General features: G+C 34.8%; 1 protein-coding gene and 2 pseudogenes across 4 annotated transcripts; 2 read left to right on the top strand and 1 right to left on the bottom strand.

The window, feature by feature from the left end:
* Window positions 1–45,612: 45,612 nt before the first annotated feature.
* On the top strand, window positions 45,613–127,443 carry TECRL (trans-2,3-enoyl-CoA reductase like). Of its 2 annotated transcripts, none has more exons than XM_084758427.1 (12): window positions 45,613–45,867; window positions 61,670–61,721; window positions 90,427–90,471; window positions 97,379–97,467; window positions 106,249–106,364; window positions 113,183–113,288; window positions 115,379–115,451; window positions 117,235–117,278; window positions 119,944–120,001; window positions 124,417–124,502; window positions 124,932–124,977; window positions 125,725–127,443. In XM_084758427.1, the coding sequence occupies exons 1-12, from the start codon at window positions 45,640–45,642 to the stop codon at window positions 125,850–125,852; spliced, it is 1,071 nt and encodes a 356-aa protein (XP_084614553.1). In that variant the 5' UTR covers window positions 45,613–45,639; the 3' UTR covers window positions 125,853–127,443. The 2 variants fall into 2 exon arrangements, with proteins under 2 accessions (XP_084614553.1, XP_084614552.1); XM_084758426.1 differs by having other exon boundaries at window positions 45,615–45,867; window positions 97,379–97,482; window positions 125,725–127,437.
* On the bottom strand, window positions 56,817–59,497 carry LOC311584094 (FACT complex subunit SSRP1-like; annotated as a pseudogene). Its single transcript has one exon. The product of its transcript is annotated as an FACT complex subunit SSRP1-like (transcript).
* A 7,742-nt stretch (window positions 127,444–135,185) lies between the features above and the next one.
* On the top strand, window positions 135,186–136,113 carry LOC311584181 (putative inactive allantoicase; annotated as a pseudogene). Its single transcript has 2 exons — window positions 135,186–135,228; window positions 135,297–136,113. The product of its transcript is annotated as a putative inactive allantoicase (transcript).
* Window positions 136,114–144,179: the final 8,066 nt, after the last annotated feature.

Here is a 144,179-nt window from a genome sequence, read left to right as displayed (position 1 = left end):
TCTTATAGATATATTTATTTTCACAGACACAAAAATATCAATTTTTTTTAAAACAATGATGCTTTCAAATAGCACATCATTAGGTCTAGTTAAAGTATTTTCTCATTTAGGAAGAAATAGTTAAAAAGTAGGTCAGTATAAGTAATTATATTCTAGATGAAATGTGTTAAGTAAAATGATTATGTATGCTTAAAATAAAATATATCATATTCCCCCCTTGACTTTACTCCCTCACCACACACTTCCTATATACCCTCCTTGCTGTCTCTAAAATTATACTTTAGTAGCCACAATGCATTTCACGCAAACCTGTCTCTTTTAATATAAGGACAGTCATTCAGATCACAAAACAATCATGGTTCAGGTATAGTAATCCCAGAGATATAATTGAATACAGATATACACTAGGGTGGAAAGTTGACAATCATCATGCTAATTAAATCAATTAAGTTTGATACCTCAATATTTTCTAGTCATTCATATTAAACAGTCCCTGAATTATTCACCCCCTTGTCAGTATTTGCCAAACTGCTAAGAGAAACAGTTGTGAAAACCTAACTGGAACATTCCTCATGGGACATGGACATAGGCTACTTTGCTCCATGAAAAGTCTGTTCTGCTTTCTCATACAGTGTTAGATATTGGATCTGATCAGCACACACGCGAGCATTTCAAAGACGTGCTCACAGCGTTTTTTTGGCATGTGAGTGATGGGTAATGCCTAGCTCCAGCTGTCTTCTCAGCTGTGACCTGATATCTAGCCTGTCAAAGGGCTCAACCTAAAGAATCAGGATGATGTGCTGTTCCCTTAAGTGAGAGCGTTCAGTCACAACTTGTTGTAACCCCCTCTGATGCTTTAAAAAAATAACAAAAACCATACACCATGTTTCTTACTGTATTCATCTTTCCCAATGACAGATTTAGAGAAGGGAGGTTTTCCTTGACACTAGATTTCTTTTACATTTTCTTTCCTTCTTTAAAAAAAATCATCTCATTATATTAGTCCATGAATTATCTATTATTGACTGCAATTTTTTGGAATGTGTATTTGGTCTTATTATCTAATAAGTACATTTTACAAAGACCTATATTGTATATAATATAAGAAGTATTTATAATTATGCTATTTTAAGTTCCAAAATCAGTTATTAATCGAAATTCAAAACTACGAAAGCCAGTGAATGGGTCCTTTATCTTGATTTGGTAGGTAGCTTAGGTTTTAAAAACAAACTACCATGGACAACTAACTCACATTTTTAGTTACTTCTTAAAAGTAAATGTATGTCCGTATCGTTTCTCAACAAGTGCTAGTCAGATGAGTCAGCAAGGACCAGCATATGCCTCTGGAACAAATAAATTTGTTTATTCCCCAGGACTACAATCAACCCTTCTAAAGTTTTCTACTAATGCTTCCAGGTACATATGCACTCCCAAATGCAGATTAAATAAATGTACTAATATTTAAGCAGAGCATTGAGAGAAATGATAGACAAAGCAGTATGGGTATGTAGATATAGGTCTTAGCCATTTCTGGAGGTTTGAGTTGTGATTGTAATTGCCTAATTCACTGAATTCTGATGATTCCATTTTGTTTACGAGAAAAGCAGCATTATGGAGTTGATAAGAAATGAATTCAGAAAAAAATGCCAGCGATAAAATCTTTCCTGACCTTCTAGAGAATATTAAATATCTTGAAGTCCAGTGTGAGTAGGTAATTTTAGCGAGTAAGTAAACATTATCATTTAAAGAGTGACATGAGTATATAAAATAGAATAATAAAATTTCTCATAGGTAGAGCTAATCTTGTAGTGAGGAACTTTTGAATTTGGGGGGGGGGTTGTATGCTTTGCTTCTGCAAAAGCTTATGCAACCAAGTTTTACACATCCCTTTTCCTACTCCATGAAAACCCATCTTGTTTTCAGCTTATATTTATCACCACCACAACAGGAGGTAGAATTATAACTAGAACAGTATTTTGTTCCCAAAATTTTATGCTGGCTATTACATAGTCTTTCAGCCTTCTTCCAAGTCTTTCATTTACTTTCCAGAGGAAAAAAATAACATTTTTACTTTAGTTTTTATTTAGGGAGAGGAGGATGGGAAGGGGTTGTATAGTTAGTGTATTTGATCTTTTCATATATTTATATATTATTACCTAATTTATTTTTCCTAAGAAATGTACTTTTACTTTCTTATAGTTTAATCTTCTATTAGAATTCTCTCTCCTTATTCTTAGTCATTTTATAATGAAAAAGAAGTAAATGAACTAAAATGATTTTTGAAAAACTGAACACTTTGCTCAAAACTTTCATGTGGGAACTGCCAAAAATATTAATGGTCAAAGTTTTAATTAAGCTCTATTGATTTCATTGATTATGATCTGCATTATACACACAAAAAAAAAACTGACTTGGGAATCCATCCTACCATATCTATGCCTTCTTTCTTAGGTCTCAATTACAGAGTAGAAGTGGTTGAACGATTTTTTTCCATTTATCTTCCAAAATATCATCACCTGTCAAAATATTTATTCAATAATAAATTGCTAAAATAACATTCCCTGAAATTGTGATAGACAGGCTTTCATAAATAAGTAACAGCTGGCATATTTACCTTCTTTGGAGGAGAAGTAACAGAAGCTCTTTGTGTCAATCAATATGAAAATGTAATTTAATCCAACGAGACAAAAATCAATTTTTCCTTTTTGAAGTTTCAAAGTAGTTAAATATCACCTATTCTCCTTAATTACTTTTTGATATTTGTATAAACTCACCTTTCTACTTCATAACAATACAGCCTTTTGTTTGAACTTTAAATTCCCATTCTCTGTTCTAATTGAGTTTTGTTTTAACTGTCAGAGAGAGGTAAAATGCTTTTCTCAGAGAAAATCCACGTTGTTTTAAAGATGATGAATCAGACAGTCAGGCTTCAGTGGTCAGAACAACCTTCTATTGTATTCAACTTCTGTGGGCAGATGGGGGACTCTGACTGAGAAAACATAATTACCTCAAACTCAATATCGTATTTTATAGAACATTAAAGGCTATGAAGAACATTTTCTGATATGGATATTTGTTGAAGCAAGTAGGAAAGAGAATATGTAAGGATTAAAAAATATTATGAAATTGCCTTCTCATATGACATATATTCTCTTTTTCAATATCCTCAGTTATACATACAGGCACACACACACACACACACACACACACACACACACACACACACACACAGGAGAGCTAATATGACGCATCAAAAATAAGGTGATAAAACAAAAAAGTTAATATGTATTGTAAAGCACATAAATATTATATATATATAATATAGTGCATTATAATTATTAGATATATAATATACTATAATACAATATTGTGCTATATAATACGTATATCATATGATCTGGTGACTATGGTGCAAAATCTATTCCCCCAAATATAGCCCTCATACGCTCTTTATTACAAAACCATACACCAAGCCACAAGGAATCACTGGTTCTTTAGTGTTTCTGTACTTCTATTAACATGAAGCTTTTCAGCATAGGCAATAAGACTTACCTGCTTCTTGTAAGATGGCCATTTTTACTATGTTAATTCTCCTGATCCACAAGCAAGGAAGATCATTCCATCTTCTCATGTCATCTTCAATATCTTTCTTTAGAGTTTTGAATTTTTTTTCAAACAAGTCCTTCACTAGCTTGGTTAGAGTAACTCCCAAATATGTTATATTGCTTGTGGCTAACGTGAAGGGTGTAATTTTCCTAATATCTTCCTCGGCATGATTGTCATTTGTATGTAGGAAGCCTACTGACTTTTTTGAGTTTATTTTGTATCCAGCCAACTTGCTGAAGGTGTTTATCAGCTGTAGTAGTTCTCTGGTGGAATTTTAGGTGTCACTTATGTACTCTATGATATCATTTGCAAATACAGATAGTTTGACTTCCTCCTTTCCCATTTGGATACCCTTAATCTCCTTTTGATGCCTTATTTCTCTGGCTAGAACTTCGAGTACTATATTGAAGAGATATGGAGAGAGTGGGCATCCTTGCCTTGTTCCTGATTTTAGAGGAATTTCCTTGAGTATCTCACCATTTACTTTGATTTTGGCTATTGGCTTGCTGTATATAGCCTTTATTATGTTGCGGAAAGTGCCTTGTATCCCCAATCTCTCTAAAACTGAAACATGAATGGTTGTTGGATTTTATCAAATGCTTTCTCTGCATCTAAAGAAATGATCATGTGGTTTTTTTATTTTCAGTTTGTTTATATGGTGGATTACAATGATGGATTTCCGTATATTAAACCATCCCTGCATGCCTAGAATGAAGCCTACCAGGTCATAGTGAATGATATCTTTAATGTGTTCTTGTATTCATTTTGCATGTATGTTATTGAGTATTTTTTGCAGCAATGTTCATAAAAGAAATTGGTCTGAAATTCTCTTTCTTTGTTGAGTCTTTGTGAGGTTTAGGTATCAATGTCACTATGGCCTCATAGAATGCAATCCCTATCAAAATAAATTCATAATTTTTAAAAGACATTGAAAGTTCAATTCTTAACTTCATATGGAAAAAAAAAAAACCAGAATATCTAAAACAGTCTTGTACAATAAAAGAACCTCTGGAGGAATCTCCATACCTGATCTCAAGCTGTACTATAAAGCAACTGTAATTAAAACAGCATGGTACTGGCACAGCAATAGGCTGGTTGATCAGTGGAATTGAATCAAAAACCCAGAAATGTATCCACACACATGGTCACTTGATTTTTGACAAAGAAGCCAAATCGATTCAATGGAAAAGGGATAGTGTCTTCAGCAAATGGTCCTGGTCTAACTGGATGAATACATGTAAAAAAAATGCAATTAGACCCATATTTGTCACTATGCGCAAAATTGAAGTCTAAGTGGATCAAAGACCTCAGCATAAAACCAAAAACACTAAGTTGGTTAGAAGAAAAAGTCGGTAAGAGCGTGGTACACATTGGCACAGGAGACAATTTGCTGATCAGAACACAAACAGCCCAGGCCTTATGGTCAACAATTAATAAATGGGGTCTCATGAGGCTGAGAAGCTTCTGTAAGGCAGGAGACACTGCCAACAGAAAAAAGAGAGCCTACAGACTGGGAAAAAAATCTTCACCAACACTTCATCTGTCAAAGGTCTTATATCTAAAATATATAAACAATTCAAGAAATTAAAAACCACCAAACCAAATAACCAAATTGAGAAATGGGGCTCAGAACTAAACTGAGAATTCTCAACAGAGCAATATCGAATAGCTGAGAAACACTTAAATGTTCAACGTCCTTAGTGATCAGGGAAATGCAAATCAAAACAACTCTGAGATTCTATCTTACACCCATCAGAATGGCTAAGATAAAAAAAAACCCCAAGTGACACCACATGCTGGCAAGGATGTGGAGAGAGAGGAACACTCCTTCATTGCTGATGGGAATGCAAATTAGTACAGCGACTTTGGAAATCTATCTGGCACTATCTCAGAAAACTGGGAATAAGGTTTCCTCAAGACCCAGCTATTCCACTCCTTGGAATATACCCAGAAGATGTTCCAGCACACAAAAAGACCATTTGCTCAACCATGTTTTTAGCAGCCTTATTCATAATAGCCAAGAATTGGACCCAGCCTAAGTGTCCCTCAGTAGAAGAACGGATAAAGAAACTGTGGTACATTTACATTAGGGAATACTACCCAGCTATTAAAAACAAGGAATTTCCAAAATTTATGGACAAATTAATTGAACTAGAAATTATCATAATGAATGAGTTAACCCAGAATCAGAAAGAGTCAAATGGTATATACTCACTTATACCTGGACACTAGCCCATGGTGCACGTCCCATGAAATTTGTCACTTACCCAGGAAAGTGGGACAGAGGGGAAGACTTCCTATTAGGACTCTAGGTGATAGAAGCAAGGGGAAATGGGGAAATAGAAGGTTCCAGAGGTCTTAGAAACCTACAAGACGAATAGTATGATGGGCGGATCTGGGCCCAGAGGTCCTGCTCAAACTATGGCACCAACTAAGGACAGTATGTGTAGTAAACTTCAAACCCCTACCCAGATCTAGCTGATGGACAGGACATTATCCACCATTGATTGGAGAGTGGGGACTGACTTTCACAAGAACTCTAGTGCCCTTGATGTGGAGGCCTGGTGGCACTCAGAGGAAGGATAACAGGCTACCAAGAAGAGATTTGATACCCTATGAGCATATACAGGGGGAGGAGGTCCCACTCAGTCACAGTCATAGGGGAGGGGAGTAAGGGGAAAATGGGAGGGAGGAATGGGAGGATACAGGAATGGGATAATAATTGAGATGTAATATGAATAAATTAATAAAATATATTTTAAAAGACTTACCTGCATTGAAGATCTATTTCTGGTTATAGTCTCATATTTTAAAATGTAAATACTTTCCAGTTTTAACTAATATTAAGTCTATTGCAGAGCTGTAGTTAAGGTCCATGATTTATTAAACCAGTTTTGGGTGTTAATATTCAGAGAAAATGAAGCATGACCTTCAAATCTTGATTCTGTGCGTGATACAGATTTGTGTTTGATAATGTCCCTTAGAAATTTCTTAACCTATATATGCTATTGTATAAAACGGAGATAAAAGGAAATCAGAAAAAAAGCATTATTAACGAAGGTATAAAAAGCTTATATCTTATATGACTCCTACAAAATCTGTAGTACATCATTCAATAGATTTTATAAACTAATGGAGATTGAATTGAAAATTCTATTAGTACCCATTCCATTTGAGGACATACAGGACTTTTATCATTTAAAACATGTGAATATGGACTATTATGATGATATATGTTTGTTTTATTTGAGGTAAGATAAAGAATGAGGACACTTAAATATTCTATCTGATGCTCAGAAATCTGTAAATAAATATTTCAACGGTGTTTTAAATGACAGAAGTATGTGTGTGTGTGTGTGTACATGTATATATGTATGTAATGAGGTACGTATGTGTATATTTGTAAGTGTGTATGTGGCATAGGTAATTTACTTAACTCTAAATGATGACCTATGTCACTACTAATACTGTGATTTCTAAATTGTCATCAATGGAGTCATCCAATTTTAGAGAAATCTGTAGATTTTACAAGTTTGGGAGAGGTTTAGTGTGTTGTGGAAAATTCAGGGCCCAGAAGCTGTGTTTCCAAAGTGCTAACTTGAAAAGTGCTGGGATACAAAGGAGGAGGGGGAGTGTCAGGTCCACAGAGGGATTGCCCTCTGAAGGGACTGTAGGTTCACAGCGTTTAGTTCCATGGTTCAAACAGTAGTCTCTTCCTCACCTGCACTTTGCGGGTTTTCCTGACACTTACTGTGCTCTCCTGTGTCCGCACCAGAGTCATTACTATGCTCTTTGTGTTGTCAGCCTCTAAAACTGTCAGGTATATAAGCGCCTCTTTTCTCTACAAAATTAGCTTACTTCCAATGTGCCTTTACTGTAATCCAAAGTGGACCAATGAAAGCAGAAATTGGCAAGGGTGTCCTGTATATTAATCTTAGCAAGAGTTGATGGCTTACAAACAGAAATAATAACTAACTGATTGTTGGTGAAGTTTCTGTTAATGAATAGTTTGCAGTTTGGTTGAACATAGAGCTCTATTGTCTTAACCACCTTGGGTTTTACAATACTTTTCTTTATTGTCTTTAGGTTTCCTCTTTTGTGATGTTTGTTGAGTTTTGGATTAATTGTTCCATCGACTCTATGGTTGAATAGTCACAGTCACTTTAACCAGTGCTGATAATTCTCTGCATTAACCACTGCCTACTGCAAAAAGACATTTTTTTGGTCAATTTTTAAATTAATATTTTTACATATACATTTATATTTTTATAACTATATAAAATAAACCATGTAGAACTAGAAGAACCGTGAAATAAAGTGGTTCTAGTATATGGCTACAGATCCAATCATTTAGAATGTACTTTAACAATCTGACCATCTAAAAAAGCAACAACACTATAAATACTCTATTCAGGAGTTTATCTTCATTCACACTTACAGTATTATTGTTAAGAGAGTATTATTTTTTTAAATCACAGATTAAGTTTCCATCAAGAACAAAAAAATCTTAAAATTTGAAATTATGATATAGTGCACATGACCTTAATCTTTACACGACACTAAACCTTGAATCCCTCATGTCACCAATGGGGGACAATGAAGTAGAATACCTTTTCCTTCCCATACTCATATGAGAAAAAATCATTTATAGCATTGCTTCATTAAGAAATTAAAACCTTCAGTTTGGACAGCATTGTTATGCCTATAATGGGATAGGCTTCAGAATAGGGGAGTGTCATTAAGTTAACTTCTGGAGTTTGCATTAACATATGAAAAAAATAAGTTTGTAATATTGAAAGATTACTAAAAAAAATAATAAATTGGGACCACAGTTATTATGGTAAAAACTCATTTCAAGAAGGTCATAGTCCTGAATGGGATATGTGCCATTGTTGTTTTGCTTGATGGTCATGGTGTCAAAGTACATTCTAAACGATTAGAACTTTAACCATAGACTAGTGCTTCTTTCAACGTTGATCAGACACGTTTTTTTTTGTTTTTTGACTAGGCAGTGGTTAACACAGATGGGGTAGATGAGATAACTACATCAAATCCCGTCACTCAGCAAACATCTTAGGAGAGGAAACAAATGTAAGAGTCAGACAATGAAGAAGTGTTATTAAAAAAAACACCTGTGTTCTCTGTGTGATATGGTTGTTTCACACATGAACTCAAGTCAGTTGTGATTAATTCTCTATGACCTAAAGAAGACCAAACAACTTAAATATCCATCATAAATGGGTGTTTTGGTTCCTTTCTTTTGTTGTGAGTTTTATCCAATCCCGAATAATGATGATAACAAAAGAAAAGCTAACCTCCAACTGATCAACAATGAAAACATACAATCTCTAGATTATTTAAAATGCCTATAAAGGTTCCATAAATAATGCCTGATATGTAGCAGTTTGGGCCTCTTTCATATAAAAATTATACATTTAATTTTACAACTATAAAACATATAAGTATAATAATATTTATCTGGTTAACAAATTGGCATGTGAAATTATCAGTCATAAAATTAGTCAGAAAGTGACGCTAAATGATTTCAGTTGCATCATTTTTCATTTCCTGTTACATTACTCATGAATAATCTACATATATACAATTTTGAGAGCGTGTATGATAAAAAATTACAAAATGAAAACATTAGAAAGACATTTAATTTTTTACTTATTATTTTATTATAATATCTTATCTGTAAAAATGCTGACATCTTGATTACTCTAGCTGTCTGTATATTTGCATATGTAAATATTTCTATGCATCTATTCAAATAGAGAATGGTAGCAGAAACACATGAAGATAAAAACATGTGTCTATACCTGGTTGTAGAAAGGATTCTGGAATTTTAGTTTCCCTAAAAACATAGAAATATTATACGAATATGTTTTCATTTTAATCCCAGGTGTGAGGATATGGAGCTGCTGTGGACTCATTGTAGCAGCTGACTATGATTTGCCTTGTGCTCCACCAGAGACATGATGTTGCCCAGCTGCAGATAGTTCCTGCAGTTGTGTGATATTTGGAATTCTAGGGACTTTTCAGAGGGAATAATAAAATGCTAGAGCCTGATTGGTGGTATAGGTGATTGTTGGTCACTGAGGAGGATTTGTTGCTGGTTGTTAGTAGTCATGTTCAAAGAAGAAAGAGGAAGAAAAGTAGATTCAAGGAGCTTTATGTCTCTGTCTTTCTCTCCTATCTAGTGATATGGGATGAGACCATGGGGGAGGAATAAAAGGATGGGAAAAAAGGAATACACAAAGTAGTAAATACTGGCTAATATGATAACATTGTTGTTGCTGTTGTTGTTTTATTTTTCTTTTTTTTTTTCCCCAAGACAGGGTTTCACTGTGTCTTGGCTATCCTGAACTCCTTTGTAGACCAGGCTTGTTTCAAACTCACAGAGATCCACCTGCCTCTGCCTCCCCAGTGCTGGGATTAAAGGCATGTGCTAGTATGCCCAGCTATTTTTTAAAACAATTATTATTACTCACTTTTATATTTATTTATGGAATGTGTGACTGTTGGTTTTATGTCTCAACCTGGTAGATAGTGTATTCCCATAAATAGACCAACATTTTTCTGGACGCTTTTGTGAAGGCATTGTACATTTGCTTTATCTATTCTATTGGAGACTGAATAGGGACAAATTTAGGATCCCATGGGAGTTAGGGAAAAGAGGAGTTTCCAAATGACAATTATTTTTCCATTGGGATTGCACCATCATTTTTCACATGGTCTCCATACTATGAGTCTGCCCTGTGAAATGTATATAGCACCTAAAATCATGTAGGTCAATTCCTCTACATGTTCTTTCTTTAAGGTTTCTGTATGTTACCCATCTATTGATCTTTCCATCTCTCTGATTTTATTACTTATTTTTTGTTTTTTTTTCTGGAGAATTCCTGTAAATAATGAACTATTTAGGTATATATGCATACACACATATATATGATCTTTATCAATGATTCATGTTATGCTAAGTTCAGGGTTTAGAAATTTCTTTTCAGCTCTGCCTCTAATCCACTCTTACATCTTTCTATCTAATAAAGAAGGGATTCCTTATTACATCCCAAATTGTCTCTTGCTATATACATTTGTGTTATGAATTGCCTACCAGGACTTATTAGATCATCTGAAAGCAGAGGAAATGGAGAGTCTATGTTCTTTGGAAAACAATGATGCCAGACACTTGAGAATACTGAATGCTTACAATGGAGGTTACACTAATGGAAGGATTGGTAGCTATTACCCAAGTTTGTCGTATTTCTCAATGGGAAATGTGGTGGGGTATTACTCCTCTCTTGGAGATTTTCTGCTGTTTCTGAAGTTGAACCTGTGTATAATCCACCTTTAGCAAAAGCTGGGGTATTTCTTTTTCATCAACTTTAAAATTTTCTAGAAGACTATATCATTAGCATACATCCACTTCTACACCAAAGACTTCTGGCCCTCTAATGTTCAAAGTGGTTTTCTGTTCCTTAAAGAATACTAAGAAACTAATTATGTATTGAACATAATAACACTCTTGATCATAAGCCTCAACTCGTTGAATATTCCTTGCTACTAAGCAACACATTTTCAATAATTTGAATATGTGCAACTTCAATGTACTTAATAGAGAAGTTGATAGAGAAGGTAAATCCAGAGAAATTGTTCCTTACTTTGGTAGAGTTACTGTATTTTTCGCACTATAAAACACATTTGACCATAAGATGCACCTACTTTTTAGAGCAGAAAAACAGTGAAAACAGCAATCTGACCATAAGGCACACCCTATTCTGCCCTCCCCCCCCCCACACACTCTTTGTGGTGGGACATGCACCTTCTGGTCCAAAAAATGTGGTATATCACTTCTTGAAATTTGAAGCCACCTTATTACCTTGCAAAATTGACTTAACCCTCTCAGTATCACAGTTTTTCCTAAATAGTAAGAGTATGGTAATACATGTATACAATTTTGAATAATTTAAAACACATGAATTTGCTATATCAAACTTACTAAATTATAATTATTGTTATCGTTACAACATTGTGGTTGCATTATTGGGTTTTATTTTCTCTTATTATTGACAGAGGACTATGTTCATTTTAAAGAACCCACCCATTCATAATGATATAATCCATCATCAATATTAACTATGAAAAATATTATAAACAATCTTGTTAAACAATTTATATAAACTTGTAAATAAAGACTGCATATCAATGTTTTTATCTAATCAAATGAATGTTCATATAAGTGTTCTCTGATAAATATGTATCTAATAAATGAAACATATAATTAATTACCTTTCTCTAAAGTATGAAAATACTTTCATTGAAGTATGAATGTATGTGCTTTCAAGTATGATGAAAAATAATTTAAAACATTGCCTTGTTAATGAACTACTGAAACAATGTATTTAAGTTTGTGATGTTTGAATATAGGTTTTTATTAATATTTTCCTGTGAGGTAATAGACATCTAAGTTGCTATTTCCACATTCTATTTGCCCATTTTCTGAGTCACTTGTGTTGACGTTTATGAATTTTATGAAGTACACTTTAAGAATTACTGTAACTGATTTAAATGTGTTTGCTGGCTTCATTGGCCTTGGTAGATTAGAGACAATGGGATGTGTCTTTTGCAGAGGTCAGCAGAGGATATCTTTAACTTGAGGGATCCAGAGATCTGAGCAGTGAACTGAGGGTAAGTGATGACAGGAAAGCAAGGTCAGCAGAGGCCAGAGAAGAAGTGAAGAGGTAAAAATAGAATCAATTGAGGCCAGCAAGTACTCAGCAGGAGCCAAGAGTAATTCTGAGTTCATATTGTGCCCTCTTCGATAACTCTTAGTTATGAATTGGGAGATAATCCATGGTAATTAGTCTTGCAGATATCTGCTGGTGTGTTTATGTACCAGTGCCACTATCTTTAGAGTTCTTGGTGCACTGGAGAGAACTTCAGACATTTTCAACAATAATATATTTAAGTAGTTATTGTTGTAATCTGGTCACCCAAAATATCAGAACATAGTTTGTGTCCAGTATCTTAATAAAAAACTAAACTGGGAGTGTGGAGAGAAAAATGTAAGAAAACTGTAAACAGTTGTCTTGATAAACACATTTAATGATGCAGGTACAGACAAACATGGTCCCTTGTAAATTTTCACTTCCTTAGTGATTTTCTAAGCTGTTAGATACATTACACACAAAGAGTTCAAAGTTAATAATAAATATTCTCTTCTTGGCAGTTTAATCTGCCAAAATGAAGAAAGAAAGGCTATGAACAATACTATAAATGCCACGTTTTATTTTTGAAAAAGTGGCAGGTAATTAGTTATGGAACTTATGAATGAGAGCATTGTAATTTTAAGGAGATGCACTGTTTAGAGTTTATTTTACAGATCATTTAACATATGAATAATAAAGCTTCTGCGGCATTATCTTTACTTTCTTGGGTGCTCTTATTTAAATTTGTTCTTTGTACCAGAAAGAAATATTTTTTCTTCTTCCCCATATTCAAAGGAAATCATTATTACTTAAATGTTTATCCAAATATATCTTAACTGTTTTTTTAATCAAATATATATTAGGGTGGTTTTATTTAGCAAAATACCATGGTGACATACCATGCATGATAATTAAAATAAAATTATTTATATGTTAATTTAATATATAAAACAAACTAGAAGAATTTTGAGATTAACAAATGAACAATTTAAGGATTTTTAAATGTAGAGGCTAGGTTTTCAAAAATATTTGTTAATGCAACTTTGTGGTGCTTTGTTTCCAAGATATTTTAAATTTTATTTAATTACTTTATTCAGATTATGTCTCAATTGTTATCCCATACCTTGTATCACCTCATTCCTCCCCCCCCCCCTTCTGCTTTCACCCTATTCACATCCCCTATGTCTGTGACCAAGGGGGACCTCCTCCCTCACTGTATGGTCAAAGGCTATCAAGTCTCATCTTGGTAGCCTGCTTATTCTTTCTCTGAGTACCACCAGGCCTCCCCACCAAGAGAAAGTGGTCAAATACGGGGCACCATAGTTCATGTCCGAGATGGTCCTCGCTCTCCAATCTACTGTGGAGAATATCCTGTCCATTGGCTACATCTGAGAAGGGGTTCAATGTTTACTGCAAGTACAGTCCTTGGTTGGTGCAGCAGTTTGAGCTGAATCCCAGGGCCCAGATCTGCCCATCATGATATTCTTGTTGTAGGTTTCTAGGACCCTCTGGTTCCTTCAATTTCCCCATCTCCCATATTTCTGTCACTTAGAGTCACAAAAGGATGTCCTCACAACTATCCCAATCTCCTGGTAAGTGAAGACTTGCATGCGACATGCCTCTTGGGCTAGTGACCAATTATAAGTGAGTATATACCATGTGAGCCTTTCTGCTTCTGGGTTAACTCACTCAATATAATCATTTCTAGTTTCCTCCATTTCTTCACAAAATTTGGGATTTCCTTTTTTTTTTATAGCTGAGTAGTATTCCATAGTTTTTCTTATTTCTAGATGTTTCCATTGAAGAAGGCTAAACAAAAGGAACATGTTGGTAACTTGAAGGGCTTGAATGGAATAGTAGTAGTCCATCTTTTGCTTTTTCCTGTGGTTCACTTGCTTCCTGTGACAAATGCTTTGCCTACAATGTCTCCATCCTACCCATGATTCCCTGTGTTTCCAAAGTCTTAGCCAGATAGTGTACAGTGTTGGCCTCCAAGAAGCCCTTACCCTCAACATCATCAGTCAGGAGACAGAAATGGGGTCAGTGTGTGCCTAAGGGTTGCCATTTCTCTTTGTTTTCTAGGTCACATGCATTCCTCCTTCAACATTATATGTAGTACAGGATATGGCCCAGCCTCATATATGAACAGAGAAACATCTCAGTGAATGTCTTATTCTTTTCAACAATTATGTAATATCATATGTTTCTGACAAAAAACTACATTATATCAAGACAAATATTACGTTTTTTGCCTGTCTGTGTTAAATTCTGATGAGTTAGAACTTAATATTTACAAACATTAAAGACTCAGAGATAGCTGTTTTAAGTTGATAAAGACAATATGTGATGGAGATTGATTTACATTCTGAATTTTAAACACACCAAGATAGGAAAGATGTTTTTTTCAAGGTTGTCAAATACAAATAACCAAAACAATAAGAATGTAACATTTATATAATTCCTGATAGTGTCATGGTTTTTCTTGCTATAGGTAGTCTATATTATAGATGAGTGATAATATAAATGTATGTGTAAAAATAAAAATGTTTAATTAATAAACAATCATTTAAAATGATTCAGTGATAACCTATTCATTTTCTGTGAATTATTCCAAATTCAATTGTTTAACTTATTTATTCCAAGTAAACATAATGGGAAATATTTACCTAATGACAGATTAGAATTAAAATTTGGATCAATGATATGTATCACTGTAGTCAAATGTCACTTGTAAAACTGCATGAAATTCATTTTTCCCTCTGGTTAACTGCTTTCATCATGTTTACATAGGAATTCCAATTTAGTATGGCGGGAGGGGAAATAAAAAGATAAGGAAAATATGTTTGTTTGATTTTATAAGATGATTTTATAAGATTTTATAAGTTGAGAGAAACATGGGAGAATAGCAAAGTAGAAGGATCCAGAAGGTCCTAGAAACCTACAAGAAGAACATTATGATAGGCAGAATTGGGCCCAGGGGTCCCACTTAAACTATGGCACCAGCGAAGGACAATATAGGCTGTAAACTTCAAACCCCTACCCAGATCTAGCCAATGGTCAGAACATTCTCCACAGTTGAGTGGAGAGTGGGCTATGACTTTCACACGTACACTGGTGCCTCATATTTGACCATGTCCCCTGGAGGGGGAGACATGGTTGCACTCAGAGGAAGGATAGCAAGTTACCAAGAAGAGACTTGATACCCTATGAGCATATACAGGGGGAGGAAGTCCCCCTCAGTCACAGTCATAGGAGAGAGGAGTAAGGGGAAAATGGGAGGGAGGGAAGAATGAGAGGATACAAGGGATGGGATAACCATTCAGATATAACAAGAATAAATTAATAAAAAATTCAATACCATTGAATTAAAAAAATAAAGTATGGGCATAGTGTGCTATCTAAAAAAAAGATATTTTAAGACATTTAATAACTAATGCATTTTCACATTTATTTGCTTTCTTTCAGCATGTAGGGAAGAGAGGCAGAAGATCAAAGTTGACCCAGGCTTGAAAAAAGATACAGCAAATAAATTCAATGAAAACACACCATACCAACACACCAGTAATTTAGTAGAATTATATTTTTCGTCTTACCATCAAACAATAAATAACCACATAGGTTGTTGTTGAAGATACTTATAAAACTAAAATAATTAGTTTTAGACATTTTAAGGAATATAATTTATAATCTGTATATCTGTGGAAATGCACCAAATACCAGAAAAAATGAAAAGAGGGGTGTAGTTAGAGAAGCAAATTTCAAAAACTAAAAATAACCATTTATCGTTTCATTCTAAGTGGAAACTTTAGTCTTAAATGATAATTGGAGTGTGTGGGAGGAACACATTCCTGCTAGGTTGTGATAATGACAATTTTTAAGACACGCAAAATAATTTGCATTATCTATTCAAAATTTGCATGAAAATCATAAACCAGTGCTATAACAATGCAGCTAAGTTAAGACAGAAATAAGAACTGAATTCCAAAAGACTCAAAGAAGCAAAAGTTCTGATTCTTCCATTTTTCCTTTCCTTGACTCTCTGGAAGGTGAGAATGCAATTTCCTTCAGTGTCATCATGCTCCAATTCTACTTCCTCTCTCTGCCATATCCCATGTTTTAAAAATCCTTGATTACTTGTGCAGAAAATAATTATTTTATTCATTCCCATATGTTTCATGGTACCCTTCATGTTCTTATTTCTCTTGAAAGTCTCAATATGCAAGGAAAAAGATGTCCCTGGTCAGTAGTCTCTAGAAAAACACAATAATTGCCATTTTGGAGAAAATAAACTCTTGTCCTCAGATTATACATGAGTAGAAAGTGTTTTATCTTGTCGAAGGATTCCCAGGCAATGAAAGGAAGGCATCTGTGCAGGCAGGGCAACCATTCTCACAGCAATCAGCTCTTCAACAACATGCCGCAGAGGATTTTAGGGTTCCATATGAATAGGGTTGGTGGGTTGGTAAAGAGAAAGCTAGCTCAGAAATGCTGGACTCCAGAAATGTTGCTCCTCTATAGTGCTTACCAAGCCTCAACAAGTGTAGTCCTCAGGCTTTATATTGCACAGACCTAAGTGTCAATATGGTCAGATTTAACTAGTCTCACAGTCATCACACAGACCTCACTTATCCTGACACTTAGCAACAGCCTTGTTACAATTTGGTGCCTAGGAAAATGCACGATATCTTTCCTAAGTTTAAAGATTTTTTTCATGGTTTTCATCACTTCTTTTTCTGTTTGTGCTTCATGTCCTCCTGTCATGGCTGCAGTCAGTCTGTTCATCTGTTTTTTTACCTATTAGACTCCTTCCACAATTTGTCTTCTTTGGCTGCTAGAATGCTTTCCTCTTTCAGGTCCAGTGAAAGCATCTAGAAGTACACCATCCCACTAACCAATGATAGATGTGCCCCTGACCAATACTACTGCCTTGACCACAACCACACTGCGCACACGCCAGTGCTGCAGTCGGGACTCCTGCTAAGGTCCCTGCCAGGACTGCTGCTTCTGACATATATAAGCTTCCTAGCTGCTCTGGGTCGAGGGTCTTTTGATCAGCAACTCTTCAGTTGTCCCTGCAGTCGCAACTCTTCCACTGTCTCTCCTAACGCTGTTCAGTCGTCTCTGCTGTTCCTTTCTGTCTGCAGTTCAGTTCTCTGTATTCAAAACTGCCAGACGACCTTTTGAAAAAAAAAAAAAGCCTTTCATTTGGCTTGCTGTCGCAACTCCCGAGGAGGTAGCACAGGAGGGGTGTAAACCAGTTGATTTGCTCCTGGCTTTTTCGTTAAGGCTTGTACATTTCATCACATCACGGACATGCCCCCCCCCCTTTTTTTTTAAAGAGTTTTAGTTGGGGGCTGGAGAGAAAGCTTCAAGGTTCTGAGCACTTACTTGCTGCCTTTGTAACGGTGTCTTGTTTGGTTCCCAACATCCACACGGTTACTCACCGCCTTCTGTATTTCCAGATTCAGGGAATCCAATGCCTTCTTTTGTCCTCTGTGGCCACAAGACATGCAGACAATACTCAAACACACATGTGTATGAAACACTGATATACAGAAGAAAACCGTAACACATCTAAAAGAAATTTTTATTTTATTTCTGATGATTATTCTGTATATGAATGAGATTGTGGGTGACCAGAACATAGTGTTAGAAGCCAACTTTTGTAAGTCACTTTTCTTCTTCCACTATGGTTTTCAGTGATTAAACTCAAGTCTTCAGCAGTCTTTTTCCACAGGTATGATTATTTATCTCTGTGCCATCTCATGACTGCACTGCCTTGCCATTTAGCACAGGTCACAGCAGTCCCTCTGCTTTGGCCATGGCGAGAATGATTGGAGGGCTGAGGTTTAGCTGCCAAAAGTCAGCTCTAAATGGTTATGATTCCAGATAGGCCTGCTTGAAGCAGTGTCTTTAAGAGCCAGCACAATCAGCTGAAATCTTTGTACTGTGGTCTCAAAGCATGCGCAGTGTTCAAAACACCGGTATTGGTGCAAGTGCAATCCAGCTTCTCATTAGATTTATAGTGTTTTGCTTAGGGCAGCAAGGGAAAACACAACCACTAATTAGGAAGTCAGACTGCCCATCTGTAGTGTCTACTTATTTATAGGGAAAAACTTCACACACCAAAATTAATTTTAACAGTTCTTTAACATTGCTGAATAGCCCCCTGCCTTAGGAGGAGGTGTCCTCACATTTGTCTTACTAACTGAAAGTGAAGACCACTTATTAAACATAAACATGAACATAATATATATATATATCATATAAATATGAATGAGAGTTGATTTTTAATGAATAAAGTAAATTAAAAGTAAATGAGATTACTGAAAAAAGTACTTTACAGATATGTTAAGTTCCGTCCTGATATTCAGTGAAAGAACCTATGTACTATTTCAGTTTCTTATACAATACCCCACTGCAGGCTCAACACAGGATCCATTTAGTGAACTTCACTCTACCTAACATGATATGAAACCCTAATACAATGCCAGTGTCTTCACTGGTATCAAAATCTTTTTATTTAAAATATTTCCTACCAATGCATGACACTTTTGCCATAGTAGGTATCTCAAAATAGTCTCAGACTCAGAGCAGAATGTTCCTATTCAAACAACATTTTTCTTATTTTTTTCTCAATTTTTTTTTTTTTAGTTCTGGAACCTAGTTTATTTCTGTACAACACAGGGAGAGATCAGTGACAACATCTGTCTGAAGCAACACACATAATTTCAAGAATTACTAGACTGTAGTATGAAATATGACTAGCCAAATAAGGGGACATCCATAAGATGTAAGAGGAGTGGAGATTTGGCAAATTTGTTGCTAAAAATTATATGCAGCAGTTGATATCTGTATTTTCAAATAGAGGTGTTTCATTGCTTTAGTGACTCTGAACAATCTACTCTTAGGTCTTGCAAACTGAAATAGGTTAGACATGATAAATACTCCTTACCCCTACAAAGTCCTTACCTGCAAATGCATATGAAACCAAGTCTACAATATGTGGAATGCAATTTATTTTCTCCTTTTCAATGTATTTTCTTAAACTCATTAGAGAAAACAGATTTCACCTTCAGGTGAAATTAATTTCTGTCTTAAGAGACAGCATATAATTGTCTTTCACTTTCCCTTCGATTGCCTCTTATTTTAGCATTTAATCCTTCACCCATTAAAATAACTACTTGGAGATGGCATTTCTTCAGGGGAAAGTTATAGATATGCTAAGTGGTGTGTGACAAATGAATTCTATAATTTGAAAACCTCATAGTTATCAGGTGGTGAGCAATGGCTCTTGCCAGCTTTATTGACTATTAAAGGGGCATTTTACAGCGCATGCTGCTTCAGATATTTATCCTCATGCTAAGCCTGATGTGTCGATCCCACAGTAGAACTGCTGTGATTATCATCCGTGTCTACTGTGGAACTATGTCTTATACAGGGTGGTAAAATATTTTTACCAACTGGAACCCTTGATAAATTATTCAAAAAAACAAATGCCTTATTTGAGTATTTAAGAGATCAGTTTTACTAGATTTCTTTTTTCACTTCTGAAGAAAAATTAAGCCTGTATTAAAAAACTGTGTTTGCAACAGAACCTTTTAATCTTTGCTTACTATGCAAACAATTCTGCACCCTATATCTAACACTTAGGTTCCTAGAGATTCATTTGTTATTTGAGATGATGTTTTCTTTCTCAGGTTGTTTTGGTACTTGCTACACAGTTCAGGCTGGCCTTGACCTCACAGTCCCTCTGTCTTCCCCCATGATGTATTGGTATTAGAGACATGCACAATGAAGACAAGGATTCATTAATTACTCCTATGATGTTTTAATATTGTCAAAGAGTAGAGGCAAGCAACTGTAATCTCATAATGAGAGACGCTTAAGCTGTTCCAGTCCCAGAAATGTCTAATATGATTAGCAAGACCCATATCCAGAGAAGCCAAATACATGAATAAACAAGAAATGCATGTGGTATATACTCAATGGGATTCTATTCAACAATATGGGAGAATGAAGTATATTGCTTGCAGAAAAATAGATATAACAGATTACCATATTAAGTAAAATAAGTCAAACTGAAAAGACACATTCTGCATGTCATTATTTCCTTATATGCAGTTCAAGATTATATTATATATAAAAACACTCTCTCTCTCTCTCTCTCTCTCTCTCTCTCTCTCTCTCTCTCTCTGTGTGTGTGTGTGTGTGTGTGTGTGTGTATGTGTATATATATATACACACACATATATGTGTATGTAACAATTAATAAAAAGTATAAGCCATGAATTTAAAGCAGAACAAAGTACTATCATTTCTAGTTTCATCCATTTGTCCAAAATTTTCGAGATTTCCTTGTTTTTTATAGCTGAGTAGTATTCCATAGTGTAAATGTACCACAGTTTCTTTATCCATTCTTCTACTAAGGGACACTTAGGCTGTTTCCATGTTCTGGCTATTTATTATACATAAGGCCGCTATGAACATGGTTGAGCAAATGTTCTTGTTGAGTGGTGCAGCGTTTCCTGGGTATATTCCAAGGAGTGGAATAGCTGGGTCTTGAGGAAGCCCTATTCCCAGTTTACTAAGATAGTGCCAGATAGATTTCCAAAGTGATTATACAAGTTTGCATTCCAACCAGCAATGAAGGAATGTTTCTCTTTCCCCACACCCTTGCCAGCATGCGATATCACTTGAATCTTTTATCTTAGCCATTCTGATAGGTGTAAAATAGAATCTCAGAGTCATTTTGATTTGCATTTCTCTGATGACTAAAGACGTTGAACATTTCTTTAAGCGTTTCTCAGCCTTTTGATATTCCTCTGTTGAGAATTCTTGTTTAGTTCTGAGTCCAACTAAAAGGCAGAGAGACACTATCCAAATCAACAAAAATCAGAAGTGAAAAGAGAGTTTGACTACGTGATAAAATATAATGCTCTGTATACATGTTTGGGAGTCATGATTCAACAGAAGATTAGATTTTGGGGCTGTTTTCTAGAATCTCTTAAGGACTTTGTGTTTGTTTTCATGAGAATATTCTCATAGGGCCATATGAGTTTCAATACTTATCCCCCAGTTAGCGGAACTGTTTATGAAGGAGTAGGAATTGGGGCCTTGATGAGGGAAGTGTGTTGCTGAAAGGTGACATTTGAGAAGTTAGAAAAAATTCCTGCTCCTCCCAGTGTGCTTTCTGCTTGCGGATTGACACATGAGCTCTGATCTGTTTCTGCACCCATGCCTTCACTCAGCCATCATGACTCCAATCATTTGGAGTTGTAAGCCTAATTAAATACACTCTTCTGTTAATCTGTGTTGGCCACTTTGTTTTGTCACAAAAACTGACTAATGCAGTTTCTTTCTACTTCTTATTTTTCATCTCTTTTCTCACTGTTATACTGGTCTAAAGTCTAGGCCAAGGAGGTCATAGACCTTAGGATAGAACATAGTATTGTTAGTTTACTAAATGGCCATGGTGTCAAATCTTTGTTTCTACCCATAGGCCTGAGGTACTCTAATTCTTGTTCAGATGAGTTTCTTTTTTGCAGTTGAAATCAGTCAACAGAGAGAAATGGAACTTCTCAAAGTTCTGAGACTAATAGACTGAGTCCTGAGCCCTAAAGGTGACATCGTTACTAGCCTTGCTACTACCAAAGATGAAACAAAATCATAAAATAGGAGAGAGAAAATATATAAGAGACTGAGAAAATGGGCAGGAATTTTGTGAAATTCTGTCTTCCAGACATGTGATAGCTCCCATAATCATGAACTCAGAGCAGCTTTGCTTGTCTGAAAAATACCTAGAAAAGATCACCCAGAGCAAGGCTTAACACAGCAGGTGTAGGTCATCACTAAGTCCCACTCCGCACTAGAAGCTATTTTAACAGGGGTAGTTCCTACGGGAGGGAATCTCTCTCATTCTTTGTTGATGATACGGTCTTTGGTAGGTTTCTAATTATTCAGTGGAAGTTCCCTAACTCATACCCATATGTAAATATGAATAGTACTAAACTAGCATAACTAGGCTAGCCAATAATAATTAAAAAAAAATATCAAACACAAGAGATTGAAAGGAGGACATGGTGGAAAATAAGAGGAATTTTAAAAATTAAATTAATTCATTTATTTTATAATTAATTCTTAATTCCACTGTTAGGAGTCTTAGTTGCAGACCAAGCTACCCAACTGTAACATATGTTCACAGGGCTTAGGTCAGTCCCATGCAGACTCCTTGGTTGGTGGGTGAGTATCTGTGAACCGTTATGGGCACAGGTTAGTGGATTCTGTGGGTTTTCTAGTGGGGTCCTTGAACCATGTGGCTCCTACAGTCCTTCACCTTCAGTGTATTCTGTGACAGGACAGCTACATCTATGAAATCAAGAGAAGATGGCTAGAAAGCCTCTCTTTATAATTCACTGCCATACTAAGAAATCATTTAAACTCCCATGAACAACTCATAGGATTTGATTCAGAAGTTTTATCTCATGGAGAAAGTTCCAATTATACACCAAGAGTTCAGAGAAAAGTTGAGTTAGTATGCATTTGTGAAGAGAGAGCGAGATCTTAGCATTTATTACAAGTACTCAGGCAGAAAAAATAAATGAGTTTCAAACCTAAGAGTAACAAAATTATGAAAGAAAGAAAGAAAGAAAAAATGAAGTGGTCTTGGATATTGCTATGAGGGAACTCTACCAGGAAGCTCATGCATTGGTGGGAATGAGAGGTGCTTGAATATGGAGTGTTGAGTGTGATAGATTTCAAAGAATTTCCTTACGTGTTGAAGCAGGTTACCAAGTAGAGATACCCTTGATACCCTATGAGCATATAAAGGGGGAGGAAGTCCTCCTCAGTCACAGGCATCGGGGAGGGGAGTAAGGGGAAAATGGGAGGGAGGGAGGAATGGGAGGATACAAGGGATGGGATAACCATTGAGATGTAATAAGAATGAATTAATAAAATAAAATTTAAAATTAATAAATAAATTTAAAAAAGAAAGTATTAAGTATAGCTGAATTACTGCATCTTCAAGTTGGGCACAGGGTGTATATTTTCCAAAATTTAATGTGAATAACTGGCAACCAATGTGGGATTATTTTCCTCTCTGACCAATACAATCCCTGGCTTGGTTCATGGATCATTCCTATAGAATTTATATTAATCAACTTATGTAAACCTCTGAAAATGATCTGTATATTTATTTCATGCTTAAAATTGTAGTAAATTGAACTGAGAACACAATGATACAGCATTAAATTATCCTCAAACTTTACTTTCAGTAATTTACTTAAGTACCATTCCTTTTTATGTTAAAATATCTGGTATTTTGTTATTAATCCACATTTTGAATAGCAAATTTCTGGCGAGGTTATAAATTGAATGATACATATATATGTGTTATTGTGTGTCAATTACATTAATAGAATTTTGAAGTGATTCTGTGTAGAATGAGGCACAGGATACCAATCAAATCCTAACACAAGATATCTATAATGAAGTTAAACAAAAAGGCAAAAAAAAAAAAAAAAAAAACTCACACACAAAAAAAATAGAAGACTATTGACGAGCAAGGAGTGTTATATATTTCTCTAACAAAAATGTGAGGTTAGTTTTTTCCCCAGAAAAACAATTTGAACAACTGAGCCTCACACTAATTCATCTATTGCATATGAAAACACTACTAGATATTTTCCATGTGACTTTCAACTTTGTTTATTATGAGATAACAATACTCACTCTGCTTTAATCAGAAGGATATATCAATTACATTAAAATAATTGTGCTATAACATATTAAAATGAATTTATCATGGTAGTTATTTCTTAAGGATAATAACCTTGTCACCTTGAAAACTGAACAAGATTTTATCCACAGTGCTTTTATTACATAACATCAGTATTAGCTGGAACAATTTAAGGATTATCTGAGAAATTAAATGAGCTTCGTCATCTTCAAATCAATACAAAACTCAAAGTCTTTATTGGGCAAAAAATTAAAATAGTGTGCAGGTGCCAGAACAGTTACGATTCATTTTATTTTCATTGACTTATAAATGTCTCCTTTTTTGGCAAGGAGTTTTCTGCAGAATAAATCCATGTGAATAATTAATTGGATAGTCTTGTTAGTTTCCTATCTTGTAGGAATAAATACATGACACCTAAGTTTAAGTAGGACAAATAGGATGCTTTTATTATCTTGCTAACATTTTCCCCTATTTTCTTTTCAATTACCATGCAAATGAAAGTAGCCTTCCTAATGCTACCAATGGATTTTATTTCATAAGAAAATGCAGTTAGTACATTTCTGGGGTGTATGACAAGTGCTGCAAGTTATACAACTTACAGAAAGTAAAGTTAATATAGTATAATTCATAGTCTAATGCAAAGATTAATAAAGATCACAAAAGTATATATATTCTCTTATAAGTAGATTGTAATATAGATGCTCTAATATAGAGGGCTGCTATTTCATGCAACAGATAGTACAAAACCATTTCAAGTTAAGATTACAGGTGGGGCATACCCCAATCTTTGAGAAATAGATATAATCATAAATACAATGGATCTAGTTTGTTTATTATTAGATGCCTTTCAAGCATAAGACTGAGGCAGGGTTATTTATCAACATTTTTATGCATTTATTATATGAGCCATTATTTATCGATTAATACAATGATTCAAAAATCCAAATGTTTAAAAATGAAAGTAGCCAATGTAAATTGAAAAAAATATATTTACATTTAATGTTCTTTTAAAAATTCTATGAATATTTTGAAAAGGCTACACTTGTATTTTATAACAGAAGGGATTTATCATGTGATGTTCTTTGAAAACAATTATATTTGTCACTTCATATTTTTTGGTAGTTTTTCCTAGACTTTGTAGTTAATTTTTTAAAAAGTCTTATATGCAGAACTCCATAATTTAAAATGCCTTATCATTCCTGTACAACTAATTAATCTATCCCATGTGCTCCAAGTCACAGGTAGATCACTTGTAAAATTACATATAATTTAATTCTGGGTAAACAGTTAGACCACATTTATTAAGAAAGAATGAAAAAGAAAAAAATGACACTTTTTCATTATAGATACAACTAGTTGTCTAATTTTGTTTATATAGCTGGGGTTAGGAGAAGGGTAGATTTGATTTGGGATAGGAACCCTGGAGAGATTATTATTTTTTATTTATAATTTTAGTTATACATTTATATTATTACACCTATATACAATAAACAACCTATAGCAAGAAGAACCATGACATAATCAGGAATTATATAAATGTAACGTTCTTAGTGTCTTGGCTATTTGTATATTACAGCCTTGTAGAAAACATCTTGGTGCACCTAAAATTCTGAATGTAAATAAATCTCCTTCACATCTTGTCATTATCAACTTAAAACATCTATATAGACCTAAAGATATCTTAACCCTTTAACAACTAAGCTTCATTGTAAAACTAAGCTATGTTATCTTCAACTCTATCAGAGACTTGAGAAGGAACAAACTTAATAATGGTAATAGAGTTTATATTTCTTGGATGACAAAAAAAATGAAAGGAAAATGATTCTTCTCTATCTCCTAAGCAAGTATTGAAGTGCTGGTCATCTCCTCTTTCATTCATGTTGTCTCTTAGTTATTAAGTTTGCTAGCCTACATATTCTAAGTTTTCAGTTGCTGGTACTAACAACAAAAGTTGTTTCCTGTTAATTTCTAAAAGCCACATGGTACAGCACCTATACTGCTATCCATGAGAAATAATTTGCTTTTACTCCAAAGATACAAAATTGTATAAACAGTAGTAATGCATTAACAAGGAAAGAAAGTGTTTATGTATTCTCTCTTTTGTTATTAACTAATGTTTCTAAATAAAATGTAATTTATAATAAGAAGGTAATGAACAAGTGGACCCTAAGATTATATCAATTAAAAGTAACCTAAATAATTATCTCAGGCCCTAAAATTTTATTTTGGTTTATAGCATTTTTACATGTTTAAATGAGAATATTTACTGCGCCTCTAAGACAACAAAGATTAATTCTTTAATATATTGATATTTAATAATACTTATTCAACAGTACCTATGCACAGTCCTATCTAACTTGAATAAGGAAAGGCAACAATATTTTTCATTATTTTTATATTTTTATATATTTTATCATGGATTATTCTCAGAATCTTTAAAAATGAACAATGCTTTTATATTTTACTTCTAAGTAATAGAAATTACCATAAATAATATTATCAATATATATAATTACAAAATATATACAAAATATATAATTGCAATATAATGTAAAATTTGTCCATAAAAGTTTATTTTCCAACAATTATAAATGCATCTTCTATACATTTCATTTGATCTTTGTAAAATTGAAACATAGTAAATATAAGATACAATTATTTTAAAATTATTTTACATCAGTAGCTGAGGAAATAAGTCTTCACACTGTCATTCATCCATTTATGAATGTTTCTAAAATATATTTAGTTATTGAACTATGTAATGTGAATTTTGATATAGTTATTGAACATGTCATCTTATATTTTTACCCCTAATTGGCTCTAATTTTTGGTATAATACTTCTTTATTTGGTTATAAATGCATATCCTTAACATTCTAGATAAAGATATTGTAACACACACATATGTCACTGCACAATCTAATGAGAACTGGAAATTCTTTGAATAGAAATGTAAATTCTATTCATACTAAATGTATCATGTATTATTATTATTTGGTTCTGGATGAGCAGATTGTTTAATTTTCAAACATAATTACTACCTTCACACCTATCACTTGCAATAAAAAATTAATATTCATTAATGACTTATCTTATTATGAATAGTGTTTTTACCCCCTTTTTCTCTAGTAATTCAAGAAAACTCTAAGTTATAATACAAATACATAAAGATCTTAAATAATATAAAAGTTAAACAAGAGATACAAATTACCAACTTGTGTTTAGTAAAGAAAATGGTAAGTCTAGGAAAGGATTGGACAGTAATAGCTAACACTCTGAGACTTCAACCAATAGTTTCCTAAAATATACTCTGTGGAATTAAGTAAATAAAAGTTGCTATAGGGCTGGAGAGGTGTTTCAGAGGGAGGAGCACTGGCTGCTGTTGGAGAGGACCATGGTTTGATTCCCAGCATGCACATGTCAGCTTACAACTTTCTGTAACTCCAGACCCAGGGGATTTGGTGTCCTCTTCCCATCTCTGAAGAAATATAGATACATACAGAATAAATACCCATGCACACAAAATGAATGGATAAACAAACAAATAAAAATAAATAACATTTTAGCTATCACATATTGGAACTACAGCAATAAATTTTTGCAGAGAGTATTTTTGATAAAAATGTTCTATATTATAATATGACTTTGTTTCAAAGGATTAATATGACAATGTTGTTATATTGTCATATTGTTATGACTACCTTGTCTTTAACAGATTATTATGACCACTTTGATATGACCTTCTTAGGTGTATATTGTTATCACTACATTATCATGATCACCTTATTATGAGCACATTAATATGTACACCTTATAACTTTGTTTTTGTTTTAGGAGGTTGTTATGAAAAAATTGTTATGTTTATAATCTGCTTCTGTGACCCCCCATATTTGCTTGTCAAAACCCACCTTTGGAAACCACCTACTCCTGAATTAATAAACTTCATCTTCTCTATGTCCAATGTTGATCTCTTGAACTGTCATTTGTGGAAAAAGACATGTTCAAGTCTTTATTAATAAAGATGTCCTTTCATCTTTGGGAGGAAAATAAAGGTTATAGCAATACTCTATATAGTATAGTTTTTTTTAAAGGAAAGAATAAAATAGTGTTATAGACTCCCCATCCCCTTTCTGGGGAGCCCACATGGAGGCTTAGCTGCCCATTGGGTTTATATGTGTAGAGGGTCTAGGTTTAGTCCATGTCTGGTCCTTTGTGTGTGTGTGTGTGTGTGTGTGTGTGTGTGTGTGTGTGTGTGTGTGTGTGTGTGTGTTTCAGTCTCCACAAGCACCTCTAGGCCTGGGTTAGTTGGGACTGTTTATCTTCTTCTGGATTTCCTGTCTCCTCTGGGTCATTCTATCTCTCCTGATTCTTCTACAAGGTTCCCTATGCTCTGCCCGATATTTGGCTGTTGGCTTTGTGCGGCTGCCTTGCCAGGATACTGTGAAAAAGTAAGTATGCAGTCTTGATGAGACTAAAAATGCTGGAGCACATTTGGGGAGAATCTCCCTTTTCTTGTGGATGGGGTAGGGGAGGCAGGAATAAAGGGATTAGAGAGGGACAGAGGAACAGACCTGGAGGAGAGAAGGGAGGGGCTATTCCCCATGAGACCTGATATGATGTGGCCATATGGTGGGGGAGGATATCCCCTCTGTCAGAGGTTTACGGCAGAAGAGAGAAGAAGGATGGAAAAGGGAAGATACAAGCGAGGGGATAACGTTAATGATGTAATCTGAATAAATTATAATAAATTAAAATTTAAAAAGAATAATAACTTTGGGAAAGTAAAATTAATGGGTATATGTTTCACTTTGCTAGAATTATGGGCAGTGTAAAAATAATGTAGAATAACAGAGCTGGTGATTGAAAAATTAATACAATATACACTCAGCACAAAATTGATTCTTCTATAGATGTTCAAGTTATGTATAACTGAGAAGGAAGTTGTACTTGATGAAAATACAGAGAGTTGAAGCAGTAGTATAGATAGTAATCACTGTACTTGTAAACCAGATAAGCCTTTTGGTCAGGATGTTTTATCATAAAAACAAAAATGAATTTTGGACAGAAATTGGTAACAGAGAAGTCATTTCCTTGCTGCAGCAAACTTGACCAAGTTAATAAGGTGTAGGAATGTAGAAGAATTTAGAACTTTGGCTGGAAAAGTCATTGAGTGCACAGATCTTAATGAGTTATATTATAAACTGCTTGGAAGATAAGATCTCTGACTCTAACCTCTTCAAGGGAAGCAAAGCGTGTTAAGAGCTGGAGTAGGTGGTATTTGTATAATACTTGGTTAAGAGTCTGTGGTGGTGACCATGCTGAGGTTGAAGAATCAGCTATGATGATCAAAGTTTTAAAAAACCCACTGAGCTCCTTTTGTGCTTTATTGAGACAACAGGGCACTAAACAGTTGCACAGGAAGACTCATCTTGAATGTGGACAGCACCATTCATTGGGTTGAGCCTTACACTGTGTAAGAATGAATATCTAGCTGGACCATGTTCCCTGGAGGCACTCAGAGGAAGGACAGCAGGTTACCAAGAAGAGACTTGATACCCTATGATCATATAGAGGGGAAGGGAATCCCCCTCAGGAACAGTCATAGGGGAGGGGAATAAGGGGAAAATGGGAGGGAGGGAAGAATGGGAGGATACAAGGGATGAGATTACCATTGAGATGTAACAAGAATAAATTAATAAAGGAGAAAAAAATCTTAAAAAAAAAACAAAAACAAAAAAAAACAAACAACAACAACAACAACAACAAAAAACAAGCAAGTGACAAAGATACATTTTTTCCTATCTTTGCTTTTGTCTATAGAGGAAAACTAACTAGCAAATTGAGTATTTGCTCTGACGTGGCCAAAATTACAGCAGATGAAACTGAAAGTTCTTTCTATCCTGAAGTTCATGGTTTTGGTGTTTTCTAGGAGCGGATATGAAACGAGGACAGGTTTTGTTGTTGTTGGTAGTGGTGGTTGTTTTAAGAATTGAAAATAAACAGGACAACTTTCTTTTCTTTTGATATTTCTGTTCTATTCATGTGTCCCAGCATTATACATTGTAATTAAATTGATTTAATAGTTAACTCTAAATATAGATACTTTTCTGATTCTTTCTATTCCACATTGGAAAGTATTGGTCGTGGTTATTGCAGTTTGGGACAATGTTTTTATTTTAAGTGCATTCTTTTATTATATAGAGTTTACTTCTAAGCATTACTTCTACGTACTTCTACTTTTTACTTAGAAAAAAATTCAGATAGACATAAAATCTTCATATAACCATTATAAAATGTTGGTAGTGTATATTAATTCCCTCTTTCATCAACTCAGACTAATCGGATGCTGGCCACTCAAGTTCATATAATGAAACAGGAAATAAGATGTGAAGAAATTCAGACTGAAAATTGTAAGCTGTAATAACACATGCAGAGTAAATTTCTGTTGGAATGTGTGATAGAGTTTCTCTTTTGAGGGATAGATGTCTTTCCTTATCATAAGCCCTCCAAAACCCCATAGTGACTTTGTTGAAATAGATGTGCAGTTCAATTCTCATTGAATTATACGTTTTCAATTTAAGATTTGATTTCTACTGGGACAGAAGTATAATTGCTAATTATAAATACAATGATAGACAGTATATGTATAAAGGAAGTGTTCAACATATGATTAATTCCCTTCATAGATGTGCTGTACTTGCCATCATGATAGCTTGAATGCTGACGAGTATAAGGATGAAAAGAAATTAACTTTTTATTAGCTCAACTATACTACTTATATAAGAAAGATATATAAAATACTAATATACTGGGTTTCAATATAAAACAAAGTTCTTTTAGAAACATATAGCATTTTAGTGTAGTGTCCATTTACTTTTGATGCATTGGAAGTTTTATTGCTATGTGGAAGAATCATTAAGAAACTAAGGTATTAAGTGTCATAAATAAGAGTTTAAATAAGAATAATTTTGGAGGTAAATTTGAACATACATTATATATTTTAAAATACATATATATTATTTACAATGATAAACACAAATATAGGTCATATATGCATATGCTGTATACATATATTATTAAATCTTTAAATTGGGTAATTTAATTTTGAGGAAATAAAATAGCTAAACACACCTATTTATTTGATTGTTTAGATGATGATATATATATCATCATATATTGCATTCAATATATATATATATATTGGACCCAAAGATAAATACATGTTCTAAACCACTGAACAACAATCTTATCCTCAAGAGTGCATTTTTAGTTACTTTATGTAGAGAAATTTTAATACAACAGCATGTATACTTTGGCAAGGGAACACATTCCAAAGAAAAAGATCTGTGTGATCAAACTGTTTTCTCACAGACATGCCCTTTGCACACACCTTTAATTCTGCTCACTGGAATATAGACACAGCACTACTTTAATCCCTCTGGCTGGAATTTGATACACAGCTTTAATCCCAAGAAATTAGGTCTAATAGAACAACAGACAAAGTGATGAATAAGAGAAAGATTTGACAGCCCCAACTCTCCTGAAAAAAGATGGGAAAGAGAAGCTACTTAAGAGCAACACAGAAAGGAAGCAAACTGGTTTGATCAGTCAACTTGGAGTACAGTTTGAGCCAGAACAGCTGTGTTGAACCAGCCGGCCGGGCCGTAGTTGAGAAAGAATTAGAAAGGGTGAGCTTATTCAGCAGTAAGTCTCAGAGGCTGAAAACATTTAGATCTAGATTGACAGACAGAGGCTGGAATTGAAGCCTTCATGGTCCAGGATTGCAGAAGAGTAGATTGTTTGGAGGATGGATGCTTTTAGGCCTAAGTCTAGTGATAGTTAAATAGAAATGTTCTGGACTCAGCCCAAGACAATTATTTGTAAAGCTTGGGTATGGCTTTTATCACATGCCCTCTCCTGAGGAAATAAAAACAATACTTATTATCTTAAAATGCATACTTTGCTGTTTATTTATTCTGATTCCATAATTTATTTAAGTACAGATGTAGTTGACCTGTTTTCTGACCCAACATATTCACCAGACATGTTTTCTTTAATGGAATGATGAACACTTACTAGAGGCCATCAGAGGTCATGAGTATAAATTATTTTTAAGTTTTGCATTAAAGAAAAGTTAAACTCCGTGGTGGATAAAACTTTCTGATGGTACTCAAGCAGACATATAAGCAATTGGACCCTGAATAAACTCTAACCTCTTGAAATTCAGTAAAATTAAAAACAAACCATGCATAGATGGTTGCATTTTAGTGAAACTAATTATTTTTTACATTATAAAATTTAATAGAAAAATGTCCCCCTGATAGGTCCATATGCTTATTAAACAGTTTAAATGGTCTGAATTAAATATACACAGTATATTGTGAAGTTTTGTTTTATATCTCCATATCTATCAGAGATAATGCTTTAGATATATAAAAGCTAGATTCTTGTGGTATTTGAGACAGTGTAAATTACTAGGATAATTCTGTACTTGATAGGTTAGAGTTTAAATGTTTATTTCATAAACATGTGACACTTTCATAAGTCACCCCATTAACTTTACAAGATATTCAATTTTGAAACTCACATCCTGCTAAATACTGTGTGCCCAACAATTACGGTACTAAGGACACTCCCCTCTCAGATTCCCATGTCTATTTCATACAGACGTTCAGGAATATGAGAAAATTAAATGTTATGTAAGCAAGATATAACAGATAGACAAACAATAATTTATTACAAAAATAAAATGCAAGGAAAAGTTACATTAAAGAAGTCAAATTGTTTGGTATTTTACAAAGTATCTTAAACTAAGTTTACTATATAAATGTATTCCAATTAATAAGGATAGTTAACCAGCTTTGAGACATACTTTTATGCATGATTAGTACATCAGTTAAGACAATTTTTACTGGAATGTGATAAGTTATACAAAGTGTGGAGGATTACATAAGTTAGTAAAATGTACATTGGAGTTACTGATGTATAATGTAACTGTATATATATATATTTGATGTAATGTTTCATTATTAAGGGGCTCTAGTGAGGAGAAAGAGCCACAATATTTACATAATGTGTTGGTCTTGTGATTATCTGAGAGTGCAGGCTCTCCCTGTCTGCAATATTAATGCTCTGTAGCAAGTACAGTAATGATTCCAGTTTGTGTTTTTGGAGACCTTCATTTCAATTTAATCATGACTGTCACATCTAAAAGAGCTGCTTTTTATGTATAAAAGGAAAAGTAACCTGTAATTGGTTTTATTGTTGCAATGTTGGGTCTCTAGATTGTTTTCAACTCAGCACCTAACTGCTGTCACTAACCCAGACTAAGGCAGTCACCTCCTACCTACTCTTCAGATAAACTCCTACCTCTTGTCTAGTGAAAGTTGGAGCCTCCCTGTAATGCTTGAAAGTATATTGTGGCATCTCCTAAAACCTGAAGCTCCTATGCTCTTTCAGCACAGCTTTGGATGTTACTCCATAATTTGCTGCATTTTTTCGGGAGCTGAGATTTTTTTGCTAGCTGGCCTCTTTATGCTTTCTTCTACATAACGATAATATTTATTTATGACCCATGATTATTAAAAACATTTTCTCAGGAAAACCTTGCTGCACACTATAGTCAATGTTTGCAAAGCAGTTCTTAATGATTATTTTTTACTTTGCTGGTTTTAAGTTTCTTAAGCATTTATTGAATTATAGATTAACTCAAGATGAATTGCTAATGATCTTGCAATATATTATGAGCACTATTAGGATAAGTACTATGCGTTTTTAAGCCATTATCTTTTCCTAATAATGAATTTGAAGGTGTAAAATTTGTAAGCAGTATTATTATTTCGAATACCCTCAATTAAATTGATTTTCATATAAAATTAAGTCAAGCTGTTGAATGTTTGTTGTAGAAAATAGACATTTACTTTAAAACTAGGTTAAAATTCTTTAATATTAACCTGTTTAATATTGCTTTATCTTGATATACACCACAAAACAATGGTATATAATTAAATAATATTAACAATATGTTTTGAAATGACATTCAAAGTACTTAAATTAATAAACCAAAATATTCTAAACAGTAGCTAAATTATATGTGTGTGTGAAATACTTACTACCCTTAAGTAATGTTATTTTTATAAGTGAAAATATGAAAGTAAAAATGGCTAAAATCAGTAATCGACTGAGAATAACAATGCATTCTGTTAATTCAGGTACCACAGAATGGTCTGAAAATGACCTTCAGAGTAAAATGTGAAATATTTTTTTTCTCAGAAATAAAAGGTATTGAAAGTAGGCTTAAAGAGCAAAGGAAAAACAAAAGGATTATGAAAATATGTATAAAAGAGAGGAAAAAGAAAGAAAAGGAGAGGGAAGGACAGTTAGGTTACTTTGAAGAAAATAAATTATTGATGCTGTTTTAATGGTGACAAAACACCAGCAGTAACAACCAAGTTCTGTCTTCTTCAATTGTCTGTATCATGATTGCATACTCAAGGTGATTTTCTTTGAAGAAATATAGGATAAAATAATTGCAGATCTACGATAGCATGCATGCTTTGTCCTGGCAGAGGACTTCTGTATAAACTTAGCTGCCAAGTAATAGATCTGGGAAAATGAGGATAATAAAAACATTCATAAAGATAAAACTACAATTTGTGAGATCCCAGCAGTACTAGGTACTGGAAATTTTTCAGTTTCCGCAGGCTTATTCTCTTCCTGTGTTTCTCAGCTGGAGTCTGAGCATTGATTTTGATTTAGAGTAGGAAGCCATATTGTCTTACAGCCAATGCCAACCCGCATAGTGTAGATGGGTGTATCTGGATGTCACTATGTGAAATGAGTGGCTGTCTAAATTCTTGCTTGTCAAGAGACATCCTGTTAAAGTAGCTCACTAGGCATGCGAGCTATCTAAGAGCTGATCGGTATTTGCAAGGTCTGTACATTATGCATGCACAGAACTGCTTCCAGCTTCTGACACAATGTCAGGAGCCATTGATTTGGGGGAATTCCAGTAGGCATGAAAGATCTCTGAAAGGAAACCGGTATTTTGCAAGGTCTGTACCATGATGCACCCCAGAATTGCATCACCTCTGACTACCCTTTCAATTGTACACTGCTCCATCTCTCTAAAATCTGGCATTAGAGCCAGGTATGGTGGCACATGCCTTTAATCCCAGAACCCAGGGAGGCAGAGGCAGGTGGATGACTGTGAGTCTAAAGCCTACTTAGTCTACAAAGTGAGTCCAAGGACAGCCAAGACTACATTCAAGGCCAGCCTGGTCTACAAAGTGAGTCTGGACCTACAAGGTTACACAGAGAAACCCTGTCTCAAAAACACAAAAAGAAAAAAAAATCTGGCATTGATGTGAACTTTCTGGATATTGATCAGCTATGATTGAGCAAACTTCCTAGAGAATCTTTTTTAAAATTATTATTTAATTAAATTATTCAGATTACTACTCAATTGTTATCCCATTTCTTGTATCCTCCTGATCCTCCCTCCCGCTTTCACCCTATTCCCCTCCTCTAGGTCTATGACTGAGGGAGACCTCCTGTCCCATTATATGGTTATAGTCTGTCAAGTCTCATCTTGGTAGCCTGCTTATTCTTTCTTTGAGTGCCATCAGGCCTCCCCACCAAGGGGAGGTGGTCAAATCTCCTAGAGGATCTTGTCAAGCATGTACTGTTTGTTGTTCAGATCAACTAATCCCTGATTACGGAATTCCTGATTTGATTCTAACAGTTCTAAAATTTTTATTGTTTTAAAACTTCTAAATCAATTTTAAATAGTTTATGGCTGCAATAAATATCTTTGTGGCTTTCCGGATGCCTCACTAGGGATAGCCTTGTAGTAGAAATGTGGCTTCAGATAAGCCTCCATTCCAGATGGCACCTGGAATTCTGGTATTTCATCATAAATATAGCCAAGTTGGTTTAAACTTCCCATGAAACCAAGATATATTGGGTCAACCGAGAAATGTCTGAACTAAGTACAAACCTTAATGTCTATATATACAAAATGTTCTGTTATAATTCCTTATATTTTGTCACTTTGTGGCATCATACATTGTCATTTTAAATTTACTCTATTTTTTGGAATGAAAGACAGATAAAATTATTGTCCTGAACTCATTATTAACAAAGAGATAGCTGGGTAATGTGTAGTTAGATCAGTCTTAACTTTGTCATTCTGAACTCATTGTGAGCTATGTAATGGCCCTAGATAAGAAATGTTTAGCTTTAAGACATATAACCTGTTGTATTTTAGAATTCATCTATTTTCATGATTAATTGCCCTTTTTGGACCATGAACTAATTCCTTTTTCTCAGAAGTATGAGTACGGGGATCAACAGTAAACATTGTTGAAATTGGGAAGCTTAACTTCAGTTGAAGTTAAGACGCCTGACTTTATCCACCTTTTCTCTTGAATGTGTGCGTGTTAGTGGTTTATTTTCTATCTCTTTCTTATATCTTATTTCCCTGTAGATTGGCAAATAAATTAGCCAAGTCAGGGCTTTACCATTGGCATTTTAGGATTAACAGGTCTAAGTTGACATTAGCTTACTGGAGATCTCTGCAAGAGGCCTGTCTATAGATCAAAGAGCCTCCTTTTATGGCCCCCCGTGCAGTCTCTAGCTAGAAGCCACTTTAACAGCCTCAGTTATAGGAAAATTGTGATCAGTTTAAGTTTTCCTCCTCGGCCACAGTACAGCCAGTCTCCAGAGAAGAAACACTGGGCTCCATTTCCTCTTTCTTTTTTCAATCCTCAGCAGTCCCCTGAGACAACAGCTCTGGTGACACAAGAGGTAAAGCAAACTGGAAGGGCATCAGAATCCAGCCCTGGTCCTCTCCAGAGCAGCAGTTGGGCATTAACACATGCTGCCCTGCAAAGGCAGGTGGAAAGACAGGCCACCTTATTTAGCACAGAAAGCTGTAAACTTAGAAAGCCAACCTGACCCAGGAAAGAGACTGTTAGCACACAACCCAGGCAGACACGACACATGGCCTTGCCTAAAACAAGAGATTCCAAACAGCACAGATTTCAGTGAGTAGCACAAACATTTTAAGACTATAGGTAAAGGTAGTTAAGTTCAACTTACTGAATTTTCAAATTTTCTCTTTAATTTCTATATTTTTCTTTTTTAAACATACATAATCATACAAAATCACACAAAAGTTTTTTTCCAAAAATAATCCAATAGAATATATAGCTAAATCTTCAACAAATGGTGCTGGTCTAACTGGATGTCTACATGTAGAAAAATGAAATTAGACCCCTATTTGTCACCATGCACAAAACTCAAGTCCAAGTGGATTAAAGACCTCAACCTAAAGCCACAGACATTAACCCAGTTAGAGGAAAAAGTGGGGAAGGGTCTGGAACTCATAGGCACAGGAGACAACTTCCTGAACAGAACACCAACAGCCCAGGCCTTAACATCAACAATTAATAAATGGGACCTCATGAGGCTGAGAAGCTTCTGTAAGGCAGGTGACACTGTCAAGAGAACAAAGCGACAGCCTACAGACTGGGAAAAGATCTTCACCAACTCTTCATCTGACAAAGGTCTAATATCCAAAATATATAAAGAACTCAAGAAATTACCAAACCACCAAACCAAATAACCCAATAGAGAAATGGGGCGCAGAGCTAAACAGAGAATTCTCAACAGAGGAATATCAAATGGCTGAGAAACACTTAAAGAAATGCTCGACCTCCTTAGTCATCAGAGAAATGCAAATCAAAATGACACTGAGATTCCATCTTACACCCATCAGAATGGCTAAGATCAATAACTCAACTGACACCTCATGCTGGCAAGGGTGTGGGGAAAGAGGAACACTCCTGCATTGCTGGTGGGAATGCAAACTCGTACAACCACTTTGGAAAGCTATCTGGTGCTTTCTCAGAAAAATGGGAATAGGGCTTCCTCAAGACCCAGCTATTCCACTCCTTGGAATATACCCAGAGGATGTACTACCACACAACAGGGACATATACTCAACCATGTTCATAGCTGCCTTATTCATAATAGCCAGAACTTGGAAACAACCTACGTGTCCCTCAACAGAAGAATGGATAAAGAAACTGTGGTACATTTACACTATGGAATACTACTCAGCTATTAAAAACAAAGAATATTAAAAACAAAAAATTTGTGGACAAATGGATTGAACTAGAAATTGTCATAATGAGTGAGTTCACACAGAAGCAAAAAGAGCTAAATGGTATATACTCACTTATATCGAGACACTAGCCCAAGGTGTACGTCCCCATGAAAAACTGTACCTACCAGAATAATGGGTAAGAGGGGAGGACATCCTATTGAAACTTTAGGTGTGAGAAGCCTGGGAGAAAGAGGAAATGGAAGGATCCAGTGGGTCCTGGAAAACTACAGGCGAGTCTGGGCCCTGGGGTCCTCCGCAAACTGTGGCAACAGCCAAGGAAAAAATAGGCAGTAAACCTTGAACCCCTAAACCCCTACCCGGACTTTTATTTTTACATTTTTTTATTAATTTATTCATATTACATCTCAGTTGTTAGCCCATCCCATGTATCCTCCCATTCCTCCCTTCCTCCCACTTCCCCCCTACTCCCCTCCCCTCCCCTAAGTCTGTGTCTGAGGGGGACCTCCTCCCCCTGAATATGCTCATACGGTATCAAGTCTCTCCTTGGTGACCTATTATCTTTCCTCTGAGTGCCACCAGGTCTCCCCCTCCAGGGGACATGGTCAAATATGAGGCACCAGAGTATGTGAGAAAGTCATACCCCACTCTCCACTCTACTGTGGAGAATGTTCTGACCATTGGCTAGATCTGGGTAGGGGTTTAAAGTTTACCGCCTGTATTGTCCTTGGCTGGTGGGAGGGGAATAAGGGGAAAATGGGAGGGAGGGAAGATTGGGAGGATACAAGGGATGGGATAACCATTGAGATGTAACAATAATTAATTGATAATAAAAAACAAAGTGCTACAGGCTAAAAAAAAAAAAATTGGATGCTTCTTCAGCAGTGGCCTCCAGTTTCCATGACACCAATGTAAAAACATTATCCTACTCAAAATAACAAAACATGTTAAGGATACAAATTACAGATGTTTACTCACTTTGAATGATCATTTACACATTACTCTTTGCTACTCGTTTATATATTCCATCTGTAGGGTAGGGGTTTCATTCATTTCAATAATCTGAGCAATCTTGGGCTCATTGATTCATTTTCTTTCAATGTGTGAATATTTCACTAAATGGACAAATAGTCGGTAGATGAGTTAATAAATGAAGTAACTTAATGAAAAAATAATAGTTGCAAGAAAAAAAAGGGAATCTTAACTTCTTGCTTGTTTCTTGTAGGTAAGTGCATCACTGACTTTTTTTTTTTTTTTTTTTTTTTTTTTGGTTTTTCAAGACAGGGTCTCTCTGTGTAGCCTTGGCTGTCCTGGACTCACTTTGTAGACCAGGCTGGCCTCGAACTCACAGCGATCCACCCGCCTCTGCCTCCCGAGTGCTGGGATTAAAGGCATGCGCCACCACGCCCGGCTGCATCACTGACTTATACTGCTCCTGCCACCTGCACTGAGAGTAGATTCAAGGCTGATCAGTTTTCCAATGTGTTCTGATGGCCACCAACTCCACAGATTGATTATTGATCATTCATTTTCTGGTCACCTGACTCTGCAGAATTTAGATAGTTCTTTTTGGAATACAGAGATCCTATTGTGTATACCATTTTAGGGACTCTTTTCTCATATTAAAATATGTGTTATCTTAATTTTGTTCCTTTAGAGAACCCTGGTGATGAACAGAGTTATTAAGTAATTTTACCTGAACACAAATTTAGTCTTTTTCCTTTTCTAAGCCAAAATAATTGAATTAGAAAAACAAACTTCTGACATGGCCCAGGTCATTCCTGAATTCACTTCCCCCAGGAAAAGTGATATGGATTTCAAGTAATTTTTGCTCTAAAAATATTTGAAAATTTAGGACTTCTGTAAAATTCAGTTTTAAGCCTTAGAAATTAAAACAACTTGATGGAGAAAACTCCAAATGTCATTTTTATATGTCATTACTGTGAAGCAGTCACCATTATTGACATTTTAGTTTTAAAATATGGCACTATTATATAGAAAGTAGAAATAATCATTTTTTACCGCTAAGGGAGGTTTTATTAACAAATTTTCCTTATTGTATCATGCAGTATGTTTATTTTGCATTCTATATACAATTTTAACTTTTATGTTTATGTTCTATTCATTATTTTACTTTATGAGAACAACTTGATGAATAAATTATATAGCTTTGTTTATCCAATCAGAAACAATGTGACTGACATAAAATACTGACACTGACTGAAGTTTATTTATTTATGTAGGAGAATTAGTGCTTAGAAATTCATAATAAGTACTGCTGTATAATTAGGATTTAGATTAGTGAAAAGTGAGAGAAGCCACAAGAGGGAATACATTAAATAAAGTATGCATGAATTTGTTAAAATAAACATAATTGCTAAAAGCTTTTATAAAAATTTAGCATACAATATATTTTTAAAAAATTCAATAGTTGCTAATTGCATTAGCTACTAATTTGCCTCTGACCTCTGATTTAAGGACACAGTCTCCTCATACTGTAGCCCAGGATGATCTGGCCCTCATAACAGCACAAGAGTCTGCATGTCTCAGCAATAGTATTAGAAAGAGAGGTGAGAACCACCATTCCCATCTATAATACGTTTTAGATAGATAGTAAAATTGCTGTTCTATGTGCTTTTCTTCATCTCTAATGCAATAAGTGTTCGTAATGTTCTCTCAGATGATATAGCTTCCTAAATACTGAGAAATAATAACAACACATGGAACAGATTGCCATGCCCCACACTGGCTAGGACAATGAGCAAATGAAGAAAGGACAAACATGTCTAAATGTTTAATAGCTTCATAATGTCAAAACCACTGCTGAATGCACCAAAAATAAAATGAATTAGGTGGGGTTGTCCAACTGCCACAGCCAATAACCTCAGACCATTTATTACATAAAACACAGGGCAGGACAGAGTTGTCTTCATAGCAGCCTTGTTTGTAATAGCCAGAATCTTAGAACAACCTATGTGTCTCTCAGCCAAGGAATGGATAAAGAAACTGGTATATTTACACAATGGAATACTACTCAGCCATTAAAAACAAAGAAATCTTGAATTTTGAAGGCAAATGGATTGAGCTAGAAGCATCCCTCCTGAGTGAGGTAACCCAGATCCAGAAACACACACGGTAATCACTTATAAGTGGAGAATAGCCCAACATGGACATCCTCTGAGATCTTCCAGTTAGCCAAGGATCAGGACATATGCTGGAACTCGCTGCTGGATAGCTGAGGTAGCTGGATGGCTGAGAGTGGTTTGGAAGAATCGGAAAGCACAGTTTCCCAGAGGAGCCACACAAGGAGGCCATCAAGGCTGGTGGATCTGGACACAGGGGGTCTGCACAGCTGTTGCAACAACCAAGGACAATGCATGAAATAAATCTAGACCCCCTTGTTTACATCTAGCCAACAGACAGCTCACTCTCCGTGGTTGTGAGTGTAGCAGGGACTGCCTTGAGGATGAGACATGGTGAGCTGTGGCCGTATGTTGGCAGAGGAAGTTCCCTTCTGCCAGAGGTGTCGGAGAGGAGAATGAAGCCGAGTAGGGAGGGAGGGTGGAAACATGGGAACTGGCTGATTTAAGATTGGGGATTACAATCTACATGTAATCTGAAAAAGTATAATAACTTAAGGTAAAAAAAAAAAAAGAAAATGTGGAGTGACACGACCTGGCTCTCAATGTTGTTGTGGTGAAAATATATTACAGAATGTTTGAAAGATCTGAAGTATTTTTTTTTCTGTTGTTTATTTCTTTTGATTTTTGTTTTTTAAAACTAAATCTAAACCTACCATAAATCACATTCTTAAGTTTTTACTCAGTTAATTCAACAAATTTATGTTCATGAAGAGACTGTACAAAATTGCCTACAACAATAGTATATAGAAAATGATGTTAGAACTTCCCATTGAGTATTATGAACTTAAAATAACTCAAACTTTGAAAAGAACATACAGGTGGTGTGAGATTAAGTATAGTTTATTAACCATGAAGCCATTTAAAGGAACAAGAGGTGTAGAAAAACAAGGTAATGGTTTAAAAAAGAACATATATGGGAGGAAAGTCGAAAGGAAGCTGCCAGGGGGTAGAGGTACAAGATTAAGACTGGTGAATTGGTAGTGAAAATGTGAAGAAAAAAATTCCATAGTAAAACACAATAATTTGTATGGTAAGTAGTATGAATTTTAAAAATTTAGGGAAGACTTTACATTGTATTGAAAGCAAAAGGATTAAATGAACTGTAAAGAAAGCATACTCAGCAATTTCAACTAGAAAATAACTTTCTAAAGTAATGTCTATGAACAATATTGACAAAAAAAAAAAGAAAGATGAAAAATTCTCAAGGTCTCAAAGTAATGAGAAAAGTACAGAAAGATTACAAACCAATTTTAAAGCACTTGTTAATCTATATGCTACTATTCTAATGTGGACATGATACTATTCATTTTCCTAATCTAAGAAATTGAAGCACCAAACCTGACCTTGATAATAATCCACCAATATTTATTAATAATATTATAACAAAAATGATTCTTGTAATATGCATAATATGTATTGGAGCCTGGCAAATAATCACACAAGAATTGTATGGACCTTCTTTGATGACTAGAGTTCTGTTCCCAGTTCAAAGCTTATTTAACTATATTTTCTTAGGATCTACTTCTTCTGGCCCATGTGGCTCTCTGGTCATTTGCACACACTAATATAGAAATAATTAAGGTATATGTAAATGTAACTTAAATCATAAACATCTTATCTTAAATTGCTTTTATATGTTACCATTGTTATAAAATGTTCAATTATTTTATGAAGTGTACCAATGAGGTGATGGAGAGATGCATCAGCAGTTAAGATCATGCCGTGCTCTAGCAGAGGACCTTCATTTGGTTCTAAGCATCCACCGCAAGGGACGTACTCTTAATTCTAACATCTCTTGCAGAAGACCCAAAACCTCTTCTTGTGCCTGTGGTGTATGTGTGGACAAGCAGGCATGCATGCATGCATACATACATACATACATAATATAAAAATAAATTAACAAGTATTAAACCAAATGAATTTGTTTTGCATTTGTTGTCATTTGATTTGTTGCCATTGTTCAAAAAGATAAGAAAATAGCTGGGTGTGGTGGTGCACACCTTTAATTCCAGCACTAGGGAGGAAGAGATTGGCGCTGTAAGTTCAACGCCAGCCTGGTCTACAAAGTGAGTCCAGGACAGCCAAGGCTACACAGAGAGACTCTGTCTCAAAAAAATGAAGGAAAAAAATAAAGACAAGAAAATAAAAGAAAAATGATGTTCCTTTTGAAAACTCATTTATAATTTATTATAACTACATTTCACTAGAATGAAAATTTTAGCTTATCACTGATGGCTTTTATCAACTTTCAATATGGTACTAAATTTTATTAATTTTCTAGTGTCACATAGGTAATGAGTCATTTTTAATTGAATTCTTAATATTATAAATCAACTCAAAAATATTGAAAGACTACATTCAAGACTACTTCACACATATAAGATAAAAATTGGCTGTAAAATTTCTTTGTTTTTCATTTTCTCATAATTTAAACTTAAGTAATTATCACAGATTAATACTTATAATTTTCTTTTCTTTCTTTCTTTATTTATTTATTATTTGTTCATTTATTCATATTACATATCAATGGTTATCCCATCCCTTGTATCCTCTCATTCCTCCCTCCCTCCCTCCCATATTCCCATTGCTCCCCTCCCCTATGACTGTGACTTAGAGGGACTTCCTCCCCCTGTATATGCTCATAGGGTATCATAGGACATACAAGAAGAACATTATGATAGGCAGATTTGGACCCAGGGGTCTTGGTCAAACTATGGCACCAGCCAAGGACAATACGTGCAGTAAACTTCAAACCCCTACCCAGATCTAGCCAATGGACAAGACATTCTCCACAGCTGAGTGGAGAGTGGGATCTAACTTTCACACGAACTCTGGTGCCTCATATTTGACCATGTCCCCTGAAGGGGGAGACCTGGTGGCACTCAGAGGAAGGACAGCAGGCTACCAAGAAGAGACTTGGTACCCTATGAGCAAATACTTATAAATTGCAACATTTAAGCTATGACTTCTCCTACCATTTTCCCTCTTATAATCATTATTGTTACTATTGGTAATATGTTGCTGGGTGTTTTATTTTTGTCATATTTTACATTTTGGGATCATTTTACCCAAATTGTGAAAAGAATTTAAGAGTTTATTATGGCTCTTGCGATCTTTAAACCATAGTGTATGTGTGCTGTTTTGTGTGGTGGTGATGGTGTGTGTATGTGTGTGTGTGTTGGATGTCGAGATGCATATGGAAGTCAGAGGACAATTTGTTAGCTTAAATTTCTTTTTCTATAATGTGGATCCTGGGGCTCTACTTCAGACCAACAGGCTTGCTTGTAAGTTTTTCTCACAGTCATATTGCTGGCTCAAGTATATAATAAATAATTTTCCATTTACTATTCACGCAGTTTCTTCTAATTTCCATTCCTTTCCAATTTGATATTATCACTAATAAATTATATTAATCAAAGTGAATAGTCAATGTCTAAATTTTCTGAATACATTTTGTTATTGTTATTTTTGTTTTGTTTTCATCCAAACAACAAATTAGTTTAGAAACAGAAATTTTTCTTCACATCTGTCACAAATATCAGTCTTTTAACTTTATACATAAATACATACATACATGGATGTATGCATGCAAACTACATAAATACTCATACACACATTCATATATATGTGTGTGTATATATCTATATATTAACATTTATATAAGGTATCACTAAAATGTCTCCCAGTTTGCCTTTGATGTGGTCACATGGTTGAAATGCATGCTGTGGCTATGTTTGCAAGTCTATCATTACATGAAACTCACCCTACAACTGCCTTCATGAATATATAGTTAATTTTAGAAAGAATTACAATGTGCTATATAATATTTTGCAACTTTATAATTCATCCTATATGGTGTCACTCTGCTAAACTAAAATCTGTATGAATGTGAACCGGAATGTAATAGGCTTGGAGATTACTGTTTCCAGAACTGGGAGATAATAAAAGCACTCTGTTCTTTTTTTGCTTTGGAATTTCAGATAAGAGTACTCATAATATCAGAGATAAAAAAGAGAGAGAGAGAGAGAGAGAGAGAGAGAGAGAGAGAGAGAGAGAGAGAGAGAGAGAGAGAGAAAGCAAGAAATAATTCCAATGCAGAAAGCAATGCACAACTCTGCAGCAATTCTCGAAAGTGTTATATATAGAAATCAGATCAGTCATTGTCTTCGAGCCTGCTAAATAAAACTAGAGTGCTGGAATGGCATGCCACTTGACCTCTTGGGGCTCCCATGGCAGTATTTAACTGGTGCGAAGAGAGCACTCTTGCAAGTGTCTCCTGTTTGCACGCCAGATTCCCCTGCCAGTTCACACGATGTTCAAAAGGAACAAGTCCCTGGAAGGCAAGAGGGAATTGTTATTCCAGGGACTCCCACAGTCCACAGTGAAGAATAATACAAGAAGTTTCCACGCTCTGTCACAGCTTGTACTCTCAGCAGGCCCGCTAAAAACAACTCCAGCAGTCAAACATTCCAAAACGACCCACTTCGAGATTGAAATACTGGATGCTCAGACCAGAGAGCAGATATGTATTGTGGATAAGGTAAGCTTTATTTGTCTTTTTAAATGTTTCTTACTAAGGTCAAGGTGAGTGACTTTACGATTAGATGAAAGGACATTGCTGAATCCATTTCTAAAATTTTCAAACTTACTTCTTTAGTGAACAAGGAGATGCCTTATATACCGCAACAAGAAGAAATGTCTGCTGCCTTTACGTATTCACCTTAAAATAATCAATTTAATTAATTAATTAATTAATTAATTAATATTTCTAGCACATTTCCTGTTGTACTGCTCATAATCCAGAAGTAAAACATTTAGAACAAAGCACAGATTGCATAAAATACTTTCTTTTAATGTGTTTATAGCAATAAAATATACCCCGTCTTATAATAGAAACTTTTAATGTAGAAAACAGAAAAGAATGCTTTCAAGAATGCTTCAGTCTGTATATCTTAGATTAGAAAATTGAAGTAAGAACATGTGCTCGTTAGAGATACAGGTACTTGTAACATATGACGATATGTTTTTCATAAATTTGAAAAGACAACTTCAATTCATTACAGCATTGATTTTTAAAGTTACTTATTTTGTTCCATAGAAGCACCATTTGTTTTTGTTCCTCTAAACAAAATATCCAATCACTTATTTAACCATGGTGCAAGTGGATGCTAGGTAAGAGCACTGTTCACTACTCTTCATAGCTCTCAAAAATATCATATGTTTTCAATTTTAAAGCTCGTAGTAGTATGGATATGTTACAAATTGGGCAAAATTACTTTCTTTTAGGCACTTAATAAATATTAATATATTATATTTTAATACAGGTCACAAGTAACAAGGAGACTGCAATCATCTATTTGCATATGATTGCAATCTTATACATCTATATTTCTTTAAGTGAGAAATGTGTTTTATATTAAAGAAAAATTGCTAAATAGGTTTTATATAATCTGTTTCTGTTTAATAATAAAATATGTCCCTTTATTTCGGAAACAATGAATTCAAGATTGAGAAAGTTGTTAAAAGTTTAAATCTCATGTAGAAAGAGCTGACAGTTGCAATATTTTATTATGAAATGAATGTGTTATGAAATGTCTCAGTGCACAAGGGTGAATCAATCACCCAGAGTTCTTGTCTTAAATTGATAAGAAATTTATATACTTGCTAATTATTGTTTCATAACTGATATATATTGAAGAAATGAGAATAAATTTCACTTACATAGTTATTATTAAGTTGAAAAAAAAGAAAAAGTCAGAAAACTACTCTCTTAGGAATTTCACACTTAAACTGTAAAAATTTCAAGACTTGGCTTTGTATTGGTAAAATTTCATAGAAACATCTATAATAATAAGGGATTGATTTCTGATTCCTCACCACCCCATTTTATTTCCTTTCATTCATCCACCTTTTTACACCTGTTGTCCTACTGTTCTTTTATTTTTTTCCCTTCCTTACTGAAAAGTTAACCTAGATCACAGCACATGTTATGCCCTCACGTGCTACAAGCTACCATACCCACACATGCTGTAGGATTTTTGACTAATTAAATTAAGTCTCTGTTTTATATTGAGGAGATTGAGGAGGGATTTTTGTTGTGTTTGGTTTTTTATTTTTGTTTTCCTTTTGGTTTTTGTTTGTTTGTTTTATTTTATATCATAATTTGGTTCCATAATTATGAAGGTGCATGAAAGAAAACAGATATGGGTAAATGTACGTTTTTGGTTGTTCTTTAACAGAACTGGGAGTTGCAGCATCACCAGTGCAGCAGTGGCAAAGACTGCTGAAACCCATCCTTACAATCATGCTGTTACAGTGGGTTTGCAGCGTGTTCTGTTATTAATCAGTTAGAAATCTTCTCAAGACATGTGTGGCGAATTCCAACAAGATTTCATTTCTATAGTATTTCTTTGGTGATTATAAATCTCCGCTGATTCATCATCACCCAACTCATATGGTACTTGTGATCAAACCTACCATCTATCTGTCTATCAAGCATCATCATCACCATCATCTTATTTGTATCTGTGTCATTTATAGGTATGCCTAGTTTAGTATATCTGAAGCTAATAATATATGGGACATCTTAAGATAGTGCCTTATACGTATTATGAACCAAGTTATTTTGAATTATACTCATGATTTGGAGAGACATATTTGTCCATATAAACTTTAAGAAAAATGGCTAACAAATTTAGTTTTATTACTTTATGTTTCTGATTTGGGGTGATATTTGATATCTTTAGATTAAAATGATATTTTCAAATGCCATGAATGGACTCTGTGTAGATCTTGCACTAATTAGCTTGCCTGGAGATCTCCTAGTAAATAAATGGAAACCATCTTCAAATAATTCTCCACATACTCATGGCAGTCCTGACTCATCTCTTAATCTCATGCCCCACACAATCCATCTACTTGACAATACCTTCAAAGTATATCCAGACTCTGACAAATCCCTGCCACTTCCACTGCCAGTTTGCTTAAATCTTCACCCGGCATTTGTCATTGTCACCTACAGTGTGTTCCCCACATAGCCACCAGAGCTAGCTGTTAAATCGTGTCAGATAACACACTCCACCTGGTAACTAGACCATGCCTTCATTTTAGTTTTCACTGTCACATTTTCTCACACGCTGTTCCTAATGTTGAAACTTCAATAGCATCCAATATACCCCCTTTCTCCTATTCTCTCCAGATGTTACTATATAACACTATTTTTCCTTTAATTTTATTATTTGGTCTGACTATATTATGTTGAATTTACAAACTGAGAGGTTTTATTGATTTTTTTTTCACTTCAGAACCTTCTGCATTTCAGTTAATGCTTGGTACAGTTTTAATCAATATGTGTTTACTAAATACCACCCATTTAAAGTTAGAAAGTGAATATTGTTCTCTTGTTCTGGAGTGATAGTTCTAAATTGGAGCAGTATAAAACAAGGATATGCGACTTGCTGTTTTCCAGTTATAATTAAAGTAAATGTAAATCTATTCCCACACAAAGACATTTCCTTACATAATTCCATCAAAGATCTCTTTGTTTTCCCTAAAGATGGTTAGATAAAATTTATCTTTAAATTTGTATAAAATTACTCAGGGAAGAATTTTATTCTGATGTCAAAGACTGTCCTTTGTTTACTTAACAAATTTTTTATGAACGACTAAACTAATACAAATAAGTAAGGTGATACAATGAAGAATTTTGAAATAGGTTGTTAAGTGTCATTCCAGAACAATTACTGGAACATCAACACATAAGAAAATGCGTACAAATCTATTTTATGAGAATGGTGAGTTATTAACAGTTAGCTCCTATTGCTGTCTCGTCTATTTAAAAATATCAAAAGCTTATCTGCGCTAAGTCTTTTCTTTGTGAGCAGAGCAAGAACATAAAGCTCTGCTAGTGATAGATAGTCCAGTGTCCTCCAATTCTGTTCTCCTTGATCTTTATTCAAAAAGAAGGCCCTTCCTTTTCTTTTATTCTTATGTTTACACTTTGACACAACAAACCCTTTGTAAAGACTTGGTAGGAAAAAAACTACAAACACCCGTCCAATGGTTCACAAATGAGCTACTGTTATAGAATCATAGAGATGATAATAGAATTAGGTTGCCTTATAAAGAATGTCTTTAAATAGTTTATCCTAAGTTCTGAAAATTCTTAACTGTGAGTAGTGCCACTTTAAGTCTTGCAACTTACAACCAGCATCTTAGTTTCTTCATTGAATCTGCTTTAAGATGTATATGGAATTTTCCTTATACTGACTTATGGCCTTTTCCCCTGAATTCCACAAATGTCTTCATTTATTTTCTTTTACTTTTTACCAGCATCCCCAAGCTCCTTCTTCTCTCTCCTACAATTAGTCCTTTCTCCTTCATTCTGAGTCTTCTTCCCTCCATTTTCTATGATATAGAATGAGACAACCAGCTGCTTATGAATATTTAATTCAGATAGATCAGAATGTTATTGGAAACCTGAGAGAGTTTTTTAGTTGGTTATTTTCAAACATATATCTTTCCTAAAATGGAGTAGTATAATTTACCCTTTATAGTATAGGAAAGACTAAACTATGCATCTTCCCTACTATTTGAGGAAGATGAAGGGTCTTCTGTGGTTTATGCTTTTACATATGTGAAATAAAATAGCTTAATTAAATTGTAAACATGAATAAAACATAAGCCTTACATCATTATAACTATAAATTCAGACTTTGTATCTCTTCAATTTACTTTATTGAAAATAGATTCTGCTCAGAAATTGTACATCCCCACTACATTTTCCCCTCTCACCTTTCCTCCCAGACTATACCCATGTCTGCTTTCCCCCAGATCCAGTCCCAATATTTTTCTTCAGAAATTAGTAGGCCTCCAGGAGACAACAACCAGAAAACACACACACACACACACACACACACACACACACACACACACACACACACAAAAGATACACTAAGACAAGCTGAAACCCAAGGTGACAAAAAAATATTGAAAAACATAGTTCCATTTTAAAGTTCTATACATTTTTATTTCATAGATAACACTAGTATATTTATGGCTATAATGGGCTGCTTTGAGAGGTGTATGCGTTGCGGAAGAGTATATCGGTCTAATTGGCATATCTATTACTACATATCTTAATCATAGTTTTGTGTGAGGAACATTTAAAAAGAGTCTTTTAGTTATTTTTAACTTCTGGAACTTTATTACTAAGTATATTCAGCTTCATCTGGAAAAATATCCAGAATATTTTTAATGTTAACAACTGTTTTTTATTAATTTATTCAAATTATATCTCAATTGTTATCCTATCCCTTGTATCCTGCCGTTCCTCCTTCCCCTACCACTTTCACCCTATTCCCCTTCCATAGATCTATGACCACGGGGGCCTCTCCCCCACTATGTGTTCATAGACTATCAAGTCTCATCTTGGTACCTGCGTATTCTTCCTCTGAGTGCTATGAGCCTCCTCCCCCTGACCAAGAGAAAGTTGTCAAATATGAGCCACCAGAGTTCATGTCAGAGTCTAACTGTTTAAATTCAATTTTAAACACATTGAACCACCAATATTTCCTTTCTCCATTGATCGATATCCATAAGCCCCATCTTCACAAGTTTTGTTATTACACATAAGTTATTATTGTGTGTATTTAACGAAATTACATCCACATTTACATTTAAATATATTATCATGTAAGGAAACATTTTATTATTAAATTATCTACTGCCTATTATTATTTTCTAATATTTTTTATGTATGTTAGAGAAACACGCCAATACAGTCTACATATTAGGGTGCTGTCTTAAGGCTCTCTGTACTGACATGTATGGAAATGAAAATTGGTTACTTATTTATAAGTAGTTACTTCCTGCAGTAAGTGTTCAATTGATGTATTGTGTGTTTAGGAAAATAGCTTAGGTCATACAATTCTAATTATTATCTTCTAAGAGTGCATTTGATGTGGAAAATAAGTACTAAAGATAATGACAGGAGTAAAGTGAGCGGCAGGGTATTCAGGAAGCACATGACTGTGTGAAGCAGGAATCCTTCTTCCAGAACTAATATTTATGTATGTATGCTGAAGAGTGGATAGTGACCCAAGTGGAAAGAAATTAAGTGATATGGCAGACATCTAGGTAGTAGACACCTTATTATATGTTTGGTTGACCATGGTGCTGGGTGGAGAGGGTGCAGACAAGACGCTGGTTTGCTTCCTGGAACCGCTCATTCCAAAATAGAGACTGATAAACTTTACTGTCTTGAATGGTAGTTTCTTGTTTGTTACTTTTCTTCTTTCTCAGACAAGTAGAAAGCACTACATGAACACAAGCGCGTGTATCACACCCACATATGAAAATAACATATTAAAAATAGAGAGAACACTGTAAGTAGGGTTTGCACAAATGTTGTGATGTGCTTTGTGGAGTTTATCAGAGTATGTTAGGTGGCTGTTGGAGGGTAAACTCTGTCTATAACTGGTTTAGGGATCAATAAGGAAGGGCTTTTTGTTGGAAAGTCTATTTTGGATATAAAAGTTTTTCAATCTTCCAATCTTCTCTTATTTAATAATATTAATTTATTTTTAGTATGTATATACTTCTCTCTCCCTCCTCTGTGTGTGTGTGTGTGTGTGTGTGTGTGTGTGTGTGTGTGTGTGTGTGTATACACATGGGTGCAGGTGCTTGTGGAGACCAGAGGTTTTTCAGATTTCTTAAGGTGGAGTTACATGTAATTATAAACTACACTGAATGGGTAGTGAGAACCAAACCAGGGTCATATACAAGGGTAATATGCTCTCTAAGGACCAAACTATCTTTCCAGTTCCCACTCTATCCTCATGATTCTGTCATTTCTTCAGCGTTGATGCCACCAAAATCAGTATTACTGATCTGTAGACTGTCGCTTAGTTCTGTTGACAGTGTCTCTTTCTTTACAGAAGCTTCTCAGCCTCATGAGGCACTATCTCAGAAAAACTGGGACTAGGGCTTCCTTAAGACCCAGTTATTCCACTCCTTGGAATATACCCCAAAGAAGCTCCAGCACACAACAGGGACATATGCTCAACCATTTTCATAGCAGCCTTTTTCATATTAGCCAGAACATAGAAACAGCCTAAGTGTCCCTCAGTAGAAGATTGGATAAAGAAACTGTGGTACATTTACACTATGGAATACTACTCAGCTATTAAAAAATAAGGAATTTCCAACATTTGAACAAATGGATTGAGCTAGACATGATAATAATGAGTGAGTTAACCCAGAAGCAGAAAGACTCAGATAGTATATACTCACTTATATCTGGACACTAGCCCAAAGGGCATGTCCCATGAAAGTCTTCACTTATCAGGAAAGTAGGACAGAGGGGAGGGCATCCTATTGGGACTTTAGGTGAGAGAAGTATGGCAGAATGGGGAAATAGAAGGATCAAGAGGATTCTAGAAACCTACAAGTAAAACATTATGTCAGGCAGATCTGGGCCCAGGGGTCCTGCTCAAACTATGGCACCAACCAAGGACAATACATGCAGTAAACATCGAACTCCTAACCAGATCTACCCAATGGACAAGACATTCTCCACAGTTGAGGTGAGAGTGGGGTCTGACTTTAACACAAACTCTGGTGCCCCATTTTGACCATGTCACCTGCATGGGGAGGCCTAGTGGCCCTTGAGGAAGGATAGCAGGTTACCAAGAAGAGACTTGATACCCCATGAGCATATACAGTGGGAAGAGGTCCCCCTCAGTCACAGTCATAAGGGAGGGGAGTAGAGGGAAAATGGGAGGGAGGGAGGAATGGGAGGATACAATGGATGTGATAATTATTGAGATGTAATATGAATGAATTAATAAAAATATCAGTATTGCATAGGGAAACTTTGCACCTAGGGATGTTTGTTTGTCAGCTTGAGCAACAATTTGGGTGTCTCTGGAGAATGTTCCCTATGTGCTAACCCAGAGGAAGTACTCCTGAGATTTCATTATGATTATATAGGCTATTATTAATCACAGATAATCTTTCAGTCTACCTAAGCAGCATCTTTTCTCCCAGAAAAGCAAATGTTTCATTTCCAAAGGCTCCCCTTTCAAATATATAATATAAATGGTTTTCATAAAGACTCAAAGGAATCCCAAATTTCCCTCTAAAACATCTTGAGGCAGGTCTCCACTGTCTTCATTTCCTTGACCATTCTATCTTCAAAGTTTCCCCAGGACAGACAATTAGACTCTTAACACTAAACAGCCTATTCATCCAAAAGGATGCAAATCCTTCCACAATCTTCCCTAATTCTATCCCATTAATACCCTACTTCCTGTTCCTCATTATTGTTCTAGTTTGCTTTCTGTTACTATGGCAAAACAAAAACAAAAACAAAAAGCAAAAAAACACTTGCTAAAAGGAAGTTAGGAAAGAGTGGGTTTATTTCATCCTATAGCTTAATTCTGTCATCAGTGGAAACCAAGGCAGGTACTCAAGCAGGAAGCATGAAAGGACACTGCATACTGTTTAGTTTCCATGGCTATAGCTTACTCAGCTTACTTTCTTAGAGAACCCATGACCACCTGCCCTGAAGTAGCACAGTTTACAATGGGCAGGGTTCTCTCCCGTAATAATCCTCATATCAAGGAAATCCCTGAATACATACTCACCAGCCTATCTGACTGACAGAATTCCTCAGTATAGGATCTTTTCTTCCAGTGACTACAGTTTGTATCATATTGACAAATCTTAACCAGCACAGAAGCCTAGAATCCAAGTAGAGACTGATATTTATACTAAACACATTAAACTCATAGGGATGTTACACTGCAGGTTGCTGTGTGACATCTGTGTTCACAAATGCCTTAATTTTATACTATTAGAAGTACATATACATATACATACACACACATATAAAAGAATATATAATATGTATATCTTATGTAATAAAATCACAGATAATCCACACAGTCTTAAATTATCCATAATTATAATAATTTATATTTGGCCACATACTTGTCCTAACTGAGTAGCTATATGATAAAAATTAAATATTTCCCAGTTAAAATAGCATAAGAAGGTATACTCAACTTTGTTGAACCAGTTATTGTCAGATATTTCCAAAAATAATTCTCAGTGCAATAATCCTAATAATTTTCATCCTTTACTTTATTTTCTCCTTCCTTCTCTTTTTCTTCTACCTTTCTAACCTGCTTTATGTACTTTTTTCAATAGTATTTACTCATATTATAATAGGCTCTTCATTGCAGATTTAATCAGCTATAAATTAAGACAGAGAAAGAGCCTCTGTAAAGTGCATTTATAGTATACATGCAGAGTTTTTATTGTTATTTTTCTCTAAAAGCTAAAGCATACCAATTATTTACATATCATTTGTCATACATTAGGTATTTGAAGTAACTGAATGGTGGATAAAATTAAATGAGAGGAATGGCATGGATGGGGTCTTTGGGAACACCAAATCCACAATCCATAGAATATTATTTGATATAAAATCCTGAACACCAATGTCTGCTGATAGGTGAGGACGTTCTGGAAACCAAGCAGTGGAAGGCTGCTTACTGAGTGTCTGCCAGAATTGAGTCACTGTCTTAGGCCCTGTCTTGAAAATCACACCAAACCAAAGAAATTCCGTACCCCTAAGATGTTTCCATTATTACAACTGATAATCACATGTGAATAGCTCCACACAAGTAAACATAATACAGTTTTTTTTTTTTAGAAGCATGAACAAGTATTTGATGAGTTCACCTAGAGTAATACCCCATCCGCACCCTGTTTTGAGGGTAAGTGAGGACAAATTTTAGGTCTTTTTATTATTAGGGTTTATTATTATTAGTGGTTCTACCACTGAGACAAAACCTCAACCCTAGACTGTCATTTTATTTTCCAGACAATTTTAGAATAGCTTTAGACATCTCTTCAATTTAATGTTTCCAACGTCTCCAGAACATGGAAATGTCATCAGGGAGGATATCTTTGACACTAGTGACACTTTCCTAAAAGAACAATTATCTCCTCTACGTATTCTACTCTGTTGACAGACGCCATAATGCAGCAAAGAGACCTTAGATGAGGTTAGACAGGAAAGCCAAAGCCAAGTAAACATTCTTATCCACTTAATAGCTTTTCACGCACAGAGATCAGGCTCCAAACCACTATCATGTCTTCCTGGTAGATTTTCAAGAGGAATGTTATCCAATAATCCCTGTTGATGTGATAAGTCAAGGATGTAACCCAGTCCCACCTATTTTACAGAATGATGTGTTTGAATGTCTTCTCCTTTTCAGAGATTCATTTTGAACTGTCTTTTCATTTGGTATTGTTCTTTCTTTCAACTAAAACATGGTATTTCTGTTTTCATTCTCTTTTCACATTGTGTAAAGCAGGAGTTAGTTATTAATTGTCCTGTCTTGTTGCCACTTAATTTTTCCACATGGTGTGCTTTTCAAACTTTGAAATGAACGTTTAAAATTATTTCATGTTTGAATGCTTCTAACTTTGCAATTATCCATTATTTGATTTTGAAAGTCATAATCTAGTTAGCAATTTTTTCCTAGCAAAGCATTTGATAAAGTTCTGTCTTAATGGTCATTTATTTGTCTATATAAGTCTATGCATCACTGAATACCGGTTTATTTCCTCCTTGTCATAATTGTCACTTCATGAAAACAGTTACAATCTGAACTTAATCAGAATTTGAACCCAATTCTATACAGGTGTTAATTCTACACTGAACCTGGGATCTCAAATTATTTTAATTTCTCTATTTTTTTTTTTTTTTTTAGTTTTCTGCTTAAAGCTGTACTTCTGGTAAAAATTTCACATAATTTGCTAGTATTATTATAGTACTATTTACAATCATATTCATTCAGATTTATGCATTTTTGAAACTTCTAGGGTACATATTTTAAAGAATTTAGCATACATATTATTGCTCAACTATTTGACAAAAACTCATATTTGTTATCAACATAAAAATTGTTATAATATGTAAATGTTTTATAACAGAGAAATCATATACATACATATGAATATATACATATATGAATATATTGAGATAACAGAGAATTCATACTTTACAGCTCATTTTCATGTTTAATTTATTAAGAAATAGTAATATTTTTGGTTTTGAGCCTAGCCTTTAATGGCTGAGCCATCTTTCCAGTCCTAAAATTGTTTTCTGTTATTGAGACAGGGTTTCTTAGGGTAGCCAAGAACTCTCTTTGTAGACCAGACTGATCTGCCTCCTAAGTGCTAAAATTAAAGACCTGTACTATAATTTGATGTTCGGTTATCCTTGATAAGGTTCCAAAAAATTGCCTGAAAGGTAAAAGTATTGAAACATAGTAAGTCCTATGAGGCTTTTATTTAGCAGTCATAAGTGAAAGCTATCAACTTCTTCTCAGGACATGAAATTATTGTTCCTACTTAATTCAATCTGTAACTAAGAGTTCCACTGAACTTTTCATTTTAGTTTTTTATTTCAACTTGTTTTTTTCTCCAAAGTCAGTTCCCTTTATTAAACTGATTTCACAGACCAGAAATACAAAATAAAGGTAGAAATCAGACTCTATTAGGAGCTATGGGCCTGACTTCACACAACCGCAGCTGCAGCCACTTGAGCAGGACAGGAAGCAGCGTTAGCCCGACAGTCAGGAAAGTAGGAAAGCAGGACAAGGACTTGGATCCTTCAATGCGCTGCGAGCAGACGGGAACACACTGCTGCCCAGTCTCTCTCCCATTACAAGGAGCCGTCCTTGCAAAGCTTCGGTGGTCCCCTCGAAGCCTCAGACAAGTAGAAGCCACCAGGAGCAGTTGCTTGGATGGCACAGAATCCAGAGTCTGGTGCCAGCGTGAGTGGGGAGCCTGGAGATGTGACAGGGCAGAGCAATCATCCTCTTCCTCTACTTGTCAGATCCTGAGGCAGAGTCCTCTGAGCTTGGAGGGATACTGGCTAGTTCCTCTTCTTCAGAGACCTTGCTCCTCCGCCTCTTCTTTTTGCTCTTGTTCTCTCCTGGAACTGGAAACAAACTCTTTGCTTTTGAAGCTCTCGCTCAGCTGCCTTGACGAAGACTTGGACGATGAACCCCTAGAGGGAGTGGAGTTTTTTCCCATCTTTGCTTTGACTTTCTTTTTCTTCTTAGACTTGTCCCTTTTAAAGGATTCACCTCTTCCTCCTTCATACTCCATCATGGCCTTTTCATACTCCCTCCGCGCGTCCTCAGCCTTGTGGTCCCACTCCTCTTTCTTCTCTTTGGACATTCCCTTCCAGATCTCGCCTGCCTCTTGGAAAGGTCTGTGATGCTGATGCCAGGATGATGCCACTTGATCTTCTCTCGGCTGGCATTCAGTTACAACATGTATGCAGACATAGGCCTCTTTGGGGCATTTGGATCTTTCCCCTTCTTCACCTCTGACGACTTCTTGCGGCTCTTGTGATCTTTGGCTATCTTGGCCCTTTTGAGCTGTTTCTGCTCTTCTCTTCTCGGTCACTGTCACCCTCATTACTGGAGGAGCTGGCAGAGGCGTTGCTGTCAAACTCCTCTGCCACATCTTCTTCCTCTTTACCAGGGTTGAAGGACTCATCAGTTTCCTCTCCCGACTCGTCACTGCTGTCATTGGCCTTCTCCTCCCGGATCTTGCCCTCCTCCTTCATCCTCTCCAAATAAGCATCGTGCTGGTCTTCATCGGAGTCGACATAATCATCATAGCTTGGGTTCATGCCCTCTTTCAATTCTCTGTTTTTTATGTTGAGCTTCTTTGCATTGACAAAATCAAACAGTGTTCCATATTCCTCCCACTCAATGCTGCTGAAGGTGTACTGAGTGCCCTGCTTGGTCTCGATTTCGAAGTCGAAGGAACGTGTCGTTGTGGTGCCACGGGCAAAGTTGACGAAAGAGATCTCATCCAAGCAGATGTGCACAGGGGGCTTGTGCACGTAGATGAAGCCCCGCTCTAGGGGGTACAGGAGTCCCGAGCTGGCCTTATAGGAGCAGGTGATACACTGGGCCCCTCTGTGTCCTTGGCAGTTGTCTGGGACTGTGATTTTACGGTTCACAAGTGCTTTCATGACCCGGCTGACCATCTCGTAGAGGGATCCTGACATGTTCTTGGTGAGCTGCCCCCCAAAGCGCTTCTCTACTTATTCCTCGCTCATGATGAGGGTCAAGGAGATATCCTCATCCTTGGAGAAGAGGAGGACCAGGAAGTGGTAATGGGTTTGGCCCTGCTTAATAGGTGGATCCAGGCTGATCACAAAGAACATCTGTCTCTGATCTTTGTAGGGCAGCAGGAAGAGACGGAGAGCTGTGGTATAGGGGATCTTGTAGTCGAAGGTCTTGCCATGCGGGTGTAGAAAGGTAGGGTAGATCTGGATATCATAACGACCACGAGGAGTCAAACATTGCAGCTCCTGGAAGATGCAGATGGCATCTCCAGTGGCCTGGATCACATCTGTCGTTGACAGAACGTTCTGGGAAAAGGCCTCTACAGGGTCCACACCATCTTCCTGCGTGGGAGGGACATAAAAGAGCACCTCCATGAGAGACACTCGGCATCGTCATTTTGGTGAAATTCCAGGGTCACCTCATTCTTGCCCGTTGTACACTGGGACACATTGCTTAGGGGTATCTCAAAGACTAGCTGTCCCCCCAAACTTCACTGCCCCCCAGTTCCAGCCCTTCACACACAGATCCTTCTCCATCAGCTCGAGGCGATAGCGAGTTTTGAAGAAATCAGAGAGTTTCTCAAACTCCGATTCTCAGAAGCCATCGTTCTTGTAGACATGCCCATTCTTTGTGAGCAGTTTAAGGCCGTGGTCCAATGCTACCAGGCGCCAGATGCCTTCCATCAACTTCCCAGCCTGGATGTTGTCCACTTTGCCCGTCTTGCTGTTCTTAAAGATGATACCCTGACGGCTCAATCGCAGCCTCCCATCATTCATGGACCCTTTCACCTCCTAGAAGATGTCGTTGAACTCCAATGTCTCTACCATGTTCACCCGTGGTGGCCTGAGTGCGGAACCCTAGGCTGCACCAGAGAAAACGAACCGTTTTCTGGGAGCTGGGTCCCAGTTCCTGGTTAGGTGTACAAGATGCTCAGCATGGTGGGAATCTCTTTGAGCTGCAGCCTCATGACCGCACAGCCCTGGCGGTGGGCTCAGGAGGACTTGGGGAGAGTGGTAGGGATGCTGGGGAGGAGATGGCCTGGGAAGCTTCCCCGCGTCCCACCACCAGAAGTCACACACATACCATTTATTTCAACTTTTTAAACTTTTATTTATTTTCCTTTATTGCTTCAATTTCCTTATAAGATTATATTTTTATATACTGAATTGAATTGCTTCCCCCATTTCGTTCCACTGTTTGTTATTTTTATGAAGTTTTCTTTGAAGTACTTATGCATAATGTCTTTGAAGTCCTTGACCCCATTTACAATTCCTATTTTGAAGTGCTTGTAATTTGCTTCAGCTAAGTTAGATTTTCAGAGAATATTAAAATATATTTTTTGAGGAAGCATATTATATTCTTTGTTTGCTATTTTTGTTTTTGGGCATGTATCTTTGTATTTGGAGTTGAAATATTTATGGTGTTCCTGGTGGTGTATGTATGTTCAGTTCTTTGATTGGTATTATCCAATCTGAAACCCTGTGTGACTTTCAGTTTTGGGATTTCTTGAGTTTTTAATATTCAGATTCCAGCTGTTCACAGTTATGAAGTGCTGGTTGGAAATCTGGGTTTATACCTATGCAGTCCCAGGTCAGCTAAGTGTGTTGTAATGGTTGTAAGATATTAGTTAGGAAAATTGTGATGACTCTTGAGCTTTATGTAGTAATGTTTTGGATTCAGCTCCATGGAACAGGGAAAGGGCATACCAAGGGCTATCCGTTCTTCTAACCCAGATGGCAGTGAGTCTCAAGGTAATAAAGTGACCTGGAAAAGGGAGTGGAAGTGGGCGGCAAAGCAGCCTATTATTAGTGATTGGTACCCTAAGAGGATGAGAATGGAGGAAGTAAAGGAGAGAACAAATAACTTACACTGTCTTCAACCAAATTTGGTAGCCATGAGGGACCCTAGAATATAAGTGTGTCTGATTCAGTAGGGGGTTGTCACAAAGAAAAGGGGAGGATGGCCAAGAAAGGGAACAGATGAAGATATAAGGGGAGTTTCTCTGTACCAGACTTGGGAGCAGAGTCCCCAAGGGAAGGGCTTGGCTTGGGAGGAGCAGTGAGGCATTGGCAGTAGAAAGTATAAGAATAATGATGGCAATTAGAATGGAGGATTGGAAGGAGAGTACAAGTAGCCTACCTAGGTCCTCACCAAGGGTAGTAGCTGTCGCTAATATAAATACCTTTACTGTAGTAAAAATATTGGTCAAAGTCTCATCAAGCAGAAAAGATAAGGTGAAAGAGAAATATTTATTTAACTGCAGTTTAAGTATAATGCAATGTGTTTGTGCATTATTTTTATACGTAATTTGAACTAGTAAAAATATCCATATTTACAAGTCAAACCAACATGATAAACATGACCACATATAGTCAGGATAGATCTCCCCAATCTTCTAAACATACTGGAGAAAAAAAAATACAGTTGTAATAAGTGATAATTAAAATGTATTTTCAAGGACTATTCATAAGTAAGTGTAGTAAATGAGTGGTGAAAAGGATTTTGAACTGAGAAATTTGATATGAACAGAAAGTCCGGAAGCACATATGATGACTTGATGGATTCAGATAAAAGTGTCAGCTTCAAGATTTTCCCAATGTAGGTAAATAATGAAATTGTATTCTTTTAAAATAGGTTATTTTCAGTAATTACAGCTAAAACTGTTATATAGTGTACCCTGTAAGTGTTTTAGTGCACCTTGTATTCAGTTGAGAATTCTTGTGAAATATTTTAGCATAAAGTCATTAATGAGATCATATGAGTCTCTGGTCTCATAACACTCTTAAGTATTATAAAATTTCTAATTTATTTTTAGTACAAGTCAAATTCACATCATTTATCATCTTTTTCTCAATAAATCATTTTGCCTTGTTTTAACTGTTTATATTTTACTCTACCTTCTGTTTATGGTTGAAGACAAAAGCCTAATATTTTGAACAGATGAAATTTAAAAAAAATATCTTTAGAGGAATATGTTGCTTGGGCTTAAACTACTATTGCTGTATGTGAATAAAATTTGTTAAGTAGTAGTATTAACTGTTATATTACCTGTTAAGGTCAAATTTAAAAGTTGTTCAAAAATATAAATTTGCTGATATTTTACCAATATTTTCTTAAATATTTGTACAGAAGAAATTAACATGTTTATCTTATAATTGTTTTTGCTTCTTTCAGGTATCTCAAACCTCAACCATTCATGATGTCAAACAAAAGTTTCACAAAGCATGTGAGTTTAATGTATCTATTAAAATATATGTTAACTTATTTTCAAATTGGCTCAAATTTATCTTTAAGAACATGCTGGGTCAAATAGAACAAATACATGGACCCTATATTTTAGAATAATGATCATTATTAATTTAGCATATAGTAATTATTGATTATAATGCTTCTCATATTTGATAAATTTTTTTGGTTGCTTAAATATACAACATGTTTTTGTCAGTACTGTGCATGGAACGTCACTCCATATACACAGGAGCCATGTACTTATCCACTGTATGATATCCCAAGAATAATCTTCAACTTTTCAGTAAAAGCTTATATAAAATTATTTTAAGGCTGATTCAATGTTCTTTTTTGTAAGAAACTTTTTAATATGTGAAGGCATTAACTGAATAAATATTTCTTTCATATTACAATAAAACACTAGAAAAGGATTTTATTCCACTTATTTAAATCAGTTAAATTTATTTCACAGATAAAATGTTTTACAAAAATTATAAATGATATTGCATAAAGTTCTAGATAGATAACTTAGTCTTGTAAACAATCTCCCTAAATTTGCATGAAATATTCATATTTTGTATATTTATAATTTAAATTATAGCTTTTACAATGAAACTCATTCTAATTGTCAAACAGTAAAAATAGAATTACTGGAAATATGACCTTTACTATTTTATTAAAATTCTTCTGTAATTAAGGAAATTAAGTCAATGGTAGAGATATTTTTTAAGTGGATGTCTATATAGATGCATAGCTCCCTTCTGTTATGAAGTTTCTTCTTCAGTATGGTGCATTTATTATTTATAAACCTATGTTGATGCATCATGATGTGCCAACAATGTGAGGCTTAATATATATCATTATATTTCACCCTAATCCTTATTTTAAGATGAATTTTTAATAATTCTTTGTTCAACAGAACATGTGTTTTGAGGGAAATATTCAAACTCATAAGCTAATATACTAATTCATTTTATTAAAAATTTAACATAAAACCAATAGAATAATTAAATTATTCTTTTACGAGAAATAGAATTTACTAAAGCATAGATTTATATATAATTATTTTCATGATATGACTAGTTCAGTGACAATGAAAACAGTAACATGATTCTCAGAAAAAGACACATATAGAAGATTCAATATACATTGTAAGAAACAAAATGTATAACAACACATTATAATTAGTAAATAAATCTAATATCTATAAATATTTTGGAGTATTTGATTACAATATATTAAGAATCATATATGAGAAATATAATTATTGTAAAAGTGCTTATCATTCAAGTTGCTTTATGAAGATGAGCTTTGATATTTAACCTTAAAGACATGGAGGATTTGGATACACTTAAAAATGAGTGATGACCAAACATGTAAACCCAAGGAAGGGTTTCACATGTTTTACATAGGTTTCCTAGATTCATTTTCTAGAACCTACTTGATAGTTAAATTCACTGTAATTATGTGCCAATATTTTCTAAAATATGGAATTCTTTGGCTTTTTAATTTTAAAACACAAAATTATTTTTTCACCCATTGGAAATGGCAGTACAGGTCCTTGAAGCCTTTCACTCAGAATTCAGAAACATGTGGTTGTTGTTTTCCAAGCCTCCCTGGGCTAAACAGTGAGAAGTTTGAGGAAAGTTGTTTTTATGTAATTACAAAATCTATGTAGGTAATTACCCTCGTTATTCACACAGGATCCCGTTCTTATTCTATGTGCATTTGTTTAGGAGTAATACAATCTAAGCATAAAGCACATATCATAGTTAAAAAATAATTGCAGCGCTAAACTTTAGAATGTCAGAAGCTCAGCCACAGGAAATTGTAGCATTTAAGGGAACTGACATTGAAAATGACTTTATAAATAACAATAGTTTGATCAGATTTAATAGCTAGAACAAGACTTGATATTTATTAACTATTATTAATTAATTCTCTTTTATCACTATAGTTCTAATATTTAGCATGTTTATTATGTTTAATAAAATAACCTTGTTTAAACAATACATCTTTAATTTAAAGATAAAAATTATATTCTAGCTTTTGTATATATAAAACACTGTAAACTTTTGACTGTCTTCAGTTTTTATAAATTCTTCTATTATATTAAATTAAATCTTAAGGAATGATTTTAATCCTTTATTATGTTTTTAACACATTAAATGTTACTAATGTGATCCATCTTCAATGATTTGGCCAATGATAACAAAATAAAGTCATGGATTGATTTTTTTTTATCTTACATTCATAATATATTTTAAAATGGGTTACTTACTGTCTTCATTAGGGTTCATATTTATCTGAAGAGGCATGCTGACCACAGCAACATTTATAAAGAAAACATTTAATTGGGGCTCATTTAAAGATTCAGAGTTTCAGTTGATTGTTTTCATTTTGAGAAACATGACTGTATGTAGGCAGACATAGTTTGGAGAAGAAGTTGAGTTCTTCACATTGATCTGTAGGACTGTTGTCCGCACTGAGTGTAGCTTTAGCACATGAGACCTCAAAGACCACACCCACAATGACCTACTTCCTCCAACAAGGCTGTACTAAAAAGGCCACACCTCCTAAGAGTGCCACTCCTTGTTGGACAAATATCCAAACCTGTGAGTCTGTGGGGCCATAGCTATTCCAGCACTACATATTCCCACACGTAACTATAAAGTAGAGAACAGTTATGTGCCTGCTAATTCACAAACTTTAGGGCCTAAACACTTTATTATCTGATACTAAGTTAACGTCTTATGTCTTTTTCGTATTATTTGTCTTCAGGCTTTAGAGTTAAGTTTAAAATTGGAATTATCCATGCCTTAAATAACTAAATGAAGAAATAAACATCTCTTAGCAGAAGAATTTGTTCCTTACAGGAAAATATCTCTGTTTTTAAGTTAATCCATTACCATGTTTACAGTACGACAGCTTTTCATTATGATATTTCCATACACTCATGTAACATACTTTAATAATAATCACTTCTCTATTAGTATTCATTTAAGTTCTAATTTTCCCTTTCTTCTCCTCTCCTCTTCTCCAAGTCTCTCTTTTAGCCTTCTCTCTCTCCTACATAACACACACACATGTGCACACGCACACACACACACACACACACACATACACAACTTATGAGACATGAACACATATGAGAGAGCACACATGACACTTGTGTTTGTAGTATTGACTTATTTCGTGACTATTTTGATCCTTAATTCTATCCATTTCTCTGCACAAGACACATTTTCTTCTGGACGGCCAAGTTATTCTCACTGCATGTGTACCACACTTTCTTCATTGGTATAATGGTCAATGTGAACCTAGAATAATTCCACTACTTGGCTATTGAGAATAGTGTCACAATAAATAAGTACGCAAATGTTTCTGATCTTGATTCTTTGGCATAAGTATCTACCATAGGGTTTTATTCCTGTGAAGAGACACCATGACCAAGGAAACTCTTTTTTTTTTCTTTTTTTTTTTTATTATTAATTTATTCTTGTTACATCTCAATGGTTATCCCATCCCTTGTATCCTCCCATTCTTCCCTCCCTCCCATTTTCCCCTTATTCCCCTCCCCTATGACTGTTCCTGAGGGGGATTACCTCCCCCTCTATATGTTCATAGGGTATCAAGTCTCCTCTTGGTAACCTGCTGTCCTTCCTCTGAGTGCCATCAGGTCTCCCCCTCCAGGGGACATTATGATAGGCAGATTTGGGCACAGGGGTCCTGCTCAAACTAAGGCACCAGCCAAGGACAATACAGGCGGTAAACCTTAAACCCCTACCCAGATCTAGCCAATGGAAGGAACACTCTCCACAGTAGAGTGGAGAGTGGGATATTACTTTCTCACATACTCTGGTGCCTCACCTTTGACCAAGGAAACTCTTATAAAGGAAATTTTTTAACTAGGGGGGAGGGGAGGGTGGCTTACAATTCAGAGTTTTAGGCCTTTAGCCTAATGACAAGAAGCATGGTAAATGCAGGAAGACATTGGTGCTGGGTAGATAGCTGAAAGTTCTACATCTCTACCTGCAGGCAGCAGAAAGTGACACTGGCTTCTGAGACATCAAACCCTACCCCTAGTGACACACCTCCTCCAACAAGACCAAGCTTCTAATAATGTCACTCCCCATAGACCTAGGAGGGCCCAATTTATTCAAACCAGCATAGTATCCATAAAGGGGGTAGCTGGATATTTTGAATGACGGAATTTTTGTTTGTTTGTTTCTCTTTCTTTCTTTCTTTCTTTCTTTCTTTCTTTCTTTCTTTCTTTCTTTCTTTCTTTCATACTGATTTTCACAGCACCTGAACCAGGCTAATTGCAAAAATTAGAACATAAAGTCTTCTCTTTTTACAGAGCGGCAGCATTTTGTTTTCTTGGTGAACTTAGGGTTAGCCAAAGTGAGAAGGAATTTTAATGTAGTTTTGGTTTACATTTCCTTGATAGTTACCGATGATAATTAGGTAATTGATTAACCCCACCTACCTAATTTTAAAGCTTTGTAGTGTTCTGATTTTGTTTTCTAATTCCTTATTTTGTCCCGGTGGTCTCTCTAGGTTCAGAGTACAAAATTTACCATGACTCAAAATAATTAAAAAATGAATCTAGCCTTTTCCACTTCATTTTTCAGCGTATATTAGGCTACCATCTCAGTATATTATATGCCATCTTTATATCTTGTAGAAAGGTCTATTTAGCAGCCTCAATTTTCAGCTTATTAGATAATCTATCATTAATTCCTTAATTAGGGATTAAATTCAGCTACATAATCTTGGTATGGTCGATCATAATAATCAATTACCTCTTTTTTATGTCATATTTATATGGTATTTACTAATGTGGAGCCTTTAGCATGTCCTGATTCTGTTCATTTTTTCCACTTTTGACAAATACACATACTAGTCATAGCTGACAGGTATATTTTCTCACTTACACAGTTATTTTTTATGTATTGTTCATTCCCTTTTATTTCCAGCCACATCTTCATCCTTTTTGTGATACAAATGGCCCACTGCTGTCTCTATACTTCTGTTATTTTAACTCTTTCTGACTTTAAATATAACACTCTAGCAATCAGTGTTCCCCATTATTTGCCTATCATGTCTTTAATTATCAAGATTCCTCATACATATATTTCAGTTTCTTAAAAAAGCTATGAATTATTCATCCTTATTTTTCACATGCTTAATATCTGGTTATTCAAAAATACAAGTTCAATATATAAAAACTTGTGCTTTACAAACAAATTACTAAAAATAATATACTGCTCCTGGAGATCACTTGGTTATTTGTATTTGGAAAAAATACAGAAGATAGGGGCTGATTTTGACTCTAATAGTTAATTCTATGCATAAGCAAATGGGCAGGCTTGGTGAGGGCCTTGAATGTGAGAGGGCTGACATACTTGAATTCACTAAGAATATACATTGTGTGAACGTAATTCGCTGCTTTTTAGACAGACTATTGCTTTTAGATGTTCATTCTTATAGTCATAACACACGTTTTGAATACCCAAAGTTAAAATGTTGATACATTTGTGATGTGGATGTGTCTGTCTAAAATACTGTTCTGTATTGCTCTTCTTGAACTAGACATATTCAGTCCCAAACCAACATGCTCAGGCTTTTTTTTTTTCTGGCCATTTAATAAGCAAGCTTCAGTAAATAACTTTTAAGTACTTTATGCTTTACTAATGGACTGACAATTATGAAGTTCACTAGAAAATTTTCTGTTTCTTTACTGCTATTTTTTTTTTTTTTGCTTGAAAATTGTCTAACTACAGACAGGAATGAATTTTTTTAAAAAAAATATTTTCACTTCTGAAAGAAAACTCTGGTATGTTTAGGAATAGATTTCCTGACCTTTCCCTAAATTCTTGATTATATCAGTGATTCATACTGTAGAAAGTGGAGAAATGGATCCTTTACGTACTTGCTCTGAGTGGATTTTCAGATTTTATTCATGTATTTGTTTATTTTTATGTATATACATATTTGCACATGTGCACCATGGTGTGACAGTGGAGGTCATAGGCCAAGTTTTAAGAACGGGTGCACTTTTTACAATATCTGAAACCTGGAGATTGTACTCCTCTTGTCATCAATCTTAGCTGCAGGTACTGTTTCCCCAGAGCTTCATGCTGGTCCCTCAATGGATAACTCATACAATAGCTTTTAGGCTTTGGGAAATTTACATACTCTTCTACAGTATGTTGAATGGTTTAATTTTGCTTTTGTGCTTTATTGATTCTTCTTTACATATGAGAAGAATTGTTGATAAGTTCTGAGGATTTTGGAAATAAGTACATGTGATTTGAAAGAAAAAAATATTAGAATATTTCTTGTACTTGATTAAGAATAAGAAGAGTTCCCTCCTTTATTTTCTTGACTACAAAATTTTCCTGCACCAAACTTAATTCCAGTGTTTGATTTTCTTTTAGTTCTCTTTTTTTCTTAGCAGAAAAATGACATTAAAAAATCAAAATTTTTACTCATATTACTGTTTCTGTGTTACCGAGGGAAAAGGGGAGGAAAGCAGTGTTTATAACATAATATGAAGTAGTCAATGTTAAGTCCCTGATATACACAGACTAGGGGAAGAGAGTTAGTGACTATAATGTATCAGTATACTTCTTACAGTTGAAATTCTATTCTCAGGTTATTTTTCTCCTAAAATTTCTGGGGTTTTTATTGTTTTAATAATTTGTTTTTATTTAATGTACATTGATATTTTGACTGATTTAACGTCTCTGTGAGGATGTTGGATCTCATGTAACCAGTGTTACAACAGTTGTCAGCAGCCACATGTGTGATAGGTATTGAGGAAAGAGCCAGTGCTCTGAACCACCGAGCAATCACTTTATCCCCTAAAGGGCATCATAATTAGGCAACAAGTCAGGGACATCCACTGCTACCACTGTTAGGATTTCATAAGAACACCAATCTACTCAGCCATAACATATATGCAGAGGACCTAGGTCAGACCTTTACAGGTTCCATTTTTCAGCATGTCCCCATGTGTGACACTCAGTTGATTCTGTGGGCTATGTCCTCATCGTATGTCTCTGACCTCTCTGGCTCCTCCCATTCTTTCTCCCTATGCTCTGCTGGGCTCCACCTAATATTTGGCTGGGGGGACCCAGCATCTACTCCCATCAGTTGCTGGATGAAGTCTCTCTGGCCTCTTTGATGATGATTCTGCTAGGTCCTGTGTTCTGCAGACAAGACAAACTGTGGGTGAAAGGTTTTTGTGGCTGGATTAGGGGACCAATCCCTCCACTATAGCAATACACCTGGCTGTTTCAAGAATTTGTGGGAGTGATCCTTCTTTTTCTATGTATTTTCCTGGTCACTGTAGTAGTGAGAACCTTTTAATCTTTTTTTCCACCATATTCAGCTTATTGAGCCTTAAGATTGCATGTGTTGTTGGCTGGAATAATATCTCAGTGGTTAAGAGCACCTGCTGCTCTCAAAAGAATCCAGGTTCAAACTTCAGAAACAACATTGCAGGTGACAACTGCAGTCTCAGAAGATCCAACACCCTCTCACTGACTCTGGTGGCACTGAAGGCAGGTGATGCACAAACATCCATGCATGCAAAACACACATGCACACAAACATGAAGCAAAACAGACGCTTTGAAAGACGGCATGTGTCAGTATTTTTGTGAATAATTTACAAAAAAAGCAGCCTCCTATTGGATTGGATATACTTTGGACACACTTTCCTAGTCATTTTAGTCAATGCTTCCATCACTCACCCTGTGGGGAAACCTTTCAGAATTCATTTAGTTTTAAATTATGGAATATAATCCATCTTAACTCCATCATACTATCATAGTAACTGTGCACTGGCTTTTGAGAAGTTTCAGGCTCCCAGGAGCCTCTCCCTGTCCCAGAGATGCCTTCCACTGACTTCTGGTCCTCTCCAGATCCTCTCTCCTCACCCACTCTCCCTACACCTGATCTTTATTCCCATTGCCCCCTCCTATCCCTCTCTCAACAAATTTCTTCTATCTACTTCAGATGTCTATTTTATTTCCTCTTCTTGGTGAGACTGAAGCATTCTTCCTTGGGCCTCCCTTTCTTCTTTGGGCCTATGTATTATAGCATGATTATCCTGTATAGTAGGCTAATATCTGCATAAAAGTGAGTACGTACCATGCATGTCTTTTTGGGTCTGTGGTACCTCACTCTGGACAATATTTTCCAGTTCCATCCTTTCGCTTGAAAATTGCGTGATGCCTTTGTTTTAAATAACTGAGTAGTATTTCATTGTGTAAATGTAACACATTTTCTTTATCCATTTTTTCAGTTGAGGGACTTGTAGGTAATTTCCAGATTCTGGCTATTATGAGTAAAACTGCTATGAACCAAGTTGAACAAGTGTCCCTGTCATATGGTCAAGCATTTGGGGGTTTATGTTCAGGAGTGGTATAGCTGGGCTTGAGATAGATCTAATTGCATTTTTCTCAGAGATCTCCACACTGATTTCTAAAGTGGTTGTACAAGTTGGTACACCCACCAGCAATGGAGAAGTGTTCTTATTCCACATCCTCCCTAGCATGTGCTGTCACTTGAGATTTTGTTCTTAGACATTCGAATGGGTATAAGATGGAATCTCAAGGTCATTTTCATTTGCATTTCCCTGGTACCTAAGGACACTGAACATTTCTTTAGGTGCTTCTCAGCCATTGGTGATTCCTCTGTTGAGAATCCTGTTTAGCTCTGTACCCCCACTTTATTGGGTTTTGTTTTGTTGGTGTTTATTTTCTAGAGTTCTTTGTATATTTTGCATGTTTGTCCTCTGTCAGATATAGGTTTATTAAAGATTTTTCCCATTATGAAGGCTACCATTTTGTCCTATTGACAATGTTCTTTTTCTTGCAGAAACTTTTCAGTTTCATGATATCCTTCCTATATATTAGTTGTTGATCTTAGTGCCTGAGCTGGTGGTGTTCCATCCAGAGAGTTGTCTTCTGTGACAATGAGTTCAAGGCTATTCTCCAATTTCATTTTTTATTAGATTTAGCTTATACGGTTTTACGTTGAGTTCTTTGGTCCGCATAGTCTCCAGTTTTGTGCAGGGTGATAAATGCGGTTCTATTTGCATTTTTCTGCATGTAGACTAGACCAGCACCATTTGTTGAAGATGCTATCTCTTTTTCCTTTTTATGGTTTTGGCTTATTTGTCAAAAATCAGGCTCAAGATGATGCTCCAACGTTATAGAGAGTTTTGGGTGACTGGTGAGGTTGCAAACTGTCACTGTTATTTTTTCATTTGGAAGCTGCTAATGTCCACTTCCTGTTTACTCGGGTAATTAAGTGTTACTCCTCCTCAAGTCTCTGATAGGGTCGAAGACCAGATAGTTTAGTGCTACAATTAAGCTGAGTTTTTTAGGGGTTGATGCGTTTTTAGGTCTAGATAGATATTTTAAGTTGATAGAGATGAGATATGATAGATACTTATTTTCATTAAGAATTTTAGGTTTGCCAAGATAGGAAAGATGTTTTTTTCAAGACTGCCAAACACAATTAGCTGAAACGCTATTAATGTAACATTTATATAATTTGTGATTGTTTAATGGTTTTTCTTCCTGAATATAGTTTATGTTATTTACATGTAATAATATAAATATATATCTAAAAAAGAAATATAATAAAAATAAATAAATAAAAAATAAATTTAAAAACTCAGGTGTCAATAGGCGAATCTATATACTTCTAGATCTTCAATTTGATTCCATTGATCTACCTGTCTGCGTTTATGTCTGTACTATGCAGTTTTATTAGTATTGCTCTGTAGTACAGCTTGAAATCAGGGATGGTGATACCTCCAGAAACTCCTTTATTGTATAGAATTGTTGGAGCTATCCAGGGTTTATTTTTACTTTTCCATATGAGGTTGAGGATTGCTCCATAAAGATCTGTAAAGAATTGAGTTGGAATTTTTATGGGGATTTCACTAAATCTGTATATTTATTTTGATAAATTGGCTATTTTTACTATGTTCATCATACCAGTCAATGAATATGGGAGATCTTTCTTGAAGTTTCTTTAATATAAGTTCTGTTAGAGTTACACCAAGGTATTTTACATTATTTGTAGCTATTGGGAAAGGTGATATTTCCCTATTTTCTCTCATCCGATTTTTCACTTGTATACAGAAGAGGTACTGATTTTTTTTTTGAGTTAGTATTGTAATCAGCCACTTTGCTAAAGGTGTTTATCAGGTGCAGGAGTTCCCTGTTAGAATTTTGGGGGTGACTTATTTTTACTATAATATCTTCCGCAATTAATGATACTTTGACTTCTTTCTTTCCAATTTGTATTCCCTTGATCTCCTTTAGTTTTTTTTTTTTTTTAATTGCTTTTGCTTTAGTTAGAACTTCAAGTACTGTAATGAATAGATACGGAGGCAGTGGGCAGCTTTGTATTGTTCCTGGTTTTAGTGGAATTTCCTTACATTTCTGTCCATTTAATTGTTGGCTATTGGCTTGATTTTATATACCTAGCCTTTATATATAAATACTATTATCTTTATAGTGTTTCATTATATGCCTTGTACCCATGATCTCTCCAAGATTTTTAACATGAAGCAGTATTGGATTATGTTACACCATTTTTCAGCATCTATTGATGATCTAATAATGATTGTGTGGTTTTTACCTTCAGTTTGTTAATATGAAAGATATTTGTATGTTGAACTACATTCCTGGGATGAAGCTTACTTGATCTTGGTAGATGATGTTTTTGGTGTGTCCTTGGATTTGTTTGAGACTATATTATTGAGTATTTTTGCACCAAAGATCATAAGGGAGATTAGTCTGAAATTATTTTTCTTTGTTGAATCTTTGTGTGGTTTAGGTGTCACAGTGACTGTGGCCTCATAGAATGTGTTTGATAATGTTCTTTCTGTTTCTATTTTGTGGAATAACTTAAGGAGCATTGGTATTAACTATTCTTTTAAAGTATGGTAGAATTCTGCACTAAAAATATCTGGCCCAGCGAGTTTTTTTTATTAGGAGACCATTGATGACTACTTCTTCTTCCTTAGGTGTTGTAGGTCTATTTAAATTGTTTACCTTGAATACTATTAGATGCCATATTTCATATGGCATGAATGCAGATTTACAGATGTCTCTTTTTTCTCACACAAAGAATAGAAAACCAGCCTTAATTGTTCTGTGCATCACACACACCTTATACACCTATAATTTTAGGACTGTATAATGTTTGTGAGAAATTATATGCTTTCAGAACAAAAGAACCGGACACCAATATTGAATCAGACTGACAGGATGCATTCCTCTCAGCATGCTGGACACTGACATCCTGCATCCTTCATGTTCCAGCACCAAGTGCTTCAATTGCTGTTCCTCATCAGAAAAAGAGAGCTCCCAGGACACTGTCAAAGGATGTTTCAAATCCTAATTGGTCCAGCATTTCAGACTGTCCCACATAGACTCTAATTAAGCCTAGAATTTCTTAACATTTAGAAACTGGACCACAAATGCTATTCCTAGCTTGTTTAATCATTTTCCCAATTTCATTTGGGCCCCTAAAAAGGTATTATTTGTCCCAAATCATCCAGAAGAACCCTTAAGAGAGCAACCAACGTCTGATTTCCTTTAAGGGAGGTCGGGTAGGTTTTTGGTTGCTTTCTTGGTATATAGAGTTATTTTCAATGAGAGTTGGTTACAAGTATTATCGGTCTTATTAAAAAAGAAAGTAAAGTTCGACTCAGAGATGTTTCTCTGATCCTTTCTCTTACATTCTTAGGTTTAAAGATAGGGGTTGAGAAAAAAAGAAAAAGGAATATAGAAATATATATGGAATATAGAACAAAAAGTAGATAGTGAATCTAGTTCTCAACTTATGCTTCAACTGTCACTCACAAGGTTATTCTTAATTCACTGGTATAGAATTTTGTATATATATATATATATATATATATATATATATATATATATACTCTAATATGAGGTATTGTACCCATGTAATTCAATTATAATACAAGGTTTACTTCCAATAGTTTGAATGTGCTATTACAAGCTGTTTAAGATAACTAAGCTATACAAATTAATTGTTAGTTGATCAAAACATGGTAATATCAATTACTATACGATTCTATAGAAAGATAAGGTAGAATAGTTAGATTAGGTCTTCAAAACCTCAGAGACATGCAGAATATGGCATTCAATTTTTTTTATTATTCTAAAATTTACTTAAAATGAGACAGGTTAACTCCTGGCAACACACGTCCTGCCTCAAAGAGGATAATGAGCATCAAAGAACCTCCTTATGGAGATGGCTTCAAATATGGCAAACAAGCAAGTGGGCAAAATGTCCTCATTAATACCATAGACAGAATTCTGCCTAAAAAAGGGCAAACTTGGATGCAGGCAGAGACGAAGGTCAAACTCTGCCAAGACGGAGTAAACAAGTCCTTAATAATTCCTGCCTCATAAATATGTCAGGCAGATAAATTGGGCCAGATAGTTCAAGATGATGCTCCAACATTATAGAGAGTTTTGGGTGACTGTTCAGGCAGCATGTTTTGGAAAGCTACCAACTTTCACTCCTGGCTTACTCAGGTCCTCAAGTTTATTCCTTATCAAGTTTCCAATGGGCTTGAAGACCAAGTAGTTTAGTTTTACAATGAAGCTTAGGGATTAAGACTTTTTAGGTCTAGATAGATGTTTTAAGTTGATAATGACAAGATGTGATGGAGATCTAGTTACATTCAGAATTTTAAATGTAACATTTATATAATTCTTTTTGGTGCCAAGGTTCTTTCTATAGACAGTTTATTTTTATTATTATTTTTTTTAATTTTCTTTTTTTTTAATAGTAAAATAGTTTTATTTTTTTTCCTCCTTTATTAATTTATTCTTGTTACATCTCAATGGTTATCCCATCCCTTGTATCCTCCCATTCTTCCCTCCCTCCCAATTTCCCCTTATTCCCCTCCCCTATGACTGTTCCTGAGAGGGATTACCTCCCCCTCTATATGATCATAGGGTATCGAGTCTCTTCTTGGTAACTTGCTGTCCTTCCTCTGATTGCTACCAGGTCTCCCCGTCCAGGGGACATGGTCAAAGGTGAGGCACCAGAGTATGTGAGAAAGTCATATCCCACTCTCCACTCTACTGTGGGGAGTGTTCTGTCCATTGGCTAGATCTGGGTAGGGGCTTAAGGTTTACTGCCTGTATTGTCCTTGGCTGGTGCCTTAGTTTGAGCGGGATCCCTGGGCCCAAATCTGCCTATCATAATGTTCTACTTGTAGGCTTCTAGGACCTTCTGGGTCCTTCTACTTTGCCTTTCTCCCATTATTCTCTCATCTAGAGTCCCACTAGAATGTCCTCTCCTCTGTCTCAGTTTCCTGGTAAGTGAAGGCTTTCGTGTGACATGCCCCTTGGGCTAATATGCAGCTATAAGTGAGTATATACCATTTGTCTGTGTAATAATATAAATGTATATTTAAAAATAAAAATGTTAATAAAAATTTAACTGTTAAATTAAAAAAGAAAACAAACTGCAGCATTGCATACTTCATAGGGAATTACATGAAATATCCATGAACTAATTTAACAGTGTTCATAAAATATAGAATAATTTATAAGAAGTGATAAAATAGAGGTTAATTTTCAAGTATTATGCTTGCCTTTAGATATCTGGCTGTCTTTTGTTTTGGCTATTTGTCCCCAGTGAAGGACTCCTCAGAGAGGCAGGCAGATCCTTTGGCCTGAGAATGGAACTCAGGAAGTAGCTCACAGCTTACTTCTGATAGCTGTGCCTCAGGTGGACCTGAATGTTCCTGATGTCCTACAGGTCTCTGCTTCCTCTGCTGGCTGTACCCAAGTAGGATCCGGCTGGTAGTGAATAGACAGAGTGGGCTCTAAGCTCAATGTTGTTGACCCCCGCCTCAGCCCTCCACATAATAGCAGGCAATGGAGTTTTGGGCCCTATTCCTGTTTTATTTACATTTTGTTTCTGTAATTCAGTACACAGACTCAAAAACATTGCATAACTCAAAACACAGAAGGAAAGCAATAACTATTAATTCATCCCATACAGATTAAATTTCAAAAAAATTTCTGAAAACAGTGATAGTCTTCCAAATTGAGTAGTTTATGAAATATTAGAGGATTAGTACAAAATACTTTTCTCTATAAAACATTGTCTTTTCGGGAATTTCTTTTCTGGAACTTCCTTCAAGTTATAGTTAGTAAGATCTTTAGAAATTAACAAAATGTCTGCAAGATTTACAGAAGAAATACCTCTGGATATTTAGTACTAAAAGAAACTTGTAAAATTTGATTTATAAAGGTAATTTATGGTAAAAATTCATGTGCTATCGATATTTTAAAGGGAAAGTAGACTTCTTTTAAAAAAACCATTTAAAATGTAAATATGTATAATGTTGACATAAAGCTTTTGACATGGTATCTTTTAAATGTATTTTCTACAATAAGGCATATCTTGTGAATTGTAATTGCTTTATTGTTTCTAGGGAACTGAATTGCTGTGTAAGTATTTGCTGTACCTAGTAAGGTTGAGAGGTTTGAATGATTGGAAACAAGATGTGGCCAGAAATTTGGGGAAATGTAAAAATTGGTGGTTACAGCGTAGGTGCTTAGAGACACTGACTTTGATGGCCATATCAACTTGGTGATTTTCATCTTGTTATTGCTGTAGAAGTGGAATACATCAATAAAGAAACCCAAGAAGAAAAAATAGAATTCTTACCTTTATAACAGACTAAATTAAAAAAAAAAAAAGATTTGTTCATTTTATGTCTCGGAGCATTAGTTTCTATTGTTTCCAAAGTAGACCAACTTCAGAATTTCTTATGCATCATGTTTTAGAGAACTTTCCTGGCTTCTTTGTCACTAACTCAAAAAAGAAAAAAAAGAAAGAAAAGAAAAGAAAAAGAAAGAAGGATAGAAAGAAAAAAGGAAGGAAGGAAGGAAGAGAGAGAGAAATGAATTGGTGTATCTTTTTCTAGTGGCTGTAAAGAATAGTCTTAAGCCTATGCTCAGTGGTTGTAGGACCCATGCTAAGCGTCTGCCTCTGTCTGCTTGGCACTCCTCAGAGCCACATTTTATCCCGGCATCAATCTGTAGATTGAATTAACCATCTTTTCTGAAACTGAACATGTTAAAGAAACATGTGAATAGATCAAGCCCTTAAAGTTAAGGCACTTTGTGGTGAGCTCAAGAAGATAATGGTCTTATCAGAAGAAGTACATCAACAGAGCATGGCTTTTAAACTCTTTCCTCATCCTGCTGCCAATTAACTTCTCGGTCTCAGGCATAAATTTGAGGATGTGATCTCTCAGCTTCCAACTCCTGCTGGCATGTCTTCTACTTGCTACCAAGCCTTTTACCAGGATATACTCCTAATCTCCTGGAAACATAGGCCAAAACAGACCCTTTAACCATGTGTTTAGTTGGTGATAGTGTTTCGACAGAGCAACAGAGAAGTAACTGTAACAATTACTTTGCTTAAAGTCATGTTGCACAGCTGCATTGATTTTTCTGGAAATCGCATGATTTTTTTTTTAAATCTCATAAAAATTACACTGTGTATGAATCACGTTTTGACGTTATCTATTATCTGTTGATGGACAACTAGGCTGAGTTTCTTTCTTTATTATTATGAAGAGAACACTATGATAAACAATAGAAGCTGCAATTTAATTTCCCTCCAACTGCAGGTTCGCTTGTTGTTTCTCATATTTTCTTCAGTGCTGTTTTACTCATGTTTTCTGATAGTAACTATATTCACTGGAAGGAGATGCAATCTCAAAGTAATTTTAATTTGCCATAATACACATTTCTCTGATTTCTAATATTATTGAACATTTTATTTTATTCTTATTTTTAGCAAATTCTTACTATGTAGCCCTACCTGGACAGAAATCAGCTGTCAAGATAAGTCTGGCCTTTACCTGCCTTCCTCTGCTTTATAAGCATTGTATCAAAACCACCCCTGGCTGCCCTTTTACATTATTTTAGTGGTTATTTGTAGGTGTTTTCTGATAGTTGCCTTTTTTTTTTCATTAGTTCAGTTTCTGTTTGGCAGCTTTGTTTCTTTAATGATTAATGTTTTCAGTTCTTCAAATACTGAGGATATTTCCTCTTTGACTGAAGGTAATAATTTTCTCCCATTCTATGGGCTGTCAGCTTAGGCTGATGATAGTTTCTTTCCTATAAAGACAATTTATTTCTTGGGATTATCTTGCCAACTTTTATGGTCATATCCAATGCTGTAGGGTTCTATTCATACTTCCTTTTTTTTTTTTACCTGTAACTAGGTCCCAAAGTGTTTCCTCTGTTTTCTTTTAGGAGTTGCAGTGCTTCTTGCTTTAAGTTGAGTTCTGTGATCCAATTTGAATTGATACTGGTGCACGATGAGAGTAATGGAGTTAACTTTATCTTTTTAAATGTGTATATGCTTTGTTACCAGCACCACTACCTAAAATGATTCTATTTTTTTAGAAGTGTACTTTGTCACCTTGTCAAAGATCAGGCTTCTGAAGCTGAATGAGTTTATTTGTGAGCCTATTCTATTCTATTGGCTTAAACATCTGGTTTGTGCTGGTATCTTTATCACTGTTATAATTGTAGCTATGTAGTATAGTTTCAATTCAGGAAATGAGATGACTCTGCCTTTCATTTTGCTTGTAATTGGTTTACAGATTCAGTTCTTTCCTTCCCCCCTCTCCTCTGTATGTGTGCATTTCCATAATAATTGCAGGACTGATTATTTATATTGCTATGGATGATGCCACTGGAATTTAGTGAAGAACACATTAATTCTCTGGTTTTATTTTAGTAGTATATCATTTTTACAACATTGATTCTGGCAATCAGTGATCAGTAAAGTTTCTCTATCATATGGTATCTTCTTCAATTTCTTGTTTCAGGTTTCTAAAACTCCCATTGTAAAGAACTTTCACTTTCTTGTGCAGTTTTAGTACTGGATATTGTTTTCAAATAAACATAGCCTTATGGAAGACTGATGAAGGATTCTTTTAAATTAGGAAGTCATGATAAATACACCTGGACACACGGACTGATACACAATGTATGTTAGATCAAAGAAGTTACCCTAGAGAGAAGATACATGACACAATTCAGGGCTGAGCATTATAACAAAGAGGAAAAGAAACACTGCTATAAAGTATGAAATATGACCAAAATCTTTAAAAAGGCATTCCAACTTTAGTTTCTTTGTCTAATTTCAAAAGAATATAAGTAGATAAATCACAAGAAAGAAAAATTTAAGGACCCATTATAGTATTGATTTTTCATTGTTTCTGAAAACTAGTATTATATAAGCATTTGAACAGACTGTAGCTTATGAACTCTAGGAAAGGCTCAATGGCCTTGAAGGGTAGGGTCAGGTGCTATTTACAGAAGTGTGAGTTAGTTGGTATGCATCACAGATTCCTGCACTATCTCATGACATAGGGGAATGAGGCCCTAGCCTCTCCACACTGTTGGAATAAAGAGCAGAATAGAGGTAACATCTTTGTGAGCAAGAAGCTTGTGTAAGACTTCCACAAGGCACAATTCTGAAGACTGATTCATGAACTTACAGGCCTTTTCTTGTGGTGAACTTGAAAGAGATCTTACAGCTGATTGAGTACCAAGAAATGTACTTCAGGCAAAATCTGAGCGGATATGAGTGGACTGAAGAAGGTTCAAGTCCAATTAACTTTCCCAAGCATGAAAATCTGTTCAGGATAGATAGCTCTCAAAAAGAAGATATTGGGGTAATAATTTGTGAATATTGTGAATAACAGACTGCTTATTCTGCCTGAAGACAGCTTAGGTGAAAGAAGCATGTAGTATTACATAGAGACATTTAGTATAGGAATAGTCATTGAGAAGCGGCCTTGTGTGAAGACTTTTAACATGGAGAAACATTGCAATTGCAAGGAAAGTAGAAAATAAGCTTCAAATGTTCAGTTGTTCCAAACCAGGGCATCCACACTGAGGTTTTACGAGTGTAGGCAGCATGGCTGGCACTTATGCCTCTTCTCTAAATACTTTGAACACTGCCTATTGTAACATACAGCAAGGTTTTGTGGGGTGACAGCGTGGTGTCTTCTGTGTCAGTGCAGTTTTTCATTTTAAAGAGTGATATTTGATGTGAGGAGAAAAAAGCAAGCAGAAGTTCAAGTTAATCTACCTTAACAAGATAAGCTACTAATAGCAGCTTCTCCATACACTTTCAGAAGCTTTGACAATCTTTGTACAATTTGCAGATATTTTATTGCTAGTAGTACCTACCACCTTAGACAGTCACATAATATTTATATGTGTCCTGCCTTCTGATATAGCCTCTGTTACATGGAGATATCTACATATGCGTAAGTGCTAAGAAGGAGCAAAATAGAAAAACTGACATTAAAAGAAATTGATTTAAAGAGTTTTCTTTGGGTGACTCTATAACTTGATATATTTTTAACATCTGTTGCCTGCTATTGCAGCATTACATTAGAAAGACCAAAGCCAAAGGCTGAAGATCACTGGTGTCAGTGGCTGTATAATCCACATCTATCTCTCAGTGTTCAAGAACAAAAGATGCATAGTTTAAGAAACTGAGATTGGTCCCCTTAGTTGAACAGAGAGCAAAGTAGTCTCTCCTCTGCCCTTTTGTTCTACGTAGACCTTTCACAGGATGAATTTTGCCAGCCCACATAGGACTGATAGCTAGCTACGTTGCTCAACTTGCAAAAACCTCAACTGTGATATACTGGTTTCTTAAAGAATTCCTGTAGGCTTTGGAAGTGTCACATTAGGTTTGCTGGGTTCAGCTAACTTTCATCTCACCCAATTAAAAATTGCTTGTTGCATGTTGATTCTATGTAGGAAACAGTAACTGATAATTTGATTTCTAATTCCTCTTAGACTAATAGCCTTTTGCTCTGAGCTATTTGTTATGCTGTTTGATATCTTTATTCAAACCTCAAAGACATTAAGCTCTAAGTAAAAGATGTGTTTAAAATACACTTGAAATTGTGAACGTAGTTTTTCAACTCTGACCAGAAATGTTTACCTGCTCCACGGGTAAACAAGTATATAGTCATTTACCTTAGACTTTTGTCCATCTGCTACTGCTTTTCTCCATGTCATCTTGTGTGTGTTCATTTTGTGGAGATGGGATTTCCATATACCAGCTGCACTGCATCTATCTATGTAGCTGAAGAAGACTTTGAACTCATGATTCTCGTGACTCAGCCTTCCAAGAAAACATGTCACATCATGACTAAGTTTTTTGTTTGGGTCTTTCATGGATACAACATATTATGCATTGAATTATTTTATGTGTACATTGAACAAGTCATTTCAGATTTCAAATTCCTACTCCAAAATCAGAACAAAACATTACCTGTAGAATGACATTGATAAATATATAGAAAATAAGTCTCTGACATATAATTTGGTATAAATTTATAGGTCTACATATAGGTTAGTTGACTATAATAGTTTCTTCAACGTATGAAAAATTTCTAGATTATTTTGATTGGATTATTTCTAGATTATTTATTTCTTTCCTTTTCAATGGCAATAAATGACAGTCATAGTTACCATCAGAATTAATCTCCTAGTTAGCCTGCATTTACACAGCACAAATGTACATTTATATACACTTTGTGTAGAGATGGGGTGTTTCCTTTCTCAAGTGAATGTCAAAGAATAACACATATTTTTCATCTGTAAATTTAAAAAGTAAGCCTTTAAATCACTTTAAAATAGGAGAATAACATCTTCTCTTAAGCCATGACAATCTGTTAACTTTCCTTTTCCTACATTTGTCCAAAGATAACTGCAGTCTTTGGAGGGCAGAGGCAGATGGATGCGAGTTGGAACCCAACTTGGTCTATGTAACTAGTTTTCTATGTCGTAGTATGCCTTGGGATTTCATTTTTAATATTTTATTAATTTATTCATATTACATCTCAATTGTTAGCCCATCCCTTGTATCCTCCCATTCCTCCCTCCCTCCCACTTTTCCCCTACTCCCCTCCCCTGTCTGTGACTGAGGGGGACTTCCTCCCCCTGTATATGTTCATAGAGTATTTCTATTTCAGTACAAGAACAAAAGCAAAACAAAATGAAAATGAAAAGAACCCGCCAACAAATAACAAACAAAAAACCCACCCACCCAACCACCACCACCACCACCAACAACAACAACAAATTACCAAAACCAAGTTACCATCTTGGTTGGAAAGGTTTTTTTCTCCTTACATTTGACAGTTTATTGTCCAGAGATGTTTCAGCAGAAACTCAAAGGAGGAATGTGGATGCAGGAACTAATTTAGAGACCATAGAGAAATGTTGCTACCTGGATTGTGCCTTTTGGCTTGCTCAGCCTGCTTTTTTATAGTATGCAGGACAATCATACCATGGATGGCAGCACGCACTGTGAATTGGAAACTCCTAGATCAATCATTTATCTAAAAAGTTGGTCTCATTTTCCTATAAGCTAATCTGGTGGGGATATTTTCACAGCTGAGTTTGCCTCTTGAATAATGACATTAATTTATGTCAAGTTGACATAAAAATAAGATATTATATAGTTAACCTGTAACCTAGAGGAAGGACTAGTTGAAAATTATGGATTAATATGATTAATTATAAAGATGATATAAAGTAATATGTTAACTATGAGTAAAAGTGTTTGTTTATAAAAAATATAATATCAGGTACAGTTTAATATACTATAAAAGTTTGATGAAAGATTTATCCTAATGAATATAGGAGGAAATTTTCTGGAAATCTTTATAGAGATGAAACACATTTGAGTTTTGGAATTGTTTTATTTTTTAAGTCGTCCTCCTATTTCATAATTTAGAGCCTTTGTTTTTAAGCTATAAAGTTTTTATTAATTCACTTATTTCTAACTTAAACCATGTCTCTACCTTTCCTCGAAAACCCTGTTTTGCAATATTGATTCTGTGGTTTATGTTATCCTGTTTTCCTACTTGAGCACTGTAATATCAACATTTCCAGCCATTACAGTTTTCTTGGTAAGCAAAAATATTCCTGTTTTACTGGTGCTGATTTGCCTGAAATAGTTGTAGTTGTTGGAGAGGAGAGAACAAGTATCCATTTCTGTCTCACAGATTCATAAACACTGTTCTGTATTTCCAATTAAAACTCTGAATGTCTGCCTGCAATCCTGGATAACATTTTGGCTTGATAGCTTCATAATGTCTGTGGTGTTTACAAGGCTACAAGAAAATGGTTTGCCATGAGTCGTGGTGTGTTTAGTTATACTGAAAGAGAGCATTGAATGAATCACTTCAAACAAATGAAACTATTATGTTAGCAAAATTAAGACAGAAGCCACGGTTGTAGCACATCAAGATAAATTTTATGTAATATATTATGCTGGTTTTGACGTAAAAGTACTGAAATTGATGACCTTTGGTGCTAACTCCTCAAATACTATATAGTAATCATGTTAATGAAATATACAAAAGACACTGTGCCTCTGTGCTTGCTTTATAGCTTTGGTATCTCTGTGTAGCAAGTTTATTTTGTGAAAATAAAAACTGCGCCGGAATGGGGATTTTGGCTGCATGAAAGGGACTTATGTGCCGCTGTAAATACCATAATGAGAAAACAGTGGCAGTTATTGGGAAAACATTTGTTAAAACAAAGCAATAGTTTTGTAAAAGTATGATGATTTCTAATAAACAAGTTCTACTCTAAGAAGTATGAGATCAATCAATATTTCAATGTTCTTCATAAATAAGCCCTAGAATTAATAGTTAAAATGAGAAAAATAATTCACAGTGTGTATTGTTATTGTTAAAAATTGATTTGTTCTTTACAATAATAACTATATCACTATCATCTTTCATAATAAAATTCCCTAGCTATTTTGTATTTTATAGAATTTCCCATGTGCAGTGCTTTATTTGCTTGACATTGTCTTATTGATGTTATTCCTGTCTCTGATCTCTTATTTGTTGACAGGAAGACATTTTTTAATACTCAAAGATAATATAAAGATCATTTGAGAACTTTATAAAATAGTGAGTTATAAATTGGAAGGCTATGTACAGACAAGAGCAACCAGAAAAATATGAAGAACGGAGAAGTCTCGGTTATGTATGTGATGCAATGTAAAAATGCACATTACTGACATCCAAGAACCAACATGTAAAAGACAGCACAAAGCATTGCAGAAATATCACTCAGAGCTTTTGAAATTATATATATTCGATATATATTGAAATTATATATATATATATATATATCAGAAACAACACTTAAAAATTTAAAGTAGAGAAAGCAAACAATTCAGAATTAAAAAAGACCAAGTATCAATTAAAACTACTTTAATTGCAGTGACAAAGAGAAAATGCTGTTTCTGTTCATAATATCTATATTCATGGAATTTCATACTTATGTGACTGATGTTCTACAGCATGGATGAAATCATCTCTTTCATAATGTCTCCTTTTATCTTCCAGAAAAAGTGCTGAATTTTGAGAAAATAGCCCACTTTCATTAAACAAGAATTGGGATGATCAAAATTGTTCTCTTTTTCTTGTAAGAATTGATCGGTTTTCAATTCACACTTCGTAGAGTACAGGCTGAGACACTGGTTTGCCTTCAGGTCTTCAGCTTGACTAGAAATAAAGCCGTACTTTTACATGCCTCAAAACTCTGCCTAGCTTGCTGGATCTGATCTCTCACCCTAATGCAAAGAGGAAACCTAAGGCTCTTTGTTGGCCTAAATTTCCTAGGTGTCCCTAACCTTGTCTTTTACACTCGTCCTTCACTTAATTTCTCTCTGCAGAATTTCTAATGTACTGATTGCTTCACACCTTTGTAGCTACTTTCAACAGAAGGGGTGGAATAAAAGAAGTAGATTATCTTTACAGTAAGAAATATGTGTGTGTATCTAGATGCCTGGTATTACATTACATCATTCTATGTGTTTTACTGTTTTTCATACTTACATCTTTTTCAAGATTAAATTTTTAGATCTCTGTAGATAAGTGTGTACATGTGTGTGTGTGTGTGTGTGTGTGTGTGTGTGTGTGTGTGTGTGTATTCCCGTGTACTCACAAGTATATGAATGTGTGCCAACAGAGGTGGGAGAAGCTGTTAAATCACCTCAAGCTGAAGTTATAGGTATTTAGTAGCCTCTTGAATTGGGTACTTGGAACTCAACTGCTATCTTTGAAATGAAAGCAAACACTGTTACCCTCTGAACACCAGGGGCCGTATTATCTTTCTTCTTTATTATGACCTTCAACTCTTCAAGGCCATGATTTTACTTATCAGTTTTCTGTTCTTCCTAAACTAACTAAATATATTACCGTTACATCGTATTTTCATCAAAGAAGCATGTGATGTTCACAGTGCCATGCCATTGTTCCCGACTCTAGGTTTTTCCTGCTAAAAATTATACTTAATTTTACACATATCCATGGACATAAGCTTTTTCATGTATCAGTTACTTTTATCTTTCTTATATTAATCCTGTTATATAGAACATGTTGGAGGATCTTTTTTTTATATATAAAACAGTGCATCTTTTTTCTAGCTTTGTAGTGTGACCAGCACTGAGGGGATGGTCCTTCACAAGGATTACTCCTTAACTACTTATGGAGGGGTACTGACACTGCCTTCTATTCCTGTGTCAATTAACATATTAAATCACACCACAGTGCCAAATTGTGCAGAGAAACGTAGCATGTAGGAAATTGGCTATAATTTCTCAGAGGATTTTAAATATTTCTTCAGAAGGAGCTTAGCACAGTTTATCTGTGTCAGAGGTGAAATTCTTTTCAGTTTTAATTTTCACTGAAGTTATATGCTTGTACAGAAGAAGTAATATCAGCAACATTGATGTAGCTTCCCCTAATATTTTTAACATTATTGTTTTTTAAAAATTGAATGTTTTCTTATTATCAACAGGTATACTTTGTATTTTTTTTTTACGAGCAGTGCATTTGTGGTGTAAATAGAGATCGGGCCTCCAATCTTAAAGGTTGTGTTACTATTCATGTTCTACAGCCTACTTCCTTCAGTTTGTATTACACAGCACAATAAGTCTTTTATTTACTTGGCATCGAGAATCCTCTCTTCCATTACTTGTGTTATTTTTCTACAATGTAAATTTTAATATAAATTAATTGATACTTATCTTGTTATTTATTTCATAATTGCATTTCCTCTCAAAGATACTTCAAAATAGCTTTTTCCAGGAAAGTTGGAAGGACCACATCAGGACTGGGGCTGTAGCAATTTGTTTGAGGGCAATATGGCTTCGATTACCTTTATCAGAAACATAATATAATAGTAATTCCCAGGGTTGATACAGTTGTAGGTTCCAGGCGACAATAATGTTTGCAACCTACACCAGTTACACAAGATTGGTGTCTAAGACTGATTGTCGTGCCAAGCTTCCATGCTTCTTGGACCACGAGGGAACAAAGAGAGAAGCCCAAGTGGCCAGGTTCCCTCACTGCCTGAGAGAGTGCATCTGTTTCTCAGGGCCTGGAAGGTTCTTTGTGCCCCAGGAACTATGGACTCTAACCTGAAAAACCTACGATGCATGCCTCTCAAGACAGCCAGGCCAGGCAACCTCCGTGGTTCTCCATGGTTCTTTGCAGTTGACAACCAAGAATAATTTTGGTTATATATAATACTTATAAGTGATGTATAAGTGCATTATATATAATGGAAAGAGCTTTACTGCAGTGTTACTTTCAGCTTCATAAAATATGATGTAACAAAATGCTAGAGAAAAGTCAACACAAATTGAGCTTATGAGGATACTTGAAAATAAACCATATTTAGCATTTTGACAGACAGCAATTAAGCCCCCATGATAAGTGTGTGTGTGTATATACATATGTGTGTGTGTCTATATGTGTGTCTATATATATATATATATATATATATATATATAAAATGCACTTATACATCACTTATAAATATATGTTTCTCTCTATATAATGCACTTATGTCTATTATCACTTATTTTTAGGAAACCATCTTTCCTTTAGCCTACGGGGACTCTGCTAATTTGTTTTTTTATGCTCTGTTTAATTGGTTGTCTTAGAAAGATTACTGTGAATGGGATGTCATTTGAAAGTTCGCATGGCAACTGGAAAGTTCACAATGGGTTTTAATCACACTTCCATTTATTTTTATTTAATCCAGAAAATTTCTATACATTATCAAGACTATTTCATAATGTTTGTAACAACATTTCCATTGGGCATTAAAAATATCCCAGCATTATTTATATTTAACATTATATTATTAACTATTATTCTTTCTACAGTAGAAAAGATGCATTAAATTATAACCCAGCACTCAGAGGAAGGATAGCAGGTTACCAAGAAGAGACTTGATACCCTATGAGCATATACAGGGGGAGGAAATCCCCCTCAGGAACAGTCATATGGGAGAGGAGTAAGGGGAAACTGGGAGGGAGGGAAGAATGGGAGGATACAAGGGATGGGATAACCATTGAGATGTAACAAGAATAAATTAATAAAATTTTTTTAAAAAGTATAACCCACTGTTTTGCTCAAGCATTTGCAATCAAACATCATTTAAGAACTGCTGGTGCTCTTTTGCCTTGGATCATTCGCCTTGGATCATTTTCTGGTAGTAAATGCTGCATTATTCTGCATTATTGGATACATGCTATATTAGCTATACTATTTTTTGATAGAATTTTGAAATAAAATGAATATTTTATATTATTATTGTCTTATATTATTATTGTCTATCCAGTTTTATTTTACACAGGTACTATATCATTTTATAATGATGCTACAATTTTATAGATAAATTGTTACATATATATATGATATATATATCCTTTTTAAGTGAAGCTCAATGACAAGTAATTTAGTAAAATATATTTTTACTTGTGGCAAGGTTCTCTTATTCACAGCGTTACTGAATTGTGTTAATAAATAACTCTAAGGTGTAAAGTGGCTTTATTGTTGCAATTGATAACATGTTTTTATCATTGAGTTAATCCTATAGTAATGATTTAACAGTGGTACCATGGTCCAGTTATAGTACTGTTAATATCTTTAAGCTATTAACACATGCTAAGCATCTTTATATAACTGATGTACCTTATAACTGAATAAACAATACACACACACACACACACAAACACACACACACACACACACACATTTTGCCCTTCGCCAGGCCAGGCCAATTTACCTTGTTTCTTTATGTAATTCTAAGGCAAGAGGAAATATTTAGGGATAACAGCTATTTTTGATTTGGCAGTTCTACCCAAGATAGCATTATAAGTTGCTACGGAATGTGATGTATTCTATGATTATTAGAAAAATTGACAGAACATTACTGTTTATATATAACTATCATGGATGCTTAATTGCTGTCTGTCAAAATGCCAATCAAATGGCTTGTATGTGGTTTATTTTCAAGTGTCAAGTGTCCTCACAAGCTCAATTTGTGTTGACTTTTCTGTAGAATTTTGTTACATCATATTTTATGGAGCTGTAAGTCACACTGCAGTAAAACTCTATTTTTACAAATAACAATGCTAGCTTACATTTTTAAATGTAAGGAATATATTAGTAATAAGTATGTGAGCTAATACATAAGATGAGATGAGATGAAATATGATGCCTTTACCTGAAGAATATCCAAAGTGTTAAATATCACAATATTTGTGTGTAATCTTCGTAATTGCTATCTAAACTTTTGTTCATGAGTAAGACTGAATAGCCTCTGGTGTATCATTACAGATTGTTTCTTAAGATTTTTGCCCATAATAATCTTCACATACAAGTCGTCTTTTGGTGTAAATTCAGGGAGATTTCATTTTTATATTTTAGTAAAACACATCTTTTCCACTTCTAAATATGAAACTCTTGTATATTAAATACATTTACTTTTTCAACACTGGATGGTGCTATTTAGATCAGACTGGCCTTGAACTCATAATGCCGGCTGAGCATTCAGAATGCTGGCACTGTAGGTCTGTGCTTCAGTTGTTCTTGTGGTTTGCAATAATCACAATGTATCACTAGGAAAAATGATAATGGTAGAATTTTATTGAAAGTACACTTATGTTCTGGCTATTATGAATAAGGCTGCTATGAACATGGTTGAACAAAGTTTCTTATTGTGTGCTGGAGCATCTTCTGGGTATATTCCAAGGAGTGGAATAGCTGAGTCTTGAGGAAGCCCTATTCTCATTTTTCTGAGATAGCACCAGATAGATTTCCAAAGTGGTTGTACTAGTTTGCATTCCCACCAGCAATGAAGGAGTGTTCCTCTCTCTCCACATCCTCGCCAGCATGTGGTGTCCCTTGAATTTTTGATCTTAACCATTCTGATGGGTGTAAGATGGAATCTCAGAGTTGTTTTGATTTGTATTTCCCTGGTGACTAAGGAGGTTGAGCATTTCTTTAAGTGTTTCTCAGCCATTTGATATTCCTCTGTTGAGAATTCTGTTTAGTTCCAAGCCCCATTTCTCAATTGGGTTATTTGGTTTGGTGGTGTTTAATTTCTTGAGTTCTTTATATATTTTGGATATTAGACCTTTGTCAGATGTAGGGTTGGTGAAGATCTTTTCCCAGTCTGTAGACTGTCGCTTTGTTCTCTTGACAGTGTCTCCTGCCTTACAGAAGCTTCTCAGCCTCATGTGGTCCCATTTATTAATTGTTGACATTAAGGCCTGGGCCGTTGGTGTTCTGTTCAGGAAGTTGTCCCCTGTGCCAATATGTTCCAGGCTCTTCCCCACTTTTTCTTCTAAGTGACTTAGTGTCTCTGGTTTTATGTTGAGGTCTTTGATCAACTTGGATTTGAGTTTTGTGCAAGGTGACAAATATGGTTCCAGTTGCATTTTTTTACACATAGACCTCCAGTTAGACCAGCACCATTTGTTGAAGATGCTATCCTTTTTCCATTAAATGGATTCGGCTTCTTTGTCAAAAATCAAGTGACCATATGTGTGTGGATTCATATCTGGGTCTTCGATTCGATTCCACTGATCACATTGGATAGAATTGTCTAACATTTATTTCAATAGGTATCAATTGTATTTATTTTCACAGAAACAGCTTATATTGGAATTTTGGCAATTGTGTTTTTCTGTACTGCAACATGATATTAAAATGTTAAGGATTTTTATAAATAGAATATTATTCTTTCCATTAATATAAATTGTCCAAAAATGATGTAGAAATTGATATACCTCCTGTAATTAATATATTTTAAATATTCAACATCCTTCTGACAAATTATCCTAATGCAGTTCTTAACTTCTGTATATATTCTGACGCAGGGCGTGAGACTGTAGGTATTATTCTAACAGGGCACTTCATTCCTAAAGAGAAGAAACATTTTCAGGTGCCAAAGTTAAAGACATTTTCAGTGAAATAAAACATTATTATTTTATGTAAGTGTGTATACATATTTGTTGAAGAATTAATTTTACAACATGCATTGAGTGAGACCACAAAAGCCTTGACATAGTCAAATTACAATTTCATCCCATTACTACCCTCAAAAGATGTTCATCACCCTTCCAGTAGGAAGTACTGTGTTCATGCTTGATACTTAATAATTGATTTATTCCCTCACCACTAAGGGCACTGCCTTACCTCTGTATTTTAATGCTGAGTTTCTACTTTTCACTCTATAGGTCCAGAATGGTACCCTTCTCGAGTTGGCCTACAACTAGAATGTGGTAAGGTCAATTTATTTAATTTAGACTATGTCTTATTACCTCAATAATTCACATTTATTACCTAGTGTGTGCATGTAAATATTATCTCAGTTGAGTCTAACGATCCAAGCTTCCCCATTTTAACTACGAATATTATTTTGTGAAAATTCTTTTTAATTTTCATGATTAAGGGGGAGGGGCAAAACTTAATGAAATTGAGAAAAGGACAACATCCATTAACAAATGTTACATTACCAGAATTTCAACATATAAATCTATAAATGAATCAGTATTGACATTGGCTCAACTGGCCCTGACACTTAAAACTTTGTTTAAAGAACAGCTGAGCTAGAATGTATATTTGAATTTTTGCAAGGTGTATAGAATGCATTTTCAAAATTTTTAGTAGTGCATATCTAGGAGTTACAATTTAAAATACAGTGCATATTGTTTTTAAATTTTTATTTAAGTAATTTATTCAGAGTACATCTCATTTGTTATCCTATCTCTTGTATCTTCCTGTTCCCCCTCCCTCCCTCTTTCAGCATATTCCCCTCCCCTAGGTCTGTGACAGAAGGGGACCTTGTCACCCAATATAAGATCACAGTTTATCAGATTTCTTCCTGGTAGCCTGTTTACTCTTCCTTTGAGAGTCATCAAGTCTCCCCTCAAGGGGAAGTGGTCAAATAGGGGGCACCAGAGTTATATCCAAATCTGTCCCTATTCTCCACACAATTGTGGAGAATGTGCTGTCAGTTGGCAAGATCTTTTCCCCTGAAATTCTTCACTTAATCAGAGATTGGGATAGATACTGGGACTTACATACAATCAATAAAGTCAACAGATTCTATTTTTTAATTATATAAATACAGTTTACTATAGATTTAAAAAATAAAATCTATATGGGATGGAGTCCAAATAGACTAGAAAATGGAAATAAGGCAAGCCACTGACTGAAACCGCGGTAGTGAGCTACTGTCAAAGATGTGCAGGGAATCTTTGGGGTTTCCAACAGTGAGGTTAGGAGACATTTCCATAAGTAGAAGTGATAGTTGGGAATCAAGAGGTTGGTTATGGAAATTCAATGTTGACTTCTTGTTTCTTGGGTGGAACCACAAAGTCCTAGATTCAAGCACCTCCTTCTTCATCTTCATTGTTAAAGTAAAAGCAGTGACTCTATAATCTGTGTGTGTGTGTGTGTGTGTGTGTGTGTGTGTGTGTGTGTGTGTGTGTGTAATGTTTCAGAAGAAATCTGTAGAAGACAAAAGAGTGGATAAGATCTCCTGGAGCTAAAACTACATATGATTTTGTGCTGCTCAGCATGAGTGCTAGAACCAACTTTGGGTCCTCTGGAAAAGAAGCCAGTTTTTTAAATAGCTCAGCCATCTCTACAGTCCCATTAGTCTATGGATTTCTTAAAGTGTGAAGTCAGATTATGTTATAGATTCAATATTTTACATTTGAATCTATAAAGGTTACAACTATTACCAAAAGAAAAAAGGTGAGTGTGGGTCAAATCAGCAGCACAATACCTACTGAGATGAGGTCCTGAAATGCATTTGACCATGTGATTTGCTTACTTAGCAATTTCTTCATGAAATTATAATCTTAATTTTTTTCAGACAAAAGTATTGTTAAATGAAAACTCAGTATAATGTTTATGTATTAAAGGGCAAACATTCATTTAGTCCAGTGGCTGTTTTGAACTGGTTGTCATTCGCTGAACATAGCTAGACTCACACATTCAGCTACAATCATCCTTCAGATAATCAATAAGCTAAAGCAAGTAGGAGACCAGATATCTCAGAGTCAGAAAGGAGATATCAATTGTCAAGAAGGAGAGCTATAACCATACCTAAAATTACACAGAAATAAATGAAAGTGTTTCTTTTATCCTTGTCTGTGCTACTATGCTGCAGAATATTCTACTTGGTACACTTGAAATTCTAGTTGTTAATGTGACTGAAATACCATACTGAAAAGGGGAAACATGTGTATTAGGGCTTTTTTCATAACTACACATATTGAAAGCTTAATGTACACCACTCATAGAATACCTATTACAAACCCCTAAATTTAAGGTGTGTGCCTGAATCTGGCCCATTCTTTAGAGGAATTATCCAAAGACATGCTTGAATTGAGCTTGTTTGAGCAGGAAACCATGGGATCTTAAATAGAAAAATAAATCTATAGGTCTTTTTTTGGGCACATTTCTACCTCTGTTTTTATATCTTTCCTTAAAAATATTTTCTGGGGAGAAAAAGGATGAGGTTTGTGATTTCTAAGTTTGAAAGTGGAATAAAAGATTAGGGATAGGAAAGTGGTTGTTATGAAAATTTGTATCTTCGGTACTCATGTAATAGTCAGATGTAGAGGCATGCACTTTTGACCCAGGGACTGGGAGCAGTAGTATCAGTAGTATCCTGGGAGCTAGAGGGCAAGCTAGGATCAAGAAGAGAGACTAAAAGTGAAAGGAAGGTATGTAGGCCAACTTCTGTATTCCATGTACACTTGCACAAGAAAATGAAATATATATATATACATCTCCTCCCCCTCCACACATATGCACGCACACACACACACACACACACACATACAGAAAGAGAGAGATTTGTATAATTTATTATTTATTTGATTTCCTCTTTTCAAAATTTACTGATGGGAATTCATTAAAAATAATTTTAAAAATCAGAAAAGAAATGGGAGACGTAACAGACACTGTGGAGATCAAAAGAATCATTCGGTCTTACTTTAAAAGTCTATATGCCACAGATTTTGAAAATCTCAATGAAATGGACAATTTTCTCGATAGCTACCAGTTACCAAAATTGAATTAAGATCAGGTAAACAAATTATGTAGTCCTAAATCGTCTAAGGAAGCAGTAATCAAAGTATCCCAAACAAAAATACCCAGGGATGGATGGATTCAGAGCAGAGTTCTAGCAGACCTTGAAAGAAGAGCTTATACCAATTCTTCTCAAACTATTCCACAAAATAGAAACAAAAGGAACATTATCAAATTCATTCTATGAGGTCACAATGAGTTTGATACCTAAACCACATAAAGACTCAACAAACCATTTCAGACGAATTCCTTTTATGAACAATGAAGAAAAATACTCAATAAAATACTCACCAGCTGAATCCAAATACACAGCCAAGACATCATTCATCAAAACCAAGTAGGCTTCATGTCAGTCATGCAAGGGTGATTCAATATATGGAAATCCATCAATATGATCCATCAAGTAAACACACTGAAAAAAAAAACATGATCATCTACTTTGATGTTGAAAAAGCATTTGACAAAATCCAACACCCATTCATTCTTGGAGTCTTGGAGGGATCAGGTATACAAGGCACACAGCTAAACATAATAACGACAATATACAGCAAGCAAATAGCCAACATCAAAATCAATGGAGAGAAATTTAAATCAACTCCACTGATATCGGTCAGAAGACAAGGCTGCCCACCCTCTCTGTATCTCTTAAATATAGTACTTGAAATCCTATCTACAGCAATAGGGCAATTAAAGGAGATCAGGGGAATGCAAATGGGAAAGGAATAACTCCAAGTATCACTATTCACAGATGACATGATAGTATGCAAAAGTGACTCCAAAAAAATCTATCAGTGAACTCCTACAGCTGATAAACACCTTCAGTAAAGTGGCTGGATACAAAAATCATCTCAAAAATATCAATAGCCATGCTCTATGTAAATGACAAAAGGTCTGAGAAAGAAATTAGGGAAACTACACCCTTCACAATAGCCACACACAAAAAATAAAGTATCTTGGTCTAACTCTAACAAAGCAAGTGAAAGACTTGTATGAATATAACTTCAAGTCTCTGAAGAAAGAAATTGAAGAAGATATCAGAAGATGGAAAGATCTTCTATGCTCCTGGATCAGGAGAGTCAGTAGTAAAAATGGCCATCTTACCAAAAGAAATCTACAGATTCTATGTAATCCGTATCAAAATACCTACAAAACTCTTTATAGACCCTGAAAGATTCTTAACTTTATATGGAAAAAACCCAGAATAGAGAAAACAACCGTGTACAATAAAAGATCTTCTGGAGGAATCTCCACCCCTGATCTTAAGCTCTACTATAAAGCAACAGTAATGAAATCAGCATCGTACTGACACAGAAATAGACTGGTCAACCAATGGAATTGAATTAAAGATCCAGAAATAAACCCAAACACCTATGGACGTTTGAATCTTGACAAAAAAAAAAAAAAAGAATTCACGCAATGGAAAAATGCTAGCATCTTCAACAAATGGTGCTGGACTAACTGGACTGGATGTCTACATGTAGAACAATGCAAATATATCCATATGAATATCCTTGCACAAAACTAAAGTCCAAGTGTATTAAAGACCTCAATATAAACCAGATACTCAATCTATTAGAAGAAAAAGTGGTAATAGCTTTGAATGCATTGGCACAGGAGATAACTTCCTGAACTTAATTTCCATAGCTCAGGCTTTAAGGTCAACTATTAACAAATGGAACCTCATGAAACTAAAAAAAACTTCTGTAAAGTAAAAGATAGTGTCAACATAACAAAATGACAGCCTACAGACTGGGAAAGGCTCTTCACCAACCCTACATCCAATAAGGAGCTCATATGCAAAATATATAAAGAACTAAAGAAATCATACAGCTATAAAACCAAATAATTAAATTAAAAAAGGAGTACAAAGGTCAATGGAGTTCTCAACAGAGGAATATCAAATGGCTGACATGCACAGAGAAATGCAAGTCAAAATGACTCTGAGATTCCATCTTAAAGCTATCAGAATGGCTAAGATCAAAAACTCAAGTAACAGCACATGCTGAGAGGGATGTGTAGAAAAGGCAATTCTCCATCATTTCTGGTGGGAGTACAAACTTGTTCAACCACTTTGGAAATGAAACTGACACTTTCTCAGAAAATTGGGAATAATGCTACCTCATGACCCAGTTAGACAACTCCTGGGTATATTCCTGTAAGATTCTGCACCATGCCGGGCGTGGTGGCGCACGCCTTTAATCCCAGCACTCGGGAGGCAGAGGCAGGCGGATCGCTGTGAGTTCGAGGCCAGCCTGGTCTACAAAAGTGAGTCCAGGACAGCCTAGGATACATAGAGAAACCCTATCTCGAAAAGCCAAAAAAAAAAAAAAAAAAAAAAAAAGATTCTGCACCATACCACAAGAACATTTGCTCAAGTATGTTCATAGCAGATTTACTCACAATAGCCAGAATCTAGAAACAACCTAGATATCTCTCAACTAAAGAATGGATGAAACTGTGGTACATTTATGCAATTGAATATTAATCAGCTATCAAAACCATGGAATCTTGAAATTTGCAGGCAAATGGGTGGGAGTAAAGAAGATCACCCTGAGTAAGGTAATCGAGACCCAGAAAGACACACATGGTATTTACTCACTTATAAGTAGATATTAGTTTATCATAGATGTTCTTTGAGAGACTCCATCCAGTGGGGGATGGGGACAGATGCTGGGACTTGCAGCTGGAACTTGGAAGGAGTTAAGAGAGGTATATGGAAGGAGGGATGGAAAGACTCACATGGGTCAGGATTTTCACAAGGAGACCAAGAAGGCCAGGGCATATGGACAAGAGCACCTGCACAAACTGATGCACCAACTAAGGAGAAAGCATGCAGACTTCTTATACACCCTGCTCAGATGTAGCTGAAGGATAGCTCATGCTACATGTGTATGGGAAGGGGAGAGAGAGGGCACTGCCTCTGACATGAACTCTGGTACCTGCAATTTGATCACTGCTCCTTGATGTGGAGGCCTTGGTGGCACACAGAAGGGGATGCAGGCTACCCTGGTGAGACCAAACAGACTGTGACCAAGAGGGGTGGATGAGGCCCTCCCATCAGACGTCTTAGTGAAGAGAGTAGGGTGGAAGAGGGAGGGAGAGAGAGTACTTGAAGATAAGAGCAAGAGATAACAATCATGATATAGTGTGAATAAATTATAATAAAAAATTTTAAAATATATTTTAATGTTCTTTTACTAGAGAGTTTCAAAGGTAATAGCAGAACACAAATTGATTCCCCTTGTAAAAAAAAAACACAAAGGATGTCTGCCAGCTTTGAAGCATACAGTCAAAGATGCAAAAAGAAAATATTCAATTTTTTACCTTACTAACCTTCTATGATCTTGTGTGTAATTTTCATTAGTATTGGTCAATTTGATTTCAAATTGATATTCATGTCATGTTCACTTTCTGTTGTTATATAATACATTAGCAAAAAAGTGACACTTAAGAGCAACTTCCATATATAATATATGAAATATACATATATGTACATATATAAACATATATACAATATATATAATACATACCAAAGCTGGAGTCAACTGCTGGTTGAGGTGAATCTTGGAGAAAAAAATTCTTGCGTTATCTACATTCCATCTCTTCATAAAAACCAAAGATAGTCTAAATTTTACTCTAGAAGCTTTTGGAAAACGTTGTGTATTAGGAAAGTTGATATATGAATTAATCAAATGGAATGGTTCACGTCTGATAATATTCACATTTGTTATACAATATAATGACTGTAGCCACTGGTTTCATATTAAGAAACTCTTTGACACTGTGTCATGAAATTATATTTAAAAACTGTTCTCTCACTCTCCACAGTAGAGTGGAGACCTGGTGGCACTCAGAGGAAGGACAGCAGGTTACCAAGAAGAGACTTGATACCCTATGAGCATATACAGGGGGAGGTAATCCCCCTCAGAAACAGTCATAGGGGAGGGGAATAAGGGGAAAATGGGAGGGGGAAGAATGGGAGGATACAAGGGATGGGATAACCATTGAGATGTAACAAGAATAAATTAATAAAGGAGAAAAAAAATGAAAAAAAAAACTGTTCTCTCATTGCTTGTCCTTTAGGTGGGCCTTTTTTGAAGGACTACATCACTATTCGAAGTGTTGCAGCTTCATCTATTATCACACTCTATTTTACAGACTTAGGTCAACAGGTCAGCTGGACCACAGTAAGTGTCAATTGGAGTTTAGTATATAGACGCCGTTTTTTAAATTTTTGTGTTTATATATTAAGCTTTTTTTTTTGCAGTGATAGGAATTGAAACCACTGCCCTATATAGTTAATTTAATGTCTGACACTTTGTCACATTAAGTTATGAATATATTTATGTTACTATATAACATTAAAATGTTAGAGTGATATTTTAAAGTCTACTAAAGTTAAAGCAAAAGCATTGGCCAAATATCTGTTGAAACATTCTTTTGGCTTCTATTTAAAAAAAAAAAAAACAATTGCAGTTTTCAAAACCGCTACATCAGAATTTAATGATATAGAAACTGGAGAGCTATGCCATAGAAAATGAAAGGGGAAAAAATTCTCAAAACCACTTCAACAGATTGAACAACTTATGATTGATGCACTCAACTAACAGAAAAGCTTCAGCACCCAGAGTCAATGCCATAGGGATTTTAGTGCAAAACAAAAATCTAATGTGATAAGTGATTCTTGCAATGATCAGCAGACAATGGGATTTTCTCTGTTTTCATTTTATTTTCACAATAGGCATCTCTTATGCATACTCATCAAAGTAAACATTTGTCCTTTGAATTACAATATAATCTATAGTTGTAGTGGGCTTATTTTGTCTTCATTCAAAATAGATTTTTTTGTTGGCACTAATGTCACTTTTATAATTCAAAATGTTTGAGCACTTTCTTTATATAATCAATTTTAAAATTGTTAAGTATGGGGTTTGGAGATACAGCTTAAGGCTGCCTGCTTTTGTAGAAACTCCAGTTTCGATCTTCAACATCCCCTGAATTTTCACTATTCTCATATGAATGACCTCTCTTTCCTCCACAAGCACTGTATGCTTATGTGGCACAGATATGGGTGTAGAAAAAAACAACTGTACACATTACATAAATGAATGAATATTTTAAAAATAATAAATATATGCCAGGCAGTGGTGGTGCACATCATTAATGCCAGCACTCAGGAGACAGAGACAGGTGGATCGCTGTGAGTTTGTGGCCAGCCTGGTCTACAAAGTGAGTCCAGGTTAGCCAAGGCTACACAAAGAATCCCTGTCTCAAAAAACCAAAAACAAACAAACAAACAAATAAATAAATATACATGCTCAGTTACATAATGAAAACCCTCTCTAATCCATAAGTTCATGTTTATTATATTTATAAAATTCTGACATATTCATTAACATTTCAAGTTAATTTTAAGATATGTTACCCTTCTGTTTTTAGTGGTAAGTTCATCTATAGTGGCGTTATTATATTGGTGTTATTAATATTAAAATTTAGTTTGAGTTTGCTAACACTGTGGAGCCTTTGGATACTAAACTGTTAAACTAAAATATAAATTTAAAATAATATTAATTCTTCTGAAACGTAGGAATGTTAAAGTAAAATTATTGATGTATTCATTTGTAAAAATCCATTTAATATTTAATATGAAGATCATATCATATATGATATGATATAAAACAATTCAATTATTCTAAAAACCATTTGATCAAACATGATGAAAAGTAAATTTTGTTTAAAGCGATTGTGTCAAGGTGACAGGCATCAGCCATGATGAGATTATTAGAAACTTCCACCTGCACAAAGATAAGCAATAAAGAGGAGAAGTACTAATGTAGAATTATTTGATAGCTGTACCAGGACAATTTGAAAGGAAAATCATCTAAGTGACAAGGAGAATTCTGGAAATAGGCTGGGCACTTTTAAGTCAATCCTATGGTTCACACATTCTTTTGCTTTAAATGGGTAAGTCCTGAGTCTTACTAAATGCAAAAATACACATTGCAATCACACCTATTTCATATACCACATATTATTTATATACATGAATAAAATATTAAGATGTATATGTAAAAGTCCTTTGAGAGAGTCAATAAAAGCTGTTAGGTTAAGCCAAGGACAATACAGGCGGTAAACCTTAAGCCCCTACCCAGATCTAGCCAATGGACAGAACACTCTCCACAGTAGAGTGGAGAGTGGGATACTACTTTCTCACATACTCTGGTGCCTCACCTTTGATCATGTCCCCTAGACGGGGAGACCTGGTGGCACTCAGAGGAAGGACAGCAGGTTACCAAGAAGAGACTTGATACCCTATGAGCATATACAGGAGGAGGTAACCCCCCTCAGGAACAGTCATAGGGGAGGGGAATAAGGGGAAATTGGGAGGGAGGGAAGACTGGGAGGATACAAGGGATGGGATAACCATTGAGATGTAACAAGAATAAATTAATAAAGGAGGAAAAAATTATGAAACATTAAAAAAAAAGCTGTTTGTTATCAAAATCAAATAATGGTTTGACTTGAATCTTATCTAAAGTATTAGTGGTCAACAATTAATGAAAAAAATTTCTTTTTTACTAAATGGCTTAGATGAATAGCTAAAATATTAACATATTTCTTACCACAAAAACACTGTTATCTAAGGATAATAATTTTCATAATTTTGCATTTGTCTGAATGTGCATGTATTCATAGCTCTAAGCTATTTGTCTCTAGTATACATTCAAATATAAGTCACACATTTCAAAACACAAATTCATTTAGTCACCACAGATGTACTGCTGTCATACTACTTCTGTGTCATCTGTTTCTATAAGGCAAGCGATCTTTTCTTATGCTATTTATTTCTTATATATTTAGAGAATGCTTTGTTGATGGGAGTGATTAGTTTTGAGGAAAACATTTATTTTTCTCTTGCTTCTTTAGACTGACTTGGTTTGATGTGTAATGAATACTAGCTTTCATGCAATTGTGATCAATTTATTTTACATACCTACAGAGAAGTCCATTTGAAATAAGAGGGTTTTCAATGATTTCCTATTATGTACCATTTTCTGTGTACATAGTTACATACTTATTTGGGACTCCTTTGAATTTTTAGTGATGTTAATACAATCTTAATACTGTTCCTTCCTAAGCATATGATTCAAAATTAATTTTTCCTCATCTTTGGATCAGCTTTCATCATGCAAAATGTTCTCAGCTTCAGTGCAGGAGGGGATTTCATAACTTCGTCTTAAAGACATGTTTGTAGCATTGTAATTTGACTCCTATACTTAGTTCATATCTATATGATTACAATTTATTTCTTTTAGCATTTTGTTTTATGATTTACATTTATTTAATTTGTTTTTTGTTTTTTTTGAAGGTAAACAAATCTTTTTATTTTTTCTTAGCTTTTCTTTTTTTATTCTCATTTTTTATTAATTTATTCATATTACATCTCAGTTGTTAGCCCATCCCTTGTATCCTCCCATTCCTCCCTCCCTCCCACTTCCCCCCTACTCTCCTCCCCATGTCTGTGCCTGTACCTCCTCCCCCTGTATATGCTCATAGGGTATCAAGTCTCTTCTTGGTGACCTATTATTTTTCTGAGTGCCACCAGGCGTCTCCATCCAAGGGACAAGGTCAAATTTCATTTGTTTTTATTTAAGTACTTAGAGGGCTTTTATCATCAGACCTAATTGTAGTCTTTTGGCTTTTTGCAGTTTATAGGTATCTTTTTTATTTGTTTTTGTTTTGTCCTAATTTTGATGAATTTTTTGTATTAGTTCACCATTATCTTGGCACTAGTATTCTAGCTTACACGATAATTTCTGGCATGAGAAATATGTGGTATATACACTTTAAAATATTGTATAATGATATAAGTTGTTTAGTGTTACTTATAAAAAATTACTGTGAAAATACTTTAGTAACTTGCTATGTAACATTGCTTTTATTTGTCTTATGTTTTTTTCACAGTATAAATGTTTTAAATCAAAATATACTACTATATTACATTATTACAATCTATTCTGATGATAGTTGAATTATTCTACTGTAGAGATTGCATTTGGATTTACTAACCCACATATGAAAGAGCTGTACCACTTTATTCAAACCTATCCCTTGATAAATTATCATGATAATTATCATCTCAAATGGTATTATAATTTTTATTTCCAGAGAATATTTCAGTCAAAGAACTTAAATATAGATTTTTCATGATAAAATTTCATAACTTTATTTTTGACTTGATTATTTTTGTATAATGTCAACTTTTCTTTGCATTTTCTTAATATTTAGTTTTATTTTGACATCAGCAGCTTGAATTTAATATTCACAGTCATGTATATTCTGTTTTTGGTTTTCAGAATGACTTGGACATATATAATTGCAACAATATATGTAAATATATTTTTATTTCTTCATCTGAGACTTCTCTGTTATCTTTCTAGGTTGCTACCCTTCCATATTCTTTCTCTCAGTATTTTCCATTATCTAAATTCTCTATTTTTTCTTTCTTTTCTTTAAGCACTATGATAGATATATTTAAGCACAACTGTATTCTTCCTATGATATGAATCTTCAATAAATTCATGTTTTAAGAACTGTTGTCACTATTTATTTCAATCACAATATCTCCAGCTTCATTTTGAAAAATGAATATTTTATGTAAAAAGTGAATTATTTCTGTATATAAAGCTGATATTAAACTTTAAGACAAAGAATCCTATTACAGATGCACAATAGCACTAACGACCTTGGGAAATCTTCTTGAAATCATGATTGAAATAATTTCATATTAAGATTTATTGTCCATGGAGACAGTTTTATAAGGCAACCTTCATTCTTGATAGATAAAATCTATGATTTTTAATATTTCCCTTCTAAAATCATGCTGGCAAATTGTGCTTCTTAGTTTATTATTCTCTTACAAGGTTTCATAGCCAGGATTAACCACTTTTTAGAGTATATTTTTACAAACAACAACAAATGAACTTAAGTGTGCTATGACTCCATAGCTTCTCATTTCTGGAAACATATTAAGACAATGTTTTGATTAGTTTTTAACTTTTAACACATTAATATATTTTGTTTGAATACATAGTATCTATAAAACATTTACATAATATATTGTTCAGATGAGAGTTAGACTAGAAACAAAGAAAACAATACTTATCTAATCCAATACCATGGTCAATGGCATCCATTACTGCAAAGTGATGTTCCTCTCTGGAAATCACATATAATATAATCCACAGCTGTCCTTTGTTTAGCTGTTGCTTAAAATCATAGTGTTTTTTACTGTTGATTTCCGATAATTCTTACGTCTGCTATTTAATTTGTTGTCAGAAGTAAGGTACAAATATAGAATAGGAAATAGTTTAAATGTAGAAAACCTATCCAATTTATAACTATAGTTTTTAAGTTTATTCTTTTTTCAAAAGATTTTACTTTTTTAGCATATGCATATATTATTGCATGTAAATAAAAAGGACATACAGCATGGAGAACCACAAAAAAAATCAGGGATTATATGAATGTTACATTCATGTTGTTTTGGCTATTTGTATTTGACAACATTTTAGAGGATATCTTTTGTATCTTGGCGATTCTAAAATTTGAATGAAAGTCAGTATCTATCATATCTCATCTCTGTTGAATTAAAACATCCATCTAGAGCTAGAAACATCTTAGTCCCTAAATAGTTAAGATTAATGTTAAATTTATTCTTTTTTTCTTTTTTTCTTTTTTTGCTTACTGATTTTTTAAAAAATTTTTATTATTAATTTATTCTTGTTACATCTCAATGGTTATCCCATCCCTTGTATCCTCCCATTCTTCCCTCCCTCCCATTTTCCCCTTATTCCCCTTCCTTATGACTGTTACTGAGGATGCTTTTATCTCTGTAAGTTCCAGTCCGTGTTTGCTTTTAAGAAGTGGTAGGACAGTTACAGGACAGCTTTTAGTCATTACTGATTCAGATTCCTTTTCTAAGGCAGTTAGAGGAAAAAGTGGAGAAGAGCCTGGGACACATAAGCACAGGAAATAACTTCCTGAACAGTACACCAACAGCCCAGGCCTTAATGTCAACAATTAATAAATGGGACCTCATGAGGCTGAGAAGCTTCTGTAAGGCAGGAGACACTGTCAGTAGAACAAAGTGACAGCCTACAGACTGGGAAAAGATCTTCACCAACTCTTCATCTGACAAAGTTTTAATATCCAAAATATATAAAGAACTCAAGAAGTTAAATGTATTCTTATTGAAATAATTCACCATGGTAAAGATTCCATAGAAGTTCAAAAGGTTCACAAGAACCTTTATTATAATTCTGGTGTTTTCGCATACTTGCTGGTACTCAGTCTACGCATACATCCACCAGCCTTGCTCTCTATAGTAATTGCTAACATGGCTGTGACCTATGCTCAACACATAGAAATGTGCTTTCCTTTTTCTAAGGAATATAAGGCACAAGGACTACTACAACATGTAGATTGTATCACCCTATATAAATAGCCTAGATGCTACTTAGTCTATATAGAAGTGCTTTGTTTTTATGCAGATGTTCTACCATTTCATGTGAAGAACTTAACTACCCAGGTTTTAGTATCATGGTCTTAGAGTCAGTGTTCTACAGATGCCAAAGGAAAACAATTCACCAAGATGAAGATTCAGCACAAATTCCAAAGGTTTACAAGACCCTCAATGTCTAATAAAGAGGTACATTTTTCAAAAGTTTATTAAATAAGGTTAATGATGAGAATACTGAAGGAAAAAGCACATTAACACTTCATGAAATAAATAAATTAGAACTTAAGTGTAGAATTCAAAATAAAAACAAGGCCTTACTGTTTATAATGACGTTTCCAGGCTTGAGTCCTCATCACTTACTTGGCTTCTGCATGCATGAGCATCTGTCTGGGCTCCATTTATTTATTTTTTTCTCATAACACCAATTCCATTTTGTAAGATACCACAGTAGTGTATCTATGCAGTCCTTGTATTTTATCATAATACTATTTTGATAACCTTTTCAGCTTAATAAAATAATGTTCATCTTTTTTTTTAATTTGCCATCAAATGAAAATTTTGAAAGAGACATTGTCCAAAAGTTAGTGTCGTTCTTTGGTGTATTCAAGATTTATAACTCACATCTAGCTCCCATTTGAACTGCTATGTTTCATCATGAGAAATATTTGTGATAAAATGTTGGCTTTTAAATTGTATCCATGTCTGTGAGCATACCATCCTAAATTTTATTTAAGAGATGACAGAGAAAAAAAAAAGCATAGTTTAATTTCCTCTGACTCTGAAGAACTTCATACATAATATCTGATAAAATTTTATTAGTTTAAATTACAGTGACCTTTTCATCAAATTTCACTATTATTCACATTTTTTCATATTGGATATACCATACAGAATTTGCTAAAAATTGACTCTGTTGAATCGGAGGGAATCGAAATAAATATTTTAAACATTTTTCATATAAAGCAAACAGCCTTCTTATCACAAAATGTTAACTGAAACTTATTATGGGATATTGATAGTGGTTAATAATCTCGCTGTCTGCATTGCTATTCCCTCCCACAGCCCCCTCTTCTCGCTTCCTTTTTTGCTGAAGTAAGGTCTTAGATTTCACCCCATCTCCTTCAAAATCATAGCATTTCTACTACCTCATCTTCCTGAATGCACGGTTACATATGTGAGCCAGCATGCTCATCAGAATATTTGCATTTTATTAATGAGGTGCACCATAAGCCATACTTATTATAAATTACTAGGAGGAGTTGATTTTACAAAAAAAGTCATGTGTTTTACAGTTTTTATTATTGCTAAGATTTTTTTGAGTCATAAGGCATACATTTCAATAGTCAGGATTATAAGTAAAAACAAAATTTATACATAAATTTATAACATTACGTATTTTATTATATAAACCTGGATATATTATTTATATATAATACAGAATTCCACATCTACGTAAACATATGCACACGTAGACACATAGTCTTTTTTTGTAACCGAGGCTGGCCTTAACTCATGATCTTCTTGACTCAGAATCAGTACTGTACACAATAGGATTGGCTTTCTAGATCGATTTGAATGAGAAAACCCTCTACAGAACAATATAATGTAGAAAGTCTTTCATTAAGACTACCTTCCCAAGTAATTGCAGAATTTGTCTACCATATATTTTAAGCCTGGTATCATAAGGTATAACATTTCAAATAGATAAGACTTAGTCTTTTGTTTTTAATAATGGTCAAGTTAATTGAGTTTATTAAAGAAATGTGTGGCAAAAAAAGAGTGAAACAAAAAAGAAAAAGAGATATGTTCACTAATGTTCTTTTCTTTGAATGGGGCACTTCATATAGAATATGATATGCATGAAACAAATCTAAAGTATAGTTTACATCATTTGTTTAATCAAATAAGATAATTTTGGCTATTTCTATTAAGGTATGTTATTCACAATCAGAGAATATAAAACTAGTTGTTTTTTATTTCAAATCTGTCACATTATTTTTTGTGAAAGATAAGTACCTAAAAGTGTAATGAATAGTGAAAATGTGAAAACATAAATGAAACTCACTGCTTTAAAATGGCCATCATAACGATGTAGAAATGTGCATTGATTTGTACGGAGTTTGGTACTGGGGAAATATTTATATATGTAGTTACAGTAATCTAACATTGCATACTTTTGTTTATAGTTCTATTAGAGGAAATAGTTGTTTAAAATCATCTTTAAAAGTATCTCTACATTACCCATTATCCTTAACTCTAAACAAATTATTCTGCACAAGATTTATTTGCAGTATCTATTTTGTTTGTAAAAATTCAGCATCTATTAATATATTTCATTATCTCATGTATTGCTGAAAGGTAGTGAATGTAGATAATTCTTTAAAAACTTAATAAAACTAATTTTTAAATACAAATCTACTTTCTATTTCAGGTCTTTTTGGCTGAATACTCAGGACCTCTGCTAATATACCTTCTCTTTTACTTGAGGTGCTCATACATTTATGATGTGAAAGAGAGCTCTAGACAGCCCCGACATCCTGTAGTACAGTAAGTGACACCTGGGAGACACAAAAGTGACAGATGAACTGTTAATTATGATGGTACTACTTTTCTGTAATTAGATTATCGGGGTTTTTTGTAGCGTTTTAAATTATAACTTATTCAGGTTACACCCTGATAGTTATCCTCTCATTTGTATTCTCCTGTTCCCACCCTCCCTCCCTCCTCAGTTCTACCCCCCTCCACTATAGTTAAAAGAACCAGAAACTAGAGTAGATTGAACATTTGAAAAAGTGCATCTTAGCCCTAGTTATAGGATAACAGCTATTCACCTTCTGATCACATACATGGTTGAGTCACAGAGACACCTAACAACAGGAAAGAATATTAAACGATACAGCTTAACACTGGAAATCTTAAAAAAAAAAATTCAAGATCCATAGTATAAGTAGTAGAATCATTACTAAGTCATAGAGATTTTATATAACGGAGTTGAAAGGCCTGGAATGATGGAGCACACCTCTAGCTCCAGCACTTGGTGCAGGCAGAGGAAAGATGGTGTCTGTGAGTTCAGATTTTATATGAGTACCACTACAGGCAAGCTACATGGACTGACCCTGTCTACGGTCTCAAAAAAAAAGAAACAAATTTTCTTTCTGGAAAACCACTAATTTGGATGATGCAGGTGAAATGGGAGGGCCAAGAGAATCCAGAAGCCCAGCCATAGGAGACCTCTATACTTTCCTTGGAGGATTCTGCAGCAGTTTTATGGCCTAAGGTCAAGACTAAGTTGAAGACAGGAAGTTCATTCTTGTCACCAAGCTGGGCCACCTGGTCAAGGATGTGAAACTCAAGTCCCAGGAGATCTACCATTTCTCTGTGCCCACTATGGAATCTGAGATTACTAACTTTGTCGTAAAGTTTATAAAGAGCAGGCCAGTGCAGAAGCAGCTTTGGGCTTGCTAGCTGACCAGGTTCAATGCTGTTGTGGCTGATTGAGGACTACAATGGTCATGTTGGTCTTAGTGTGAGGTGTTCCCAGGAGGTAGCCATGGCCATCTGAAAGGCAACTATCTTAGCCAAGCTGCCCATCATCCCTGTGTGGAGAGACTACTTGGAGAACAATTGAGAAACCGTACTCTATACAAGGCAAGATTATAAGCCACTGTGTCTCTGTGCTTGTAGCTGTCGACAGAGGCACTGGCAATGTCTCAGATCATGTGCCCAAGAAGCTTTTGCTGATAGCCTATGCTTTTCACTGTTACACATCATCCAGGGGGTGCACTTTGTCACAGTCAGCTTTGTTGGTACCTCAAAAACTTACACTTGGACCTCAGATCTCAGACCTCTGACCTCAGAAAAGAGACTGAGTTCACTAATTTCTTTATCAGGAATTCACTGATCATCTGTGAAAACCCACATCAGAGTCTGTATTCAGCTGTGACTACCTCATAAATGTTTTTATATGTGAAAAATAAAGTGTATTAAGTCTGTTAAAATAATAAACTTGAATATTCATATATGTTAATATTATATCATATAATCTTAAACCGAGGACCTTCCTTAGCAAGCAAGTAGTGCCCTTGTAAATATTGGGCTGAGTCCCCACTGAACTATAATCCATGTATTTTATTTCATGATAAGATACAAACCAGTTTGCATTTTCCTAAGTCCCAAATGGTTAGTGGTAGATCAATTAGGAATAGCAAACAATGTCAAACAACAAACAATGTAAGTCAGGGAATTCAAAATATGAAAATGTATTTAAACCTATAAAGTTGAGAGTTATTCAAACAATTAGCACTGTTACATAAGGAGATTTTTTTAAAAGTTATAACTATAAAAGTTTTACTGGATATTAGCTAGTACTTGAATATGACTGATTTTTTTAAAGCACTGTAACAGTTATCAAAACATGCCCCATAGCTGTGGTGGTTAGCCTGGTATGCAAACAACACATACTTTAATCTCTCTGCAAATTTATCTCCATGCCTCTCAGAAGACACACACTTTAAGAAACTTACTCCTGAACACTTTACATCCTAATGATGTTATACATAGTATAATTTTCATATTTAATTTCAAAACAGATCTTTCTGAGTAATTTTGTAAGCAGAATAAAGTTGGGCTTGTTATTGAAAAAAAAGAAAGGGGGTATAAATATTCAAAATACCACATTAAAATGTTTAAAATATTTATTCTCGGCCTTTTGGTTAAGATCAAGTGTAAAAATGTGACACACAGAAAAAGAAAGTCAAACTTTAAATTATGTGAACTAAAAATATCCCACGTGAATTAAGAAAAAAAGAACATTGAGGTCCTGTGAACACTGTATTAAAGATAACGAATTTGATCCTCACTTTTCCTTCTCATCACAGACACTGAGGTGCATCCATGCTGAGGAGTTCTTATACTGATGCCCACTGGACTTTTTCACACAAATTGCTCAATCATGCCATTACAAATTCTCAATTCCCTCTCTTCTCAATTACTGAGATTTCAAGCATGACATCAATATTTCTCACTCAAAGAGACAATTCTAGTTACTTCCAAAAAGTTTGGCTTGCTTTTAAACAATTTATCAATTTATTTTTAATTATTTGTTTGTCTGGTTTTGGTTTTGGTTTTTTGTTTGTTTGTTTGTTTATGTTTTTGAAACAGGGTTTCTCTGAGTAGCCTTGGCTGTCCTGGACTCACTTTTTAGATCAGGTTGGCATCGAACTCACAGAGATCTCTTTGCCTCTACCTCCCTGAGTTCTGGTATTACAGGAATGAACTACTATTCCTGGCCTAGTTTATTGTTTTTAAACCACGTTACTGTGATCATTTTGAAATGTTTTCATAATGTTGTTTTTATTTTCTATGATAAGAGAACCAACACTTTCTAATTCTTTCTGAACTCCTGCTGGCTGCTCAGCTCAGGTGTTCTAGATCAAACTCCTCTCCAAATTAACTAACTAAAAATGGCTTCTTTTACCTTCTGGCTGATTTGTTCCGTGTGGCCTCAAACCAATTCTGGGAATATTTTTCAACCTTCTGGCCTTTTCTTATTCTCTGGTTCATTCTGTCTTCACTTGTGTCTAGTTTAATCTCTCTGCCACACGTCTGTAAAACCATCCTGGTTAAAAAAAAAAAAAAAAAAAAAAAGAAAAAGAAAAAGAAAAAAACTCCCAGAAAAAAAAAAGAGAACAAAAATGCACTTCTTCTATCTCCATGAGCTGTTCTTACAAAGCATCTCCTTCCCATCCTGTTCCCATGAGAATTGGGCATATCCTATTTTTGACTCATTCTGTCAAATATTTCTCTGATTCAGACTCTGTCCCTCAATTCAAAATGTCACTTTGAAACATGGCTGCTTCCTTCTGAAAACTAACACTAATTTCATTGTTTGGGATTAAAGGTTTTAACTAAAGGCGTGTCTGTATTCCAGCCATATCCTATTGTAATTCAGTGTGGGTCTGTATTCCAGCTGTAATAAATAGACCTAAAAAGTCAATGAATGGGATTTTTTTTTTTTGCCATAGCAGGCATGCTGGTGGAATCAAATTCTTCTATGTCCCCCTCCCTTCTGTTTAACCTAAAAACTGCACATAGTTTGTTACAATAGAGACAATTATCAGTCTCATAAACTCAACCCTTCAAATGTCCTTATGGACAGCCATTAATGTGATGATATTTCTAAACTACAATCCTGATCATCTGCCCTCCAAAAAAATGTCCATTTCAGCATCAAAGTTTTCCAGTCCTCCAGTCTGATGAACAATATTTCCTTTTTAGCCAGTTTGTTGAGATGTCCCCACACATGGTGCATCAATTTTCTGCATCCTCTACATAGCTATCTTTCTTGTGTTTCTTCTTTCCTTGAGTGATGCCTTTCACATTGAAGCTCCCTTACTCAGTCAGATCGTTATCAAATTTTTTGGAACCCATAGACTTTCCTCCCTTGGGGAAATACAGGCAAAACCTCTCTCTGAACATAATTTATCCCCAGATATTAAAACATCTTTAAAGTGTACAGGTTGATCTAATTCAGTAGGTTTTTTTTTCCTACAATCCAGTGTCTTTTAGAATCTGTTGTTCCTGCCTCATTGGCATTCAAAAATATATTAATAAAGCATTTCAGTCTATTTCTGGAAGTTTTTATTTCTCTTTTCAGTTTATTAAGCATCTCTTTTAAGGTATGATTAGATATTGCTATAACTGCTTGACCTGTTGTATTATATGCTGTACTTGTAATTTGTTTTATGTGTTATGAGGCAAGAATGTTTAGTTTTAATGGGAACATACACAATGGAATTTGTCTTTTTTAATTTGTAAGGATCCTTCTCCTTCACTGCTCTTAAGTAACCTTTCTTTTCAGTCTTGTTCTCTTGAGAGCTGGGTGTATCCAATTTCTGACCATTCAGTCAAATCTTTCATTTGTCACTTTGTCAGTCTCTCATTTAGTCATCACTTTCAAACATGATTGTTTCCTTCTACAAACTAACCATACCTACATTGTTTGTGATTAAAGGTGTGTACTAAAGGCATATCTGTATTTCAGACAGATCAAATTGTAATCCAGAATGTGTCTGCATTTCTTCTGAATCACATAGACCAAGAAGGTCGTTGGATGTTTGCCAGGAAGGTCATTCCTTGCCAAAGAAGCCATGTTGCTGGATTAAAATTCCTCCACACATTTTTTTCCCTCTCAATATAATTTAACTTCCACAATAGATGTAATAAGCTGTTGATACAGCGATGTTTATAAGAAATACTCATAAAATAATTTGAATGAGTTAGATGAATGTATTATATACATTTTTATTTTACCTTTGGTAATTAATTCTCAGATTTCAACTATTGACTCTGATGACTGTTCAGATGACAGTGAACGGTGATACAAAGTAATTTACCCTCTATGCTATAAAAACAGAAGAATGGCTAATGTAACCTTCCACAAAGGGACAACAGAAAATTGATTCTTGGCAACGATACACTTGCCAAAAGCTTTGAAATATTAACCTCTTTATTTTTCTTAAATTAAATACAATGTCTAATTAATTTAAGATTGAGTTTAAGACTTTGGAAGGAGAAAATACTGACACTTGAATTTTAAGAGTGAATTCTATCAAAAATTGAATATACAGCAGTTTGGAAGATGAACAGTTTTAGTTTCAAGTGAACTGACTGACAGTAATTACTACTCTTAAACATAAACAGCATGTTTTATAACATCTTGATAACAAATGTATCTGTAACACCTATTTCCAAAGCAACAATTATATTAAGCTTCCATACATAATATTGCAGTTATATAAGTGTTACTCCTTTTTTTCTTTTTATTTAGACAGTTAGGAGAGGTCTATAAAAATATTTTGCACAAGTTTCAGGAATGTGATCTCAAGATGACACCATTCAAAATTAAAAACATGTTTATGTCAAATTGTTGATAATTAGAAGCAAAGAAACTACAAAATTAATGTCACTGTTGTGATTGTTCTTGGAATGCATCAAAGAACTTGAATGAAAGGCCATGTTGCCAACCCCGCAAAGACTTTGGACACAACACTTGAAGAAATTCAGTTGAAACTGACTGGGAAACACAGTCCCCAGGACCAATTATAGTAATGCAAGAAGCATGCAAGCTGCCTAGGGAGAGGAACAATCAATAGTCATATCCAGATGTGAGATTACAAACCACTACAATGACCAGGTTAGCAAAATATGCCCAAGGGCGGAGTAGCACCACTTATATGTAGGGGCTTACCAGTACCCATCTAATTTAAAGAAGGCACATAAGTTAGGAGGGAATTTTGCCTGATATTATAATCCTGTGCTTAGTAATATGTGGTGATTGTTTAATTACTGTTTATTAGTGTCACCACTAGACCCAGTGTATTTATTTAATTTGAATAACCTCTTAATCTGATGAACTAATTGTCTGATAAACTAAATTACATCATATGTTAAAAGTTTTATTCTACTCAATTGTTTAAAGTATATTATAATTGATCGATGTTTATTTTAAAGATTTTTTTTTAGGAACAACCAACTTTTAACTATTTTACTTACAATAAAAAAAGTTAAATGTGTTAGTACAAAGTTTCCCCAAGCAAATTGGGTACCCTCAAAGACATCTGACATTTTCTTTCAAGATAGTAGTTATATAAAAATGGCAAGAGGAATAGCCTTAAACTACCAGGGAAACAAGTATATGAAAAGACAAATGTGGCAATGTGTCAGGGAGTCAAAAATAATCAAATGAAGACAGCATTATGACAGCATAGAAAATGAAATTCAAACCTTCTCAATCTTATTGTACTTCCTAAAGGACAAGCAGACAATTAAAATGTAATTTTGGATATTTCAAAATGTCAACTCCACTCAACATAGGCATTGGTTATTTTTAAACTTGTTCATTATCTCCTTCAATCTCCAGGCAATTTCTCATGAACACATTGTTAATTATTATATTTGTGCCTCTTCATAGGACATTTATATGCAAAATTCATGACTGATACTATGGAATATTTCTAGTTTCATAATAAATGAAATTTTCATTATTTATTATGTAAAACAAAACTGTTTCAGATAAATACATCGACATATATAGTTAACTAGCATTAAATAAGATTTCTTGTTAATAAGACTTTGTGAGATACTTTAAACTTAAATATTTGCTTGGATTTATGAAGATATATATATATATAATGAAAGAAGAATTACTGTGGCACTAAAGGTCAAGTAAAGAGAGAACATGGCTCAGAATATAATATTAACTTGTAAAAAAACTTAAAAAGTAACTAACCATTTAAATTCTCATCATATGGCAAAGAGGATCCTGAAAAAGAATTTAGTTCTTTATTAATTTTCGTATTTTCCAGCTTGGCCTGCTTCTGCCATTGCGTACACTATATCCGGCACATTCTGGAAACTTTATTTGTTCACAAAGTCTCTGCAGGAAACAGTCCCGTGAAAAACTTGATGAAGGTGAGAATTAAGACATGTTATGATTTTGATTTTCATTGTGAAACAATATACACCGCGAAATTGTGTTAGCGTTTCCATTGCTATGATGACCAAGAGCATCTATGATAGCAAAGGGTTATTTCACCTTCCTTTCCTAAGTTCCTGACTGAGGGAATCCAGCGGGAACTCTAGGAGCAGACACCATGGAGGAGTGCCGGTGGCTGATTTCTTCTTTCTGGCCTCTGCAGCCTGCTTTCTATCCTCATCAACATCACCTGCACAGGAAACCCATACCAGGGGCTGCCTGGCCCTTTACAGGGTGGCCTGAAAAGCAATTAGGAGTCTGCAAGAGAGAAATGAGTCAGGCTCAGTAATCATAGGAATCATTCGGCTCTGAGTGACTAGCAATTAGGATTTTTCTTTATTTAAACAGGTTTCACAGAACAAAGGCAAGCTAATGATTATCCAAGGAATGCAGATCATTTTATCTCTGGACATGTGTCAAAGATTAAGAAGTTATGGGGAAAAGAGGGGATTCAAACATTGCATTGAAACACATATTAGGATACACTACAATTCAAGTCTTCCATTCAAATTCAAATGTAACTTATCTTTTTGTTAGATTTTTCTTATTAAAATGGTATGTTCTTACCAAAAACATCTTTTTTGTGTGTGTAAATATTTATAAACAGATTTTTCACTGTCTTAATAACAGTGAATTATTATTATTGTTGTTATTGTTATTATTATTATTATTATTACTATTATTAATTATTTGTTTATTTTCGAGGTTTTTTTTTTTTGAGATAAGGTTTCTCTGTGTAACAATCATGGATGTCATGGTCTCACTTTTGTAGACCAGACTGGCCTCAAACTCACAGCGATCCACCTGCCTCTGCCTCCGGTGCGCTGAGATTAAAGGTGTACACCGCCATGCCCAGCCCAATAACAGTGAATTTTAAAATGCTCAGAAAGCTTCCTCTTTGAACTATCACTTTAAAATTGTGCAAGATGTTTTATCCTCTAAAACCTAGTCTGATGTTATATTTTAAAATCACTTGACATAAGTGCTAATGACTTTGTTGACCACTGTTTTATTTAGTGTAAATTCTTTGCTGTAGATCACTCTTCTTTCTTCATCTATATCCAGATGAAAATAAATCACTTTTGATGATTAAGTGTAAAAAATATAATCTATAATTGAACATTTTCTTAAATACTCACATGTATATATGAACTTAGTGCCATGTATACACATGGAATATTGTTTTCTTAGTAATACCAAAAGGTAGCTTTAAATGCTGCCTTATGTTGGGAAGAAAAATTCCATGTATCCAGTTTAGACACTTTATGCAAAAATACTTATTCCTGGTAGTTCAATATGAGAGGAAATGTCCTCAGTAGACTGATGGTAGGCCCAGTATTGTTTAAGCCCACTGTAGACAGTGTGTGATCTGTGAGGACATTCCTGCATTGTCTGTGCCCTGAGGAGAAAGCATCATTACATAGACCTTCTACTTTCTAGCTCTTATATCATTAATGCTTCCAATTCATTGACAGTCCCTGAGACTTGAGGAGGTGGTATAAGTGTCCTGTTCAGAGATGAAAAGCCAATCACATTTAGAGAGCGGTTTTGCCCAATGGCTGTTTAGCTAAATAACTATAGTAATTCACCTTAAGAGCTCAAGACTTTCTCTGGCTTTGATTTATTTTTTAATTAGGCATGAATTCCTGTGACTGTTGATTCTAGAGAACGACAGTCATTTTCTTCAGTTTATGTACCCAGTGAGGATGCTACCATAGTCGCACTAATGATCCTGATTAACTTCAGTGAGTCTCTAAAAAGAAACAAACAGAAAGAGACGTAGATGTGGAAAGCAAAGGAGACTTGTGTGCAGATAGGATAAAAGAGTTGGAGGGAGAGGAAGAGGATGAAAGGGTACAGTAGTCGAACACACCTTATACAGGTGTAAAACTTTTGAAGAAGTAAGTAAAGGAAAATAATTTAAAATAATTTAAAGCGTGTGCATAAATATGTGATTATTTTAAAAAAGCAATGTATTGAATATTATGTAATTTCTATAATATAAATTATCTTGTTTTATTTGTAGGGTTGTGCATTTTATTGGGGATTCACTTCTTGGATGGCTTATTATATTAATCACCCAAGATATACACCGCCATGTATGTACAATCTCCTATTAACTAACACCACCCTAATTTCCAAGTTCAGTTCTTAGTTACATAAAAGGGAACATCTTATACTTAACAATGTAATTAATAAAAATATCAAATTTCAATTTCTCCCATGTCATCATCTATTAAATGATTATGTAGTCTAGAAATACTAAATGTGACTGGCATGTATATTTTCTCTCTCTCTAGAAGCACTAAAAATTTACGATTTAATTGTTCAAAAGGAGAAATAGTGAAATGATAAAAAAGAAAAGGAAAAGAAAATTTAGCAACTAATTCATTATGACTGCTAAGAAATAAAGAATCACGTTTATGCAAGAAAGAGTCCTCTAAGAGGTTCTAATCTTAAATAGTCAGCCTTCAAAATATGTACACAAAATGAACTCTAGGCTATGTGTGTATGTAAACAGTATTTAAATATACATAAATATATTTTAATTATTCAATATATACACAATGTTTAAAAATATATAGTATATTATGTAGTATATATATATATATATAGTATAATTATATAATATATGACCTTTACATTCACAACATGAAATGGGCAGCACTCCTCTAGGAATAAATATATTAAAATATAATAAAAGTTTTAACGTGATGTCTCCTACTGGTTCTAAAGATAATCCTGAGGAATTTAAATAGTACCACATACTACAAATTATGCTCAAAATTTGTACAATTGAAATACTAACTACAACATGTACAAAATAAAAGAATAGGATTGTTTTTCATTACAGTGTTAAACAACAAAAAGGACATTGAGAAGTATTACAATTTCCTGGACCATGTTTTCTAGGTACTTAAAATGAGGCCTTAGTAAAATGCACTCTGCTTTCAAAAAGCTTAATAGAATAAAAAAAGTTTTATACTATCTGTTCCATTTGTTTTCTAGATTCTATTATAATAAAAGAACCTAGGTACATGAATAAACAAAAATTATTTGAACATTTGAAACTCAATTATATAATATATATTTTTAATTTTTTATTAATTTATTCTTGTTTCATTTCAATGGTTATCCCATCCCTTGTATCCTCCCATTCCTCCCTCCCTCCCATTTTTCCCTTATTCCCCTCCCCTATGACTGTTCCTGAGGGGGACTTCCTCCCCCTGTATATTCTCATAGGGTATCAAGTCTCTTCTTGGTAACCTGCTGTCCTTCCTCTGAGTGCCACCAGGTCTCCCCCTCCAGGGGACATGGTCAAAGGTGAGGCACCAGAGTATGTGAGAAATCAGACCCCACTCTTCACTCTACTGTGGAGAGTGTTCTGTCCATTGTCTAGATCTGGGTAAGGGTTTAAAGTTTACCGCCTGTATTGTTCTGAGTGAGTTAATCCAGAAGCAGAAAGACTCAAATGGCATATACTCACTTATATCTGCATACTAGCCCAAAGGGCATGCCCCACGAAAGCCTTCACTTACCAGGAAACTGGGACAGAGGGGAGGACATCCTACTGGGCCTCTAGATGAGAGAAGCATGGGAGAGTAGCAAAATAGAAGGATCCAGAGGGTTCTAGAAACCTACAAGTAGAACATTATGATAGGCAGATTTGGGCCCAGGGGTCCTGCTCAATTATAGAATATTGAGGTTCAAATGCATATGGCTATATTTTTGACTAGAGGATGGTTACACCCTGTAATTATGTCTGTGTTATGTTTTAAGTACAATGATCCAGATAGGAGTTTTTGCTTGCATCTCATCTCGGTTTTTTGTTTGTTTGTTTGTTTGTTTTGTTTGTTTGTTTTTTGTTTTTTTTCTTTACAGCATTTGGAAATACACAAATAACAGTGTCTGCTATCAATTTTTTGGTATGTATTACATACTATTTTTTATTGATGCTCTAAATTTTATATAAATAAAATAGAAGGTCTATCATTTGGGAGAGAATATGTATATAGAAAATGTATTAGCTATGTAGAAAATTCCCACTTGGAAACTGGAAAGATAGCTTAGCAGTTAAAAGTTATGACTGCTTTTCTAGAGGTCTTGGGTTCAAATTCGACACCAACATAGCACCTCACAACTGTTTGCAATTCCAATATCTGACACAGACATGCATGCAGACAAAGTAACAATGCAGATAAAATAAAATAAATAAATTTGAAATGGAAATATCTGCTTCATATTGCATTATTTTTCACATATACATATAAAATCGCATAATATATAAATGACTTTATATAATTTACTCATATGCTGTTAAGTATTCATGAAAATTCAGCAGTCATTTGTAACAGATAACCATAATTATTTGAAATATAGTAAATAGTTAAAAAATAAGATCCATTGTTTTAAGTTGATAATGAAGACATACGATAGATATTGATTTACGTTCAGAATTTTAGACTCACCAAGTAGGAAAGATGTTTTCTTCAAGGCTGTCAAAGACAAATAACCAAAACACTATGAATGTAACATTTATATAATTCCTGATGGTTTCATGGTTCTTCTTGCTATAGGTAGTTTATTGTATATACGTGTAATAATATATATGTATATGTAAAAATATTTAATTAAAAATTAAGATCCATGATTCTTTTTATCATTTTTGCTTTTATGAACTTACAAACTTCTAGGACAATTTTGCAAGTGTAGTAGATAAATATAAAAAGTTAATTGTTAAGTTACTCAGCTCATTGATTCAGAATGTACAAAAAGGCTGCATCCATTTATTCAATGGTACTGATTATTTCATCAGAGACTAGCTCTTTCTAAATTTTTCTCTCCATCCTTTTCTTCACCACCATTCTATGTAAGCAAACATTCTTAGTCATTGAAATTTATGCAAATTTATCTGGGTAGAGTACATAAGATTCTTTTTTCTTGTTAACTAGGTCCATAATGTGAAATTTTATTTGTTTTTTCTTAGTTTACTGATATAACGTGTTATCTTTTATTTTATAAGTGACTAAATTTGCACATGGTAGGATATTTATATTTATTCAGTAAATATGACATATTGTTTATGTTGATAATTTCTTTAAAAAGATGAAGTACATTAAATCATTTAGTTTTTATATTTGTACATTGCTCAGACCAGAATAATCATGTCGCTTGATTTTTGTGACGGCTTTATGACTAATTTTCACAAAGTTCACTGTGAGTAACTACTCACAGAATTTTGGCAGAGAAAATATTTGGTTCAAAAACAAAAATGACAGTCACATATTTCACTTCTTACTTAGCTTCAGGTTGTGTTGTTGTTCTTGTTCATCTCTGCTTGTTGCTCTGATTTTTCTCCTCCATCACATTGCAGTCATCTGCTGTTTGCAACAAGTCCAAGGTCTCATTTTGTCTTTTGGTATAATTACACTACTGCCTCCATGCACTACTGTTGATTTATTGCATTTCCTCCAGTGTGCCATCATAATCCACAGATTCTTCCATTAATCAAATGTAAGAGGCACGTGCACATTCTTCTACAGATAATTAGAGCTTTTATTACAGTCAATACATAATTAGACATAAGCAAAATGCTACAAACTGTCATGCAACTAATTTGTTTTTCCCTTCATTCACCTGTAGATTTTTCTTATTTTCATAAACATTTATCGATGTTATCTTATATACAATCCTGGGAACATTGATGAAGTCCAGCATGCTAACGGGCATTACTTCAATGCCTGTAATAGTAAATAGAATCTAGTTCAAATGTAGTGGAGAGAAGCAAGGAGATAATAATGGAGACATTTTATAATCTTCCTTGAAAACAATGAATAAAACTTTTCTCACCAGAAAAATCAGAATTTGCAAACGAGAAATAAGTCATCATTGAACTTCTTGCAAACATAAATTATGGTGACAAAGTAAAAAAGAATTGTTGGCTCATGATATTCATGAAAATAATCCGCGTTTACAGGACAGATTTAAATTTTGCAACCATTTGTTAATCTGACACATTTTAAGTAATTGATGTTATTACAGGATATAACACTTAATGATATGATCAATTTTAAATATACATGTATTGTCAACATAACTAGATAATTCAATGATGCTTTATTCATTCACAAAAATGAATAGACATATTTCATTTTAATATTAGTCCTGTATATTTCATTTGTAAAGAACTTAAGAACTTCTTTCAAGACCATAGCATTGTAAATTATCTTTCATTAAATTAATGAAATATTCTTCACTTAGTTATTATGTAAATGATCAAAAGGAAATAATGATAAGTATTCATTAATGTATATTTCAACCATAAATAAATGCCTCAACTGAAAGTGCTAACTTTTATTAATATTATATGCTGGCAAAATATTTGTCTTATTGACTTAAGTATTTAATATAAAAATATGGCAGTCATTTAAATCTTATTTTTGCTTTTGTTGATATGTAACCCATTACCTGGTAAGACAATATTCAAACAATGTTGAATGTTTTGCAGGTGTTTCTTGTTCAATTAGGGAAGCTTTTAAAGTTTCTGTAAAATTTCTTGTTGTTTTTGAAAACCTGTAATATGTTTTACAGATTTGTGAAGCTGGAAACCATTTCATCAATACATTGTTGGCTCATCCTAATCACACAGGTTAGTTATTTTGTATTAATCTATGTATCTTAATTCCTTTCATTTTTCAGAGCATTTACCATCATTGCAAACTAAGAAACATGTCAGATAGGTTTCAAACTGATGTAATCCCTTCTGGGACAATTAGGAGGGAAGATGATGACAATGTTTTTTAATTAATGTATTTTTAGTTTTGGAGTTTTTATATTGTAGCCCTTGCAGCTTTTTCATATCATCACTTTATCTTCCATCTCACACATCTGACAGTTTCCAGGGTACCAAATGACACCTTCCTCCCAACTTCATGTCCTCCTGCAAATGTTGTTTTTGTTTCCTCAGATGTGGAGATAGGATGGGAACTATTTCCAAGCCTTCCATGCTCTTTCTAAACATCCATTGGTGGGTTCAACTCAGCTGCTCTGGCTCAAACTCTTGTCCAAACTGACTGATTCAAAATGACTTCTTTTGGTATCTGACTGAATTGCTCTGTGTGGCCTCAAACTAATTCTGGCAATAAGTTTTAATATTCCAGCTCCTTCTCATTATATAGGCTCGTCCTGTCTTCACCTGTGTTCTCTGTGCAACTTGTCTTTGTACACCTTTTTTGGCTAAAAACAAACAAACAAACAAAAACTCTAGGCAAAATAACAACAACAACTTTCTTCCTTCTTCTTCATTGATCCAAGTAGCCTCTCTTTCCTGGTCTATTCCCATGAGAATTGTGTGTATTCTATTTCTGATTCCTGTTGAATATTTTTTTTATTAATCATTTTGTTGCTCAATTAGACTTTACTTTCAAACATGGCTGATTTCTTCTATAAACTGACTTCACCTTCATTATTTGGTTTTAAAGTTGTCTACTAAAGTCATGTCCATACTCCAGCCTGATCAACATTGTAATGCAGAGTGTGTCTGCATTCCAGCTGGATCACATAGACCTAGAAGGTCTTTGGATGTGATCCCTTGCCAGAGAACCCAAGTTGCTAAGTTAAAATTCCTCTCCATCTTCTTTTTACAGTTTGTATTGTATCTATTTCTTCCAGGCTAGTTTTCTATAAATTTCATTTTAAGAAGAGGATACCAGCCAGAAAGTGGTGGCTCAGGCCTTTAATCCCAGCACTCATACGGCAGACATAGGTGGATCCCTGTGAGTCAGGGCCAACCTGGTCTACAAACCAAGTCCAGGACAGCCAAGGCTATACAGAGAAACCCTGTCTCAAAAAACAAAAAACAAAAAAAAGTAAATAAATAAAAATAGGATACCTAAGTTTAGTAAGAATGAGTGGGTCACTTCTGCTGTATCAAGGACTCAGGGAATATTGTAGCTATTATAAGATGTTTTGACTCAGTTGGCCATCCCTACTTGCCAAGAAGCACATCAGATACATGAGTTAGTCATTCTTATAGGACAACGTGCAACTCAATGTGAAAGAATCAATGAAAACCCCATTCCAGCATGTGTAAACTCACAAAACCTGCAATCCTGGATCTCCCTGCATAGCTTGAGTCTTCTCTCCATAAAAACTGTTTGTGTTATCTTGGCACTAGGCCTTGGGATTTTGAATACTGCCCTTCTCTATCAAATAAGGATAATTTCAATTCAGAAAATTAAGAGGAAATAGCTATGCTACACATGCTATCTATGAGGTCTTAGTAGCATTCATATTATACTTTTAATTTTTATGTATCACCAGCAATTTAAACTATATTTAAATGCATAAAGTAGATTTGTGCAAATTCCACTTAACTGTATTTTTTTATATTAAACTTGCCAAAGGTTCCCATCCATCACTATTACATACCATAATATCAATAGTGAATATGTATACATTTGTACTGCTTCCTTATACAAGTAACAATCTATTTTGTGTTACCTAAGGTCTTATTGCAATTCTCCAGAGAGTTCAACTCTACAAGAATATTCTAATACCAGATTCTGTAAAAGTTGTTGTGAGAATGTCTTTGGGTGTCTTGTGATGCAGATCTTGAGGAGAAGAATAATCATATTTTCTTTTTCGGGGAGAGATTTCATGCATATGGAGAAAAAAGAGCCAGTAATAGTTGAGGTTAATAAATGCTTTAATAAATGTCCCTAATGACTGACCATATGTAGCATTGTAAATATGGGATAAACAGTAAATTTTGCCTCAATAATATGAATTAAAGATGATAAAAATCCATGTTAAGACAAAGAAAATCTATATATAGCCTTTCTCTAGGTTTCTCTCTGGGGTAAACGATACCTCAGTAGGTATGCCAAGAGCGGAATTTTCTGGAAACAGCACTTTGTTTACATTAAGTAAAATCTAGAAATCTTAAGACCAATCCACTTGGTGCAGCATCTCATATTAAAAGTACTTTAACATTTATAGACTGGAAAAAAGATCCCATTAATAAGGTATTTGCTACATAATCATGAGGAAGGAGTTTTAATCACAGCACATACATTAATAACCAAATGTGTTTAAGCATGTCTGCAAATGCAGTCCTGCTGAGACTGAGGCACAAAAAGTCCTGGTGTATTTTGACCATAGAAACTTTTCAAATTGGCAAGTTCCAAGTTCAGCAGAAAACTTATCTCAAAATATAAGATGGAGAATGATAGGTGAAGAAATTTGGCAACACACACACACACACACACACACACACACACACACACACACACACACACACGCATACACACACACACACACACACACACACACACACCAAAAAATACAAAACAAAAACAAAAACCATAAAATTCTCCACATTACTTTATTTTATTTTTTATTTTTATTTACTTTTTTTTCTCCTTTATTAATTTATTCTTGTTACATCTCAATGATTATCCCATCCCTTATATCCTCCCATTCTTCCTTCCCTCCCATTTTCCCCTTATTCCCCTCCCCTATGTCTGTGCCTGAGGGAGACTTCCTCCCCTTGTATATGCTCACAGGGTATCAAGTCTCTTCTTGGTAGCCTGCTATCCTTCCTCTGAGTGCCACCAGGTCTCCCCTTCCAGGGGACGTGGTCAAATATGAGGCACCAGAGTACATGTGAAGTCAGACCCCACTCTCCACTCAACTGTGGAGAATGTCCTGTCCATTGGTTAGATCTGGGTAGGGGTTTGAAGTTTACAGCCTGTATTGCTTTAATAGAAACAACTATAATAATTGTAACCTGAGAAAAACAATCATGGAGAATGTATCAAATTAATAGTTCCAACTCTTACATATTATTATAACCAGCAGCAACTGTATATATTTAAACCTCATTGTCTATATACTTATGTATTGATTGTAAGTCATACTCATCAGGCAATCTTCAAATAGCAAAAACAACTGAAACTTTTTGAATCAATGTCCTACTCCTACAAACTAAGCATTCATTATCCTGAGGTTTAGCTCAGATTATCTCACAAGCATCTGTTAGCTCTAAAATGTAATGATTAATCACTGAATTAGCTTCCTTAATCAACTTTCTTTTGTCTTCTCTATGACCCTTATACAATGTGTTTACATGTGTTCCAAGAGAATCAGCAATGTGTTTATCCATGACATTAAGTGAGCAGTAATAAAATCTGGACGTTATCTCATATATTTTTGTCTTGGTATTTAAACCATAGTTATATTATTGAATGCAGTATACTGACATTTTATTATTGCTTTAAACTTGTAGCTAAATGAGATTAGATGATTTGTTATCTGATTACATTTTGCTATGGAGAATAAAACAGTAATTTTGTAATTCATATTTTCTTCTACAAGTGTCACTGCTTAAAGTTCAATTTTAAATCATTATAAATTTATTTCTTAAAATGTTCTCTGAAAAAAATTAATGGGACTAAATTAATGAAAATCAAGTGATAGTATACTAAATATAATGAAAGTTGTAAATAATATTTCTGACTGCTTAGCCACAATAATTTCTGTGGCATTTCTGGATATCAATTATATTGATTCAAGATAATACTCAAGATAATTTCAGACTCATCTGTATAAATGACATCTGTATAAATTTTCCTTTGATTTCACTAATTTAATAGAGATGTTTGAGGTATTTATAATTCAAGCATATATGGTTGACACGAAGAGAGAATGTAAGAAGCCATGGAATTACAAAGCATATTTTATAATTTAGGAATAGAACACTGTCACAGCTGTTGTGTTAGACAGGATAATTACTATATGTCATTTATTTCTTAAATAGTTGATTATACTTAGGCCAATGCACAGTTTTACAGCAACATTGGTGTAGAAATATTAGGAAATGACAGCTATTGACTCTGAGCTGAAAGGTCATAACATTTGAAACTGGGGCTTCTCAGGGAAATTTATAAAATAATTTGCAATGGATAGGTGACATTTCATGTGTTATATGATTGTACTCAAGAATTTAGTATTACATAACAAGTGTATTTGTTACATAATTGACAATTTTTTCTTTCCTAAAAGGGAGCAATGCCTGTTTTCCAAGTCCAAATTATAATCCCTTTACATGGATGTTTTTCCTGGTTTCCTGTCCTAATTATACCTATGAGGTATGGTATTTACATATGCAAATAATTGTACTGTATTCTATACACACTGTACCCACAACTTTATCCTTTGAATATATTATATGCAGCCTTTATACATGCCTTTTCTAAAGATACTGGGAGAGATAATAATATTTTACCTAAATATATGTGTACTTAAGGAATTTGTAAGCTTAATATTCCATAGATTGAGATATATTAGATTTTGGGGGTTAGCATAGATTTTTAAAAGAATGATCTTTTCTTTTATGAATGTTGTGATATTCGGTGGCTTTTATGGCTTTCATATGCAAAGTTTAGTATATTTAGCTGTTTTTTACCTATACATCTTCTAAAGCTTTAAGCTTTCAAATTACTTATTTAAGACAACAATTGATAAAATATATAGATAAGCCAGGGGTGTCTGTTAACTTTGGGATTTTATATTAACAGATTGGTTCCTGGATTAGTTTCACAGTTATGACACAAACACTTCCAGGTAATCTTAGTATTTCCTGAAATAGCTTCTGAGAACAAATTACTGTCCCAGTAGTGTTCAAGTATTTGCAAGAGACTATTATATATGCAATTTTATTTGAATGGGTATTCTTTAGCATTAAATATCTTAAACATTATTTATTTCTATCTACATGACTGAATTTTAGTTCATGATAGGAAATACAATTGAACTATATTTGTTGACTAGTACTTCACTTGAAGCTACCTCTTGTGTGTACATACATCTGTTAAAACTGGTCTTGAGAATGCTGAATATGCAATCTTGAAAATTTAATATTTTAACACAAAGGGAAAAATTGAGTCACTTGAATGGTACATTTAAATAAATACATGAAATATTAATGTCTTTTATTGCTCTGTTTATCACTTATGGTTTATCATTAATTTATATATATATATATATATATATATATATATATATATATACAGATATACATAAAATGTAAACAAAAATAACATGCATCCAGAAATTTATTGAAAGCATGATTTATTCTGGAAATTTTTGAGAGGGCACTATTTAAGGAGATTTTATATGATTTTTTGTTCATTTATCCCTCAAATAATTATTGTACATATAATATTCTAAGTAATGGGTAGAAGGAACTTAATAAGAAATCATCCTACATTTGCAGAATATGTTCTATTTTAAATTATTTTTATTATTTTAAAATATAATTTATTGTTTCTATTACAAGAATATAATGTGATTGTTCTGTTTTTCTTTCAGTTGGTATTTTTACAATCTTAATGAGCATCCAGATGTCTTTGTGGGCACGAAAGAAGCATAAGATATATCAGAAGAAATTCAACTCTTACGTGTGCAGGAAATCAGCCCTAATTCCATTCATACTATAAGTAAATGTAGTTAATATCTGAGCAAGAAGTTCAGCATATAAGTTCACTCAAACAGCTTAAGAAATGATACTCATCTATTATAATGCAGCAATTGATTAACAATATTTTAATAAAAAGAAAATGATGATGGAATTTGCTAAAGTTTCCTTATGACTAGAGGTCATTAAAAACATGAGTTAAACTATGCATTGTGGCTCATGCTTGATTGCTAGCACACAAAGTTGAATCTGGAGGGCAGTCAGGAGTGTAGGTTCATACAAGATTATATGGAGAACACATCTTAAAATTAAAAACAGGAATATTAAATCAGAAGTTATTAATATAAATATTAAAATAGCAGTGAATTATTTGCAAGACCTCAATCTTGAAATAATAGTTTTGTTGCATTAATATTTCACAGCACTATTTCATATGGTAATTATATTATCTGGCTTCTGGACTGGCAAGCTGGATTGGTGCTTAAGAAAATATCCTTGTACTGAGAATTTTCCATATTGTACTTCCTTATGTCCTAGAAACCTTCTTTATTACTTTCTTGGACTTTATGGCAGTTTTTTATTGAAATGTTTCCAGTTTTACAGTGCTATATGATTAAGCATTTCAATAGATGGATAAAATTGTTACTCAAGAGCTATCACCTTTAAACTAGGTGATTATATTGTATTGTGTAACACTCAAAACAGCAACACAACCAAACACTATCACTTCCCCTACAAGAAATTGCAGACACAGAATCTCAAGAAATTAACAATATGTGTGGCTACATTCAAAATTAATTGGATTTTTAAAAATGTATACTAAAAGCTTGATAGACATAACTTGGATTTAATAAAGAAAAAGATAGTCTTGTTCATATAAGTACAAAGAATTTAAGCGTACTGGAAAATCAATTAAATGCATATAATGTAACAATACTACGTTTACTCCGAGTAACATTGTTTTATTGTTTGATTACATGGAACATAATGAGATAAACATGGATCACCAATCCACACCTACGTATTTGAATGTGTGATGAATCTAAGGACTACAATGATCTCCTTTGAGGCCATTTCTCTGAGATTCTGGAACTCATGCCCTCTTCATCACTATCATTTTATAACAGAATATTTTTATTTATGACTCAAAAATTTAAAATTTAAAAAAATAACATATTGGCCAGATAAATGGTCACACTAATTTGACTCTTAGTTTGATACCATGTGGTTGTATTCCATATATTGAATGAAGAGTGAGTTTAGTGAGTCTTTATGAAAAAAAAATACCTTTTGTGACTCCACAAATTGGTCCCTCTCGTCATGGCAAAACTTGCTATTGCTTCATTTTATGAAGATCCATTTAAAAAGACACATTATTAAGTAGAAGTAGAAAATAAAGCTGAGTGTACCTCAGTTTCTAATTGAACATAATCTAAAGAAATACAATGGACAGAACACTCTCCACAGTAGAGTGGAGAGTGGGATATGACTTTCTCACATACTCTGGTGCCTCACCTTTGACCATGTCCCCTGGAGGGGGAGACCTGGTGGCACTCAGAGGAAGGACAGCAGGTTACCAAGAAGAGACTTGATACCCTATGAGCATATACAGGGGGAGGTAATCCCCCTCAGGAACAGTCATAGGGGAGGGGAGTAAGGGGAAAATGGGAGGGAGGGAAGAATGGGAGGGAAGGGATGGGATAACCATTGAGATGTAACAAGAATAAATTAATAAAGGAGAAAAAAAGAAATGCTTACTATAGTTCTCGTGGAAGACAGTAGGCTTTCACATTCTATATGACGCTTGTTGACAGGGGTACTTGCAGGGAAGTGATAGTGTTTGGATTGCTGTTTTGAGTGTTACACAGTACAATACTATATAATCACTTTTCTCTCTCTCTCTCTCTTTTCCTTTTTTAAATTTAAGTAAGTTATTCAGATTCTCAATTGTTATCTCCTCACTTGTATCTTCCCATTCCCCTCTCCCTCCCTATTTCACCCTTTTCCCCTCCCCTAGGTCTGAAAAAGAGGGGAACTCCTCCCCCACCACATGACTATAGCCTATCATGTCTCCTACTGGTAGCCTGCTTAGCCTTCCTCTGAGTTCTACCAGGCCACCCCGCCAAGTGGAAATTGTCACGTAGGGGGCAAAAGAGTTCACGTCTGAGTCAGTCTCTTCTCTCTACACAACTGTGGAGAATATGCTGTCCGTTGGCTAGATCTGGATAGAGGTTCTAGGTTTTCCTGCATGCATTGCCCTTGGTAGGTACAGTAGTTTGAGCATACCCTTATATCCTGATCCGCCAACCTTGATGGTCTTCTTGGGGGTTTTTAGGACATTCTGGATCCTTCTATTTCTTCATTCCCCCAAACATCTGTTACCTGGAGTCCTGAAATTTGCAGGCAAATGGATGGAACTAGAAATGATCATCATGAGTGAATGAAACCAGACCTCCAGACCTAGAAAGTTACACATGAAATATACTCACTTATAGTTTGACACTAGAATTTACTTTTGACAATTTTATTAGACTGCATGAAATAGAAAAAAAAATGTCAGAAAGTTTAGAAGGAACAGTACAGTTCCTTCAGTATCTCACCATTAATTTTATGCATATGTGCTTAGAATAAGACTTATTCCATAATAATTTCCAGGAAATTAATGTATTTAACATACGACAATCTGTGTCAATTACGGTATTAAAAGTGCCTAGAGCAACAAACATAAAAATTGAAGTCCTCAAGCATCAAATTCAATACTTACCCTCACTGGCATAGTATAGTTATTCTCAAATTCACGCAACATTATTTAATACTTACATTACTACACTTATGGGCTGTTTGGATTTTATTGTTTTTTGTTTATTTGTATTTTTTATTGACAAACAGTTTTACATGTTTTTGTTCCCCAAATTCTGCCCAGAAAACCTCTACACCCCACCTATCTATGAGCATAACTTGATGCCTATTTTTTCTCTTTGACCCTTCTCTGTTGTGACTTTATCTCGCTTAGATCTGTTGGTCTTGTGTGCCTCCACAGTATCTGTGAGTTCATGATATCAATCCTGATGAATTTTTTAGACATAGTTTATTTGGAATTCTCTATCACTTTTAGTTCTTACAATGTTTTGATGTCTTCTTCAACATAGATCCCTGAAAATTGAGAAGTTTGATCAAGATAAAGCTTATATCTTTATTAAAATACTGTGTCTAAAACCTAAGCAAGTGATAAAATTCCTGACTCTGTTTGCATATTGATATTTTACTGGTGATGAATCATATTTTCAAGACATTTCAGCTCAAATTAATATTACTGGTCTCAATGCATGTCAAATTCTATTATTGGTTTATGTCTATTATATTAATATTGCTCCTAAAATAAACATTTGTGTTGAATTGCTATTATAATATCCTCTATATATTTATTAATACCAAAAAAAGAAAATTCTTTCGTTGTCTCCAGATACCTGATTTGATTATCACAAATGTTGCCTTATAAATTCAACCTAAGTTATTTGTATTATTTGTGAGAAATTATAATAATTAAAATCAAGTGTTTATTTTATTTTTGTAGGTATTTCATATAAATATTTATTATTTATTTCTTAAGCTCAATTAAAGTTATTTGTACTATCTGTGAGAAATGATAATAATTAAAATGAAGTTTTTATTTTATTTTTGTATGTATTTAATATAAACTTTTACTATTTTATTTTTTATTACCTTTATTTTTTACATACACATTTATATTATTACACATATATACAATAAACTACTTAAAACAAGAAGAAACACAAAACAATCAATAATTACATAGTTGTTACATTCATAGTGTTTTGGCTATTTGTATTTGGCAGCCTTGAAGAAAAACATCTTTCCTATTTTGGTGAGTATTGGTGAATAGCTATCGTATTTCATTTATATCAACTTAAAACATCTATTTAGACCTTAAAACATCTTTACCCTAAACAATTAAGCTTAGTCATAAAACTAAACTATCTGGTTTTTAACCCTATCAGAGACTTGAAAAAGAATAAAATTAATTATCTGAGTAGACAGGAAATGCAGGTTAGTAGCTTCCAAAATGAGTACATGACCGAGACAGTTTGCTGCCTTTCTATAATGTTGAAGCATCATCTTCAGGCATCTGGCTCAATCTATCTGACAGATATATTTGTGAGGCAGGAACTATTATAGACATGTTTGCCATGCCTTGGCAGAATTTGGTCATTGATTCTGAAGGCATCCAAGCTTGCCCAATTTTAGGCAGAATTCTGTCTGTCTGTTGGTTTTTGCCCAGTGGCTTGTTTGCCACATTTGAAGCCATCCCCATAAAGAGGTTCTTTGATGCTCATATTATTCTTTGAGGTTAGCTGGGAATTACCAAGAAATAACCTGTCTTACTGTCAAATAATCCTCAAAGTAATAAAAACTTCTTTAAATGCCATATTTTGTAAGTTTTTGAGGTTTTTGAACCCGTTATCTAACTATTTTACCTTATCTATCTATAGAATATTATCTATCTGTTAAACCTAGAATGTATATTCATTTGATGAAAATAGACTAGTAATTGACATGAACATTATTTGATCAACTAGCATTTAACTCATACTACTTAATTATCCTAAGCAGCCTGCAATAACACTTTCAAATTATTAAAAGTATACCTAATATTATAGTTGAGTTGTATGGGTATAATATTTCATATATATATGTATGTGTATATGCATATATATGTATATATAGTACGTGGGAAGAATAATCTTAAATTTGAATTCTATACAAATGTATCAAAAGTAAGCCTATTGTGCATCAATATTCAAAATTCTATACCAGTGAAGTAAAAATAACCTTGTGAGTAACAATTAAGACATTTAGTTGAGTAGTAGATTAAATAATCTACTTTTTGTTCTATAATCCCCATATATTTCTATATCCCCCCTTCTTTATTTTCATCTCCTATAGCCAAACTTAAGAAAGAAAGATAAAGGAAAAGAGAGACATCTGTAGGTCCACCCTTGTTTTCTGTCTGAATAAGACCAATAATAACATAACCAACTCCCAATAAAAATAAACATCTATAGCCAAAGAAAGCAACCAAAATCAAGTTTTTACAAGGCTGCCTAAACATTAAATTTTGCCAGGATTTGTACCATGGTCTGTACTTCATCTTCCTTTCAAGAAGAAAGGGTCAGAAATATTTCAAAAGATTGTGTTCATTGCTAACAAGGGACTGGCATTTTAAACTATAGTTTGGTGATGGTATTTGAAAATTGTGGAATAAACAGTGCTTGGTATTATTTATGAAATGAAAATTTAAGTACCTTAGAAGTGCTTTCTTGAGAACAGGGAATATCAATTTCTGAATTGATCAAGAAACAAAGACTTCTAATATGGTGCCAATATAACGTAAGATTTGTATAATGTACTAAAACCAATCAAAGTAAGCATGAGATGTATTTCCTTTCCCTGTGGTCATTATGTCTCTCTGCCAGCTTGGAAAGTTATGTGGTTTCTCAGAATAACCCTAACATTTCAGTTCTGCTCTATAATCAATCTTGTACTTGGTATCATGTTTTCATATGGAATAATTTTCACAATAATCTACTACATATATAAATTTTAAGTAGGCAAGGCTTAGGTGTTACCATTGGCATCTATAAAGTAGAAGAGAGGAAGGTGGTGAGAAAACTTATAATGACAAAGATGTGTTTGTTCAGAACAAGGAGCTATCCACTTGAGCAGGTTCACAGTATGAACACTCAGGATCTTGGCTATTTAGGATAGCTTACATGACCACAGTCACATCTGTGATAACAGGAAGATACATTTCAAAACAAATTACACTGTTTCACGCTTTAATTCATTTGGTTTTTTAAACTATGGGTTGTAGGTTTTAAAAATTTTCAAACCTACTTTATTTTATTTATTTATTTAATGCTTATACCTTCATTCCAACCCACTTACCATAGATAGGAGCAAAAAGAGGCTAATGGTAATAGGAGTGTTGTTCTGGATTCACTTTGTAGCCCAAGCTGGCCTCGAACTCACAGAGAACTGCCTGATTCTTCCTCGCTTAGTGCTGGGATTACAGGTGTGCTCCCCAGCACCCAGGTGTCTTTTGTTCTTACATTACCTTATTTACAAATATTTTTAAGGAGGCTTGGATAGCTCAGTTGATAAGGCTCCTGACACTAACTCTGAAAAATATTATGAAAATTATTCTGATTTTATAAATGTGTACAAGAATGAGTTATTATGAATGCAATAATTGGAAACCCAGTCATGAATTAGCTTATTAAAATGTAAACAGATTTTAAAAATATGGTCCAACTATATTTTAAACATTTTTATTACTAATGGATGTTTCATGTATAAGCATACCAGACAAGAAAGTGTCTTGAAAAAAAAATAGCACTCTAAATAACTCTAAGAAAAACCCTTTACAAACAGAAAAAAACATTTTTCATTATAAAATTTATCAACACATAATTGTCATACATAATTATATGAACATGTCTCTTCTGATGAGAAGGAAAATATAGCAATGATATGAGTTTTTATTTGCAAAATTCCCTAAAAGAAAGGCTTCATAAATTGTGTCAATATTATTATTAATGATATTCATATATAATAATACTCTGTATTGTTATTACTGTAGAATTTTATTTTGGCTTTTCCATGAGTCAGTTTTCTGAGACAATAACAAAATAACTTAGGAAAACAGCCACAATGATATGAACACACAGACTGAGCTCATGACCATCATCGTCATCATGCAGATGGGAAAGGCAGTGTAGAGGTGCTTATCTCAGATCAACTGGGAAGGGGGATGTGGGTGGTTGGGATTATCTGTTTCTCCAGTTCCATTTTCTTAAGTGCCTCCTAATTTTCTGTCAGCCCCGGTATCTCACGTATGAATCCTTCAGTGTTGTGACACATTTGTTATGTGAGAGCCCTCATCTTACAGTTACTTTCCAAAACATCATCAGATCTTTAGTATTTAAAGATACTTCAGAGGTGTACTGGGCATGATGGAGCAAGCCTGTGATCCCAGCACTAGGGGAGGCAGAAACAGGCACTCTGTGAGTTCAAGGCCAACCTAGTCTACAAAGAAAGTCCAGAATAGACAAGGCTACACAAAACCAAAACTAAAATAATAATAACAATAACAATAATAACAACAACAACAACAACAACAACTCAGAGATCAATTAAACAAAGAAGGAAAGGAACAACAACAACAAAAATTTATTCTACACCTACAACCTGGGCAATTCACAGCCTGGTTTCTAGAACATTAAAAAAGGGAGTAAGGGGAAAATGGGAGGGAGGGAGGAATGGGAGGATACAAGGGATGGGGATCACCAACTCTTCATCTGACAAAGGTCTAATATCCAAAATATATAAAGAACTTAAGAAATTAAACACCACCAAACCAAATAACCCAATTGAGAAATGGGGCGCAGAGCTAAACAGAGAATTCTCAACAGAGGAATATCAAATGGCTGAGAAACACTTAAAGAAATGCTCGACCTCCTTAGTCATCAGAGAAATGCAAATCAAAACGACACTGAGATTCCATCTTACACCCATCAGAATGGCTAAGATCAATAACTCAACTGACGCCTCATGCTGGCGAGGGTGTGGAGAAAGAGGAACACTCCTGCATTGCTGGTGGGAATGCAAACTAGTACAACCACTTTGGAAAGCTATCTGGTGCTTTCTCAGAAAAATGGGAATAGGGCTTCCTCAAGACCCAGCTATTCCACTCCTTGGAATATACCCAGAGGATGTACTACCACACAACAGGGACATATGCTCAACCATGTTCATAGCTGCCTTATTCATAATAGCCAGAACTTGGAAACAACCTACGTGTCCCTCAATAGAAGAATGGATAAAGAAACTGTGGTACATTTACACTATGGAATACTACTCAGCTATTAAAAACAAGGAATTTCCAAAATTTGTGGACAAATGGATTGAACTAGAAATTGTCATAATGAGTGAGTTCACACAGAAGCAAAAAGAGCTAAATGGTATATACTCACTTATATCGAGACACTAGTCCAAGGTGTACGTCCCCATGAAAAACTGTACCTACCAGAATAGTGGGTAAGAGGGGAGGACATCCTATTGAAACTTTAGGTGTGAGAGGCCTGGGAGAAAGAGGAAATGGAAGGATCCAGTGGGTCCTGGAAAACTATAGGCGAGTCTGGGCCCTGGGGTCCTCTGCAAACTGTGGCGACAGCCAAGGAAAAAATAGGCAGTAAAAACCTTGAACCCCTACCCGGACTAGCCGATGGACATTCTCCACTGTTGAGTGGAGAAGGAGATCTAACTTTCACACAAACTCTGGTGCCCCATATTTGAACATGTCCCTTGGACGGAGATGCCTGGTGGCACTCAGAGGAAAGATAATAGGTCACCAAGGAGAGACTTGATACCGTATGAGCATATTCAGGGGGAGGAGATCCCCCTCAGACACAGACTTAGGGGAGGGGAGGGGAGTAGGGGGGAAGCGGGAGGAAGGGAGGAATGGGAGGATACATGGGATGGGCTAACAACTGAGATGTAATATGTATAAATTAATAAAAATGTATTAAAAAAAAAGAACAAAGAAAGCTGCTAATTAAGAACGAGTCATTCATTTTATGAAATGAATTCTTTTAATACTAATAAAATGTATCTTTCTTTAAATATTTTGGCTAAGCAAAATTCAGTCATATTTCATTTTGTTTATTTTTAAATGCAATTTATACATTACATTTGTGTGTTTAAGTTAATAAGAACTGATTCTATAGAATGATAACATCTATACCATAAGGAATATTGCGTAGACTGACATATCATGCAAAATAAATGAAAGAATTCAATCTTGGCATTTTTTTTAATAAACTGTGTTAGCAAAAGAAAAAAAAACAAGGGATGGGGTAATCATTGAGATGTAATATGAATAAATTAATAAAAAAATCTCTATGTGGTAGGAAAAAATCATCTGATAGAGTTTGGTTTTAAATTATCCACTAGAAGTGGCAAACGCGCTTATACTGCTGCCTGTGGATCTGGATAGAACTCTATCTCTCTGGCACTATGTCTGCCTGCACGCTACTGTTCTCCCCATTATGATGACAATGGAGTAAACCTCTGAACTGAAGCATAGTTGTACTTCAAAGGCGAGAAAACTGACCAGCTTTCTGGACTTCCTCAGCTGGTTGAGAGCCGCTGGGTGCGTGGGAGGAAAGATTTTATTTGTTACTGATCACTTTTTCGCTCCTGCAGAAAATCCCATAAGGAGCAGCAGTCTTGAGATTTAAGGAACACGAATACACCGAGTTTGGGAAGTGGATGGATGAATGGGAGACCGTGTGGAAATAGATTGCAGGTCACGACTGGTGTGTCATTCAGCTCGGGATACAGGGCGTTTCCCATGGTATCGATGTGGCCATTTCTTGTTCTTCAGGGAGCTATTCTCCTCGCATGTCAATTCAAGCAGCAAACTTGAATGAAGATAAAATGCCAGGCACCCCACCAAGAGGGATCCTGGGATTTCCTGGTTCCCATGTCAGAGCTTAAGCCGGGGAACCCTGACTCCATTCACAACATTTTTTGGTCAATTCCCAGACGAGATGGACTCCCATAAGAGTCAATATCTTCCCAGATGGTGGCATCGCATGCCTTCGATTGTACTAGACAGGAGTGAATCGCATCGGACGCCAAGGGACCTGAAAACCTGGTGGCCAGCGTTTTGAGAACTGTCTGTGTAGAATTTAGTAATGCTCACTTTGGACGTCCAAATAATACTACAGTTGTCAGTGAGCGAAGCCGAGTCCATGGCAAATGGCTGGGAAATTGCAAGAAGGCTGAACAGGATCCCCACTCCCATCCGGGGTTAAAAAATGATGAGGACGGCCTTCTCCAGGTTCCGGGTTCTCAGTGGGCAGTGTCTTGATTGGCACATCCTGGAGTCATCACCCAAATTGAAATAGATACGAAGTACTTGAAAGGCCATTCTCCTGACAGCTGCAAAATGGATAGGTGCATCGTGACCACACAGGAAGAGGAAAACATAGTGAGGCACAAATGGCTTCTTCCTACCCATAAGTGGAAACCATTGCTTCCTGGTCATCAAGTTATCTCCAAAGCAAAACCACTTGTTGGACAGCCTGATCCTGGAGCTCCAGGAAATTATCACTCATGCCAGGCTTACCATTGTCGCTGATGGTGGTGTGAGTCGCCTTTGGCTCAAGGGCTTTCCCAGTTCCATTTGTTTGCTGTGACCTCTCTAGAAGAAGCTCATGCTGAGGTTCTCTCTTAAAATGGGCTTCAGAGTGAAACTTTAAACAGCATAACTACAGTAGTAGTCACCCACCTACTGCCTTCAGTGTTCCAAATATACTTGGTGATTGAATAAAATGATCACTCACTTACACACACACACACACACACACACACACACACACACACACACACATACACACACGGGCAATGGGCAGGGAGATTCAGTGTAAAATTACCCTAGACTGCATTGAATCAAGCCTGATGGCTAATGCTTAAACAGTTACTGTATTCCAATTAGTGCACACATAATCTCTACTGATGGGATTGTGACAGTGAAAAGATTTGTAAAAATAAAATTGCTTTTAACTTGCAACCCATGAGAAAGTATTGCTTCTGTCTTGAATGTACCCTGTAAGCTAACTTGCCTAATACGGAGAAGTTTTTGGTTTTTATTCTTTTTTTAATTTATTCATATTACATCTCAATTTTAGCCCTTCCCTTGTTTCCTCCTATTCCTCCCTCCCTCCCTCCCGCTTCCCCCCTTCTCCCTTCCCCTATGTCTGTGACTGTGTGTCTAAATTTCTTTTTTATTTTATTTTATTTTTTTAATTTTAATTTAATTTAATTTTATTTATTTTTTATTTTATTAATTTATTCAGATTACAACTTAATTGCCATCCCATCACTTGTATCCTTCCATTCCTCGCTCCCTCCCACTTTCACCCTATTCCCCTCCCCTAGGTCTATGACCGAGGGGACCTCCTCCCTCACTATATGGTCATAGGCTATCAAGTCTCATCTTGGTAGCCTGCTTATTCTTTCTTTGAGTGCCACCAGGCCTCCCCACCAAGGACAAGTGGTCAAATATGAATCACCTGAGTTCATGTCAGAGTCAGTCCCCACTCTCCACATAACTGTGGAGAATGTCCTGTCCATTGGGTAGATCAGAGTAGGGGTTCAATGTTTACTATTGTATTGTCCTTGGTTAGTGCAATAGTTTGCGCAAACCTCCCTAGTCCCCAATCCACCCATCATGATGTTCATTGCTGGTGGGAATGTAAACTTGTACAAGCACTTTGGAAACCTATCTGGTGCTTTCTCAGAAAACTGGAAATAGGGCTTCCTCAAGACCCAGCTATTCCACTCCTTGGAATATATACAGAAAATGCTCCATCACATAACAAGAGCAAATGCTCAACCATGTTCATAGCAGCCTTATTCATAATAGCCAGAACCTGGAAACAGCGTAAATGCCCCTCAGTTGAAGAATGAATAAAGAAACTGTGGTACATTTACACTATGGAATACTACTCAGCTATTAAAAACAAGGAAATCTCAAATTTTGTGGACAAATAGATGGGACTAGAGATGATCAAAATGAGTGAGTTAACCCAGAAGCAGAAAGACTCATATGATATATACTCACTTATAATTGGTCACTAGCCCAAAAGGCATGTCCCACGAAAGTCTTCACTTACAAGGAGATTGGGATAGATGTGAGGACATTCTAGGTATAGAGAAATATAGGAGATGGGGAAATAGAAGGACTCAGAGGGTCCTAGAAACATACAAGAAGAATGTCTAAATTTCTCTCAGGCAGCTCACCAGGTTTTTGTTTCTTGAGACAACTATTCTGGTCTTTGAATCTTCTTTCTTGCTCACCTTCCTTTCCTATGAAGGTGAAATTTCTGCTTTCATTGCTACTATGGCAAGGAAAGGCCTAGTGATTCTTTTCAGTTTTGGGCATTTCCTGAAACTTTTTATGTTGTTTAATTTCTTTATATATAAATAAATATTTTTAATTCATTTTAAAAATTTATTCAATTTACATCACAGTTGTGGCCCATTCCTTCATCTCTTCCCAGTCTCATCTTCTTTCCCTCTTTCCCACAGGCCCTCTCTTTTAGTCCTCAGAAAAGGGGCACCCTCCTCCCCTACTATCTGACCCCAGCCTATCAAGTTGCATAAGGATGGCCTGCATCTTCTTCTGTGGCCTGGCAAGGCTGCCACCCTAGGGGAATGTGATCAACTAGCAGACAACAGAGTCCATGTTAGATATAGCCCCTGTTTCTTATATTTGCACTTCTGAGTGAACATTAAGCTTTCCACCCAAGGTCCTTGTTTTTGAGCTTCATTAGGTCTGTGGATTATATTATGGTTATCCTGTATTATAAGGTTAACATCCGTTTATGAGTGTATGCCATGCATGTCTTTCTAGGTCTGGGTTACCACACAGGCTGATTGTTTCTACTCCCATCCATTTGCCTGTAAATATCACTATGTCCTTGTTTTTAATAGCTGAGTATTCCATTGTGTATCACAATATCTTTATCCATTCTTCAGTTGAAGGACATCTAGGTTTTTTTTCCCCACAATCTGGCTATTACAAGCTTCCCTGTAGGCTAGAACATTTCAGTGTTGGACGAAATTGTTATACAATAACACCAAGCTTTTCTTTCTTTCTTTCTCTCAACCTGTCTTCCTGATCTCTTCATAGCAAATCTGGTCTATCACATGTCTATCATGTGACATGCAGAACAAATGTGATTATCTGACATTGTTTATTATGCATTTTTCATCTTAGTTGACTTAATGTAAAAGTCATATACATACAAGTAACATTATTTAGATTGAGTATTTATGTATTGATGAATGTATGTATATACTTATGCATATGTAACAACACTTAATTTAAAAAACATGAATTTTAAAGAGGTCAAGGACATATGAGTGGATTTTGAGGGAGTAAAGAGAAGAGGGTAAAGACATAATTACATTATAATCTCAAAATATTTTAAATAAAAAATTTAATGCAAATGAAAATAATGTGCTTGTTCTACCTTCTGTAAATACCAGGTCCACATATAAAGTAAGTGAATAGTAAAACATGGATCCAAAATAAAAAACCAAACGTAATCCTTTTAGTCATTCTTCTAATCCAGGTTCCTAAAGAGATAAGAAACTATGCTCAACCATGTTCATAGCAGCCTTATTCATTATAGCCAGATCATGGAAACAGCCTAAGTGTCCCTCAGTAGAAGAATGGATAAAGAAATGTGGTACATTTACACTATGGAATACTACTCAGCTATTAAAAACAAGGAATTCCCGAAATTTGTGGACAAATAGACTGAACTAGAAATGATCATAATGAGTGAGTTAACCCTGAAGCAGAAAGATTCAAATGATATATACTCACTTATATCTGCATACTAGCCCAAGGGGCATGTCCTATGAAAGTCTTCACTCACCATAAAGTGGGTCAGAGGGGAAGACATCCTATTGGAACTCTAGATGAGAGAAGCATGGGAGAATGGCAAAGCTGAAGGATCCAGAGGGTCCTAGAAACCTACAAGAAGAACATTATGATAGGCAGATTTGGGCCCAGGGGTCCTGCTCAAACTATGGCACCAGCCAAGGACAATACAGGCTGTAAACTTCAACCCCCTACCCAGATCTACCCAATAGACAGGACGTTCTCCACAGTTGACTTTCACACGTACTTTGGTGCCTCATATTTGACCATGTCCCCTGGATGAGGAGGCCTGGTGGCACTCAGAGGAAGGATAGCAGGTTACCAAGAAGAGACTTGATACCCTATGTGCATATACAGGAGGAGGAGGTCCCCCTCAGTCACAGTCATAGGGGAGGGGAGTAAGGAGAAAATGGGAAGGAGGAAGGAATGGGAGGATACAAGGAATGGGATAACCATTGAGATGTAACAAGAATAAATTAATAAAAAAATTATTTTGAAAAAAAACTTTAATCTATAATTCATCTTTTAAAAAGTTTTTTTTTTTGGTATTTCTATATGAGAACCCCCTGTAACTTGATCTTTATTCTTCCCCCTTTTTTGTGGCAGTTTATACAGTTTTATTTTTATTTTAGGATCACAAACATACATATTATAGTCTCTTATGCTAATATTCTATTTTCAGGAGCTCATAATCACAATATTCCAAATGTAATTTTTATATGACTACAGTACTAAATATACTAAACAGGGCATTTCTTAAAGATATGGAATAAGCTTTAATAATTTTATGTGTAATTGAAAGCATTGATTGTAGAACACAGTATGCATACATCATACATATGGGAATTCGAGGTTTCATATTTTGTTCATCTTAGTTTCTTGTATCAGAAATGTGGGATCTGGCAATGACGGTGTAGCATCAGATTAAATTCTATGACAGTAGAATTCATAATGAGTAATATTATTAAATGTAAAAATATCTCACTATACAGCATGGCGTAGCTTCAAATGTCCTACATAGCTTGAGCTAGTTCTTAAATTACAGATGCAAGCCACCATATATACCAGATAAATTTTTTTTCTAAAAACTATTGTTTTGAAATAGTTAAAATAGAACTATCTTTTAATAGGAAGTTGGTGACATGATCCCTTTCATTTGCTTGAATTCTGTTCATACAAGACACTCAATCTGAACAACAACAAAAGGCCTGTGAGAAATGTTCAGTGAAGTAAAATGGCTTTGTGTCCTGAAGCCTATAAAATATATATCATGTGGGCAATATTAGAGTGAGGAAAACTGAATATCACATTTTTTATTTGTGAATAAAGCTTCGTAGTTCCGGATGTTATAAGTACAACTTTAGGCCGTCCATCAGTCTCATGGTGGGTTCAACAATGTTATCTGGAATGAATGTAGAAGTAATCATGTGATAGCACTGAATGCCAGAGAACATGAAGAGACCAATATTTCTCTTTTTGAGGACTCTCATCTCTTGGCAACTGACTTCAAGAAATATTTCTCAGCCACTCCCATTAGGACCTTCCACTAGGAAATTGCTACCATAATTAGAACTATGCATTCTCAACAAATAAACTATTAGAATAAACAATCAGTCTATATCTGGTCTGGTTTCAATGTAAAACATCTTCCATAGAATCATGTGTCTCACCTATGATCTCCTACATTCTTGCTTTTTGAGACAAATATGAAACTTTTAAGAGGGGAAGCCACAATGGAGGAATCTTGTTACTGGTGATTGGCTTTGAAGATTTGTATCCTGGCCCTATTTCCTGTGTAGTGATAACATATAATCAGTCAGCTTCCTGATTTAAGTGACTCCTCGCTCTCATACAAGTGACATAGGTAGATTAAATGTCTTTTATTCTCATACATAGACACATATGCATGAATATATACATATATATATAGTCATGCATTGATTCTATAGGATGTTAAAATGAATATTAGAAATAATAGGTAGTTGAACTTGTTGCAAAGTCTTGAATTGTTTTTGAAAGTTACTTTAAATGATAAAGCTACCTGAAGAAAACACTCAATGTAGAATTCAACAAAAGCTTATATCCACTTTTACAATAGCACAAGGCAGAGGGAAAAAGCCAGACTATCACATACTTTGAGAACCTTATTTGAAATAAGAGAGGCTATGACATCTTTATTAGAGACATGCTGGAAATTTCTGGTTGAAATTATTTCTATTTATCACACAACGATATCCATGTATTCATCAGAGTATAAGCCAATCTTCATCTGTTCATATTTGACTCAATGCATCTCTGCTCTTGACAAGAAAGTGTCTAGCTTTTAAAGACTTAACAAATATTTTTAGATCCTATATTACAAAAACTAGAATAAAGTTATTCATGTCATTTCTCTATTATTTTAAGGAAGAAAAGTGAAGTTAAATTGTAAGTCTTGCATCACAATTAGCACACTTGTGTATTAATGTCCATTTTTGTGTCACTGTTTAATGTTTTAGTGCATATTCCTCACATAAAATTGCAGTTATATTCTCAATTGGTCTTTTCTTTCATGTGATTTGAGTGTGTATCAGTGCATTGTAGTGAACCTTAGATTTTTAAGTCTGAATTAAATTAGAGGCCGAAAGGTCACTTGCTGAGCCAGCTTCCGTTCACTTTTATCTGTCAATTTTATGCTTAGTGCACCGGACATGTAACAACTGAGGCAGATAATACTTCACAATTTTTCAAGCTGTCAAATCATATGAGGAAAGAAATGACTCACTGTATCCCGCGGCTGTTCCAATGCAAACTTTGCAAATTAAATGCTCAATAATATGTTCGCTCTTGTATTACTAAAAGTGGGTTTTGTAACGGTAAATATAATTTTCCTTTCAGAGAACTGTATCATCTAATTCAAAACTCACATTAGGGTGTAGGTTTAAGCCAAGTCATAATATACTTGAAGCAGTTGGGTTTGGTATATGAGGGAAACAGCTGGCTGTCAGTGGTATTTACAGCAACTTTAACAGACAAGAACAGATACAGGATACTAATCCTAAATGAAAGAGAAGCTCTAGGTCGGCCTATGGATAGAATTACAAATGTTCTGGGAATGCCTCAGTGATTTGTTTCTCTCTAACAGCAACCAGATAAATCAGAGAGCACATTACCCAGAAGAGGTGAAGTCCACACGATGTAACTGTTAACAAATTCTGAAGGCTCTTGGAACACTAGTTCTCTTCATTCTTTCCAGTTGGCAATCCTTCAGTATTATCTTATTTTTTGACAAGGTTCCAAAGCACACATTGGTAAATCAAATTTACTCAGTATGGGTCTATAACACTGTTGTAGAGTGAGAACTAACAGCCAGAGTCCTGAGGATCAAATCTCAGCACTACAAAATACAAATAGCAAAAACACTAAGAATGTAATGTTTATATAATTCCCGATTGTGTCATGGCTTTTCTTGCTATATGTAATGTATTGTATAAATGTGTAATAATATGAATGCATATATAAAAATAATTTTAAAAAATAATAGTAAGGAGTCGATGCTGACTTAGTCACTATTCTATTACTGTAAAAAAACAAAACAAAACAAAACAAAAAAAAACACACCATAACCATGGCAACTCTTATAAGGAAAAGCATTTACCTGAGGACTTGCTTACATGGAAATGTGGCTTATTCTGTTATCTTAAGGGTGTAAAGTACAGGTTCTGGAGAAATAGTTGAGATTTACATTTTGATCCATAGGCAGAGAGGGCAAGACTGAGATACCTTGAGCCTTTGAAATCTCAAAGCCCATTTCCAGTGACGCACTTCTTCCACAAGACAACACCCACGACTGAATCCTTCTATTTATATAAAACTATTCTACCCTTTGGTGACAAAGCATTAAAATATTTGAGCCAATTAAGGCCATTCTTATTCAAGACGCAACAGGTGGAATCAGAGAATTTTATGAGGACAGGTAAATATATTTAAACACCTGAAAAAAACAATTATTTGAAACAAAACAGTAAAAATTGTTCTTATTTGCACAGAAATGTAGATGAGATCTGTACCCAAGCTTTACTAATATGTGGCTTAGGCTGAGTCTAGAGCACTTCTATCTAAATATCTGTAAGTCTAGGCCTGTAAGTTTAATACTCTGCAAGCCTAACCTTGAAGGCTTCAACTTTCCGCCTCCATCTGTTAACCTAGGCCTAGAATGCACTCAGCCTCTCAGATTTACTACTGAATCAATTCATCCTTTCCCATTCTTTCCACTTATGAACTCTTCTGGCTGGTTGAGCTCAGTTGACTGGCTCAAAACTCCTCTTCAACCTGACTGGTTCAAGTACTCTTTTCTTGGCTTCCCGTGGTTAGAAAAACTGCCTCTGAACTCCACAAACTGAACTGTACCAACTTCCTGCTCAGCACTGTACTGTACTGACTGCACAAACTCTACTGTATTCCTGTACTTTACCCTTCCTTCTACTACTCAATGAACTCCCTGAGCATACTTCGTGCTGCTATTAGAGGAGCCTCTCTTTCCTATCTTTTCTCCTGTCAAATCTTTCTCTGGTTCATCACTTTGTATGTCTCTCAGTAGACATCATTGTTTGGGATTAAAGATGGATACTAAAGGTGTGTGTTTGCATTCTATCCTGAGGGATTAAACATGCAGGAGAAGTCATGTTGCTGTGTTAAAATTTCTTCACACAGAATAAAACAAGCAAGCAACTCCAACAACAATAAAACAGAATCAATAAGGTTTAAGTAAAAAAAGTTATATTGAAATCTTCAAATTAGTGAAAAGAAAAAAAAATTTCCATAGGGTTA

Source organism: Acomys minous (assembly GCF_964271855.1).
Source record: "Acomys minous genome assembly, chromosome: 15".
In the NCBI taxonomy this organism is placed as follows: domain Eukaryota; kingdom Metazoa; phylum Chordata; class Mammalia; order Rodentia; family Muridae; genus Acomys; species Acomys minous.
Note: the sequence above shows the minus strand (reverse complement) of the source record. Positions and strands in the feature narration are given on the sequence as shown.

What these genes read in the sequence shown, in the direction of transcription:
- TECRL (XM_084758426.1), top strand. Translation starts at nt 45,640, where the DNA reads ATGTTCAAAAGGAACAAGTCCCTGGAAGGCAAGAGGGAATTGTTATTC. An exon ending in CCCCGACATCCTGTAGTACA is followed by an intron (nt 106,365 to 113,182) that starts GTAAGTGACACC and finishes CGTATTTTCCAG; the next exon opens with CTTGGCCTGCTTCTGCCATT. An exon ending in TGTCTGCTATCAATTTTTTG is followed by an intron (nt 117,279 to 119,943) that starts GTATGTATTACA and finishes TATGTTTTACAG; the next exon opens with ATTTGTGAAGCTGGAAACCA.